The sequence below is a fragment of the Gopherus flavomarginatus genome, chromosome 1 (assembly GCF_025201925.1).
Source record: "Gopherus flavomarginatus isolate rGopFla2 chromosome 1, rGopFla2.mat.asm, whole genome shotgun sequence".
Taxonomy (NCBI): domain Eukaryota; kingdom Metazoa; phylum Chordata; order Testudines; family Testudinidae; genus Gopherus; species Gopherus flavomarginatus.
Window position 1 is genome coordinate 338,911,582 of NC_066617.1, and position 144,179 is coordinate 339,055,760.

The following is a 144,179-nucleotide window of genomic DNA, read 5'->3' on the forward strand; positions in this document are numbered from 1 at the left end:
CACAAGGAGGAACCAGGTTGTGACTGAGCCACAATCAGATTCCTGCCCTCCTCCTAGGTACTGCAGTTACGTGCTGCCTCTTATTCGAGCTGCATTCAGTCCAGCCCATAGTGAAGATTTTGCATCTTTACATAAGTGGGTCAATAACATACTAGCCTCCAGGTGACTTAGAGGTAGGTTCTCATCCTGGATATACTAATTAAAACATATAAATAATGGGTATTACTGCAGTCAGATTACTCTTACAATTTCCTTTTTGTCTATCACTTTTGTAGTGTTCTGGGAACTAGGAACTCTTGAATTCTAACCATGGCTCTACCAATGACTTGTGTGGCTTTGGATAAGCTGCTTAACCCATCTGTCAGTTAATGTTTTTGCACAGTGCTCTGAAGATGTTTTATTATTTATATAGTCCTCCAAGTGTACAGAGTGCTTTAGAAAACACCCAGTTTAGACAATTCTCTGCATCATGAAATGTATAATCCAGAAGTGGTTGGGTACATCACAACACATCAAATGGATGAAGGGTGAGAAAACAGCATCTTTGCCTATCTGAGATGAGAGACTAGGAAAATAAAGTGGGTTCTAAGCAGCAGATATGGAGAGAGGAGAATGGCCCTCTTACCAGGCAAGAGTAGGAGGAAGCATGTAAAAAGGCATGTAAACAGTTACATGGTTATTTTTTAATAATGGTCCCCAAATTAGGCTGCTGGGGAGGTGGTTTTCTTTCACTCTTCAATAGGAGATCCTAGTATAACTCAGGAACTAACGTCTCAACTGAGCAAAATTTCTGTTGATGTCAGTTTGAACATTGAGCGATTAAAGACCACAGCATTTAACTCTTTGACCACAGACTTAGAAATCACCATCTTAATGTCTCAAACATTTGTTTAATTTAATAGACAGGACCATGATTTTTTTTCTCCAATTTAGAAGGATGAAAGGAATGTTCAGCAAAACAGACTAACTAATGAGTGGGAAAGTTAGCTCATTAGCTACTAATAGCTGGGTAGAGGAAAGGCTGGGGACAATTTATATTTATTTTTTAAAAATCGAATTAGACTCAAAAGAATAAGAAACAAAACTAGTAAGACTTTTGCTTATGTGTGTTTCCCCTGCCATCTGTCTGTAAGCTTTTGGGGATAAGGTGTCTATTTTTATATGTATCTGTAATGCATCTAGCTCATTTTGTGTCCTACAGCAATGTACATAATGATCATTAGTAATAGGCTATGTACAAAAATGGGCAAGAAGCTAGGAAGGGGAAGCAGTGTGGTCTAATGAGTACGGTACTGGGAGACCTGGTTTCTACCCCTGACTCTGACTGATTTTGCCTAAGGTCACAGAGCAGTAACTTCACCTCGGTGTGCTTCTTCTGGTTCCCCTTTTGCTTCTGATCTACTTATTTGTAAACTCTTCAGGACAGAGGTGATATCTTTACTATGTGTCCAAAGAGTGCCTCATACAATGGGTCCTAATTTCAGTTGAGGCCACCTAAGCATTGTGGTAATATAAACGATGGTCGTGATGTCACTGTTAGCATGAAGTAGTAAAGTCAGTTTCTTGTGACTCAGTTTAAATTACATCAGTGATTCTACAAATGCATTCATGTCAACGTTCTAAGTTTAAATTCCCATCTACATGCATTCTGCTCCGAAGCTTGGTTTTTTATTAATACATATTCAGGGATATATGTGCTTCATCTTAAAATGGTTTCTAATGACAAAGAGCCCATGTAGGGGTGAGCAGTGGTGTGGATAAAAGTGGTGCAAAATGCAAGTTAATGAGTATTAACCCCATGATACAAGTTCGATAAAGTTTTCATGTGAGCATTTGCATTCAGTTATACACCTTTCCTAGGTGGACAATTTCAATCAGACAAACGCAACCTGGGGATTGCAACTTAGTTACTAGACAATAAAATTCATCTGGTGAGCTGCTGATTGATCAGCCCATTTTCATTTTGTTTGGCCTTGCCTGGGAATTAACGAGACCAATACTTTCAGCTCTTGAAAGAGTTCACAATCAATCTGCCCTTTGACGAAAATCATTGTGGTCTGTGTTTCTGAGGAAGAGCATCTTCATTCTTAGCATCATAATGGGAACTGGAGGGGGAAAGGCTAGAACAGTGTTAGTTGTAGAGAATAGGGCCCAAATTCACTGCTCCCAGGAGTAGGCACCATGCCATTCTGTTCACCCCAGCTGTTCATGTGACCCAATTAATCAAATAGTCAAGACATTCATCACTTTTTTTCCCTTTGCCATCTTTAAAGAGTGGCTATAGTTAGAAAGGCACAATGACTCCTTATGCTTTGTATCTGCTCCCAACCTGTCTGAGCTGTAGCCGTTTAATTTATTGACAAAACCAAGTTTTGCCTGTTGTAACAGCTTTGGTAATGATCCCTTTGAGACATAGAATACAGTACAGCACTGTGGGCTTAGGCTGATACCAAACTGACTAATAAAGTGATGCCTCTCTCTTACTTTACCTATGTGAACTTAACGAGTCAGATCCCCTGTTGCTGTCTAGCAGTGGTTACCATTGATTGCATTGGATCAGACACTACTTTACATCAGCTGAAGATCTGGCCCTACCTATATTTTACCATGATTCCTTCTGGACTAAGCTTTAAACTAGCATCACTTCAGGTACTGCTGGGAGACAAACAGCAAACCTTTCACAACTGGAGCATCCTTCTCCTTCATGTCCTCAATTTAATTAATTTACTTAAGCAGAAACTATTTCTACTTTTCCCACCCACTAACACAATTTGGTGACCTAGCTATGGGTGAAAGCAATGCAGCAGAGTTCCTCACAATGTTAGCATATGAATTTGTCTTACTGCAGCACCTAGAGGCCTCAGCTGAAATCCAAGCCCCTCTGTGCTACACTCTGTACAAATGCAGAATAAAAGGCTGGCCTTTGCCCTGAAGTGCTTACAGTATAAATACACAAGGTGGAGGGGAAATAGAGTAGTAAAGGACTGTCACTTTATTTGTGATTCATTATATGTCATATTTGTATACCACATTCCATCCACAAACAATCATAAACACTCCTTTTAATTAAGAAACATCTTCCCATTTAAAAGATGAGAGAGAAGAAGAGTCACAAAGAAGTTTGGGGACTTGCCCAAGGGCTCTCAGAACCTTGATCTCCTGCCTTGATCTCCTGCCTCTCAGACCTACAATAAACATTTTGAAACCTTAGGGTTGTGTGAAATGGAATTTTTGTTTTCTGCCCAGCCCTATTTGAGACACGTGGAAAGGATTCTATTTTCAGAAATTGCTGAGCACTCCTTCTCCTGGTGACAGTGAGGAACAGGCTCCCTTTGAGGACAGTGAGGAACAGGCTCCAAAATCTAGGCAGGCAAAAATCACTGGGCATTTCTGAAAATGTTGACCATACTAAAAGGAAGTATCAATCTTAAATTTCAGGGGACACTAAGATGAGTGAAATAATGCAAAGGAATGAGGGTGGAGGTGATAATAGGAATACAATTATGTTTATCATAGACCAGCTGGATGCACAATTTGTAGGTATAGATCAGGGGTCGGCAACCTTTCAGAAGTGGTGTGCCGAGTCTTCATTTATTCACTCTAATTTAAGGTTTTGCGTGCCAGTCATACATTTAAACATTTTTAGAAGGTCTCTTTTTATAAGTCTATAATATAGAACTAAACTATTGTTGTATGGTAAGTAAATAAGGTTTTTAAAATGTTTAAGAAGCTCCATTTAAAATTAAATTAAAATGCAGAGCCCCCCTGACTGGTGACCAGGACCCGGGCAGTGTGAGTGCCACTGATAATCAGCTCGTGTGCCACCTTTGACATGCGTGCCACAGGTTGCCTACCCCTGGTATAGAAGATTACTGGTTAATTAAATTCAGTATGTTTCAAAGATTGCAAACAGATTTAATCTCCCACAGCAAACCTACTCCCAGTACATTACTAGCATCCCAGCTCACAGCAGCATTTCCAGTCACAGTCAGCCCTCAGTCAACTCTCATCATCACTCCCATTCCCCAGAGACAACAATGAGATGAGTAGCTAGACCAGATATCCATATGTTGTATGAGTATCTAGATACATGAAGTTGAAAGTCAAGCATCTTCAGCCACCCAAGAAATTCAAGTATTGATTATAGTGGCAGTATTTTAACTTGGTAAAGGACATCTGATTGAAAGTCAGCATTTTTAAGTGGAAAAACCCGATAAACATTTATGTAAACTTTGTTTTTTAAGTGACAAAATTCATTCTCAAATAATGGATTTCCCCACCAAAAAACTTAAGTATTATGTACTTTAAAGATAATACTCTCATTATACCTCGCATGCAATGAAAATTCACTCCGGGATCATGGAACTCTCCATATTATTGTCTATTCATGGAGTTAAAACAATCAAAATACAGCCCCAGTCCTGAAATTGGGTCTATAATCGCAAATGTGAGAAACCACACAAAGCCCCATTGAAATGGGGTTATATAGGCACAGATGTACACCTGCACAGATGCAACTGCATTACAGGGACCTTGGTTTTATTCCCTATCATTCCCATTTATGGATTTGAGCACTCAGAACTTTGGAAAAACATCTGCTCAGATTAGATGAAATTGAAATGTTACCAAATTTGCCACACTAATTGCCTGATTTAAGCGGTGCTAGACAGAATTGCACAAGCTCCTTTAGTGCTGGAAATCGCCACCAGCAGCATATATCAAGAGCCTTGAAAAATTCAAGCTACAGACACATTTGTTCCAGTCATTTTCCAGAGTCCTTTAAAGTATATTAAGCTTTCTTTAAATGCCTTTTCACAGGCATTGATAACTTTGTTTGAAGTTCACAATATGTAAACTGTGCTTGCAGCAATTTAATATAGTTTAAATACATTGAAAAAAGTTTGCCCCCCGCAAGAATATTTGTTAACAAGAGAAATCATAGCTAGCCACTACGGCGCATGAGTGTTCAGAATGGATTCCTTACCCCATTATTAGCACTGTGCCCTTTTATTCCTTAACATGTTTGTCTGATTACACAGCACCATGATTCTAATCACATCAAGGAGTTGACAGAGACATACAAGACACCATGAAGTAAGGTCCTTCATGGGTGACAAGCAAATGAAAATGTATGCCCAAAGAAGGCCATTACATAATTTAACCTAGACAATGAGCTGCAAATTTTGCATTTTAAATATCGTCTTGAAAACCATTTCTAGTTTTCTTCACAGCAATTGTACATACTCTTTATTGTAAATTTGCATTATGAGGCCTGTGGTGGTATATTACAGTATGCCTGATTTCCTTCCACTCGCATAAGCTCTTATTCCTTTTCCTGTGTTTTTGTCATTTTGACTTTTACTGAATTGTAGAGTAAGTTACTACTCAACATGAGTAAAGGTGTCAGAATCTGGCTCTACAATAGCAGTAGTTCTGAAGGAGAAATCCCAATAGAATTGCACACACAACAATATATTCAGGGTCTGAGTGGTGACTGACTGAAAATAAGAACTGTTTCTGGAATTGTGCGTTTCTAAGATTCTTCCCTACCCTGACCACAAAGACTGCACCACCACCCACCCCAGCCAAGGTGATTTATGCCTTTCGGTTTACTATAGTATTATTTCTAAGCTCCTTGTCCAACTATTTGGAACCTGGAAGAATGGGAGAAGATTCTTAAATGACACATTCTGGACTGGTTGCAATGACATCAGGCCTGGTGTTCCAGAATGACAAAATATTCTGTTATGCCAGTGCTTGTTTCTCTAAAAACATCTTCCCACCTCACCTATCAGGAGGAGCAGGTCTTGGAAGTGATGGGAGAAGAATGAGATTTCTACACAGGAGTATTAAAGTAACAAAATAGTTGTTTTTTTCTCAAGGTGATTACTGACCTTTGGTGGAGAAACTGAGAGATCATCCCCCTAAGATGGAAATTAGAAAATGCAAAATCCTCAGAATGACTATGACGTTCCCTTTTGGTGTTATCTGAATTGGTGATCTGCTCGGTCACTCCAATCCTTGAATCAGGGAGCCAGCCTTACCCTGCTCTGCTGTGAGAACCCCCACTCCTGGGCTGTTCACGTACTGCCTCTAGCATGTAAGCTACGCCTTGGATTGTGCAACCGAATGACACTAGCCAATATTTCTGGTCCCAGACACAACCCTAGGAATCACCTTGCAGTGTCCAGTTATGCCCGCTGGACACTGCATCCTTATATGAGTTCATCAATTTAACAAAGAAATTGATATGTACCAGGCTTGTTATCCCAAGGGGAGTCTCTGACACACTTCAAACCAAACACACTGCTTCAGGTAGAATAAACAAACGGATTTATTAACTACAAAGATACATTTTAAGTGATTATAAGTCAAAGCATAACAAGTCAGATTTGGACAAATGAAAGAAAAGCAAAATGCATTCTAAAAACATAAGGATGGCCATATTGGGTCAGACCAAAGGTCCATCCAGCCCAGCATCCTGTCTACTGACAGTGACCAATGCCAGGTGTCCCAGAGGGAGTGAACCTAACAGAGAATGATCAAGTGATCTCTCTCCTGCCATCTATCTTCACCCTCTGACAAACAGAGGCTAGGGACACCATTTCTTACCAATCCTGGCTAATAGACATTAATGAACTTAAACTCCATGAATTTATCTAGTTCTCTTTTAAACCCTTTTATAGTCCTAGCCTTCACAACCTCCTCTTTTATTAAATACTAGATTGTCTTGGGATGCAACAGTAAAAAAAAGGAGATAAATGATTACTGAGAGGTGGATCTGACATTAGGAAGGGCAAAATGGATATCCTAAGCAGGAGAACAAACTCAAATAAAATGCCTAGAGAAAGGCACAGAGCACACAACTGAGTACCATAGCTAAACCAGTGAGGAAAAAGTTCACAGGAATTAAACTTCCCAGGGACAGAAAAATGGAAAAAAACAGGAACAGTGCCAGCAATGTGGCAGCCATAATGAGTATAGGAAAATGACCAGCATTCAGGTAAATATGTAGAAACTGTAGTAAGCCCAACCATTATGCTAAAGTTTCAGAGAAAGAAGGAGTGTGCATTTAAGTACAAAAATGGATTCCTCAAGTGAAGAGCTATCCTGAAAAACAATAATAGAGGAAGCTGAAAAATCAGAAGATTAGTAAAATGGCACTTAAGTGACATATGAGATAGACAGTGGGGCATAAGTAAATGTAATAAACAGAAATATAGACAAGTAAAAGTGGGCAGGACAAAAGTATCTGAAAAATTATAACGAAAGAACAAATCCAGTGTTGGAAGAATGCACTCTGATACATATGAAGGAAAAAAATGATAATACAAGAGTTTGTAGTGGTACATAGAGGCAAGCAACCAGTTTTGGGCCTACACACGTGAAGATGCATTCACAGGGAATTGTTGCCTACCAGTAATTATAGGACCTGTGAAAAGTTCCACAATCCTTAAGAATGAGGCTAGGAAAAGAGTGTTATCACTTAGAGAATAGAAGAACTGACATATTACAATTACTCATCAGTGAACCCAGAGTGAAAAAGGAGGGGCTTTACAATTGTGTATGGAACCCTAAGCAGATGAACAAAAATATAAGAGAACAGTGCTGTTTGCCCACAGTAAGTGAACTATTATCTGAGATGGCAGGAACTGAATTGTTCAGAAAATTAGATATCTCGGCAGAATTTTGTTAGATCCACTTGGACACAGAGCTCCAAGATCTGTATTTTCAACACAACATTTAGCAGATACAGCTTCCTAAGACTGTCTTTCAGAATAAGTTTGGCTCCAGAAGTATTTCAGTCAATGCCAGAGGATCTAGCAGGTGCAAAAGTGTACACAGATGGCATAAAGATTTGAAGCAGCACTGCCATTGAACATGGGAATGACTAGAGGGAGTTCTGGAAATTGTGAGAGCTAATAACCTTGAACTGAATAAAGCCAAATGTCAGCAGGAATAACAACAGGAATAACATACTTGGGAGAGAACATTACCTCAAATAATTTTGCCATTTAGGGCAAGGCCCAGGTAGGGACATGGACATTCTGGAAATGAATACATGACTATACAGATGATGTAGATGGGAGGGCTTTGGCTTCCTTGACTATGTGATGCTGTTCTGGGAAGGAGAACTGCTGGGAAGAAATGGGGCTCACATAACCAAGAACAGGAAGAGCATCTTCACAAACCAACTTGCCAACCTGGTGAGGAGGACTTTAAATTAGGTTCAAAGGGAGCAGATGACAAAAGCTTACAGTTAGGGTAGAAAAAAAGGGACCTTAACAGAGGACTAAATGTTGGGGGAGGGAAATGGAAAATTACAATAGAATCATAGGTGCAACAAGAGGGATAGCATTGGGGGAATTTGATCATCTTAGAGGTCTATACACAAATGCCAGGAATAAACAGGAAGTATATTAGTATATTATATATCATGACTGTAAAGAAAGGTATAACCCAGGGGTAGGCAACCTATGGCACACGTGCCAAAGGTGGCACTCGAGCTGATTTTCAGTGGCACTCACACTGCCTGGGTCCTGGCCACCGGTCCGTGGGGCTCTGCATTTTAATTTAATGTTAAATGAAGCTTCTTAAACATTTTAAAAACCTTATTTACTTACCATACAACAATAGTTTAGTTCTATATTATAGACTTATAGAAAGAGACCTTCTAAAAATGTTAAAATGTATTACTAGCATGCGAAACCTTAAATTAGAGTGAATAAATGAAGACTCAGCACACCACCTCTGAAAGGTTGCTGACCCCTGGTATAACCTGTTCAGGAAGGATAGGCAAGGGAAGAGGTGTTACATTATACATCAAGAATATATACACTTGTTTTGAAGTCCAGAAGGAGGTGAGAGGTAGAGCAGTTGAAAGTCTCTGGGTGAAAATAAAAGGAGAGAAAAGAAGGGCAATCTCATAGTAGGTGTCACCACCAAATCTGAAGGAGGTAGATAAGGTATTTCTAGAACAAGTAACAGAAATATCCAAGACACAAGACCTAATAATAATGGAGGACTCTACCCAGACATTAGTTGGGAAAGTAACATGCCAAAACATAAAAGGTCCGATAAGTTCTTTGAAACATATTGAGGACAACTTTTTGTTCCAGAAAGGTGAGGAAGTAACTAGGGGGACAGCATTTTAGACGTCCTTGCGACCAAGGAGGAGGAATTGGTTGCAAATCTAAAGGTTGAAGGCAATTTGGGTGAAAATGATCATGAAATTATAGATCTCATGAATTATGGAAAGGAAGGAATGAAAGCATCAGAATGAGAACTATGTATTACAAAAGAACCTCAGATTTTAACAAGCTCAGAGAACTGATAGGTAAGGTCCCAGAGAAGAAAATCTAACGCACAGAGGAATTCAGGAGAACTGGCAGCTTCTCAAAAAGACAATATTAAAGGTGCAATCTATCCCTATACAAAATAAAAAGAGGAAGAATCGTAAGAAGTAAATATGGCTACATCAGGATTTCTTTAATTACCTGAAAATCAAAAAGGAATCGTACAAAAAGTGGAAACATGAACAATTGCTGAGGATGAGTACAAAATAGCACAAGCATGTTGGGACATAATCAGAAAGGCTAAGACACAAAATGAGTTACACCTATCAAAGGATATAAAAGGCAATAAGAGGAGGTTCTTTAAATATATTGGATACACTTCTACTTAGCTGGGAAGGAAAGCGAATAACTGATGCTATCAAAAAGGCTGAGGTGTTTAGTACCTATTTTGCTTCACTCTTCACTCAGAAGATTATTGGTGACCATATGTTCAACACAACAACAAGGGGGAAGGAATGCAAGGGTAAATAGGCAAAGAACAGTTTCAAGAATATTTAAATAAGTTAGAAGTAGGCAAGTCAGCAGACCCTGATAAAATTCACTAGGGTACTAAAGAACTAGCTGAAGCAATTACCTTTGAGAACACATTGAGGACAGGTGAAGTCCCAGAGGAAAGGAGAAGGGTAAATGAAGGGCTAACTGTAAAAAAACCTGGGGAATTAGAGGCCAGTTAGCCTAAACTTTGATACCTGGAAAGATACTGGAACAAAATTATTAAACAATCAATTTGTAAGCACAGAGGATAATAGGGTATAAGTAACAGCCAACACTGATCTGTCAAAACAAATCATGCCAAACCAACCTAATTTATTTCTTTGGCAAGATTACTGGCCTAGTGAATGGGGGGAAAGCAATGGAGATGATATATCTTGATTTTAGTAAGGCTTTTGACAGCCCCACATGAAATTCTCATAAGCAAAACTAGAGAAATGTGGTCTAGATGAAACCATAAAATGTTTAGAAAGACTATACACAAAAGCACAATTATCAATAGTTATCTGTCAAATGGGAGTGGTATGTTTAGTGGGGTCCTGCAGGGATCTGGTACTATTCAATATTTTCATTAATGACTTGGATAATAGGGTGGAGGGTGTGCTTATAAAATTTGTGATGACACCAAGGTGGGAGGGGTTGCAAGCACTTTCAAGGACAGGATTAGAATTCAAAGGAAACTTGACAACATGAATTGATCTGAAATCAACAAGATGAAATTCAATAAAGATAAGTGCAAAGACTAAACTTAGGAAGGAAAAAATATACAACTATAAATGGGGAACAACTAGCTAGGTGGTAGTACACCAGGAAGGATCTGGGAGTTCTTTTCGTCTTATGTGACATCTCCATTACTGGAGGAATGCAGCGATGGTAGCCCATTCTGTTGATTCTCTGCTAACTTCTTTGTGGATAAATAATCCTTTTGATCCACTCAGGATACTACATCATCTGTCCAAGAATTTTCTGCCTCTTGTTCTTCTGAAATCAACTTTCCCCTCCCTGGCCTGTAAACATGTGTCACTGTAACTGGAAGTTATAGTGGATCACAAATTGAACATGAGTCAACACTTTCATGTAAGTGCAAAAAAAAAGGCTAATATTTTAGAACTTATTAACAGGAATGTCATATAATATATGGGAGGTAGTTGTCCCACTCAACTCAGCACTGGTGAAGCCTCAGCTGGAATATTGTGTCCTGTTCTGGGCCTGGATGCTGCATTTTACGAAAGATACAGATAAATTAGAGAAAACTCAGAGGAGAGCAACAAAAATGATAAAACTTTAGAAAACCTGACATAAGGAATTGTTAAACAAACTGGGCATGTTTAATCTTGAAAATGCAAAGTGATGTGACCCTGCAGTTCCAATCTGTACATCACTTAGTACTGGCAGAAGAACAGTCTGTACCTCAGAGTAGCACCCTAGGACCCCCACATTCACCATGGTGATATGATGATATGTTTTGTACAAAGCATACCTTGTGATGTATCATTTTAAAATCTTGATCTGCTGAACATTAATATCTTGTTGGACTGTACGTGCAATCATTATATATGAGGTTATGAAGTATTGCTGTATGTGTCACTGAAATATATTGTGAGGTTGGGAATACCCACAACCAGCCTTTCAGGTACAACAATGGAGTAGTCATGGATCGCCAGACAGCGTTAAGGGCTCTTCAACATCCATCAAAGAAAGAATCCACTACCACAGAGACTGTATATAATGGAGGCTGCTTGACCAGTGGAGACTGCCTGATCCCCACATAAAGCAAAGATCTTTCCAGCAAGCTGGAAGAAACTATAAAAGAGGGGAAGTGACATCACTTGGTCTCTCCTCTCCAAACTCAATACCTGGAGGGGAGAGGCCAAACTGAGAAGCGTGTGTATTGAGGATCTGTAACCTGCTTGTACCATCTGTTAGGGTGAGATACTGCTTGATTCAAAGCCTGCTTTTAGTTTGTAGAACTTAGACTGCAAATTTATTTTTGTTTCCTAGGTAACCAAATCTGATCTCTATACCTCCTACTTATAATCACTTAAAATCTCTCTCTAGTTAAAAAAAAAACTTTTTTATATGTTACCTAAAACAGTGTGTTTTTGTTGAAGTGCTTTGGAAATCTCAGCTCAGTTTACAAAGGCTAGTGTGTGTCCTCTCCCCTTTGAGGGATGAGCGAACTGGATAATGAACTTACACTGGACAGGCTTCTGACTGGTGCAAGACAGTACAGTTCTGGGGTGCAAGGATGGGAAACTGGGGGAAGCTGGCTGGAGCCTCCCTATTGATGATTCATGAATGGCTGGGAGATCACTCATGTAACACAATTGGGTGTGTCCCTGCCTTTTGATGTCTGTGTAAGTACGTTGCCTATCACAGGTTTGTAGCTTGTGTGAAAGGCAGCCCAGGCTGGTGGATTTGGAGAGCTCAGCAGTCCCACAGTCCAGGTTGCGCCTCAGGGTCCCCATCACAGAGAGACTGTCCAGAATGTCTGCTCCAGCTGACAATCAACAGCCTTATGATCTGGAACAAGTAATAAACATACATTTGAACACAATAAAAGTGTTATTTGCTATATCTCTAGGCATATGGGATGAATTGAAGACAAACATCTGAATATTATATTCTGCAAGCAGTGAAATAAGCAGCAAGTAAAGGAGAGGGGAAAAACACTTCCCACCTGCCTGCTCCCACTATAAAGTGAGCTCTCAGTGAGTCAGGAACGCTCCTGAGAGGGACACAGATCCTGGTTCCCACAGTAATAAGAAGAAAAATATTAGAGCAAATACAGAAAGGGTGCCTCGGAATGACCAAATCAAGGAGGGGAGCTAGAGAAGTTGTGATCTGGGCACAGATGAATAGTGACATTGAAGAAGTGATGAGCAGCTGCGGAATGTGTAAGAAATACAGGGATTCAGAGCAGAACAAACCAATTATACCTCATGAACCATTTGCAATCCCATGGGACAAAGTCAGAACTGACATGTTCAGCCTGGGAAGACAGGATCACCAGATTCAAATGGACTGCTTTACCAATTTCCCAGGAGTAGTCACACTCGAAGATACCACAGCAGCTACAGTTGTCAGACACATTAAAACTGCATTTGCACATCATGGACTTCCAAGAACAGTAATAACTGACAATGGGCCACAGTTCAAGAATAGGGAAATGCCCTAAGAGACTGACTGAGACATGTTAAGTTTTGTTTAAGCAACGTGAAGGTTTGCTAAGTCAATCATTCTATTTGTCATAGTTTGTTAGTTCAATTTATTAGTGTTTTAGTTCAGTAAAGGGATCTAAACACACGGAAGATATGCCATAGAGTATGTCCTTCAGGAAGTGGAAAGGATGCCACACTTCCTGTACAATGTAGATGCAAAGAAGCTCAGGACAGGGTAGTCATAGGCTGCAGGGTAGTAGAAAGTTTTATTACCTCATTTCTGTATCTAGTTCTGTTCATAATAAAGGGTTTATCTTGACACCAGTCTGCTCATCAGTAAAATACTAAAGTTTGATCAACCACAGCAACAAAAGCAGCCCACTTAATTCTCAGAAATGTGCCTATCCTTCACTGCCATGACTAGTGAAGTGATAATGGGACTCACGCACAGACCCTCCAGTGATGAGGTGTATATAAGTACCAGTTACATACAGTCTGAGCATGAATATGATAGTGGTGGAACATGTTCTCTCAGGGACATTAGTAATGATTAACAGTTGAGACAATAGGATTTAAGTGGTGCAATATCTGTCACAGCAGGCAATATCTTGGAGAACATTATTGTATCAAGTACGCATGGTTTATATCTCACTGTGGGCTAGGGATTGTATATAATTCCAGAGGGGAGGATTACCACAGTTCATCCAGGAACAAAAACCAGTGTGTGGGGTTGGGGGAGGAGCAGGATTGTGATTCAGGTGAATCATTTAAATAGTAAATAAGTCCAGAGAAGTATTGTCCCTGGGGAGACTTGCACACACTGGCTCAGTCTGGGTTTTCCAGAGACCAACAGGCACAGGCTGTCTTGGTGCCATCTTTCTGGTTCAGCAAATGGGGGAAAGAAACTTCTGTGCAAGGAGGGCCCCAATCCTTGAGGAAGAGTTGGAAAGATTTTTGCCTAGTAGGGTCACAGAAGACTGATGGGTGACTTGATATGTTTAGTGTGAGTTTAAATATGCTTATTGTTATTATGTTTTCTCTGTAATGCTTTAACTAAGAATAAATGAGCTAAGAAAGAACTATGCGGTAACTGCTGGCAATACAGCGTTCATAGTCCTAGGAGAGAAAGCAAAGCACAGGTGCTCACTCTTAGGCGGACTGGCTTGCTGGGGATATCAAGGAGGGAACTATGCAGCCTTAAAACTCCTAGTCAGAAGGGAGTAGGACAAGAATCCCTGCCCAGGGACAGGTGACAGCTAGAGACTATAGTCTCCTCTTGGAGTGGACTGCAGCGGGGTAGGATACATCCATCTCCAAACACAACAGCACCCCATTGCCGATTCCCCGTTTACAAAAGTTCACCAGTGTTGCTGGTGGTTGATGTTCTAATGCTGGGCCTAGATCCACACAAGAACAGTCAAACATGGTCTTGGTCATGTGGAGGTATGTTAGATAGCCACTGTCAGGCCAGCCTTCTTAACTAGTATCCCACAGAGTCCTGAGTGAATGGTAGGAAAAATTATTCATAAACATTTAGCAGTTTTAGAACTTTATTTTTGATGATGGTTGCGCCCCTTTTTCTTAGTTAAGAACATAAAAATGGCCATACTGGGTCAGACCAATGATCCATCTAGCCCCATACCCTGTCTTCCAATGGCCAATGCCAGATGCTTCAAAGGGAGTGAAAAGAACAGGGTCACTCATCCCACCACAACATCTGGCATCCAAGGCCTACGGACACCCAGAGCATGGGGTTGCATTCATCACCATTCTGGCTAAGGGCCACTGATGGACCTATCCTACATGAACATGTCTAATTCATTTTTAGCCCATTTATACTTTTGGCTTTCACAATATCCACTGGCAACAAGTTCCACAGTTTGACTGCATTGCATAAGGAAATATTTCATTATGTTTGTTTTAAACCTGATGCCTATTTTAATTTTATTGGGTGACCCTGTTTTTTTCATGGACATTCATAATTATTAAATTTATTTATGTGACAAGATGTAATTAATTTCAATTAATTATAATGTAATTTATAAAGAGTAGGTCATCCAGTCAAGGAATGTAACTAAATCCCATATTTCCAATCTGGCATCTGGGCCAGGTTTAAATCAACAAATACTCAAATGAGATGTCCCAGTGAACAGTTTGTAAGCAACCCACAAGCTGAAATCTCAAAGCAATTTTTTAATGAATTCACAAAAATATTGGTGAGTAATTGCAAACAGAGAACAAATTAGTAAGTGTAAGAGTCCATTTAGCAAAGAGTTCACAAAATAAAGTGTCTATTCTGAATTGTTTACACAACTACAGTCCCAGTAGTGAGTAAAGTTGAGTGTGACAGATTCCAGGTTCATTTCTGCGAAGTGCAGAGAGACAGAAACCTCATATGTAGCTGCTTCTTTTTCATGCATTATTTCCAACTGCCCTGTCTACAAGCTCTGCAGCCCTGATTCCCTTTAGACAATTAAGCATGAAAGTCAAAGTCAGAAGATACAGCAGTTTGAACTATCAGACTGGTCTCCATTTTGGAAAAAGTCCATATACCCATGAAGGCAAAGGATTCTGGAATCCGCACAAGAAATCGCAGAGTTCTAAGTGACCAAGTCATTTTAAAAAATAAAACTACTTTAATAATCTACCAAAATGAAAGCAGCAGTTGAAGCAGTCAGGGATTTTTATCCTGATTTTCTCAGTATGCACTGAAACACAATTCGGTGGCACACTTTGTGTGGCTACACATACAGTAAAACCTTGGAGTTACAAAGACCTCAGGAACGGAGGTTGTTTGTAACTCTGAAATGTACATAACTCTGAACAAAACATTACAGTTCTTTCAAAAGTTTACAACTGAACATTAACTTAAAACAGCTATGAAACTTTACAATGCAGAAGAAAATGCTGCTTTCCCTTCATTTTTTTCAGTAGTGTACTTTTAACACAGTGCTGTGGACTGTATTTGCTTCCCCTCCCACCCCCACCCTCTGCTGCTGCCTGATTGCATACTTCCAATACCAAATGAGGTGTGTGGTTGACTGGTCAGTTTGTAACTGTGGTGTTGGTAACTCTGAGATTCTACTGTATAGTGGAAACATGGATGAGTTGGTGGGGAAATGTAGTGGAGGCATAACAACTGTACTTGTAAAGCAACAGATGGTCAAATTAGAAATCACATAGGGCCATGGCTACACTAGAGAGTTGCAGCGCTGGTGAGGGGGTTACAGCGCTGCAACTTAGGATGTGGCCACACTTGCAAAGCACGGCCAGCGCTGCAACTCCCTGGTTGCAGCGCTGGCTGTACACCCGGTCGAGCCTCGGGTGTAGCGATTCCAGCGCTGGTGATCCAGCGCTGGTCAGCAAGTGTGGACCCCACCAGCGCTTTTATTGACCTCCGGGGTATAAGGAGGTATCCCAGAATTCCTGTCCACAACAAACCGGAAGAAAAGGGGAGCTCGGAGTTCAGTCAAACTGCTTATTTAAAAAACAAACACAGCTCCTGTTTGCTGAGCGAGCGGAGGCAGGCAGGGGAATTACTTTGGAATGTTCACAGCTGTTTGCTTGAAGAGAGAAACAGCACGCTCACACGGCAGAGGGGGAGGGGGAAGTCCATGTTGAGCAGATGCTTATCTGGTCTGACGGCTATTTAGGAGTGCATAATTTGCATTTAGTGAATGAGAGAGGGGTGGGGGAAGGGGTCAGAACTTTTAAAATGATTGAAGGTAGGCACTGTGTGTCTTCCAGTCCTTAGAACTTGCAAGGCAGGGAGCTGAGAACAGTGTCAGCTCAAAAATCCAATCTCTCTGTCTCTCCCACGCTCCCTGTCACATTCCACCCCACCCCCCTCTTTTGAAAAGCACGTTGCAGCCACTTGAATGCTGGGATAGCTGCCCACAATGCACCACTCCCAACAGCGCTGCAAATGTGGCCACACTGCAGCTCTGGTAGCTGTCAGTGTGGCCACACTGCAGCGCTGGCCCTACACAGCTGTACGAACACAGCTGTAACTACCAGCGCTGCAAAACTGTAAGTTTAGCCATGGCCACATACACTAAGTCAATTCTAAATGTTGCATAGATCATCATTTATCAACTGAGCAATACCAGATCTGGGACAGTAAGTGACAGAAGGCAGAGTTCTAAGGAAAATTGATTATATCATAATTAAATTAAGTATGTGTCTTTTCACATACAAAAAGGGATAGAAAAAAACCCAATATATCCTTAGATCGTGTTAGTCACTTAGTCTGTCCATAGAATGACAATGCTACATCAATTTACTCATTGCTTTCTCATTTAGTTAAATGGCAAGAAACAAATGGAAGAGGCACCATAGCCTGTGATATTGTGAACAAAATCAGCAACTGCTGCTATTTACATATTGTAGACACAAAGTCAGAGGCAGAGATTTAAACAGAGATGTAAAATGGCAATACACGTGGATAATGAACTGAATGAATATATCAGAGGGGTAGCCGTGTTGGTCTGAATCTGTAAAAGCGGCAAAGAGTTCTGTGGTACCTTATAGACTAACAAACGTATTGGAGCATGAGCTTTCATGGGTGAATATAGCAACTGAAGTTTATTAAAACGAATGCTTACTGGGAAAACAGCAAAATTAGGAAATAAAAGTTAGTTGGGCAAAGGCAGATAGTAAAGGGTAGTAAAGTACCATTCTTATTCAAGCTAAACTCCTGGTGACTGCCATACTTTGAGTAAGGACTGCAGAGTCAGAATAAATGTGTTCAGAATGAATGAAAGCAGCAGCAAATCTGACATCTTTAGCATTTTAAAAGTGATTTTTAGATGAAGGCTATGTGATGCGGCATGCCATGTGCTTTATGAAAATATGCATATGAATGTGAATGATGCCAAAGGTCTCTTGTAAGGTATCATTACAAAACTTATAATCTACTGAATGTGCTCATCCTATTTGTTTGCACATATTATTTCTATATCTGAAGTCAGGAGAATATGATATAAACTTGTATCACTGATGTAAACATATTAAGTGGAAAGTATTAGTGTTAGTTTGTATCCCCAAAAACAATAAGGAGTCTGGTGGCACCTTAAAGACTAGCAGATTTATTTGGGCATAAGCTTTCGTGGGTTCAAAGCCACTTCAGATGCATGGAGTGAAAATTACAGATACAAGCGTAAATATAGTAGCACATGAAGAGATGGGAGTTACCTTACAAGCGGAGAACCAGTGATGACAAGGCCAATTCACTCAGGGTGGGTGCGGTCCACTCCCAATAATTGATGAGGAGGTGTCAATACCAAGAGAGGGAAAATTGCTTTTGTAGTGAACCAGCCACTCCCAATCCCTGTTCAAGACCAAATTAATGGTGTTAAGTTTGCAAATGAATTGTAGCTCTGCAGTTTCTCTTTGAAGTCTGTTTTTGAAGGGTATTTTTGTTGCAGAATGGCTACTTTTAACTCTGTTATTGAATGTTCAGGAAGACTGAAGTGTTCTCTTATTGGCTTTCTTATGTTACCATTCCTGACGTCTGATTTGTGTCAATTTATTATTTTACGTAGAGACTGTCCGGTTTGGCCAATGTACATAGATTTGTAGATTCTAGGACTGGAAGGGACCTCGAGAGGTCATTGAGTCCAGTCCCCTGCCCTCATGGCAGAACCAAATACTGTCTAGACCATCCCTGATAGACATTTATCTAACCTACTCTTAAATATCTCCAGAGATGGAGATTCCACAACCTCCCTAGGCAATTTATTCCGGTGTTTAACCACCCTGATGGTTAGGAACTTTTTCCTAATATCCAACCTAAACCTCCTTTGCTGCAGTTTAAGCTTCTTGTTCTATCTTTATAGGCTAAGGTGAACAAGTTTTCTCCCTCCTCCTCATGACACCCTTTTAGATACCTGAAAACTGCTATCATGTCCCCTCTCAGTCTTCTCTTTTCCAAACTAAACAAACCCAATTCTTTCAGCCTTCCTTCACAGGTCATGTTCTCAAGACCTTTAATCATTCTTGTTGCTCTTCTCTGGACCCTTTCCAATTTCTCCACATCCTTCTTAAAATGCGTTGCCCAAGAACCGGACACAATACTCCAGTTGAGGTCTAACCAGCGCAGAGTATTGCTGGCACCCAATGGCATATATCACATTAGTAGATATGTAGGTAAATGTGCCCCTGATTGTGTAACTGATGTGGTTGGCTCATCTGATGGTGTCGCTAGAGTAGATACGGGGAAAGAGTAGGCAATGGGGTTTGTTACAGGGATTGGTTCCTGAGTTAGAGTTTCTGTTGCTGGTGAGTATTTGCTTCAGGTTGGGGGCTGTCGGTAAGCGAGGACTGGCCTACCTCCCAAGGTCTCTGAGAGTGAGGGACTGTTTTCCAGGATAGGTTGTAGATCATTGATGATGTGCTGGAGAGGTTGTACATGATGGCCAGTGGTGTTCTGTTATTTTCTTTGTTGGGCCTATCCTGTAGAAGGTAACTTCTGGGTACCCATCTCGCTCTGTCAGTCTGTTTCCACACTTCCCCAGGTGGGTATTTTAGTTTTAAAAATGCTTGATAAAGATCTTGTAGGTGTTTGTCTCTGTCTGAGGGATTGGAGTAAATATGGTTGCATCTTAGGGCTTGACTGTAGACAATGGATCATGTGATATATCCTGGATGGAAGCTGGAGGCATGTAGGTAAGAATAGCCGTCTGTAGGTTTTCGGCATAGGGTGGTGGAATCCCTTACGGGTGCTTCAGAATCAATGAACTTTAAATGGCTGTTTACTTGCAAGCTTTCCTGTCTACATGTGGGCCAGCCCAGGAAGAATGGAGGTGGGATCTCACAGGACATGTGACCATGTCACATGATGCTGTAATCCATCTTAAATCCGGTACTTTTCCATTTAGAAGAAGGATGGGGACCCAGAGAGACAAAAGATTCCCACCTTGTGCCAAAGCTATAAAAGGGGGTGGATCAGACAAAGAGGCTGCCAGTCATGAGAACACCCCTGCTTTCCACCTAAGATGTCTGCTAGAACTAAAAAGGACTGTACCAGGGGAAAGGATTGGGCCCAGACTAGGAAGGAGTCTAATCTGTGAAATATCAGAAGGGTAGCCGTGTTAGTCTGGATCTGTAAAAGCAGCAAAGAGTCCTGTGGCACCTTACAGACTAACAGATGTATTGGAGCATGAGCTTTCATGAGTGCATACCCACTTAATCGGACACATGTACAATCTGTGAAAGAAGTTTATTGGAACATCTCTCAGTTTCTTAATGTATTAAGTTTAGACTTGCGTGGTTTTGCTTCATTTTGCTTGGTGACTTACTTTGTTCTGTCTGTTATTACTTGCAACCATTTAAAGCCTACTTTGTAATATTTAATAAAATAACTTTTGTTTATTAATGAACCCAGAGTAAGAGAGTAATACCTGGGGAAGCAAATAGCTGTGCATCTCTCTTTATCAGCATTATAGAGGGTGGACAATTTGTGAGTTTACCCTGTATAAGCTGTTTTATTCTGTTTAAATATTTATTTGGGGTTTGGATTCCATTGAGAACTGGGTGTCTGGGTGCTGGAGACAAGTAACCTGCTGAGCAGTTTTTGGTTTAAGCCTGCAGGTTCAGGGGCATGGCCCAGACCCTGTGTCTTTGTTGCAGAAGGCTAGCATGTCTAGCTCAACAAGGCAGGGTTCTGGAAGTCCCCCGCTGGCATGGATAATGGGCTCACAGGTAATCCCAGCACATCAACTGACAGTCCTCAGGGGCTCTCTATGACCGAACCCATCACAGACTATATAACATCCAGAGTAAGTTTCAGCAACGCAAAGAAGTCAAATTCTCCACTGATTAAATGTTATGTCCTTGGCTTATTTTGCACTTGAGAGGGAGACCTGGATGGAGCAGATTGTGACATCCCGGCCCTACAGTGCGGAAGGAAAAGCTCCCCAGGAGGCTGTGCTTGTCTAAGGCTGGGCTATATCGTTTAAAGTGGTGCATAACTACATTAGTTTCTAAACCAATGTATGTAAAGCAATCCAACCCCTTAGTGTTGATGCAGTTATATCATTATAGCTTGTTTCTGATAGAGAAACAAGCTGTAACAATATAAGCGCCTTCATTCTTGTATAGCTGTCCATAGTAGGAGTCTGTTCTGCTTTAACTGTATCTATTTCTAAATCCATTCAATGCCCCATCCCTTAAAAAAAAATGCAACACCCACTACAGTAATCCAGAGTTCAAGTGGCTTGGCAGTGTGTTGCCCCTTGCAGAATGCTGAGTTGAGCAACCCAGGAAATTCACAGTAAAGGTGGCCAATGCAATCAATGCTGCCCTCTTTCAGAGATGCCCCCATTAACACACACACACACACACACACACACGCCATACTATGAACCCCACAGTTGCTGAAGTGTACATGCTCTTAACCTCCTTTAATAACCCATCCACTCTCACCCAGGAAGTTTGTGGTGCATTGACAGAGCAAAGGGGTGCAGGCAGGTTGTGGTGCACTGGAAGAGCTGTGGAGTGCACAGGAATTGGGGTGCACTGGCAGAAATGGAGGATGCAGTGGGGTTGCCATTCAGAGTGACCGGGATGCACTGGCAGAGGTATGGATGCGGGTGGGTTGGGGTGCACTGGCAAAGTGGGAGTACTATGCCTCCCTCACCTGAGCCCCTCAACCTCTTACCTCTCCTATCATCTATCCCCTTTTATCCTTCTATCCCTAACCCCCCTCCCTTCACTGCAGCCCCAAACCCTTTTACCCTTAGTCCCCAACTCCTCTGCTGCCTAATACTTTCCCCCTCCCAGGAGTAATTCACATGTCTTTCTCTCTGACTACTTCTGTAACCCTTCTGCCAGCCAGAGTTGGCAGCAACAAGGGCTGGGTTTAGTATCTAGGGGTTCCTTTTCAACAATATAACACAAAACCAGCTTGAGGCCCCACCCAGTGACCTGGGACAGTTACATACTACGGCTGGGTGCCTCTAAGAGGCAATACTTCCCCTTTCCCAAGCACAGAATCTGAGTGTAGCAAAGATAATTTTAAGAAAGAACTAAAGTAGCCTGGTATTATTTGGGAAAATGCCATAAACAGGGTTCGTAAACATAGACCATGAGCAAAAGACCCACCCCCAAGTAAGTTGGACAGTATCCTTTTCCCTCAGGATCTTAAGTCCAGCAACCAAAAATCTCTTTAGCAGGCCAGTCTCTTCTCTGCACCCTGCTCACGGTTGTTGTCCTTGGTCATTGCAGATGCAGAGTCCAAAGATGTATCTACAGAGTTCCCCTCCCATCCTGGGTGGGGTGGGAGTTGGAAGGCACCTTACTTGCTCTGCTGCCTAGGCACTTGCTTGTCACTCCTCTCTGCAGCCTCCCTGTGGGCCAGTCATAATGCTGCTCCTATGTGCCAGCCAATCACCATGTCTCACCTTTTAACAGACTTCATAGTGATTTCAGCTGTTAGTGGGGGACCCTCACTGCTGATGCACACAAAGTACTCACTTGCATCAGAGACACTGACCCAAAACAGGTCTAATGCTTAGATCAATATATCACTGATTTTAGCTCTGCAGTGTGTAATAAGACTCTCAATGGAGCCTTAACCATCTGTTATTTCATAGTAGATGGTCAAGTAGTGGCCATATCCCCTCAGGAGAAACCACACCACCAGGTACAAACATCTATTCTCCACTAGGCTTTGAAACCCATGTCCCATGCCTAGCAAGTGCCATTTAGTTGAGGGCGAGTCCCTCAGTCAGGGTATGCCAAGCACAGTTCTGTTGACCTTAATGCATACAACAGGGATAAACAACCCTTTATTACTCCTGCCCCATTAACAAAGGGACTGGGGATCCAACACTAGCTCAAAGTGACTATTTGGGCAAGCAATCCCATCATGCTGAGTACCTAGGCAGGGTGAGTGTTCCTGTGCAAATGAGATCAGCTTCTGAAGTCCACTTTCACAGCTCATCACTAGATGTCAGAGGAGAGCTCATTCACACTCTGCTGACACTTCCTACATTCTTCCCCTTCCCCGCTCCCCAAAAAAATAAATAAAATTCCCACCCATGATTCAAACTGCAGCAACTTTCAGTCACTCAGTTCAAAACTCTTAGTGTTAACTGATGAGTGAATTCACAGTCAAGATCTGTGAGGCATCCAGCCATTATTACCCCTCAGTTTAACAGTACAAGTGAGCAGAAGGAAACCATTGGGGGTGGAGGGGCTGTAACCCAGGAGACCATTGGCTAAGTGACCCCCAAATATATGGGTACTACCTACACTGCCTATAGCATATTCTGAGAGCCAGTGCTGTTCTCTAGGGCAGGCTGTAGATTGTGGTGGTGAGACACAGAGCTCAGTACTCAGTTAGTTAATTTGCAGTGCTCAATGTTTATTTTCATTCATGTCAAAATTCTGCATGTTTGTACAATTAAACACAAGCTGGAAAGAGATTGGTCATGTGAGCAGTGGGTGAGCCTCAAATTTCCTTCTTCATGTGACAGCTGATTAGACTGCAGTCCATTGTCCCTTCCATGCAGTATATTTCCTGAAAACACCCATGCTGAGTAAATGTAACCACATCCAATTCCTAAGGGCACGGAAAATGGCAACAATGATTACTGGTTTAAATAAATATAGCAACACTGGTGGCAATGCAATCTATTCCCACAGAGAATGTAATTTAACATCCCCATTCAGACACTTCCTGTGATTCATCAATTACCAGATCAGCAAGAAATAGCATTCTCCAGCAGAGCCACCTGTATAAATGTACTGTAGATGGCATCTATGCCTGTTTAACCCAGCAGAGGAGTTGGATGGTGTGACAAAGTTTCTCCTCTACCTTGGTGGGTCCTGCACTTATTAGCAGATTTGCTCACCTCAGTGATCTTCCCCACAGTCTGGATCAACTCCTCCTGTGTCTGATCAGGAATTGGGGTTTAGGGGGAACCCAGTCCCACCCTCTACTCCGGGTTCCAGCCCAGCGTCCTGTGGATTGCAGCTGTCTATAGAGCCTCCTGTAACAGCTGCCTGACAGCTACAGCTCCCTGGGCTACTTCCCCATGGCCTCCTCCAAACACCTTCTTTATCCTCACCACAGGACCTTCCTCCTGGTGTCTGATAACGCTTGTACTCCTTAGTCCTCCAGCAGCACACCCTCTCCTCTCAGCTCCTGGTGCCTCTTGCTCCTAGCTCCTCACATGCACTTCTTCTCCTCTGACTCCCCCTCACCTGACTGAAGTGAGCTCCTTCTTAAACTCAGGTGCCCTGATTAGCCTGCCTTGGTTGGCTGCAGGTGTTCTAATCAGTCTGTCTGCCTTAATTGGTTCTAGCAGTTCCTGATTACTCTAGTGCAGCCCCTGCTCTGGTCACTCAGGGAACAGAAAACTACTCATCCAGTGACCAGTATATTTGCCCTCTACCAGACTCCTTTACCCCACTGTTTGGATCTGTCACAGATGGTTTAAAACCAGAAACAAGGCAAATGGTTTCAGCTTGGAAATCTTATACCTTAATGTCTCACAATGAGCACAGAGTATCAGAGGGGTAGCCGTGTTAGTCTGGATCTGTAAAAACAGCAAAGAATCCTGTGGCACCTTATAGACTAACAAACGTTTTGGAGAATGAGCTTTCGTGGGTGAATATCCACTTCGTCAGATGCATGTAGTGGAAATTTCCAGGGGCAGGTATATATATGCAGCTAGAGATAATGAGGTTAGTTCAATCAGGGAGGATGAGGCCCTGTTCTAGCAGCTGAGGTATGAAAACCAAGGGAGGAGAAACTGGTTTTGTAGTTGGCAAGCCATTCACAGTCTTTGTTTAATCCTGAGCTGATGGTGTCAAATTTGCAGATGAAATGAAGCTCAGCATTACTGGTACAGTGGACCAGACCATATGCCCTACTCACACCACGGTCTGATATTGGTGTTTAATGCAATGTAGACATCCCGTTAGTGAACATGTTACATAGAAATGGCCCTAACACTATCCAAACAGCACTACAATAGGGACCAGATCCTCAAAGGAATTTAGGCATCTCAGTTCAGCACCCAGCTATCTTTCCCCACCCATGGTAACTAAATACCTTTGAGGATCTGGGTCTAAATTCTTTCCTCACAGCACTATAACACAATTCCACCTATCAAAACCCTTCTATTAGCTTCTGTATTTCAGCCACATTTTACATTTTCAAAGCATGGTGGTGCTTAATATTTTACTGTAGCATTCAGTGCAATCAGGTCTTGCTTGCTTTTCTTTTTTTAATCCTTCTCACTATGAGACACACATTGAGTTTAATCATTTTGTGACTGAGAGCCCCTCACTGCTCAAATTTGCATTTCCATACAGGAATGTCTCAAGAATTTCTAGCCTGTCTTTTGCAAACCAGTCTACTCTCTGCATCTATCCTTTTGAGGACTAGAAACAGTTGTGCAAAACCCATCTGAAGATGAGAGAAGTAAGAATAGGAGGATGCCACAACTTAGGCCTGGTCTACACTACGCGGTTAAACCGAATTTAGCAGCATTAAACAGAATTAACCCTGCACCCGTCCACACAACGAAGCCCTTTATATCAATATAAAGGGCTCTTTAAACCGATTTCTGTACTCCTCCCCAATGAAGGGAGTAGCGCTGAAATCGGTATTGCCATGTCGGATTAGGGTTAGTGTGGCCGCAAATCAAAGGTATTGGCAGCCAGGCGGTGTCCCACAGTGCACCACTGTGACCGCTCTGGACAGCAATCTGAACTCAGATGCACTGGCCAGGTTGACAGGAAAAGCCTCGTGAACTTCTGAATTTCATTTCCTGTTTGCCCAGTGTGGAGCTCTGATCAGCACGGGTGGCGATGCAGTCCCAAATCCAAAAAGAGCTCCAGCATGGACCGTACGGGAGATACTGGATCTGTTTGCTGTATGAGGAGACAAATCTGTTCTATCAGAGCTCCGTTACAGAAGACGAAATGACAAAGCACTTGAAAAAATCTCCAGGCTATGATAGACAGAGGCCACAGCAGGGACTCAGCACAGTGCTGCGTGACAAGCGTAATGGAAAGCCAAAGAATCAAATGGATGCTCATGGAGGGAGGGAGGGGGGACTGAGGGCTCCAGCTATCCCACAGTCCCCGCAGTTTTCAAAAATCCTTTGCATTCTTGGCTGAGCTCCCAATGCCTGTAGGATCAAACACATTGTCCGGCGTGGTTCAGGGAATAGTTCTTCAATTTACTCCCCCCCATGAAAGAAAAGGGGAAAAAATCATTTCTCACCTTTTTTCAATGTCACTGTATGTCTACTGCATGCTGCTGGTAGACGCGGTGCTGCGGCGCTGAACAGCAGCATCTCCTCCCCTTCCTTTCCTAATGGCAGATGGTACAAAATGGTGGAAAATCATCCTCATCATCCTGTGAGTGCTCCTGGCTGGCCTCGGTGAGGTCGGCCGGGGGCGCCTGGGTAAAAATGGGAATGACTCCCTGTCATTCCTAGCAGATGGTGCAAAATGCTTGGTAACAGTCCTCATCATAGCAGCTGGAGCCTGAGCTCCATCTGCCTACCCACCCCTTTCATGTCTAAAGAAAAGATTCTGTACTCCCTGGATTATCATAGCAGCGGGATGCTGTGCTCCTCTCCCCGCCACCCTTTAATGTCCTGCCTGGACTATCATAGCAGCTGGAGGCTGCCTCCTCCTCATTTTATCTCGTTAAAAAGTCAATGTTTCTTATTCTTGAATTCTTTATTACTTCATCACACAAATGGGGGGACACTGCCACAGTAGCCCAGGAGGATTTGGGGAGGAGGGAAGCAACGGGTGGGGTTGTTGCAGGGGCACCCTGCAGAATGGCATGCAGTTCATCATTTCTGCAGAATCTCTGGGGCTCTGACACGGAGTGGCTGTGCTCTCTGGTTCTCTAGTACACTTGCCCCATGTTCTAGGCAGGACTGACTCTATTTTTAGAAAAAACATAAAGAAGGGAGTGACCCGGGGAGTCATTCCCATTTTTGTCCATGCACCCCCAGCCAACCTCAGCGAGGCTGGCCAGGAGCACCCATGACAGCAGCAGACCCTACAAAAGGATTGATAACCGTCATCATCAATTTCCAAATTCAAACGGTGCAAAATGACTGATAACCATCATCTCATCGCCAATTTACAATGGCAGACGGTGCAATAGGGATGGTAACCATCTCTGCTACCTTGCAAAGGCAAATGAATGCTGCTGTGTAGCACTGCAGTACCGCCTCTGTCAGCAGCATCCAGTACACATACGGTGACAGTGACAAAAGGCAAAACAGGCTCCAGGGTTGCCATGCTATGGTGTCAATCCAGGGGAAAAAGGGCGAAATGGTTGTCTGCTGTTGCTTTCACAGAGGAAGGATTGAGTGACAACATTTACTCAGACTCACCCGCGACACTGTTTTTGCACCATCATGCATTGAGATCTCCACCCAGAATTCCAATGGGTGGGGGCGACTGCGGGAACTATGGAATAGCTACAGAATAACTACCCACAATGCAACGCTCCAGAAATCAACACTAGCCTCAGTACATGGACGCACACTGCCGAATTAATATGCTTAGTGTGGCCATGTTCACTCGACTTTATACAATCTGTTTTAAAAAACCGGTTTCAGTAAAATCGGAATAATCCCGTAGTGTAGACATACCCTTAGAAATCATAACATTATTCCAATAGATGTTTGTTTGGAAGAGAGATAGGTCCTCTCTCTCAAACCATGATTGAACCAAGCTAGTTGTGGTAGCTCTGAGAGACACTTATTGCAGAAATCTGCTTGTTGAAAGTAGAGTTGGTAGCTAAATCTAGCTCCCAGAACACATGATAACACACTGGTGGGTGTCACTCATCAACTGTCTCTGAAGCCAAGCAGAATTGGGGATGCTCACAACATTCGGGAGTGCGCTCAGCACCTTGATGGAGCAGGTCTCATTAGACTTTGTATCACACAACACAGACTGCCAGAACTGTCCCTTGGGTAGGGTGTATCAAAGCAACCGCTCCGGGCCCCATGCTTTGGGGGGCCCCGTGGGCAGGTGTGATTGGCTGGTGTGATTGGCTGGCACAACTGGCTGGCGTGGTCGGTCCCAGAAGAGACGAATCCATCACTTCCACCCCAGGCCACACGACCCCACTAGGTACAGCCCTGCAGGTTGCCTAGTAATATCCAAGACAAGTTTTCAGCTGAATTCACAATAAGTTTTTTTATAAATCTACATTTTAATGTAAATTAAAATTTGTTTGAGGGAGAAACAAATGAAAGCCAATTGCAAAAAGGTTATTATGGGAAGAGGGGATGATTTAAGCTTATTTCCTCATGTCACAAAGGCAAAATCTCCTCAAAGACAATGGGCCAGGTATAAAAAAGTCGATTCAGGCAGGTTTGAAAACAGACTCCTCACTGCACCAGTGTAGCCTCTTGCATCAAAGGGGAGAACGACTTGTGCTCCCTGCTGTGTATGGTTTCTATATGGGAGTAGGAATTTTACCAGTGCCTACAGGAACTGTTTTGCTGCTTCATCTCTAAACACAGACACTTAATTAGTGCACTGACTGACAGCCTTGATCATGCCCACATTTTAGGGAGCACCAACCACTTTTAGGCTGCAATGGACTCATATAATCTCCCTCCCACTCACTGAACATAAAGTGCTTTGTGCCTCTGCAACATGGTCCCTCAATGTAGTTGTGGTTGCCATCTTTCTGCTGTTTGCTAGCATAACACAGTAGTGAATGTGCTCTAATGGATTTATACTCTTTTCTACAGATTCCATATGTATCCTGTCTTTGCACCCACCAAAATGAGAATGCATGTTGCTTATGAGAATAATTTAGACCAGTGCATTTTAGTGCTTCTTTTTGTTCTGAAATCAAACATTTAGGATAGCTTCATAGTCTGGTCCTTTCTGCTACTTGTTTCCCAAGATTCCTTTCTCATGTATTCATTTGAAGTAATAGACAAGACAAAAAATTCTCTGATAAGCTAACCCCTTTGCACAACTCTGAATCTTTATACTTAGGGCCTGAGTCTCTTCACTAAGGCCCCTTCACCCTACTCAAGCAATGTAAAAAGGCCTGAAAGCAGGTTGAAATGTGATTTATAACCATTTTAAAGCCCCTTTATACTGCTCAAGTGGTGTAAAAAGGTATTAGTGTAAATGAGAACCAGACCCTTAAGGTATCTGTACATAAGGGTAAACCTGAGGCTGGCCTAGCTCAGCTGACCTGGGTTTACACAATTCAGGCTCCAGGGCTGAAAAACTGGTGTGTCGAAGTGCAGGCTCAGGCTACCATCCGAGCTCTGAGACGTTCCCTCCTTGCTGGGTCCCAGAGCTCGGGCTCCAACCTGAGCCTGAACATCAACATAGCAATATTTAGCTCCGCAGTCTCAGCCCTACATGCCTGAGCAAGCTGACCCAAAGCAGCCACAGCCATGCCACGGGTATTTTATCCTGTGTAGATGTAGCCTGAGGGTGAAATCCTGGTCCCAGTGAGGTCACCAGTTCTCCCACTGCCATCAATGGGGGCAGATTTCACTCTTAGGCCAGTCTCTCAAAGAAATTTAGGTACCCCAACTTCTGTTGAAAGCAATGGGAGTTGGATGCCTAGATACCTTTGAGAATCTGCTTCTAAAGGCTGGTCATTAACGAGATCTGATTTATAATGTATAGCCAGTGCCCTGGGAGCTCTGTGCTCAACGCCATAAATATCAAGCCTCACCCTGTTTGGTCCTGTGAAGTATCGAGCACCTTCAGCTCCTACTGAAAGCAATGAGAGTTGAGGGATCTAATCCCATCTCAGAGAGTCTCAGCACCTATCCAGAGCAGATCCTAAGGTTTTCAATCACTATTTGTCAGAGATGAGAAGGGATGCCCCAAACCCTGAAGATGTCTCTTGTTACCAGCTCGTTTTCTCCCTCAAATCTTGTCCTTTCCCCACCATTTAGTGCCATTTATTAAGGAACCACAAAGGATCGTGTCAAGTCTCAGAGGGGTAGCTGTGTTAGTCTGGATCTGTAAAAGCAGCAAAGAATCCTGTGGCACCTTATAGACTAACAGACGTTTTGGAGCATGAGCCACGAAAGCTCATGCTCCAAAACATCTGTTAGTCTATAAGGTGCCACAGGATTCTTTAAAGGCATCGTGGTTCTCCCAGCATGAGGACAGTGTTTGTAGTCATCAGCATGCTCCTGAATTTCAGGTTTACCAAGTTACCAGTAATTATCATGCATCACAACACCCTGAGTGCTATTATGCAAATTTGTCTCTGGCTCTTTAAAGATTCCCTTGGAAAGGGGGAAACAGAAGGTATGACATCCTGCCATATGATGTGCAGTGTGATTTGAACTGCAAAGGGGTATTTCTGCATGTGCTCTGGTGTCTGGAGTCTGTGGAGAAACTTCACTTGTCGTTCTAGAAGAATAAAACATTGAAAGTCATCTGGTATCATTTTGTACTAATCATAAAACTAATTACCGTCACATTTTACAGTCCAACAAAATGAAAAAAAAAACAGATTCCAGTTATTCTGGCATGATAGTGCTATGCCCTCCACTGCTGTGCAGGAGCACTCTTGAATACTCCACTCTTTGCCAGTGGTGCTCATATGCACATTACAAGCCTGACAGATGTTCATAGGAACCAGACCAAATAGGATGGTGAATCACTGCCCAAGCATTGCAGAAGTTTGATAAACATTGTACATTTCATCAGGCATGCCCTGCATGAATGATGGATGCTGACCAAGTCAAAGGTTGTGTCAGCAACATCTTTTCAGGTGGGAAAACTCCACCACTGTTGTTGCTTAGGATGGAACACTTATGTGAGGAAGGATTTATCTGGTAGTCTCCAAATAGGAGAAGTTATTAGAGAAGGAAGAGGATTTTACTGTCTGAGTCACTGCTGCAGGCTGAATTGACTTATGGCTGCCTGTCATGTCATTTCAGCAGCCAAGGCTAGCGTCACTCCTCTTGCTGCTGGCATACCCCTATGCTGAGGGCTGCAAGGGAAGGATTGGCTGTATGCCAGTTGGGATGCCTATCCCAACTGTCTATTCTACCTGGGTTTTGGTCTTTGTACAGGGGTTGCACATAAGTCAGAATCAGGGCCTTTTATTCTCACAACACTTCCTGGTTCCTCCGCACTAGCTGGAGTTACAGGAGAAGTACAGGGCTCCTTCTCACACACATGATACAGCCTGTGATCACTGCAGCACCACCACTTAACAAGAAAGGGGCAGGGGGAAGAAACCAGATGGAGTTATAAGATATTTAAGTCTAATCTTATCTAAGACTCCCCAACCCCAGTACAAGAGATGAGATAAATTCTCTTCTTGCAGCTTCTGTTCCTTGGTTAACAACCTGCACAGGCTGGTGATCAAGATTACATCAAATGAAAGAAGCATGGGACACAATGACAAACATGTTTGACAGAAAATTAGGCTACCTTAAAGAGATTTTGGTCACAAAGGTGAGGAGAAAAATAATTTAGAGGAAGAAATCAGCAAAATATAGATTCATTCATTTTCTTGCCTGTTTTTCCATAATTGTCTTTTGTCATACAAAATTTACAACCCAGGTTGAATCAGACATACTAGTGGGTAGTTAATGGCTCACATAAATCAGGCAAATTAGCTATTTCTACCATTTTTCTTCCTGAAAGCTTCTAAGATCAATTTGTGCTGTCTCCCCCCCGGGAAAAGAAATGTCTGTGCTGTAAAAAGCAACAAAGAGTCCTGTGGCACCTTATAGACTAACAGATGTATTGGAGCATAAGTTTTTGTGGGTGAATACATGCATCTGACAAAGTGAACAAAAGCTTATGTTCCAATACATCTGTTAGTCTATAAGGTACCACAGGACTCTTTGTTGCTTTTTACAGATCCAGACTAACACAGCTACCTCTCTGATACTTTCTGTGCTATATGAGCCATTGTGATAACCTTGCTGCCAAGTACCAGTCTGCTTTTCTAATACTTCGGGGATCACCCACTACAAGGCCAACAGATCCAGCTTGAGCCCTGGACAAGGATATAGTAAGAGAAGTGGAATGTGTGTAAGACAAATTCACACAATGTCAGGTCATTTGTCACAGAAAAACTGGCCAAGATTTTCCAGAGTGACTAGTGAGTTTGGTTCCCTCCATTTTGGAGTGCCCAAGTTCAGACTTCCTCAGCAACCTGCCCTTTGAAAATCAGCCTCCTTTACAGTATCTTGAATTGGGTGCCCAAAAACTGTGGGATTCAAAAGTCTCTGGACTTCTGAAATCTTCTGAGACTTTCCTAGGAGAATTTGTGTGCCAAATAAAAGCTCCCAGATGTTTTCCTCATGGGAGAAAAACAAAACGCTTATTGCATATATTTGCCTTTTTATCATCCAGTGATAAGTTTGTTTTATTCTTAACATTTGTATTGCAGTAAAGTCTAGAGACTAATTAGGGATCAGGATACCAATGCATCCACTAGATAGTCCCTGCCCCACAAAGCTTGTAGTCTAAGTACAGATGAGAGATAACAGGCGGATTCAACAGAGAAAGGGAGAGCACAAACAGACATGATGATCAGCATGATGAGGGGCAATAAGCAGTAGTTAGGGCATTGTTACATTTCTGTGCAGCTTAAACAGTTGAACTGGGAGTGCCAGGGTATTGCTACAATCTGAATGCAGAGAACATTTGATATCAAAACAAATGCCAAGCAATGCCAACCTGAATGTGACAGATGTATACAACCCACACTGAGGTATACAAGTCTGGTGCCATTTCATATTTTTAGTATTAGTGACAAAAGAGATAATCATCAAATTAAACAGTTCTTTGTAATACCACCGTATCTCTGATATGGAGAATTACCCCCTCATGCAGAAAGGGTTATAAATAGGATTGACAGTATTCAATATTTAAATAGAATTTTGACAGATAATATCAATGTTTATTTTAAAACGTTTTTTACATTTAAAGTTCATGTTTGTGGAAAATGATGAAGTGGGTCAGACAATAGTTATTGAATGACAGTAGGCAGATTCAAAAAGTTAAAGCTTTATAACCAAACATGAATTGTCAACATCACATGTCAAAGTATACAAAGTAACTATCCTTACATCTAACTAATAACTCTTTAAGCAACATTTCTTACTTTGCCTATCTATATTTCAATGATTAGCAATGGAAATATTTTGTCTTTGGTTTGTGTGTGCAAGGTTAAATCAAGGTTAATGACATTAACCAATAAAAATCTAATCCTTCCAAGCCTAGTTTAATACTGGACTCCTCAGCTTTAACTGGAATGTTTAGCTGTTGTCTATGGCCAGAAGCAGATTGTCAGGGAAACCAGCATGTGTTCCATACCAGATCCAGGTATCAAGCCAACCCTGGAAAGGATCTAAGATTAAGCAGAGTTCAGATATTGCTTGAGCTGTCTCACCACCCCTCTGGCAATCATATAGCTCAAGAAAAATTATGAGCAGTGAAGTGGTCAATGAGATCACTAGTGTCAAGATCTCATGTGAACAGGTCATATGTAAAGATGGCTGTTAGTACGTGAATCCACAATACCTCCCTTGTGCTTTCACCATCCTCGAGTGGCATGGATCGATTTTGGATGTGGTGACATAGATTTCCCTCAATTTCAGAACATCTGTTTGCATGACTGGGTCAAACTCCATTAGGGATGGTGGTAAGACTACCTCTGTCTCCTCTTCAGAGCTGAAGAGACTGTTTCAAATGCAACAGAACTTCTCTGTGAAGTAACACAACTGTCCTCACATCAGGAAGCAAAGGCAGTCCAGGCTGATTAGAAGTATCACTTTCTGGAACAATTCTGCTGGTAGCGACATGGCAGGAGCGATGGCAGAGGAAAGAGACCTCTTGTCCTCCTTCAAAATCACAACAAAAGACCAAACACTTTCTGCCACAGTCCATCAGCTTCAGAATCAGCTTTATGCTACCAGCATCCCAATTTCCCACCCACTCCTGTTTCCATCTGTTACGTGTTATAGCATAATTGTAGCAATCTGTTTCCTGGAGAGAAAAACATGTAAGACCTAGTGTATCTGTGGCTGTGGCCAAGAGAAAGTTGTAATGCTCTACCAGCCAAGGAATTTATCTTAAATATTTAAAGATAGTGAGGCACTTTGGTTATGGGGGCTATATACTTACCCACACAACATCTTGTGAATTAAGGAAGTGCTATAATCTCAGTTTTCATAGATAGGGAACTGAGGGAGAAAGACCAAGTGACTTACCCAAAGTCATGCAGGAAATTGAGGGTGGCGGGGGCATTGAGCTCTGGTCTTCTGAGTTTCAGGCTCATGTCCTAACCACTGGACCATCCCTTCTCTCCAAACCAAAATTCATCTGCTCAAGTTTTGCCAAACCTCCCTCTGCTTTTGCAGCTCCATGGTCCTTTCAGTGTAGGAATGCCGGGGGACAGATGATTTTTTGAGAGACATCACAAAACAGCTTGAGCATTCACCATCTTCAACCCTTCCTGTTCTGAACACAACATTCCCACATCAATTTTACCATGTATACTTTCCCAGGGCATATAATTATTTTACATAACTTTAAAAATGCCTAGGAAGTGCTGTAGGCTGACTAATGTAAAAGGACATTAATGGTGACAGAGTGGAAGATATTCTAGAGTTGTAGGGAATTCAGATTGGAGGTTCTACAATAAATGTCAGCAGTTGCCTTTAAAGAGTTGTTGTGAAGCTAAACTGAAGCACATGTTCCCAACAGAACCTTGAAGTCACTACATAGGAGTAAGAGTTCATCACACTCAAAATTATTTCTTGTGGCCAACAAGAAATTATTCAGGATGTGGAGGAGCTGTTGACAAAATGGTCTGTAATTTAGTCTTCCACCACTGCAAAATGCACTGAAACAGATTAACAGCCACGATGGAGAGTTAGCTTTTCAGACTGAGTGCTGTAGCTCTTCGAACTCCACAGAGACAGAAAACTACTCAACCTCTGCAGTCCACCAAGATTTAGGAAGCTGTTTCCTTGGCAGCATGAGGACAATCATAACTATTCCCCAAAGGTGAGAAGTGGAAAACGATGTTTTCATACTGTTACATCACATGTTGCCCAACACAGACACAACTGCCATATGTTTCCTGTTTTGATATGCAGAATTTATTGTGTTAACATTCCTAGAAGTTTGGCTGGTACTTCTGGTGCTTTGTGTTGTTTAGAAACAACAAAATACAGTTTTAAAACTCCAAATCACTTGGTAGTGCGAGTTTAAGGGAAAGGAAGTTATATTTCAGGGTGAAACTGGGACTGCTTTAAAATCTTCTCAAACTTTAGGACAGTAAATAGTCTTTTCCAATTTTGTGTCATGGAGATGTATATGGCTACGTCTACACTAGAGAGTTTACAGCAGCACAGCTGTACCAATGCAACTGCTCCACTGTAAAATCTCACGTAGCCTCTCTATGCTGACAGAAGAGTGCACTCGTCAACATAATTGAACTACCTCCAATTAGCAGCGCTAGCTATTTCAGAAGTAGAAGCACTCCTGTTGACATAGTGCTTTGCACACTACCACTTATGCCAGTAAAACTTGTTACTGGAGGAGGGGGGTTTTCACACCCGTGAGCAACATAAGTTTTGCCAACATGAGTGGTAGTGTAGACATGGCCTAACTTTGTTTCAGAGGTAGCAGAATAGGTAGCAGAACCTATACATTTCATTAAGTGGAGCCTCAGTGTTGGTTAGCATTTTTGTTCATCCTGAGGCTATTATAATTTAACTTTAACATCTCTGAGCATTTAAAGAAATCTCTTATGACTCTGCTGGGATTGGATTACAGGGTGTGGGCCTAATAATTAGTAGGGTCCCTCAAGCAAGTAAATTTCAATCTATTCACACTTCTCATGAGACGTCATAATAGGAATCTGTTGCATTGCCCCATGAGCCATTGTCTCAGCCTTCTGCAACTCGGGAAGTGCCCAAATTGTGGGCCCAATTTACAAGTCATTGAGCAGCACTTGAAAGGTAATGAGCATCCTCTGCTCCTACTGAAGTCACAAGAGGAGAGCACAGACACACCTTATAAAAATCAGGCCTAAAATTAGCATGAACCTACAGAAACTGAAGAATGAAATTCCCCCAGGTTGGGCTGCTGAGAAATCACAGATAGGTGAGAATGGTAGGCCGCTGATCCACATTAAGGATAAAAGTTACTATCACCAAATATATAAAGGCTTTATCTACATTATAGACCTTGCAGCAGCTCAGTTGTACCACTGCAGCTGCTCTACTGTAAGGTCTCCTGTGTAGCTGCTCTGTGCTAGCAGGAGAGAGCTCTCTCACCAGCAGAACGCTTTCCACACCGGCACTTCTGTTGGTGAAACTTCTGTCAGTCAAGGGAGTGTTTATTCACACCCCTGACCAACAAAAAAATTACCAACAAAAGTGCTAGTATAGACAAAGCCTTAATGACATAAATCCATGTCAAAATGAATGTCTGAGGATGGCACTGTATAATCCCATTTCCTTATCAAGAGGTCTATTCCCATTGTTCTACCACTAATATGATATCCTATTTCTTTTTAAAAAACACAGACAACAGTACAAAAGTTAACTGAAAAAAAAATAGTAAATCCTCCCAGTTAGCAAGGTCTACATATGCTTACAGACATGGTATACCCATTGGTACACCCATGTGACCCTACCAGCACAGTTACTCCTGTTATGTTTGCGGAACTGATGGCAGGCAGCCTACACCTCTTCAGTTTAACATGTGTGCTGCCCTGACACTTGTGTTTCTCACCTTCACAGCCCCTATGAGGCTTGCAGCAGCTGAGAATGGTCAAGGCATGGATATGCCTCTGCCATGCCTCCATCCCACTCCCTCTCTCCTTTGGCTTCCCAAGGGCTTCTGCAGGTTCTGTTCAGGGCTGATGGGGCTTGGTGTTCAGACCCTGAGTCAGTGTTATCTGGTGGTGGGCCTTAGGACCACAGGGAGACTGAGTGCAAAGGGGCAGCAGGGGAAATGTGAATCTGGCCCTCAGTCTCCACCTTAGGAAATCAGGTGCCTGATGGCAATTAGCCTGGATAAATCAACAGGTATTTCCTGAGTGGAATGCTGACAAACCAAACCACAGCAGCTGTAGGGTCTCTTCTTAAGAACTACATAAATGAGAGCACAGAAGAAGCCATTTCCAGTGCATAACACAAGAAGTTTTTAGTCTGACATACCTAAGAACAATACTGTATGTAAGAGCTGGATGAGAAGTGGCATTTTCATCATGTGGGAAATTTCAACATTTCAGACTTAGTTTCTGTTCCGATTCAGGCTGCAAAGTCAAAATATCAAAAAAATTCCACCCAATGAAAAATTCTGAACAGTTTCAATTCAGAAATGTCAAAACTAACAATGTTAATATATTTTATGAAAATTGAATCATTCAATGTGTTGAAAAACATTTTTCCATTTTCAGCTGACATAGAGGCAAAAAAGGTTGTTTCGAATCAGTTTCATTCTGAAGCGATGATTAGAAATGTTTTGTTTGATTCTCCTGAGCAGAAAATGTTTTCAAGTCATTAGACTTGACATTTCCTATGGAAATGATTTAATTGGGGATTGGTCCTGATTTAGGCTTGGTTTACACTACGCGTTTAAACCGATTTTAGCAGCGTTAAACCGATTTAACACTGTACCCGTCCACACTACGAGGCCCTTTATATAGCTATAAAGGGCTCTTTAAATCGGTTTCTGTACTCCTCCCCGACGAGAGGAGTAGCGCTAAAATCGGTATTACCATATTGGATTAGGTTTAGTGTGGCTGCAAATCGACGGTATTGGCCTCCGGGCGGTATCCCACAGTGCACCACTGTGACCGCTCTGGACAGTAATCTCAACTCAGATGCAGTGGCCAGGTAAACAGGAAAAGCCCCGCAAAATTTTGATTTTCATTTCCTGTTTGCCCAGCATGGAGCTCTGATCAGCACGGGTGGCAATGCAGTCCCAAATCCAAAAAGAGCTCCAGCATGGACCATACAGGAGATATTGAATCTGATCGCTGTATGAGGAAACAAATCTGTTCTATCAAAGCTCCGTTACGGAAGACGAAATGCCAAAGCTTTTGAAAAAAAATCTACAGGCTACACAGTGCTGCGTGACAAGCGTAACGGGAAGCCCGAGACTCAAATGGACGCTCATGGAGGGAGGGAGGAGGTACTGAGGACTCCAGCTATCCCACAGTCCACAGCAGTCTCTGAAAAGTATTTGCATTCTTGGCTGAGCTCCCAATGCCTGTAGGTTCAAACACATTGTCCAGCATGGTTCAGGGAATAGCTCGTCAATTTACTTCCCTCCCCCCCACATGAAAGAAAAGGGAAAGAAATCGTTTCTTGACTCCTTTTAATGTCACCTTATGTCTACTGAATGCTGCTGGTAAACGCGATGCTGCAGCAGTGAAGAGCAGTATCTGTTCCTCTCCACTCTCCAGTGGCAGATGGTGCAGTAGGACTGGTAACTGTCCTTCTTATCAATCCATGAGTGCTCCTGGCTGGCTTCAGGTGAGGCTGGCCGGGGGCGCCTGGGTGAAAATAGGAATGATTCTCGGTTATTCCCAGTAGATGGTACAGAACGGCTGGTAACCGTCTTCATCATAGCCACTGGGGGCTGAGCTCCATCAGCCCCCTCCCTTTCCTGTGTAAAAAAAAGATTCTGTCCTGCCTGGACTATCATAGCAGCAGCATGCTGGGCTCCTCTCCCCAGCACTGCTTAATGTCCTGCCTGGACTGTCATAGCACGGGGAGGCTGCCTCCCCCTCATTTTATCTCACTAACAAGTCGCTGTTCTTATTCCTGCATTCTTTATAACTTCATGACACAAATGGGGGGGACACTGCCACAGTAGCCCAGGAAGGTTGGGGGAGGAGGGAAGCAACAGGTGGGGTTGTTGCAGGGGCACCCCCCATGAATGGCATGTAGTTCATCATTTCTGCAGGATCTGACACAGAGCAGCTGTGCTCTCTGCTACACTGCTTCTCTAATACACTTGCCCCATATTCTAGGCAGGACTGACTCTATTTTTAGAAACCATAAAGGAGGGATTGACTCGGGGAATCATTCCCAGTTTTGCCTTTGCACCCCTGGCCAATCTCAGCCAGGGAAACCCATGATAGCAGCAGACAGTACAGAAGGACAGATAACCATCATCTCATTGCCAAATTACACTGGCAGCAGACGGTACAGAATGACTAGTAACCATCTCTGCTATCATGCAAAAGCAAATGAATGCTGCTGTGTAGCGCTGGAGTATTGCCTCTGTCCGCGGCATCCAGTACACATACGGTGATTGTAAAAAAAAAAAAGCTGAGTGGGCCCAATGGTTGCCGTGCTATGGCATCTGCCAGGGCAATCCAGGGAAAAAGGGCGAGAAATGATTGTCTGCCATTGCTTTCCGGGAGGAAGGAATGACTGATGACATTTACCCAGAACCACCCGCGACAATGATTTTTGCCCCATCAGCCACTGGACTCTCAACCCAGAATTCTAAGGGGCGAGGGAGACTGTGGGAACTATGGGATAGCTACGGAATAGCTACCCACAGTGCAACGCTCCGGAAATCGACGCTAGCTTTGGACCATGGACGCACACCGCCGAATTAATGTGCTTAGTGTGGCTGCGTGCACTCCACTTTATACAATCGGTTTTATAAAACTGGTTTATGTGAAATCGGAATAATCCTGTAGTGTAGACGTACCCTCAGTTGGGGATTGGTCCTGCTTTGAGCGGGAGTTGAACTAGATGACCACCTGAGGTCCCTGATATTCTATGAAAAGTTTGACAAAGCCACATTTTCTGATGGCAAATTGTGACAGAAAAGTTTTGGCCAGTTTTACTGCATATTCTTGACCATAATATCCTGGCACTTAAAATAAACCCCCACACCCTCTTTGACAGAGCATCCAGGTAACCTCTCTGGCTCCATGAGAAGAGGTTAACTTCTGTTGTGCCCTGTTCCCTGCAGGGTCCATCCACGCCCATAGAAGCAGGTTTACTATTGGTATTTTCACTGCTTCTTGGTACAGTGGGCATATCTGGGGAGTTAATTCAGTGGCAAAAAACCCTACATTCATGCACAATTAAGATTATATAGAGGAAGTATGAGTTTTGCTCAACTCAGCATTCTGCAGGGGAACGAAATGCCACCAAGAAACCTTAACAATGCATTGGTGTTGTTTTTTGCCATTGAGCTTCCTAGTTTTCTGAACAGGGAAAGTTGTTGCTGGAAGGAGTGAGTAGTCATTTAGGCAATTGTACATGTTATGTCCCACAATTTGCATACCAAGCCAGCCCAGTCCCTGCTTCCCGCCAATCAGCTGGGTCTCACCAGTCCTGCTTCAGCACCCCTTCTCAGCCACGCACCTTGCCCATTCATTGGATTTCCTCCTCCAACCTGGTTCCCTCCCAACTGTTGTACCAGCCTACACAACTGCAAGCAAGAAATGCATCTCCCTGAAATCCCTACTCCTTGGTAATAATGTTTCTATTGCCAATACTTTCCCTGCTTCCTATAACCCTACCCAGGCACTGCCTGAAGCAAAGGACAACTATGTTACAATGGAATTGTGTTCCTGGTTGTGTTTCACAATGGTTGGAGAGGAAAGTTTGTGGCAGATCCAGCAAGAGTAATCACAGACAGCATTTCTGTTCCAAAATGGTTAGTTTTATGTTTAAGATACTCAGACTCCTGTCCAATAGATGTACCCTGTTGCCAAGAAATATTCAGGTGTCAGAGCTTGTAGTGTTTCTATGCCATACAATATATATTTTCTGGTCAGCCACGAGCCCTCCATTTTCCAGATTAATGTGCTCCCAATACTTACTAATTTCTATATTGTAGCTGTTGCAATTATTCTGATGCTTAGCCAAATCAGAGCAAGCTATCACAGCTCCTGGACACAAGTCTCTGATGTGGTCCAAAGCTGCTCTCATACATTGTGAGGTGTGCACCAGAATTAATGTCCAGATCATTTCCATCCCAGTGAATCACCACAGTGGCTGGTAGATCACAACCTCTTAAGTTAGATGCTGCAGAGTGGGCAAAAAATGATGTCCATGCAGGCCCACCTCTCCCCTCAGATCAGCCTGTAGTCAGAAATCCCCATGTCATTGTGTTCTCCCTGCTGTCCTGCAACCTTGTGATTCAGGATTTGCACAGAATCCACACACTGGCAACTGTAGTAGCACACATTTCTGTTCCCTTAGTGGCCAAAGTACTTGCACACTTAGTTCTAAACCTCCGCACTGTGTCTTTGGAAACATCACATTAATCTGCCCTAATATCAGGAAATAGCTACTTGCTACCCTGCTACATGCTGCCCTCCACACCAGATACTAGTAAAATACAGATTCTCAGACAACCAATCCAAGGCATGCTATCACCTGTCCTCATTTCCCTTCCTCCTTCCCCCTTCTCCCCCCTCCCACACACACGAGACCTTCCAGTGGCACAGCTATATCAATGCAGCTGAACTGCTGTAAGATCTCTCATGTAGCCACTCTTTGCCGACAGGAGAGAGCTCTCCCATTGACATAATTAAATCACCTTCAACAAGCAGTGGTAGCTATGTTGGCGGGAGATCATCTCCCGCCAACATAGCGCTGTCCACACTGGTGCTTCTGTTGGCATAATTTATGTCAGAGGGGTGTTTTCACACCCCCATGAATGCAACCTCAAACAATAGCTCAGAGCCTTGTGAGCCAGTCTGTTCCACTCAGTGGGTGTTCCCATCCCCTTCCTGAGTGCTTTAGAACCTCTCAGGGTATGTCTACACATCAACTACTCAAGCTAATAGGGCTTGGGCTGCGGGACTGTTTCATTGCTATGTCGACTTCTGGGCTTGGGCTGGGGTCTGAACTCTAGGACCCTGAAAGGTGGGAGCTTCCCAAATCCCGGGCTGCAGCCCAAGCCTGGAAGTGTACTTAGCAATGAAACATCCCTGCAGACCAAATCATGTGAGCCTGAGTTGGCTGATATGGGCCAGCTATGGGTATTTCTTTGCTGTGTAGACCTACCCTGACATGCATGAAGTATGTCCATTCTCAGCTCAGCTTCCCTCAGATCCTGTCTCACTTTGTGGGTAGAGAGGTTGCCTTAGACCCTCCAAGGAGGGCAAGTCCCCCAGAACCCAACTCACATCAGTGTGATGGTGGGAGACCAACACTAAATAAGACGACCTACCCACCCCACAAAGATCCTGGCACACACATACAGGGGGCAACAAGAGGAGCTCACACATACCCAGAGGGGATGCCCCCCATCTCCCAGCTCATATGAGGGAGCACGGAGATGGCTCAGACCCTCCCTAAAGGGACAAAGCCCCCCAGATTTTTGCACACACATGGGAGGGGACTTGGTTGACAAGTGCTTCTACCCTCATTCTTCCCCAATCTCTCTGCCTCTCACCCCCATGTCACACTTCAGTGTCCCCTCCCTCCTAACCCCATGCTTCTGTCAACTGAGCACAAACCTCTTTTGCCTCCTCAACTCCCACTCCCTTTGCTACAGCTCCAAACTCCTCTCCCTCTATGCCCCCTCTCTTCTGCTCCCTAATACCCTGGCCCTCACAGGGAGCATTCATATGTCTAGTTTTTCTCCCTACAATCACTGATTACATTCCCCGCAAAATAAAATTGCCACCCATAACTCACAGGAATCGTTTTTCCTCCTACACTACTTAACACTTCCATCAATGATCTGGAAGAAAACAAAACCACCACCAATAAAGTTTGCAGAGGACACAAATTGGGAGAGTGGTAAATAACTAAGAGGACAGGTCATTGACAGTTCAGTGTTTGTGGATTGCTTGGTAAACTGGGCACAAGTAAGCAATATGTGCCTGAATACAGCTACATGTAGCATATATATGTAGGAACAAAGAACATAGGCCATACTTGCAGGGTGGGGGACTCTATCTTGAGAAGCAGCCATTCTGAAAGAGATTTGGGGGTCACAGTGGATAATCAGCTGAACATGAGCTACCAGTGAGATGTTGTGGCCAAAAGGGATAATGTGATCTCTGGATGTATAAATAGGAGAGTCTCAAGTAGGAGTAGAGAGGTTATTTTACCTTTATGTTTGGCATTGGTGCGACCACTGCTGAATATTGTGTCCAGTTCTAGTGCCCCCAATTCAAGAAGGATGTTGATAAATTGGAGAGGGTTAAGAGAAGAGCCATGAGAATGATTAAAGGATTAGAAAACGTGTCTTACAGTGATAGACCCAAAGCACTCAATCTATTCAGTTTAACAAAGAGAAAGTTAAGGGGTGACTTGATTACAGTCTGAAGTATCCACATGGGGGAACAAATATTTAATACTAGGCTCTTCAGTCTTGCAAATAAAGATATAACACAATTCAATGGCTGCAAGTTGAAGCTAGGCAAATTCAGAGTGGAAATAAGGTGCACATTTTTGACAGTGAGCATAAATAACCACTGAAGCAAGCTACCAAGGGTCATAGTAGATTCTCCATCACAGACAATTTTAAAATCAAGATTGGATGTTTTTTTCTAAAACATCTGCTCTACGAATTACTTTGTGGACATTCTGTGGCCTGTGTAGTGCAGGAGGACAGCTTAGGTGATCACAATGTTTCCTTCCGGCCTTGGAATCTATACAATTGTAGCAATCTCCAGGCATTTAAAAAAATCAGTGATTCTGTGTTAAGTGTTTTAGTGCTGGAACTCCACCCCTCACCCCTCCATTCGCCACTCACAACTGCCTCAATCCTTTCCCTCTACCCCTCACCTGTCCTTCCATTTGCCCCCTGACCCGCCTCACTCCTGCCTTACATGCTACTCGCCCATTGGCATAGCCATCTGGTGAAAATATTCGTTGGGGTTGCTGAATAAAAAAACCTGTTCTTTGGTGTCTGTGTGGGGTGTGGAGGTCGCTGGATCTGTCTGAGCCTGGTGTGGAGGGGAGGCCCCAGAGAGGGATGGATTGGAGAGCAAGTCCACCCCACACTCACCCCTAAAGTGGTGGCTCTTGTCCAGTGGTGCAAATAGAATTTATTTCTTATCAGTACACTGCATATAGGTGACTCATGGGAGGGACACAGAGGGGGACACCAGCTAAAGGAGGGGCATTTGACCCCCCTCATGTCACCCCATCTGACTCCTCACCCCCAGCCAGAGGTGCCTGTGCTCTCCCCATCCCATGTTACCATGGGGAAGGGAAGGGGGGCTCTGTCCTCCCACTGCACCAGATAGAGACTTCTGAATCGCAGGGCTCTCCAGAACCACAGCAGTGAAAGGAGCAGAACCCAGACAGGAGATGCAGCTGCGTGGAAGGACTGGGGGGGGGGGGCGGCAATACAGCTGTGCTAGAAGAACACATTCTGCTTGTGTGTTTTTACAATATGGCATACCGACGATAAATATCTTAATGGTACTGCGTACCTGACTGTACCGCTCTACTTGCACCACTGCTGCTGTCTCATGGGGCTGGGCCCAACTCCCGGCTCTGGCCTGCTGGCTCGAACCACTCACAGATTTGCTGTAGCTGGCTCCTCTGAAGGAGGGTGGGGGGGAGGGCAGGGCTAGTCATCTGACCACCCCAAAAAGCAAGGAGCAGATGGGTAGAAGAGGGGGAAAGGGCACCAGTTTCTACTGTGAACATGGGATGCTGATGCTAGGACTAAAGGGATGAGGTCCCCAGATTCTCTAGAATCGGCCCTTTTCTCAACGCTCACCACAGAAATTCACTCCATCCCAGTAGCTTCCCAATGTCTCTCCTGATCTACTAGGAGAGTTCTTCTCTCAGGAGAGGATCCCAAGGCCTACTCTTCCCCTAGTCTTCTTGCATCTCCTATGCTGTCCTGATAGCCTCCTTTTGTTAGTCACCTTGCTCCTCTCAGTTGAGATTCATCCCTAATTGAGCCACTTAGTGCCTCCCCAGCTGGCCTACTCCTGAATTTGACCTGGCCCATCCTCCAGCTGCAACTGAGTGCACTAATTGCTCTCTGGCTACAGTTAACTCTTTCTCTGCCAGTGTGAGGTATGCACCCCATCATAAGGGAAAATAGAGGGAACTGCTAATACATCTAAAGCCTCAATGAACATTTTAAGTTTGTCCACTGTTGTAAAGTCTTCCTCCATGATATATAGTGCTGTATCCTTTGTGTTTGATTTTATTTGGCTGTGTTGTTTTTGCAAGACTAACCATAAGCAAAATAAAATCCAAGTAAATGTGGAGTTTGATTATGAAACAAAGGAGAAGAATGTGTCACTCTTCTTAACTGAAGAATTGTTACAGTCAGGCTAATTATTTTCCTAACTTCTTCACTATTATTTAGGGGGAAAAACCCTACAGATCAGGCCCTAACCAGCCAATGGACCTGTACTGAACTCACCTTCAGCCACCTATGAGATCTTTCTTTGATAGTCAGCAGCCCACAGCAAACACTTTGTAGTCATATTTGTCCTTCTTGATATTTCCAAAGAACATTTTGCCAATGAAAATTCACTTCATGCCCCTTCTATCACTGAGGCTCTCCAGTTTTCATACGTTCCTCCTTTGCCATTATTATGATGTGGATATTTTTCAGGTGCCACTATCTCCTCTCACAGCACAGCTAAAGCATTTACACTGTGGCATGGCATGGGGTGCAGAACTCAGAATGATCTGATTATGTTCTCTTTTTAAAATCCGATAACGGAAACCACTTTTATATTATCCTGTAATGTGAAAACAAAGTGAAAGGCTGAAATTAATAGGCTATGGAGAATTGCATCACCTCCACAAGGGGGAGAGAGGGGGAGAGAGAGAGAGAGATGCTAGCATTAGAGCATGCTATATTTAACCTTCCCCTTTTAAGGAGGAACAAGAACAAATTGACCACATACAGCCGGCCTGATAGTTGTTTTCAGTCTCATATTTATCCACAAGCCTCAATAGGTTTAGGTACAATCGTTTGTCATACACCAAAGATTTGAATTAGGTGGACAGATTAGCCAACCTGGAAATCCTAGGGAAAAATAGCGTTGAGCTCAAGTTTTACAGCAAGAAGGTGACAATGTTTCTGACATGTGTGTTTTCCACTTCAAGACTGATATACTGCACAGTAACTGTAAGGCGTGAGCGGTATGTCTCAACATATACTAGCAACACAGTGTGGCTTACTGCATGTGGAAGGAGCTGAGTGAAACATCACAGAGATCTGCCAAGAACCGATGGAGATAGAATTTGAATTGCAAGAAGAAGATAGAATGGCAAAAGTATTGAGGGCTGTACTATTTATTTTATTTATTATTATTATTATCATCATCATCATGAATATGATACCATAGGTATATTGCCCTTGTTACACCTCTGAACACAGGTGCTCAAACTGGAGAAAAGCAAGAGATGTAATATGATGCTGGAAAAACACCAAACTATCTCAGACTATCAAAAATAATTTGACACTATGTGACAAATGAAGAGGGTCTTCATTAAAGACCTGAACTTCATAGTGGGAGGAGCAGGGTTATCATGAACAAATGAACCAAAGTGTTTCAAAGGCAAACAAAAATGTTGTACCACTTAGCACAGTGGGATCAAAAATAGATCTTAACAGGGGACTTCAGTAACCAATAACATGCTGGGGAAATGACTCATGCAATGCTTGTTTCCTTGTGCCAGATAGTAACTGAGTCCCTACTGGTCTGGGGTAAACTGACCTATTAAACCACAGCACTCAGTTAGGCCTGGACAACAATGAATATTTGGCATTGAAGACAAGATGGACCCCATAATGTTATATGTTTAAGTTTACACAGGGCTATTCAAATGCTGGTGCAGGTGCAGGCAAAAGACCTCAAAAACTAGACAGGACTCTAAGAGTGATTAGTGAACAGCTGGGATTATAGAAAGAGCTGACATCAAAAACAAAAATCCATTTATTCCTTTTCTAATCTACTTTGGTTTTTATAGCACACCCACTCCTGTGGGATGTGAGCCCCATCCAGTGTTAGACACATACAAAATAATCTGCCAAATGACTTACACTCCCAAAATCAGGTTTCCTTACCTTTCTCCCAGAGCTGTGATGAGCGAGTTTTATCATTTGTACAAATCTTCATGTAAATGCTATTCAGTTCTGAATGCTGGTGTGATGAAAAAGGTGAGTTTTGCATTTGAACCTGAATGCTTATGGTCATTCCTAGTGCCTGCAGCGGTGAATTCCAGTCTCAGATGAGCTCCTAAGAAAATCTGTCTCCTACACAAGAGTATCACTTTGAACAAATGACTGAAGGATACCTTTGCCCCAGAAGAGGGCTGGAAGTGAGTGGGCACACACCATGCTTTGCATTCCCCCTATCTCCTGAAGATTTCACAAGAGTTGTACCCCATGTTTTCTCCACTGGGAGACAAAGGAATGATGATGATGAAATAGCACCAGGGAGAGCACATTGGTTAGCCTCCTAACTCCTTCAGTAGCTCTGTTGTGATAAAACAGCCTCTAAGTGTATGGGTGTGTTATAGCGCATCCTTGGATTCCCTTGAGAGGTGTACCAAGGTGTACCATAGGCAATTGCACATGACTAGGTCTCAGCATTATTTCTACCCCTCCCCCCAAAGAACTATACTTTGTGAATGCTAATTTCTCCTTCATTGTGTTTCTCATTTTTTCTCCAGAGGTATATTTGAACAGACACATTATTTTCATGATCACTACCAGCCACTCAGCATTAACAGTGGTAACTCCTTCTTCCACCATCCCACATTTTTAGGGAACATTCTGCATAGGCTTCCAAACAAACTGAAGAATCAAGATTATATAGAGAGAAAACAATTTTGTTCAGGCTTGGGGAGGAAGAAGTGTTAAGAAAATTGCAGAGCAGGGAGGTTAACAATACCTGATTTTGCACTGTTGACAGAATTTTTGTGCTTTGGGGGAAAAAATGAGTAGCACTCAGCATAGCTTTGCTGCAACTGTGGTTCAATGAAACCAGGAAAGCCATGGAACAGGAAGATAATGTTGGTGTAATCTGTGACTAACAGAGACTGAATTCCATTGAGAGTAAAGGCAAGAAAAATGCTAATGTAATTACTTTCCTTTGGAACAATACAGTTTAAGTCAAAACCCATATCTTTATTTTTTGGTAGCATTTTGTGTACAATAGTTAATAATGTAGGACAGCAATGAGTTTAGATATTAGAAACATGAAGTTTTCTTTTATCATACATGAGAAAGCTCTGTATGATGCAGCAATCTGTTTTCTATATATTATATTTTTGAAGCTGAGTTCTGCACAAAACAGGACTTGATTGTCATTGTTACTTTACAATCTAAACATTGACTTGCATAAGGATGATTTAATACAGATGCCCTCATAGCCTACAGCTTCCTAAGGAAGAGAGACATCCTCTGGGAAGATTACATCTTGTGAAAAGCAGCAGCCTTAAGCTAATTATTTTACCACATTGTAAACCATCACCAGTTACATAGATTTTAAGGTCAAAAAGGACCATTATGATTATGTAGTCTCATCTGCTGCATAATATAGGCCATTGTTTGTAACCCAAAGCCAAACTTAATAATTGTAGGTATCTAAAGCTAGGCACCTAAATCAAAGTGGCCTGATTTTCAGTGGGCTTGTATATACATCCAGCTAAATTGGCACTGCTGCAATCAATGCAGTGGTGTCAATTTAGCAGGCCTGGTGAAGACAAGCCAAGTTGATTGTAGGGCGCTCTCTCATTGACATCTGTACTCCACCTCCCCAAGAGATGGAAGGTAAGTCTGCGGGAGAGCATCTCCTGTCGACATAAGTGATGTTTACACCGTGCTAAGTTGACCTAAGTTACCTTGACTTCAGTTATGTAACTTACATAACTGGAGTAGCATAACTTAGGTTCACTTACAGCTTTAGTGTAGATGAGCCCAGTGTGTTGAGCACTCACAACTCCTAATAAAATAAAGAGGAATTCTGAGTGCTCAGTAGAGCTCATTTGAAAAATTCCAACAAAACTTTTTTTTGGTCAGAATTTACCAATTCATCAAAATATTTTCTGGAAAGTAGCACAGGAGACATGGAACAGAAAGCCGTCTGAGGTGACATATGGACAATTTGTCTGGCAGGAATTTGTTATCCCAACGGTGGGGGACTAAAGGATGGCCAAGCCATAAAGAGGGAGCACCTTGAGTCACAGAGAGCGAGAGGGCCACAGCATGAGTAACCAAGGGCTGGTGGCAAAAGATGTGGTGAGAGCTAATTCCCAGACCTAGCCACAAGGATTCACACTTGAAGTGACCAGGATCCCATTGTGCTAAGTACTGTAGAGACAGAGCAGTAAACAGTCCTAGACCTAAAAACGTCACATTTTAAATATATCTACAAGGTATTTGGTATTTTGTCAGAAACATATGGAACTAGGGAAAGGGGAGGAATTACAAATAAAGTAGATAATTTACAAGTTCTATAAGATTTTTACAACTTTCATTTCTGAGCAAATAAGGTGAATGCACCAAGAAAAGAAAACTGTCTAATAAAAATCTCAGTTCACCAGGAAAAGACAAAGCAAGGGAGGATTTTATCTTGGTGATGTTTTTCAAGGACACAGTCAGTGTAAGTCACCTGTAATAACGCTGGGTTTGCAAGAGTACGTTAATTAATCAGCTTCCCTGGTACAACATAGGTGTCTGATACTAATAAACTATATTCAAGCTGGTGATGAAGGTGGGACTTTTGCTTTACGATTTCAAGCACCCACAGTAAAATGATTTCTTTTCCTCTCAGTGAATTAAGAACAAGCCTATACTGCACATCAAAGATTCATTTGCATACACTGCCTCATTATTTTACACCTGCTACAGCCTCCTACTTTTTGTTTGTTGTGTGAAAGAAAGATTGAGTCCTTGAAAAAGCTTTTATTAGGCCTGTGAAAGGAAATAGCCTCAGGCCCATATTACTTTGAAATCAAAGGATAATGCCGCAGTGTGTCCTGTATTGGATAAAGGAAGCTGAAGGTCTTAATTTAATTTTAAAAGTGTCAATAATGGGACTGAAACTTGCAGGAAGAACTTCTATTTTGTTTAAAGTAACAATACGTTAAATCACAAGAATCCAGATTTTGCACTCCCTTAGCTCATTGTGAAATTCTACTGTGAAGACATTTAAATCCCAGTCATGTTTTGGCTAAACTACTGTACTAGTAGCATAAAACCTTTGGCCATTAGCAGTTAGACACCTAAATACCTTTGAGGATCTGAGCCCAGCCATTTTAGAATGCCCATGAATAGAATACCTAACAAAAATAAATAAATAAAACATGGACCAAAACTACCAGGAAGGAAACCAGAACACAAATGTCAACAACATCTCTCTCTAATAAAATGCCACAGAAAACTGAAAGGGAACAAACAGACCTTGAGCCTTAGCCTGATGTGCCTGAGAAGGCAGCCAGAGTGGGTGCTGGCTAGGGGATACTCTACTTTGTGGCTGCCTATAGACTGTGCAGTGGTCCAGCATCCTACACAGCACTCAGAACCCTCTCCCACCCTCACTGCCCCTTCACCTCAGGTGAATTCTCCCTACAGCCCCGATTCACTATCTCAGAGGTGTATAGGTGTCAAAGCAGGGATGCTGAACTGGTCACCTACAACTAATACAAGTTATGCTGTTTACTGAGAGAGGGGTTTCCCCTCCAAGTTTTAGAGTGCTTCTCTGAATTGGAAATTGATAACATCATCCAAGTCTGAATTTCCTTGAATGTGAGAGCTCCTCCAGATGGCTCAATCTACTTGAACCATTGATGGAGACTTCCTGTTGCTCTCTTGCTCCTCAGACAACTCTCAGGTGAGGTATGTTTGAGTCAGACCCAGAACTCATATCTCACTAAAATATGTACCACCTGACTACAGAACAATAAACATGGATTCCACCAACATTTTAACTTAGCCAGGATAACATCAGCTACCTACCCAGTATCCCCTCTGTTGTAGCTATAACCCAGGGCTAAGTGTCTCTGCAGAAAATTGTTTCTGCAGGAATTTAATTTCCCTGTTCACTAGTTTTATACTTATTAATTAAAAGCAAAATTTTAGTCACATTTTCAGTCACAGCTTAATTGGCTGGGAGAAAATACCTTCAGATACAAGCCTTTCAGAGTAAAAATCCCTTTTAGTTTCAACACAGATATCCTACAAGAACTCCAGTTAAAACCAGTGCTATCTACCTTTGTATCTAGTTGTGCATTTTTCCTGCACCCATTGCTGTAGTATTTAGGCATCAGCCAAAAGGCTAAGATCCACAACACGTTTTATCCACCTCACCTTTCTCTTGCTTCTCTTGGAAAGAGAAGTTAGTTTTAGAATTGTTTTTATGACTGTCATTCAGCTCCCTTTTAGTGCTTTTTATTATTAATAATGATAAACTGGTTTCCCAGGACAGGAATACATGATTAGGCCCTTCTGATGCTTCATTAAATGGGGAGGACTGTGTAAATAGATAGGTCTTTTGCCCTAAACATGGTAACACTTAGTCTCAACTTGATTTCTGATGGTAAAGAGTTCCGGAGCCAAGGGATACCCACCAGTAGTGCTCGTCCTCCAGCCCTTCAGAGTTTCAGCCTTGGGACTGCCAGCTGTGTGTCATAGCCAATCATATTAGCCATGACAGGTTGTAGAGGAGGTGAGCTCTGAAACAGCTTAGACCAAACCCCGCTTTAAAGATCAGGGTTGTTACCTTGACATAGATCTAGGACTGATTGACAAGCCAGGGCCAGCACAGAGGACCAGTGTTCACCTCTGTGCCACTGAGGAGGTGAGGAGCTGTATGATGAAGCATTGGCCATCTCCATGTGTCCTTCAGTTTCAATCCCAAGTCTGTTATGTTGTGGTAATCCAGCCTGTGGGTGACAAAAGCATGGATCATGGCACACAGATCTTTGTCCAAGAGGAAGTGGTACAGGCTCCTTGCCAGTTGAAGACAGAATGAGGTGTTTCAGATGGTTGTTGTTCTTTGGGGGACAAGGTACAGGATCCAAACACTGTGCACCCCTTCAGCCCCTGGAAGGGAAATTCCACTGGCAGAGAGTGAGATGACCGAATCACAGACTGGCTCGTAAGACATAGTGTTTACTAACATTGGTAAAAAGGATGACTTAAGTCTGTATTGACTCTACGTGTCACACACCTTGAGGACTGTTCTCCTCAGTCTTGACACAAGAATGGCTATTGGACAGAGAAGAGACTGCTGGTATCATATATATTTCACATTGCATGTGCAACCCTTACTGAACAGTGACTCTATTCACCAGTGTGACAGAGTCAGCTGAGCGGCGTCTTAACCGTTAATGTACTTTGCGACCTGCACCAGTGTCACTTCACATAGTTTCTATTATCAAACTATGTCAGCCACGATATTAAGTCTATGTTATTCTGACACATCTCTAATATATTCAGAAGTAGAGAAAGGCATCATATAAAAATGAACACAGCCCCAAAAAGAAGTATGCAGCTTTCATACTATTAACATGGCAACACTGTTAACCATCAACTAATTTCTAGGAAGAATGGTCTTGTGATAAGATAATAGGATTGATGGTTAAGACACCTGCCTCAGTTTAAATGCCCAATTCCCCTCTGACTCAAACATAATATTTAAACTCTGATTATTTATTATGTATTTATTACTTGGTTATTGTAAAGCATTTTGAGATCCATGGATGGAAGACTTCGAAGTATTTATCAGTTACTATCCAGCTGTACAATAAAGTAAAAATTCATCTATGGCTTTATTTAATAGAAGAGAGGTTATAAGCATTACATCACCTCTGTGGTTTATATATTAAGCATTGGGATGGAAATTTCAATTGAATTCCATATGTTTTAATATGCTAGTATTGCTCTAATCTTTGTGACAATTATAGCTGTGTAATGCAAACAGACAGACATCTGTATGTACGCCCTTTCACAGCACATTCCATAAATTCCTGGATGCTTGTCTAAGCTGTGTGTTCACATCCATGAGTACTGAAGGAACAGAAATCCCTTCTGAGTCAGATGTCCATTGGCAAAATAACATGCCTCATTTGACCTTAAGCATGGATGAAATTTAACAGAAGCATATGGACATGTGCTATTCTTCTATGCTGCAAAATATAATCCTCTTTTGCAGGGGTATTTTATATTGGGAAGTATTTCAAGATGGCTCCATAAATTTATGTCCAAGGCATCTGTGTTCCAGCTGGAGTTGGACAAGTACTGCAGAAAACTATTCATGGCCATTCATTTAAAATGTATTCAATTACTGCCATTCATTGGTATGAGGCAGCATAGGAATAATGTGCTGAGGATAATGTTGCTTTTTCCCTAATACTCCACTATCAGCCATTGACAGAGTGATTGATGGTCAATGGAAATGGGAGTGGAGTGCAGTGAGGCAAAAGGAGGCTGACCTAATTCAAAACTCTTTCCCCCTCTCTCTCTCTCTATATATATTTTTTTCTACAAATATTCCAGGAAGCAGAAACAATTCCCCTGGTTATTTTCTGACACGAGTCACACATGCAAGGTTTAAGTATCTGTGTCTTGTTGAGATGGTAAACTCATTCATCATCTGTGATCTCAAAATGGGGCCATTTTTCAGCCTGATGGGGGTCCACAGTCACCTATTCACTACCACCAGCTGCTCATAAGCCCACCTTTAGTTTCTGGTCGTTTTTATGATCACTGATTAAATCCATGTCACGAGCCAGGATGTCAATCTCTGACTGTGGGGTGGCCTCTCAGCCTTTAGTTGCCTGAGAATGTGAAGGGGACACTGAGCAGCCAAAGGTCCCCTTGTGAGGCTTCTCTTCCTCTCTAAGACCTACTTGTTTTACAGGTTCCTGGTTGGCCGTCTCCATGGCTCTTTATGACAAGTGATCGCTCCATTCTCTCAACACTTCTCCCACGTGTTTCCAGTCCTGGCCTCGGGTGACTGGACAAGTGAGCTTCTGTGTCAGGGCTACCAGAAGAGGCCTGGTGTGCCTCTCTATTGTCAGCTCAGCCTGCTGGTTGGGGAAATGTGTCACATCCCTGTAGATATGTTGTAAAAAAATGGTATCTCCAGAGATCTAATGAACTAGACTGGAATCTGTAGACCCTGGCTACACCCAGAGTCCATTAACCTCACCCCTTAGCCAGGCCTTGCTTGCAGGCCTGTGTTTCAGCAGTCCACATCTGTCTATATGCACAGTCTATGGAGTTCCCATCATGTCTGCGGGTGGTTGTATCACCTGCATCTTCTGCATCAGTGTCTGTCTGATAAGGATGACATGAATCCACTGATGCAACTGTGCTATCTGCTGCAACTGCTGTTGTCTCTTTTGGAAATGGGTGCAGACCTATCTAGCTTCTAGATACCACTTTGACCCTGCCAAAGGGGTTCTATATATATTTAATGTCACACCCTTCATCAGGACTAGAAAGGTGTCCACATTCTCCACTACTTGTGTCAAAGTGATTCACTAGTTGGTGTGCTGCCTTGTGCCCTGGTGCAGCACTGCAGGGTTTCGATCTCTGCCACCTGCCACCCAGATTCTCTAGAGATCCCCTTTTGCCTTGCGACTCAGCTCTGTGGTTGAGTGACCTGTGGCCTCACCCCTTTTGGTTTTCCCCTAATAGTCCCAGGACCTCAAACCCGGTCAATGCCCTGGTTCAGGCCCTGGGCCTTTGTGTCTTGGGTCTTCCTCTTAGTTTTCTGGAGGAAGCTGTAGGGAACCCAGTCCCTCCTTCTATTCTGGGGTCAAGTTCAGGGACTCTTGTGGCAAGTAGTTAAGGTCTGTGTGGTCAGACCTCTTGCCTCTTCCCTGGGCTACTTCCTACAATGCATCCACCTTCTCATCAGAGGGCTCGTATGGTCAAGAAGGGTCTTCCCTAGGGCCCAGCCCCAAGTTTCAGACCTCAAGGTAATAAAGAATTTCTCTAGCTTCTCTGTTTATCTGGATCCTCCAGCCATGTATCCTACTGCTCTGCACAACTTACGGTAGGTTGGCTTTCTTCTGTGTTTCTTTCTGGTACCTAAAGATAAGAGAGGTCTGTCCACTGATCCAGGCGAAGCATCTTCTGAACTGAGCTTCTCCCTTTTTTAAGGCTCCTCCTCCAAGACTGGTATGCTCACAGGTGCCGCAGGGCAGGGCTGCTTGGGACCAAAGCTGCTCCTTAACCCTACTGTTGTGGAAAATCGACTACACAGTTGATTTTAGATCAGACAGCTCAAGGCTCCTTTATTTCATACAAGCATGCATGCAGGGAGAGACAGCATAGCCCCACGCAAGAGACAAACTGCTCTGTCCTTTACAAATTTTACCAAGCTTATAAAGGTTAAAACTGCAAAACATAGTGTGCTCAGTGCATACTATCATTGCCTTATTTGGAATATATTATTAATTAAAAGCAAGCTGATCAATTCCTTTTCCCATTTATGGTTTTTCCTGTTATTGTCTGACTTGTGGTTTGACCATTCTAAGACCCAACTCTTGTGGTTTCGGCTATACAATAACACCTATCGCAATTTGGCATGACTGGAGGCTTCTGTTCCACTTTCTAGTTCCTCTTTTTCAGGCCCTGACAGCAACTCTCTGCCCCTGCATGATTGTGCAGATAAACACAGACAGCCTGAAGTTTTTATATTATATTTAATATCTTTTGCTTATTAGGCCTCAGGCCTGAGGAGGAGGGGGTTCGGTTTTCCCTGACACTACCTTGCCTGGTGCAGGGTTTTTATACCCCTTCACAGAGGGGAAATACATGCAAGTGCTGTGAAGCCTAGCAAGAACTTGTTTAAATGAGTCTCTTGAACAAAGTTTTCAATTTCATAATTGCTGTCTGACCCCCTTAAGATAAAGCAAGAATGCAAGGATAGACATGGCTGTTCAGCTGCACACCTGCACTCAGTGTGTATGTTAATGAACATGTTAATCCTGATCTTCTCATTGGCTCTGAAAGTAGAGTCATTCCCAGAAGTCAAATCAACATACCGACTTTTTCCTAGATGACTTGTTGTAATGGTGGCACCCACCTCTTGCAAGCAGCCCCTGGTCGAGTGTGTGCGGTTTTTGCAGTTTTCTGTTTCTCGGCTCATGGTGCCCCTTTTGGTGGCTGCTCTTTTTAGGTGAGTCTTTGGTTACTCAGCCCTCTGGCCTAGATACCCATACTCCATGTGCAATCAAACAAAGCAAACCCCTTCAGGGGTACACTGTCCAACCAAGCCTATCTCAAAGCCTCAGTAGTGTCTTATAGTCCTCCCTGGGCTCAGTCTCTTCAACAGGGCCCATCATGGTACTCTGCCATTGACAATGTCTCTGTAGCACTCCCCAGCCTCCAGTCCTCAATCTGACCAACAGGGATCATCTCAGTACCCTAGTTGGTCAGCTTACATGCAAAGGTTCCTGCTCTGAGATGGAGCAGCACCCCCCAGGGCTTCCTACATGGAGGCTCTTTGCCTGCCCTTTAGTCCTCTGACCCCAGCTATCCAGCTGGGTCAGTCTAAGTTCAACCCTCTTCCAGGGGTGACAGTTCCACATACAGTCCCTTCTCTGGACCTGTCTAAACTCCCTTCTCTCAGGGCACAACTACCTCCCCAATGGCTGTCGGAGGGGACCCTGGCCCACCAACTAGTCTAGGTCCCAGCTCAGGGACCCTCTAAGTAGCAGCCACCTTCCACATCCCTTTAACTATCGGCTTTTCCCTGGGCCACTTCCCCATAGCCCATCTTAACTGAGTTCTGGCAGCCAGCCAGAAGCTATCCCCTCACTTCCCTGGTCCCTGCCAGCAACTTCCCACCTTAGCCTTTGCAGCCAGCCATGAGCACCTCTTGCTCCCCTGGTCCCTGCTAGCAAACTGAACTCATTCTGGCCCTGCAGCTCCTTTTATATGAGCCTGCTGGTCCCCAGCTGGCTGCTCCCTGCAGCCTCTCTCATTGACTGCTTCCCATGCAGCCACTCTATCCCACTTGGAGGACCTCTCCACTGCTTCTTTCCTGGGATGGGTGTGGCAGGACCCTGAGGCCTCCAACACCGTGACACTTGTGCCTTACCACCAGATCAAATGACCTCCATCTAAAGTAATGCAATATTCTCTTTTGGGTGGCCAAATTACATAACCAATGATAGGCTTTGCCACTATTCCTTTAGGAAAGTCCAATTATCAATAGAGAATGATTGTTTCCTATAAGTTATAAAGGTAGTAATGCTAAACTACTTATATGTGAGGATGACTTTGAATTTCATGAATATCACCAAGGCATAATGAAAATGAAGAGTTTGGCTAGACATTAATTTTGCTGGCCAGACTCATAGCAGCATACAGAAAGGAAATTAGTCAATGTATGTTATGCAGAAGCCTCCAAAACATCTGAGAAACTATCCTATGTCATCCATGAAAAAGAGCAGTTAAGCCCTGGAAAAGAGTATATCACTTTTGCAGAAAAGGGTAAATAAATGTCTCTAGTTATGGTTCAGGCTTATGCCAAGTGGCCAGATGTAGGAGACCTCATAGAACCATCTGCTGCTAAGATTATCCAGATATTGTGTAATTTGTTCCCAGGACACGGGTGACCTGAAGAGATTCTCAGATAACAACAGTCAAATAGTTTCTAATGAAGTTCAAATAGTACCATGAAAAAATTCAATAAATTACCCTAGGGTCAGTACTTAACATGAAGAATCACATGGGTTATCAAAGCATTTGTACAGAGACTTAAAAAGACATGAGAGAAAAATGGAAGTAAAATCCTGCAACAGTACACTGCAAACAGGTCTGTTCCACAGCCTATGCCAGAGAAAACACCAGAGTTGAAACCCTGGCCACACTGAAGTTGATGGCAAACTCTCATATTCTTGGATGCAGGCCAGGATTTCACTCCAGGATTATTACTTCTTTAACATAATACTTAGGCTTGAATTGGCAAAAGAAAAAAGCTCAAAGTGAGAAACCCCAGAGGATATGCCTGGCAGGATTTCCTACTCAGATAATAGGGTTTGATATGAAAATACAGGGGAGAAAGGAAGTAGGGAGAAAGGTGTTGTCAGGAAGTTATTTAGGCTAGGGACTCTGTAGAAGACAGAAGAATGGGTACCCACCTTCTCTTAACTGTTGTTTTTCAAATGATTGCATATGTCTATTATGCTAGATGTGTGCATGCACCACTGCCACAGCGTTTTCACTAGAGTTGGCCACCTCTGCATTCTGGTAAATCTCAAGCTTTGAACCAAGGATATAAAGGGCAGAGATGTCCCACCCAATCCTCAGTTCCTTTGAACTGGACCCTTGGGTGATAGGCTTTGATGCTTTAGACAAGAAGGGTGAGTTTTGTAATGGACAAATGCAACACATCTCGAAAAACAACAGTTACAAGAAGGTGAGTAGCCTTTGAGTGATTGTATCTGTCCATCATACTAGGTCACAGGTCCCCAATCTGTGGAGCACGCCCCACTAAGGGAGCATGAGTAAGGTTCTGGGTACGCAATGAGCCCTGGCCAGCCTCTTGAGGGGTGGGGAGGGAGCACCACCCCGCTCCCAGCTCTGTGGCAGCCACACCCCCAGCCGCAGCCCCGGCTCCTGGCCCCATCATCAGCCTTGGCAGAGCTCTGTTCCCAGCCCAGGGCCAAAGCTGGGGGTGGGGCCAGGAGTGGAGCGACATCTGGATTCAGGCCTGACCACCAGCCCCCACAGTGGCCCAGTTGCAGCTCCACTCCTGCCCCCACCCCAGACTCAGCCCCTGGCCATGACTCTGTTCCTTGACCCACCTCCAGGACCTGGCTTCAGGGGGGCAGAGGTAGGGTCAGACAAGGATAAGGTGGACACGCCCATCAAAAGTTCAGGGACCACAGCACTAGATGATGCTGTCATAAACAGATAGCTAAGGGTTAATGTCTCTTTCACCTGAAGCACCTGACCAGAGGACCAATCAGGAAACCGGATTTTTTCAACTTTGGGTGGAGGGAATTTAGTGTCTGAGTCTTTGTCTGTCTGCCTGCTTTCTCTGAGCTTTGGAGAAGTAGTTCTACTTTCTACTCTTCTGTTTCTAAGTGTAAGGACAAAGAGATCAGATAGTAAGTTATATGGTTTCTTTTCTTTGGTATTTGCATGAATATAAGTGCTGGAGTGCTTTGATTTGTATTCTTTTTGAATAAGGCTGTTTATTCAATATTCTTTTAAGCAATTGACCCTGTATTGTATCATCTTAATACAGAGAGACCATTTATATGTATTTTTCTTTCTTTTTATATAAAGCTTTCTTTTAAGACCTGTTGGAGTTTTTCTTTACTTCAGGAAAATTGAGTCTGTACTCACCAGGGAATTGGTGGGAGGAAGAAATCGGGGAGATCTGTGTGTTGGATTTGCTAGCCTGATTTTGCATTCCCTCTGGGGGAATAGGAAAGTACTTTTTGTTCCAGGATTGGGAACAGAGAGGGGGAATCACTCTGTTTGGATTCACAGAGCTTGTGTCTGTGTATCTCTCCAGGAGCACCTGGAGGGGGGAAGGGAAAAAGGATTATTTCCCTCTGTTTTGAGACTCAAGGGATTTGAGTCTTGGGGTCCCCAGGGAAGGTTTTTCAGGGGGACCAGAGTGCCCCAAAACACTCTAATTTTTTGGGTGGTGGCAGCAGGTACCAGGTCCAAGCTGGTAACTAAGCTTGGAGGTTTTCATGCTAACCCCCATATTTTGGACGCTAAGGTCCAAATCTGGGACTAAGGTTATGACAGATGCCCAAGCAGTTTCCAGTGGAAATAGGGCTAGGAGTCTCCTAGAAGAGGGACTGCAGAACTGCTTTACCTACATTTGCATCTTCATTTGGTGTGGTAGTAGTTGCATATTGTCTAGCACGGATGAGGACTGAAGACCACATTGTTACTTTGCAGATGGCTGCCTTCTTTGAGAGTTGTAACAATGAACAGGAGGCTAACAGTTCAAAAGAGGCACCCTGTCATAAACAGATAGTTAAGGGTTAATGTCTCTTTTACCTGTAAAGGGTTAACAAACAGGGAACCAACCACCTGACCAGGGGACCAATCAGGAAACAGGATACTTTCAAATCTCGGCGGAGGGAAGCCTTTGTTTGTGTTTTTTGGGTTTTGCTTTGTTCTCTCTGGGCTCTGAGAGTGACCACACGTACCTACAGGCTCTCTAATCTTCTATTCCAATTTAGTAAGTACAAAAGGTAGAAAGGCAGTTTAGTCTTTTTAATTGTTTTTGCTTTATTTGCAAATATGTATCTGGCTGGTAGGGGTCTAATGTGTGTTTGGCTAAAAGTATTTTAAATTGTATTTTTTCTGGAGGAGGCTTTTTTCTCCAGTTTCTATAAGCTGACAGACCCTGTAATATTCCATCTTGAATTTACAGTGATTTTCTTTATTCTTTTTTTTCTTTTATTAAAGTTTTGCTTTTAAGACCTGTCTGATTTTTCCCCTTGTTGAGGCTCAAGGGAATTGAGTCTGTACTTAACAGGGAAGGAGAAGGAAGGGGGAGAGAAAGGGGGGGGGACCCACCTAATTTCTCTGTGTTGTGATTCAAGAAGTTTGAATCACGGTGATCTCATAGTGTACCCAGGGCTGGAAAGATCTGGGAGGAAGAAAGGAGAAGGGAGAATCCCTTTGTTTAGATTCATGGAGCTTTAATCTGTATATCTCTCCAGGAGCCCAGGGAGGGAACACCTGGAGGGGAGGAGAGGGAAGGGAAATGGTTTATTCCCCTTTGTTGTGAGACTCGGAATTTGGGTCTTGGGGGTCCCCAGGGAAGGTTTTGGGGGAGACCAGAGTTTATCAGGCACTCTACTCTAAGTCCTGATTGGTGGCAGCGCTACAGGATCTAAGCTGGTAATTAAGCTTAGGGGAATTCATGCTAGTACCCATATTTTGGACGCTAAGGTTCAGAATTGGGAATTATACTATGACACATCCATAAGGGCAGATGGCCATAGGGTTAGAGAATGCAATCCTACCAATAATATGGAGGATGAAATGCTGACATTGTGGCCAGGTGCATTTTGATGGAAATGACCATCAAACCTGACTCTTCTATGTGTAACAAAAAATGCAAAACCTTAGACTGCATAGGAGACACATTGTGTGCCTCCTCTGGGTTTAGCCACTGAGGAAGCAGGCCATGAGGTATAACAACTGAAGGTTCAGGTGCAACATCTGCCCAGGAGTCTACGATATCAGGTCCTTGACTAAAGGCAAAAAGAGTAAGAGTTCCCTGATTGACAGCCTGTGGAGGTCTAAGAACCACACATGCCTTTCTCAGGCTGGTGCCATCAGTATAATTTTGGCTTCACTCTTGCTTCACATTGAAAATTACCTTTGGATTGAGCGGCACTGGAGGGTTGGTGTAATGCATGCTCTTGTCCCATGGGAGGCAAAGTGCATCTGAGATGGACCAGGGCAGTAGCAAGCCATGAAGAGAAAAGGGAATATTTCCTGTTCTGATGGGTTGCAAGTAGTCACTGATGGCACTCCCACTACTAGAAATATTGAACGTAGAATGGTTATGTTGAGTGACCATTCAGGCTCTGAGCTGAAGGATCTGCTTATTTGGTCTATCAAGCCATTCTGGACCCCCAGTTTTATGATATTATGAGAGTTAGGGAATTTTATATGCAGAAATTCCAGATCTGACTTCCAACTAGCACAAGATGTTTGATCTGTGACACCTGTTTGCTGATATAGAACGCTGATGCAATATTGTTAGTAAGTACTGGATAGTCCTGCCCTGCACAGGAGGCAGGCACTGGTGGCATGCTCTGGTGATTCCCCATAACTCTAGAATGTTTGTGCGCAGCCTAACCCCTTGAGTGGACACAGGCCTTGAGCTTGCAGGTCTCCCAGACGCATTCTCTATCCCATGGCGAAAGCATCCATTACCAAAGTCATAAGGACATAAGAATGGCCACATTGGGTCAGACCAATAATCCATATAGCCCAATAGTCTGTTTTCTGACAGTGGCCAGTGCCATAGAGGAAATTAATAGAACAGGTTAATTTTTAGTGATGCATTCCCTGTCATCCAGTCCCAGCTTCTGACAGTCAGGAGTTTAGGCACACCCAGAACATGAGATTGCATCTCTGACTATCTTGGCTAATAGCCATTGATGGACCTATCCTCCACGAATTTATCTAAGTCTTTTTTTAACCTAGTTGTAATTTTGGCCTTCAACAAGTTCCACAGGTTGACAGTATGTTGTGTAAAGAAGTACTTCCTTATGTTCATTTAAAACCTATTGCCTATTAATTTCACTGGCGTGACCCTTGGTTCTTGTGTTACTTGAAGGGGTAAATAACACTGCCCAATTTTCTTTCTCCACACCATTCATGATTTTATAAACTTCTATCATATTCCCTCTTAGTCACCTCTTTTCTAAGATGAACAGACCCAGTTTTTAATCTGTTCTCATTTGGAAGCTGTTCCGTACCCCTAATCATTTTTGTTGCCTTTTGCTGTACCTTTTCCAAATCTATCTTTTTTTGCGACTGGGTGATCAGAACTGCATGCAGTATTCAAGGTGTGGGAGTACCATGGATTTATATAGTGGGATTATGGTATTTTATGTCTTATTGTCTATCTCTTTCCTAATGGTTCCTAATATTCTGTTAACTTTTTGAGCGATATTGCAGATTCAGCAGATACTTTCAGAGAACTATATATGATGATTCCAAGATCCCTTTCTTGAGTGGTAACAGCTAATTTAGACCTCATCATTTTGTATGTATAGCTGGGATTATGTTTTCCAATGTGCATTACTTTGCATTTATCAACACTGAATTTCATCTGCCATTTTGTTGCCCAATCGCTCAGTTTTGTGAGATCTCTTTGTAGGTCTTTGGACTTATCTTGGTAATTTTGTATCTGCAAGCTTTGTCACCTCACTGTTTACCCCTTTTTCCAGATAATTTACGAATATGTTGAACAGCACTGGTCCCAGTGCATATCCTTCCATAGAGGGAGGAGATGACGAGAATGGGATTCTCCTGCAAATATTGTTGTTTCATCCACAAATCCAGGGACCACAGGACCTTGTCTCAGATACATATTAGAATGTCCAGGTGATGTACCTGAAGGTGGTTACACGAACTTGAGCCAAGTCTGTAACTGTCTGAGCTATGGCATGGAGGAGTTAGATAAGTGCATGCTACCATATGCGCCAGGAGGTTTGGGCATGGCCCCTGAAGGACACTCAGAGATCTTATAAAGTTATAAACCTTGCTATTGAAAGAAAAGCACTGGCTAAGATTGAAATGAGGACTGCCTTGAGAGATTCCATTCTCTGGTGGGATATGAGGATTGATTTATCTTTGTTCACTTCCAGACTTAAACATGAAAATAGGTGGACTGTTTGATGAATACCTCTCTCCTCCTGCTCCAGCCAGTCGTCCAGGTATCGGTATATCTGGACATCCCAGCAGCGGAGGTAGGCTGTTACCACCTCACTTGGTGAAAAGCCTTAGTGCAGATGTTAGGTTAAAGTGTAGAACTGTGAACTGGAAGTGGTTTCTTCTTATTACAAGTCATAGTGGCCAAGGTGGATTGCCACATGGAAATAAGTGTCCCGCTGGTAAAAGGAAACATACCAATCTCCCGGATCTAGCAAAGGGATTATAGCTGTGCAAGAAGTCACATGGAACCATAACTCTTGCTGTGCTTGTTCAAATTCTAAAGGTCCAGAATTGGCCTGTGATCCCCTCTTGCCTTGAACATTAAATAACAAGCATAGAATCCCCTGCCCTAGTACTGAGGATGCACTTCTATGGCTTGTATTTCTCCCAAAGAACATAGTGTCTGAACATTCTGCCTTAGCAGAGAACAGCGCAATTGGTCCTGAAAAGGGACAGGGAAAGCAGGTGGGAAGTTGGGGGAGGAGGGAAGACAGGAAATGCAGGGTTTATAACAATTTTACTGTGCTTAACACCCACTTGTCTGACGGGATGGATGGCCATGGACTTAGGAAATGTCACAACCTGTGTCCAAAGGCAGGGGAGGAGGTAGATTCGCTGTAGCTCTGGCATGCTATGCCATCCTCAACAGGCGAGTCAAACATGATACTGCGAGGTATGTGGCTGCTTGGAGGAAGTGGTGGTGGAAAGATGGCATAGGCCACCTTCTTAGTACTTTAACCTATACTGATCTGACTGAAGACAAAACTTTGTGGGGGGGAGGGGATTGGGTTTTTTTTGGGGGGGGGACTTCAACACCATGCTCTAATCTTTGAATGTATGCAGTGCTTTGTCCATCTTTGAGGAAAATAAGGCACAGCTCTCGAAGGGGTGATCTGTGAGCTGTTGTACCTCTACAAGAATCCCTGATGACTGTAGCCATGACTGGCAGCTGAGTCTGCCACATCCTGGAAAGTCATAAGAACATAAGGATGGCCATACTGGGTCAGACCAAAGGTCCATTCAGCCCAGTATCCTGTCTTCTGACAGTGGCCAATGCCAGGTGCCCTAGAGAGAGTGAACCTAACAGGTAATTATCAAGCGATCTCTCTCCTGCCATCCATCTCCATCCTCTGACAAACAGAGGCTAGGGACACCATTCCTTTCCCATCCTGGCTAATAGCCATTAATGGATTTAACCTCCATGAATTTATCTAGTTCTCTTTTAAACCCTGTTATAGTCCTAGCCTTCACAACCTCCTCAGGTAAGGAGTTCCATAGCTTGACTGTGCACTGTGTGAAGAAGAATTTCCTTTTATTTGTTTTAAACCTGCTGCCCATTAATTTCATTTGGTGGCCCCTAGTTCTTATCTTATGGGAACAAGTAAATAACTTTTCCTTATTCACTTTCACCACACCACTCATGATTTTATATACCTCGAGCATATCCCCCCTTAGTCTCCTCTTTTCCAAGCTGAAAAGTCCTAGCCTCTTTAATCTATCCTCATATGGGACCCATTCCAAACTCCTAATCATTTTAGTTGCCCTTCTCTGAACCTTTTCTAATGCCAGTGTATCTTTTTTGAGATGAGGTGACCACATCTGTATGCAGTATTCAAGTATTCAAATCTGTAGTGTGGACAATGAAACCAGCCACTTTACCACCAGGAGAGACTGGCACTCACTGTTGGAGTCGCTGGAGCAACATGTCGAGGAATTTGGAAAAAACATTGCAATTAGAATAATCATAATAGGTCAACAGGGCCTGATGTTTCATTATGTATAGTTGTAATGCCTCAGTTGAAAACATTTTCCTACCAAAGAGATGTAATTTTTTTTGCACTTTTGTCTTTGGGAGTTGCTTTTACTCTAGCTTGGTGGTGTCTCATTTATTGCCACCACTGCCAGGGAGCCAGATATGGGTACTAAAAATGGAAGAATAACTAACTAACTAACAAAAATAACTAACTTTAATGACATGTTCACAGAAGAAATGAGTGTCACCGTGCTTCAACAACCGGCCAGGGATAGTAAGAAGGAACTGAGGGATTGAAGCAGTGGAGTGGCGACACACTTTATAAGCTCAGTTCGAAGCACAAGGGATACCAGAGTGCAGGTGTGGCCATCCCTACAGGCACCACAAGGGAAAACTCTCTGGCAAAGGTGAACGAGGCAATCACTTGAAGAAGAATTTGTGGACCAATTATTACAAAACAAAGGTTCAGAAAAGGCAGAAAAGACCTGTACATTGACATTGAGGACAATTAATCACCAGAAGGGAAAATGGTTATGGGTCAGTGGAAATGTTTCTGCAGAAGGATGAGGAACCAGAAGAGGAGCAAGTGCCAACGCTCCTTCTGGAAAAGCACTTTTGCCCACAAGAAAAAACATAACAATAATTAAAAAAAAATAACAGGGGAGCAGTGCGGCGTGCACACCTGTGTAATAGGGATGAAACAGCCTTTTCTTTTCCATGCAGTGGACCTATAAACATGAGGCATCTCTCTTCTTGGGGAGCAGAGGGGCTGGACTTGTGCTGAGAGGCAAGTCAAGATGAAAGGGTCTTACAGAATGGGTTTGTTTTCAGAGATTTTATTATGAATTTGCTCTCCCTTAATTGGAAGTAAAAGCCATGCAGACCATAACTACGTGCTTTGCTCTTTGTGCATGGAAAATATAACACCATATTTGGGATCTTGGAAGCCTTTCAAAACTTTTTCTTTTAGCTGGAGACAGATGCCACAAACTATAGAGCTTAATAAAACAGTCCTGACCCAAGGTTTACAACCCTAAATTGCACACTCGAGGCTGCCTTAGCAAAAACAGATGGGCAGGATGTAACATTGCATAGGGTAATTGGGCGCCCTGTTGGTGAGCACTTTCCTTAATCGGGGGGCTTAGAATGACATATGTTTATCTTTTTTGCTCTTGTTTGGATACTGTTTTATTATACACACTAATAAGGCACCTGGTCGTGCAGTTTCTGTGGTTTAAACCCTTATTTGGATGTTCACCTGCTGGGCACAACCTTTCATGGTGACAAAACACAAATGTTTTACCCTGACCCTCTGGAAACTATAATTATCAGAGTTATTAACATTTAGGAAAGTCTCAGCCTCAGCTAAGAATGGCTGCTGGACCATTTCTAAGTGCTTTACTGAGGAAGAAAGGTGATGGCTGATAGAATGGCAACAGACTGCAAGAACCTGGGAATGAACTCTCCCATGTGAATGGTTGACTTTGTCAAATCCCCTCACACCTCTGTTTGTGAAGGCTGAAAAATTACGTTACGTTTTTGCAGTTTTAAATACCTCTACAATTCTGTGTCCAGGGTGTAAATGCTCCAGTATAGATAGAAAGTGTACCTGCTGTGTTTGTGGTCTATCTAGGAGAAGGTAATATTGGAAACCACATGAGAGCCTGTTCGGATGAGATTTCAACCCCTAGAGTTTCAGATAAAAGCATCCAAACTTGTGGGAAATGATCAGAAATGAACCCAAACCTCCGAAACCTCTGAGATTCCTCCTACTGGACCTAATCCTCAGGCAAACCTCTCACTGAAATGAAAGGCAGATGAGAAGGCTCAGCACCTTGCTGGGTCAGACCCCAAGGGCTTCAGAACCCTAAAGCTCTAAAGTTTCAAAACTGACTAGTGACTTGGGGGTGCCTCAAATTTTTGGGTGCCCCCATGAGGCACTTTGAAGGGGACTAGTTTTTAAAAGTGCTAGGCCCCTGCCTTCTAAAAGTCAGGCCCTTTTAAGGTATGTGATAGACGAAGGGGTGGAGGGGATAGCTCCCTTTTATCAGGGCCGGCTTTAGGAAGTGCAGGACCCAATTCGAATACTGTCGGCAGGGCCCTGGCAGGGATGACTTAAAAAGAAAAAAGTGTAAAAAAAAAAGCCTTCCATTTCTTCCATGTATTATTTACTTTCCTTAACTATATAAATAATAAAATTGTATATTATGTACATTGCATCATATATGCTGTTGACTGGTTATTAATGACTGCCGTTTCACATGTGTGGGTCCCCGCCACTCCCTGGGGGTGTGCACATGTGTGGGTCCCTGCTGCTTCCTGCCCCCCTCATTGAAGCAGGTGTGCAGGTTACTGGCCTGGGAACTGCAAGGCAGCAGTGGACATGGGGCTGGTTTGAGGCAGGGCAGGAGCTGACTGGAGGTAGGGTCTGGCTGCAGGCAGGGCAAGGGGTGCGGGGCTGGCTGGAGACAGGAGTATGGGACTGGCTGGCTTCAGGCAGGGGGGTGCAGCAGGGGTTGGCTGGAGACAGGGCAGGGCGGTCAGTGCAGGGCTGGTACGGGCAGGGGTGTGTGGCAGGGGTTGGCTGGAGACAGGGCAGGGGGTTTGGTAGGGGCTGGCTGTGGGCAGGGGGTGCAGAGCTGGCTGCAGGCAGTGGGGGGCGGGGCTGGTGCAGGCAGGGCAGGGGGTGCAGCAGAGGCAGCTGAAGCCCCGGCCCTTTACAAAGCCCCCAAGCCCCCCACTATCCCAGGGCTCTGGGGGCTATTTAAAGGGCCAGGAGCTCCTGCCTGGAAAGCGGGGCCGCAGGGCTTGCGGCGCTCCAGCCAGAGCTCCAGCCCGGGCCACGGGGCTTGTCGCGCTCCGGCCGAAGCTCCAGCTGGGGCCGCGGGGCTTGTCGCGCTCCGGCCGAAGCTCCAGCCAGGAGAGCGGGGTTTTTTTTTCTCAGCTCTTCCTGGGAAGGGGGAGGTGAAAGGGCTGGAGGGTACCCCACAGGAAGGGGGCCGGGGTATTGCACCTGGGAGGTAGCAGCACCTGCCAATCCAAGGTCAGAGAGAAACTGTGACCTTGGGAGTTTAATACAAGCCTGGAGTGGCCAGTATTAATTTTTAAAATCCGTGCGGGCCCCCACCTTCAGTAAAGGAACCTTGTTGCCCTGCACAGCTGACTAAGGGCATTAGGGAAATGAGAATATAAATCTAAGGATCTGGCTCCCTGCACAAACAAAGAAACAAACCTCAGCAAGCTGAACAATAGCTGAGCACCCTGGACAGAGTGATGTCAGGAGTGAATAATTCAGTCAGTGGAAGTAAGTGGATTTCTCCAGCCACTGTGGTTGTATATCCTGTATATACAGGACCGGTGCAACCCATTAGGCGCCTTAGGCAGTCGCCTAGAGCACTAGCATTTGGGGGGGTGGCATTTCGGATCCTTCGGTGGCGACTGCAGCGGCCAGATCTTCGGCAACCCCAGTCTCGTCACCATTTAGGTAGAGGGAGCTGGGTCAGGGGTACACAGGGAGGGCCACCTGCAGCAAGTAAGGGGGGGCGCAGCATGCAGGGGAACCACTCCCCGCCCCAGCTCACCTCTGCTCTGCCTCCTCCCCTGAGCACGCCGCCCTGCTCTGCTTCTCTCCTTCTCAGGCTTGCAGTGCCAAACAGCTAATTGGTGCCGCAAGCCTGGAAGGCAGGAGAAGTGGAGCAGCGACGGCGTGCTCGAGGAGGAGGTGGAGCAGAGGTGAGCTGGGCCAGGGAGCTGCCGCTTGGCTCCCCAGGCCGGGGGGAGCTGCCACAGGGGTGGGGGCACCTCAGGGCAGAGGGGGCTGGGGAGCTATTGTGGGGAGGGCACCCTAGGGTGGAGCGGGGGGGGGGGAAGAGCACTGCCACACGGAGCTTGGGGGCGGGGGCGCAAGGTGGAAGTTTCACTGAGGGCGCGAAACATTCTTGCACCCGGTCTGGGTATATACCCCCCTTCACCCACAATAATCAAGATCTGTGCCTAAAACATTTCTAATGTGTATTCACAGCATGCACCAATAGATAAATCCTGACACAGAACCAGGAATGCGTTCCACACATTACATATGCCAGAGGAATAGGATTTAGTGAGGTCATTTATTCTTCACTGGAGAGGAAAAAGAAAAAAAAACAGACCTTGTTGTAATGAATTTGGTCCCCTGCATACTGCAAAGAGTCATCCGCTGGGCATCAGAAGGACGAGAGTCAGACAGAAAGTGAAGCTTTAGGAGGAAAGTGAGCAAGTAGAAGCCTTGGAGGCCAGATGTGCAAAGCCGGGCACTGGAAGTACCCACAAAATGCACACATGCACACTGCATCCTGAAATCCCTGCATTTAGCCTCACAAATGTGTACTCTTGCAATGCCAGGCTGGCACCTGCATATGCCAGTGTTCCCAGCCTTGGTCACCCATTTGTCAGCTTCTCCCATAAGCAACCCTGAGCACCTCTGTCCTATGCCTCCCTATGATGTCTGGTATGATCTCCTTGAGCTCACCCACTAGGCCCATACCCTGCTTCATATTAAAGACCCACCTCTGCCTCACAGCTTACAGTGAAATATGTTGGCTTTTACATAAATTGTTATTTATATTACAGTAGCACCTTGAAACCCCACACAAGACTTTGACCCCATTTTGCCATACAGATGTGCATAGAGAGACAGTCCCAGCCACAAAGGCTTTCTAATCTAAATAGGTAAGACAAGGTAGTAGGGGAGAGAGGCACAGCAACTCGCCTACTGTTCACACAGCATGCCGGTTACATAGCCAGAAATAGAACCAGGTCTCTTGACTCGCAACCCAATGCGCTACTACTAGGCTATACTACCTCCCTCTGTTTGTAGTGTTGTTTCCCTTTCCCTAATCTCTAGATTGCCATCTCCTTGTCTGTCCTTAGACTGTGAGCTCCTGGGAGCAGAGAACACCCTTTCCTGAATAAAGAATGGGGAGTACTTGTGGCACCTTAGAGATTAATAAATTTATTTGAGCATAAGCTTTCGTGAGCTAAAACCCACTTCATCAGATGCATGCAGTGGAAAACACAGTAGGAAGATATATATACACAGAGAACATGAGCACCTTCAGCTGCTGGAAATGGGCCATCCTGATTATCACTACAAAAGTTTTTTTTTCCTGATGACAATAGCCCACCTTAATTGATCACTTTCATTATAGTTAGTATGGAAACACCCATTGTTTCATGTTCTCTGTGTATATATATCTTTCTACTGTATTTTCCACTGCATGCATCCGATGAAGTGGGGTTTTAGCTCACGGAAACTTATGCTCAAATAAATTTGTTAGTCTCTAAGGTGCCACAGGTACTCCTGTTCTTTTTGCTGATCCAGACTAACACGGCTACCACTTTGAAACTTTTCCTGAATGTTATTGTAACCAGGAGCAGTCCATCGGGAGGAGATGCTGAGGCAAAGTTATATATAACTCTGCTACACTCCCCTTCTTCCTGCACCTCAGCTTCACTTTGCTGCAGCACAGGCCAGAATTTTGTCTTTCCAGGACTTTTCAGAAAGCGTTACACAGTAAATCCTCAGGACGACTATATGTAAAACCCTGATAACTAAATGGTAATAGTTCCCACTCAACATCAGAGACAATACAGTTTTTTAACTAAATAAACATAAGGCACACGGAAAATATTGTAAAGAATATTTGGAATACTATGAATAACTTTAACACAAAAGCTATTAGACAGTAAATCTACTGATGTTCCTTATGCCAGCTTCCCCACTTTGATGCTGTTATATATATATTCACATATAAGGTATCAACATAATATTTACACTTCTTTATTAACGAACCATTCTATCCGATCACCCATATAAAACACATTCCCCTCTGACCTCTCAGTGATGACTTCTCAAGCTTTACACTGTGGCTATAATATGGAGCGTGTGTCATTGGGATGCTTCTGAGCCTGGGAAGAATGTCAGCATCTCAGTCCTTTTAAACACTTCAGAACCTTGCCAGCAAACAAACAGTCTGGGGATCTCCACAGCTAGCAGCAGTCTAGACTTTGCCTTTCACAGGACTCCAAGGTACAGACAGTCCTTATGCATAGACTTGCTATTCTAGCCATCCACATTCACATGTGCCAAAGCAGGGCAGGAGAACTGGGGAAGAATGTTATGGATTGATTGAAACAATTACTGATTGCTTGTAAAGCTTGTAAATCTCCCTTTACCCCCACAGGCCAGGTGACAATAGCTGTATGTTCAGTGAGGAAAGACAGAGAGTAAAATAGACAGACAGACTAGCATTAAGTAGCTTCAGTTCTGGAGCCTGGAATGAATAGCAAATTCATACACAAGTAAATTGTAATGCATCCATATCCCTAAGACAGCAAACATATCACCCAAATCAATAAATCTCAAGGATAATTAACCTGACGTTGTCCCTTTAAAGTATCTGCTCTGAAAATTTATGAATGTCCTGATCACTCTGCCTTATGGAAAACAGTAGAAAAACCAAAGCCAAAAATTAGGTCCAGCTCCTCAGCTGATATATATGGCTGAAGCTCCAATGAAGTCAATAAGAGTTTTGTTAATTTACAGAATCTGAGTAGCTAGCCCTTAATGTTTATTTTTAATAGATTCTAAGGCTCAAAGGGACCATTGTGGTCATCTGGTCTGATCTCTGGTATTACACAGGACATAGAACTTCCCTAAAATAAAATTGCAGAGAAGATTTTATAGAAAAACATCTATCTTGATTTTAAAATGGTCAGTAATGGAGCATCCACCATGACCCTTTGTAAATTGTTTCAGTGGTTAATTATTCTCACTGTTAAAAAGTTATGCCTTATTTCCAGTCTGAATTTATCTAGCTTCTATTTCCAGCCATTGGATCGTGTTATACCTTTCTCTGCTAGATTGACGAGCCCATTACTAAATATTTGTTTCCCATCTAGACAGACTTATAGACTGCAGTCAAGTCACCCCTTAACTTCTTCTCTGTTAAGCTATATAGATTGAGCTCCTTGAGTCTGTCACTTTAAGGTATGTTTTCTAATTCTTTAATCATTCTTGTGGCTTTTCTCTGAACCCTCTCCAATTTATCAACATCCTTCTTGAATTGTGGGCACCAGAACTGGACACAGTGTTCCAGCAGCAGTTGCACCAATGCCAACTACAGTGGTAAAATAACCTTTTTACTCTTACTTGAGATTCCCCAGTTTATTCATCCTTTAATTTTTGGAAAATTAAAACCAATGACAATCTCTTAAAGTAGACTTAGAGGAACCATGAGGAATTTTATCCCACTCTCCAGTAACCCCCAAAAGAAATGGTATTTTTAGAATTAGAAATATGCTACCAGTACAGTAACAGCACCATTCTTTCTGATGGATAATTCATTCAGAAAGAATTGCTAACATTTACAGCACTCCAATGACCTTCTCTGAGGGATTACAGTGGAACACACTGACTCAGAAAACATCCAAAGGTTAAAAGAAAATCTATAGTTTATTTCAAGTGATGAATTTCAGCCATCCACATATTACCTAGATAAATTACCCTTGGATACAGAAGAATAACACTCTTACTCAGGATAAAATATTAAATGTTCCTGATGCTTCTGTAGGAGAAAGACAAATGTACTTATGCTCAGCAGCGTACATTTCCATACCAATGAAATCTCAGGATCTGATTCCAGTGCATGCGTGCATTAGAAAAATTACCATACCTCCAGATATTCCGGCTCAGTTGGAATTCCAACTTACCCTTTCTCAATCTACAAGAAACATTTGAAACTTGATTGTTCTATGATGATTTTTTAACTTCAATGTGGCAAAATGGCACAGTTTTCAATAGCACCAACATAGACCTTATTACAGACAGGTCAAGAGACTCCAATCAAGGTGCAGGAGAGAACTGTGCATATTCATTAAGAAGCAGAACTTTTCTCTCTTAGCAAATAATCTGTGCAAGAGGAAAGAACTTATATCTCCAGTTGAGACAGACAGCGGGATCAGTAGAAGGTGAAATAAATGTCTAGCAACAGCTTTCAAGAACTAGAATGGTTTCCTGAGAAGCTGGACTGGTCTGTAAATATGACAGAGAAGATTCCCTAGTGATAAAATCCACCTACTAACTAGTTCTAAGTAATGAAAGAAAGTTCTAGATGTTTTCCTAAAGACATCCTAAAGTTAAGCAAGAGGAAAATGTTCCATTCCTCACAAGCCCTGACTGAGGCAGGAGAACAAGAGGACCTTATAGACTAATAGACACAAATGGAATATTATCCTTATGAATTCCCACCCTAAAATACCAAAACGAAGCAAAAGATACTGAGCTGCTACTGTGAAACATAAACTGCAGGAATCCTAAGTGCTTCATCTAAACCCTCTCAGGAACGAAGGAAGACAGTGCAGGGGAGTTGAGGGTTCATCTGGGAGGAGTCCAGGCCGTAGGGAATAGGGCAGCAGTAAAACATTTGGCCACATGGTATTCTGTGGGCCAGCTTCAGTAATGGAGATGGACCAGCCATGACTTGATAGAAAGTGGATCTTTCTGGGTATTTATTATTTTGGACCCACAAAATTTCACAAAGAAGGAACCAATGTTCAAATGAACAGACGTGAGAGAAAGAGGAACTTCCCAGAGCCATGCTCAAAGGTGCAGCTGAACTGAGCTGTGTAAGATTTTTTTCTAAAGACACCAGCAGGACAGAAACAGTTCTGAGAGAGGAGGAAGACAAAAGCAAAACTGTGCTGCCAGTCTGTATTAAATTGAGAAGTTAGTCAGATATTAAAGGCCAAGTTCAAATCTGGCATAAAGAGACAACTCTGAATACCAAGTAAGACATATTTGCAATATGATATGGCCTGTCTCCACACACAAACCAGAGATTCCCTCTCAACCTAACTGAATGCCGAAAGAGGATCTCTATGCCCAATGAGTTGTCAGATTGATGTTGCCATCTCTCCCCTCCACCCCACATCAAGCCAGGTTCTCTATGCCTTGCTAAGCTCCATTGCTGCTGCTGCTTGGATGCTCCTCTCAGACCTTGTCTGCAAAAGGAAGTTCTACTGGTACAATACTGGGGGAGAATTTAAAGTGTTATACCAGTATCAGTCCCCATGTGGGCACTCTTTCCCATTTGTAAACCACTTGCAAAGAGACAGAAGCTGTAGTGGGAAAAGGTACTCTTACACCGGAATAAGAGTGTCTACACAGGGAGTGATAGTGGTTTAACTATGCAGGTATAACTGAAAAAAATCTCTCTTATAGACAAGCCTTGAGTGAAGCAAGGGCTTTGTGCACGTATAGATGGTTGGGGACTTGAAAACAGAAGGGAGAAGGGAACAGTAAAGCCTGGGTGAGGGAGAAGTGTTTATGGGGGATAGAGATCAGGTGAAGATTTCCTCCTCCCAACATCCCTGTCTCTGTGTCACAACACCCCACAGAAGGACTCCAAAAGCCTTTAGGAAGCTGGCTATTCATCCAAGTGTTTTACATGTCAGGATTAGCCAGAGTCCTAAGGCAAAAGTGACTTGCCCAGGGATGTGCATGTCACAACCTGGCCTAGTACCCAGCTGTATGGTCACCAACCTGTTGTGAGCGGACCCATTTGCTGGTTCCCACATGCTTCTAAGCCAGCTATGTCTGGGCAGAGACTAGTGATTGTTTCTAGCTCTAGGTCTATACAGGGCACACTCCCAGGATCAGATCTCTTGTCTGAAACCCTTCTTGGGGATGTGGGACTTTAGCCACTCTTGTCCAGCTGCTCTAGACCCTGCAATCTGTCAGAGCTCCCTAGCCCCCTGTCACTTACATGTGCTCCCTCAGAGCTCCAGTAGTCTGAGAGCGCTTGGCGCTTCTAGTTTAACCCCCTCATGTACAACATGGCAGGAAAAGGAAGGAAAGGGGCTCAGTGAAGGAATTTCTTAACTACAGTGACTTCACGCTGCAAGCTCTTGAGAGCTACAGATCTTTGAAAAATAACAGAAGTCCTGAGACCCACCCTCAGCTAGTCTATACTCATCCTTCCTGTGAGCCCAAGGTTGGTCAGCATTTCAGGCAAAGCAGAGTCCCTTCTGCCCTCCCTTGTTTCAGTGCTGTGATGATTGTCTCCCTTACATCGAGTCTCTGACTCTCTTGCTGGGTGTTCAGCTGGAAAGCTCCAGCCCCCTCGTCCAGTCATTCCTGCTTTACCTGTGTAGAAAACCAATAGTTCGAAGGGGCTGCACCAGTAGTTGACAGACAATCAGAGACAATGGCCTCAGACTGGAATCTTGATAGCTTCTTCGTAGATCTGGTAAGTTTTCTGTTGGGAAAGGCTGATTCAATGGAATTGAAAGATTCTGTGGGAATGTTGTTGATTCCATAGAAAGTTTAACAGAAGCCAGGCAGGAAGGCAGGCTGTCCCTGCTGCCTGGTTTACTACCATCCCACCCAGCTACCAAGTTATCTGGGCTGCCCAGCTCCCCAGCTCCCAGGGTGCCTGGTTCCCCACCTAGCAACTTCCTGGGCTGATCAGTGGACTGAGGGGGAGCAGGGTTTTCCAAGGAGTTGGGCAGCCTGCCAGGGTGCATATTACATTTTGGAAACCTCAAAATATTCTTTCTTCTTGGGCTATCCAGGCAGCGGGAATATTTTAGTGTTTCCAAAATAAAATATTTTAGAATTTCAATCCTGTGAAAATTTTGAAGTTTTTAATTTGTCATCCCAGTGTGGGACATAAAACATTTCAAAATCTGACAACTTTTCATGGAATGGAAATTCTGTTTCCCAACCAGCTCATCTTCTATTATTCTTACTAATATTATTTTGTTACTGTAACGCTTCGAAGTTCTAGTCATGGACCAGTACCCCATTGTGCTAGGGGGCTGTGTAAATATAGAACAAAAAGAAAGAGCTTATTATATAAATAAAAGAGAAGAGACAACAGATGGATACAGGTAAATGTGGAATACAAAGAAACAAAGAGATAATATTGTCTGAATAGACAAGATAGGCACAGGGTTGGGGGAAGGTATAACAAGCAATAGGGTAGTTAAAAGTCAATTACTTTAAAAAATGAACATTGATTTTTAAACATTAAATTGGACTCATTACTTCAATTAAATACAGATTTATTTTTAACAAATAAACTTATTTAAAATTAAATTTAAATTGTCAGCCTTTGTTAAGGCCTAAACTTACCATACTCCACTAAAGCCGTTAAAAAATGATACTAAGGAGTACATGGCTGCTGACAAGTTTTTTAAAAAATTCCAACAGTAGAATGGTTTGAATCACAGGCTAAGCACCTGGCATCAGAAATGCAGAAATGCTAAACCAGCTTTTGACAGTATTATCCTGTTCTGCAGATTCAGAGAAAATATTTTCTTAATTTCAGTTTAGTAAAACAATTCACTGCAATGAGTAGTTCATTCAAAGTTAAACCAATTGAGACTGAAAAAGCAGGAAAGTTTGTTTTACTTGTGCAATCTATGAATAAAAACTAGATGTGAGAGGATGAGATCAACTATTTTAATATCTTGAAGAACATGGTGATCAGATACAATCAGTTCAATTCACTAACGGCAAATAATACTTCCTTTGTTAATAAATCAGTTCGTTTTAAATGCAAAACATGTTTGATATAGTTTTTGATAAGCTTTTTTTCTTATGTATCCAGCACATGTAAAGTAGTTTTATTGAATTACAAAGAAATTAAAATGCTGGTTTTGTGCTTTTTAAATTGAATTTGCATTTCTATCAAATAGAGCTTGACACAAATTTCAAGTAAAAAATTAATCAACTAGATAAGAACTGCAACTTTCACCATTTTCTAACATAATAAGAAATGTAAAACAAGAATCTGAGTACTTGTATATTAAATGATATAATTGCTTAAATTGATGTGCATAGATATAGTGTATCCTCCTGGTTAGCAAAGAAAACAGACAGAAAAAAAGGAATATACACAGCACCAAATTTAGCATGAAGGTTATATTTAGTTGTAAATCAACATGTTTTAATGGTTACTGGCCAGTGAGAATCGGTCTTTCTTTAGGAAAATAACTAAAATGTACCAATGCAAAACACTATTAAAATTTCTGATTTAAACCGAGGTTTTCTGCTTGCTGATGTAAATCATTATTAAAATCAGTGATTTATATTGGTTTGACATAAATCAACCCATCCTGACAGTCAAGCAGAGTGAACGGTGGCAAATGTCATGTTAGTTCCATGGTTTAGTTATTTATTTAATGGGAAGGGCTGTAACTCAAAAGGGGATCAGCTAACTGGAAAGAAAAGAGAACAGAAGGTGGCTGAGGGGGGCAGGGAGTGAAGCTGAGGTGCAGAGAGGGTGAGTGGGATAAGGAGAGGTAAAGGAAGGGGGAAGGTTGGAGCAAACAACCAATCAGCACATATCAGAGAAAGTGGGAACATGCTGCAGTTTTGACTGCAATGTCCAGAGTTCCAAAAGTTTGTGCTTTTCTGCTCCTGGTCCTACTAGATAATATCTGTTGCTGGATCCTCTCTGCAGCCTACATGGCAGGAGGACAAGAGGTACCACTTGGGTCCTAGTACCCCTGTGGTGGGGGAGGTCTCCTCTGAACAATTCTAGGTCCAGGGGGTTGCTGGTCCTTCAGCGAGGGTTTTAAGCCCCTTTCCTAGGCAGAGTGACTCTCTGGAATGCTGTTCAATAATCTGCCTTGGTCAAGTTCAGACATGTTCAGCACTGTGACACAAAGGCCCATTGGTGGTTCACTAGTCTGTGTCAGCAACTCTTGTCATACTGACATACTCACTACACCTAACACACATTTGTAATAATCTGGATATAAAGGTATCATGTAAGAATGAGGAATACTTGTGGCACCTTAGAGCTCAGTGGTTTGCGCATTGGCCTACTAAACCCAGGGTTGTGAGTTCAATCCTTGAGGGGGCATTTTGGGCTAAAAATCTGTCTGGGGATTGGTCCTGCTTTGAGCAGGAGGTTGGACTAGATGATCTCCTGAGGTCCCTTCCATATTCTATGATATGCAACCTCTGATCCTGCAAAATGTGCACATAGGTAGGCTCTGCGACGTGGATAGTGTAGCATTGCTACACTCCTTGTCCTGTCACTATTCACTCTGTTGTGTAAGATGCTTACTACAATGACAGAGGGGTTTGTTACACCCACTTGCATCTCTTCCTAATGTAGGGTCTGATGCTGCAGGCCTCTGCATGTGAATTACTTTACTCATGTGACAAGTTCCATTACGTTCAATAGGACTAGTCATGTACATGTGTAAGTGTTTGGAAGCTCAAGCCCTAAGATTGTAAGCACTTCAGGGCAGGGGTTATCTACATACAATGAGATCCAGATCTGCTTTATAACTATGGTATGTGTGTATTGTAATAGCCTTGTTGACTACTTGCAGTTACGCACAAACATTAGTGTTTGCAGGATCAGATCCTTACATGGAATAACAGTATGATTCACTATAGCAACTCCAGTGTGTGTACATATGTGTGGTATTGTGAATTGAAATAAAACATAATGGAAGATAAATTTTACTGGGATTTTCAGACAATTAAAAGACAGTAACAGCCAGTTTCTGATAATCGGATTATCAGCCTGATTGACTAGAACTCTCAGCTTCTGTGATTTATCGCTAGTTTCAAACATCTGCTGTTCTTATTATGATCAGCATTAACAAATTAGGATCCTGTGAGCTGCAGAGGGAAAATATGTCCTTAAAGAACTGCCTGCATTCCTAATGGCCATTAACGTGTTCCTAGATCTCATTACATTTCCATTTTTAACTGAATTACCGAGCCTGTTCATATGTGCAACAATTAGACTTTTTCTTGCAAATAGAAATGGTTCCAGGAGGAATCTCTTCTTTTAATATCCACCCTCACCATTGACAGGAAACTGTTCTCTCTCCCTTTCAAAGTCTGTTGCACCTTTCGCAAGGGCTTCACAAATTAAGTGCCACTAAAATGATACTGCCACCTCTTGGATCGATGGCACCCATCAAACGGCACATAGGTCACCAAGACAAACACCTACTCTTACAAGAATAGCCATAGAATCCTTAATGTCTGTCTGTGACAGACAATTTCTAAAGTCTTACATAAAAAACCACTCCACAATAAACTGCATGAAATATAGTTATCTGTAGTGGTTGCCTTTAAAAAGGCAACTGCGACAAATGTGAGGGTGCACTGAACAATTATTAATACTGTATCTCAATCTGTCACTCTTTCTAATAGTCACCTAAAAACTTACACATAAAGATCATTAAGAAACAATGCCAGAGCAAGGAGCCTTAAAAACTGTCCTGGGACAGCACCCAAACCAGTATGAACAGGGAGGTTCAGAGAGAACTAGATAAAGGTGTATATTTTAACCTGAGGGTAACTAATTCACATGCGCTATCCCCAAGGTAAAAACACAATGCGCTTTAGAACCACACCCCAAAACGGGAAAAGTGCCAGTGACTGCATGAACCCCACTTGGGACTCTGCTATTGCTATCTATTTTCCATGGAATGCTCTCAGAACGCTATGGTGATGGGCAGCATATAAAACCTTAAGATAGACAGCTAGTGTACATGAGTCCCAGTCTAAGAGTGAAAGAATCATATGATCCCACCCTGAGATAAGTAGGGGTAAGAGGCTGAACACCTGAGGTGGGTGCTGTCAGAAACACCAAAAAGAGGACAAAGGTGCAGCTGGCCCCATAATTGTAACAACACACAAGACCACGAACAGTTACCCCCACCACTTCATATTCTAAGTAGAGGAGAAAACTGTAGTGACCTCAGAAACCATTGTGTAAGTACTGACAAAGGCCACTGTACACTAGAGGCTGAAAATCTTTCTAGAATAGCAGATATGTTTTTGTCTTACTCATAATGGGTTTTAGAACAATTAATGCTTACCATGGAAGAATGATCCTTTTCACAGGCGGAAACTGAAGAGCATGAAGGTCCAAAGTTGTGAGGGCTTTTTGCCATGTGTCTGTTTTTCTCTTCTCATAGTCAAGCTCACACCAATGGGTGGCAAAGGTATTTGAAAACATCCAGAAGTACGAGAACAAATTAATTAGTCACTGTAAGAAACAAAGTCCTCCATTTTCCTGTCAGAGATGGACAAGATTGTTTGGTGAGTTTGAGGTTTGTATCATGTTCACACTATGATAGGTACAGCTAAAGACTTTGTTGTTATTGGTTTTGTTTGTGTGTGGGCAATCATTTAAATTTTAGGCTTAGACAGAAATGTATGTTGGCAAGTGAAAACTAATAGGCTATCAACAGAAATTTGTTAATCAACTGATTAAAAATCATCATTGCATTGCCAACAGTCGAATGGGTTGTATGATACAAGCATTTATTTCTCTTCACCATGCATGAAGCAATGGAACCATATGCTTTATACTCTGGTGTTTCTGTGCTTTAGAGTCGCACTTTATATTATCCAAATTCCAGGATTTGGAGCATTGATAGAATGGAGCCTGTCGCAGCTCTACAGGGTTCCTGGGCATCACAGAAACTTCATTGTATCCCAAGGTGGGAATTATCCCTCAGCAAGATGAGCAGCTAACCGGTATACCTCCATGTACCTCTTATTACCACAATGAGAGCAAAGACTCCATCCCTCCTCCCAGTTACCCTGTAAAACATCTGGTCCCTTGAAGATGAAGTCCTATTGAGACATCAAGCATGAGCATTTCCTTGTGTCATGTCCCAGGAGTGATGACAGATTCTGTTCTCTTGCCTTCCTGGTGACTAAAAATCAGATAGGAATAGATTTAAAGGGAACATGCACCTCAAAAACACATCCCCTGTGTAGCGGGGTGGTCGCCCACTTCAGCCCTGAAATGGTTAAAGCCAGCCCTGGGAGAGTGCTGAGGCTGTGAAGCAAAGGCTGGGCTGATTGGGGAAGACAGTAACAGCTGGGGCCAGGCCCCAATCAGGCCCAGCTGCTCCCTATAAGAGGCTGCAAGCCAGAAGCCCAAACTCTCTCTCTCTGCTTGTAGAGAGAGAAGGGCCTGGCTGCTAGGGAGCCGAGCAGGGTATGGGAGTGGAGCAGGGCTAAGGGAAGGCTAGAGGAGCTGGGGAGCTCCAGCCTGGAAAACACCCAGTCTGTGGGCCTACCTGAGGGCCTAAGACAAGTACTGGGGTTGCAAAGGGGCAGCCCAGCAATGGGTAGAGGCAGCAGGTCCAGACTCAACCTTGCCTATGATAAGTGGCTTCAACGGCAGTCTGCCCAGTGCATGGGGGCAAGTTGGTGACTGGCAGTAACCTACGACTGAGGCAAGGTGGGGATAGTGGGTGGGAGTTCCCCTGAGTGAGGAAACCTGGAGAAACAGTGGGAGAACTGCCAGGGGGCAGCACCCAGCGAAAGGGTCACCCACGGTCTGGGAAGGACACAGGGCCAGCGGTAAAGTGAGACACTATCTGACAGAGGGTGCTCCAGAGGCTGGAGCCTAATTCCCTGAGAAGACCAGCAAGAGGTGCTGCCGGGTGAGTTGCGGTGGTTACACCCTGACTGACAGCTCTGAACCACAGTTCAGCAAAGGTACACTGAAGAAGAATAGGAAGAAAAAAGAAAGGCCTGTTGTGATAAAGATCCCTGCTCCTTTCATAAATGAGGAAGTAACACAGAGACTCCAACACTACTAAAAAACGTAGGGGCCCTGTTTCCAGCCTATCCCCTGTCCTGCTGGAGCAATAGTGGGGTTATCACAGAATTCAAGACTTTTTCCACTGACCTAATTACTGCCTCTCAGAGAGGTGGATTTACTGCACTGAAAGAAGTCCTTCTATCCCCATAGTGTCTACACTACATCAGCACACCTGCAGTGCTACAGCTATGCCACTGTAGCATTTCTAGTGTAGACATATCCTGAGAATTGCTCTCTGTGCCACTCTAGAATGGTTGTGTAAGACATTTACTAAAGCGACAGAGCAGTTTTTCCATTGCTGTAGTAATTCCACCTCTCTGAGTGGAAGTAGCTAGGTCAAAGGAAGAATGCTTTCATCTACGTAGTGGTGTCTACACCATGGGTTAGCTCAGCTTAACTACATCGCACAGGGCATGAATTTTTTTTCAAGCCCTGAGCTATGTAGTTTGGTCAACCTAACTTCGGACTAGCCCTTACTTTGAATCAAGTCTGTGGATGATACCAAGCAGGGAGGTGTTGCAAGTGCTTTAGGGGACAGGATTAAAATTCAAAATGATCTGCAGAAATGGTCTGAAGTACATAGGATGAAATTTAATAAGGGCAAATGCAAGGTACTTCATTTAGGAAGGAACAATCAGTTGCACACATACAAAATGGGAAATGACTGCCTAGGAAGGAATACTGTGGAAAATGACCTGGGGGGTCCTAGTGGATCATAAGCTAAATGAGAGTCAACAGTGTAACACTGTTTAAAAAAAAACAAACAAGAGAAACAGCCATCATTCTCAGCTATATTAGCAGGAGAGTTGTAAACAAGATGAGAAGTAATTCTTCCTCTCTACTCTGCAGTGATTAGGCCTCAACTGGAGTATTCTGTCCAGTTCTGGGAGCACATTTCAGGAAAGATGTGGACAAATTGGAGAAAGTCCAAAGAGCAACAAAAATGATTAAAGGTGTAGAAAACATGACCTGTGAGGGAAGATTAAACAAACCTATTTTTTAAATCTGTATAAGAGAAGACTGAGAGGGGACATGGGAACAGTTTTCAAGTACATAAAAGGTTGTTACAAGGAGGGGGGAGGAAAATTGTTCTTCTTAACCTCTGAGGATAGGAAACGAAGCATTGGACTTAAATTGCAGCAAGGGCGGTTTAGGTTGGACATTAGGAAGAACTTCCTGTCAGTGGTTAAGCACTGGAATAAATTGCCTAGGGAGGTTGTGGAATCTCCATCATTGGAGATTTTTAAGAGATGGTTAGATAAACACCTGTCAGGGATGGTCTTCAAGATAGGACTTAGTCCTCCCTTGCGTGCAGGGGACCAGACTAGATGATCTCTTGAGGTCCCTTCCAGTCCTACAATTCAATGATTCTATGAATTATATAGAATCCTAAAATGTACTAGGCCCTTTACAGACATAAACCCTAGATTCATGCACAAAGGAGTTAAACACATGGGATGTGGATTTTAACTGAGTTGCTGGAGGAGGAAGGAAAACGCATGCCCCTTTTCCAGCAGCTGACAATTAAGAATGGGGCAGGAGAAGAACCTTGTCTTACACTCCAGACCCACAGGGCCTGCCAGCCACAAAGATCAACTGGCCTTGTGCATTGCCAGTGTGCCTGATCATCTGAGTCCACCAGGCCCTTTACTGCTGAATACATTGGCTTCCGGATTTGCATACCTCCAAACTGCATAGCAGTGGTAGGCAACCTGCGGATCGTCAGGGTAATCTGCTGGCAGGCCATGAGACTGTGTTTACACTAACCATCTGCAGGCATGGCCACCCACAGCTCCAATTGGCCAGGAACAGTGAACCGTGGCCACAAGGTAATCCGCTGGCTGGCCACATGTGGCCTGCTGGCCTCAGGTTGCGAACCACTGCTTATAGATACTGTTTTATGTGAAGAACAAGGGATATTTAATTATTGTGTTAATTCTTTCATAGAGCTGTGATGTATATTTAGTGCAGGGGTCGATAATCTCTGGCACGCGGCTCGCCAGGGTAAGCGCCCTGGCGGGCCGGGCCAGTTTCTTTATCTGCCGCGTCGGCAGGGTCGGCCGATTGCAGCTTGCACTGGCTGCGGTTCACTGTCCCAGGCCAACGGGGGCTGCAGGAAGCTGCGTGGGCCAAGAGATGGCCTGGAGTGGCAAACCACGACCAGTGGGAGCCGCAATCGGCCGAACCTGTGGACGCGGCAGATAAACAAACTGACCTGGCCCGCCAGAGTGCTTACGCTGGTGAGCCACATGCCAGAGACTGCCGACCCCTGATTTAGTGACCCATTTCAGGCTACCTTGATGGGATAGAGAGAATGTTTTAGAGAGCTATTTGTGAACAATTTCTCACCTTTGTCCATTTGCACTAGCAATGTGTAATTGTTTTTAAGGCAACTTACATTTCATGTTTTGTTTTATTTTTGTATCTAAGAGGATTACTAGGTAATGTCCTGTGTGATTCATTGAGGATTTGTTCTGTCACGTTCTAAATCAAAACACTTCTCCTAAAACTGTCTAACTTTCATAACCTTTATGGCAGCCTTGTTGGCTTTGATTAAACAAGTGGACATGACACCAGATGCCAAGAATTTGCTTGTCATCTCCATTGTAGATTCACTTTGGGATGCTTACTGGGCTACAGAAATCTGTCACACACTAATCTGCTTGGAATGTCAAGAAAGCCTGAGCTGAAGCCTTGATGTATGAATCTTCTATGCTGATAACTCTCTTCTGAGCTTTGATGAATGCATAAAGAGCTGGCAGATGAGTGGAGTTTTTGATTAACCATGCTGGTCTATGCACACTCAAGCTTCAGTAAGATCATATATTGTCAGCCTGCTGTCTCCTGTGTGCTGAATTCTCTTTTAAGCTTTTGTATTTAGCTGGAAATTCGTTCACTATGCAGTTTAAAATGAAGTTCAAATCAGACATAATTTACAGTGTTATAACAGCAATGTAATATTTTCTGTCTCTAAGTGGCTTTGAAATGGAATTACCCTTAATGTTTATAACCTTTTGTATTCACATTTGCATTAATGCATTTTCCTTAACAAGATAAAAACATTTATCCTTCAAGCACATTTATATGGAGTTATGCTCATGCATATTTTTGTCCTAGGTACTGTGCTGCTCCAGTTCTTCTGATTCTAGCTTTCTTCTCCAACTAGCATTTGCCCTCTTCTGAGGGAAACAGCTGTCTATATACTGCTTTTCTTTGGAAAGCTACACCTGATTAACAGGAATACCTGCCCCACCCAACACTACAGGGCTCCTGGTCCCACGCCCTTAAAGAGACAGTGTCTTGGGTTCTCCGCACCGCCCCATTCAACTACTAATTCCCTGGGGCCGCTTTTTCTCTTCCACTACAAAGCCATTTCTTGGTCCTTAGTTCATTCCAGCTTCCTGGAATGGTATCTTCTGGCCCCTCTACTCTGAAGGGTCTGCATACACTGTTACAGTAGCTTTAACATGCCTGTCATGGTATCTTTCCCCAATCTGAACTTTAGAGTCCAAAAGTTGGGGTACCAGCACGAATTTCTCTAAGCTTAATTACCTGCTTAGATCTGATAAGCTGCCACCAATCAGGAATTCCAGTGCCTGATATACTCTGGTCCCCTCAAAACCTTCCCTGGGGACCCCCAAGACCCAGACCCCCTGGATCTTAACACAAGGAAAGTAACCCCCTTTTCTCACCATTGCCTCTCCCAGACCTCCCCTCCCTGGGTTACCCTGGAAGATTACTGTGATTCAAACTCCTTGAATCTTAAAACAAAGGGATTCCTCCTTCTCCCCTCCCTTCCCCTTCCCTGTTAAGTACAGACTCAATTCCCTTGAGCCTCAACAAGGGGAAAAAATCAAACAGGTCTTAAAAACAAAACTTATAATAAAAAAAAGAAAGAAAAAGGTAAAAGTTATCTCTGTAATTTAGATGGTAAAAGTTACAGGGTCTGTCAGCTTATAGAAACTGGAGAAAAAACCTCCTCCAGCAGAAATACAATTTAAAATACTTCCAGCCAAATACACATTTGCAAATACAGAAAACAATCAAAAGACTATAACCGCCTTTCTTACTAAATACTCACTATTCTGAATATATAAGAGACTGTAGCAGGGAGATTGGCAAGAAACCTGGTTGCACGTCTAGTCTCTTCCAGGACCCAGAGAGAACAAAACCAAACCCAAAAAACACAAACGAAGGCTTCCCTCCACCAAGATTTGAAAATATCTTGTCTCCTGATTGGTCCCCTGGTCAGGTGTTTGGTTCCCTGTTAATTAACCCTTTACAGGTAAAAGAGACATTAACCCTTAACTATCTGTTTATGACAATGCCATTGTGTATTGTTTTATAATAATTACGCTAATACATTGTGTCATTACCATACACAGACTTCTAATCTATAATTCTACAAGGAATATTTCTACAAAAATGCTATTTTATTCAATTATTTGTGTAAGAAAAAAGTCTATTTTAGTTGAGTATAACAGAACATAAAATGCAACCCAAAGCAATATAAAACATCACAATAGAGCAAGTTGTTAAGGCAAGTCATCTTCAAAGTATGATACATCCAGGCATGTAGAAGCAAGAGGGAAACGGTGTGTACTAGATTTTACCAGACACATTTAAAATGTTTCATTGTACACATTTCAGTTTGTACCTCTCCTCTGAATTCCTCTGTAGCAGTTTTCATTGCAGTAGGTAACGGTAGCTCTTACCATCCATAGGATTCCCTCGTGGCAGATATCCTTTACAAGCTACTCAGGATTCCAGTCAACATTTACAGCTGAGGGTTATCATCAGTCTTTTTGCTGTCTTTCTAATCATGCAACATGCTGTATATTAACAATATTGAAAAGGCAGTAGTTTACTCTCTCCTTACATCCTCAAAACTTGCTCTTATTAGAGGGTCACTCTAGTGGTTTGAAAGCAGAATGCACTCCAGGATTGAAATCACACTGTGCTTTGGAATGTCTTACCCAAGATTATCCTTAACTGCCCTGATTTACAGGAGAGACAAAGTGAGTGAGGTGGTATCTTTTATTGGACCAACTTCTGTTGGTGAGAGTGCCTAGCTTTCAAGCTTACACACAGCTCTTCTTCTTCTCTGTGTAGCTCAAAAAAGTTAGTCCAGTAAAAGAAATTACTTCCCCCAACTTGTCTCTCTAATATCCTGGGGCCGACACAGCTACAACAACATTGATTCACAGGGGCATTCCTGTCCAAGACTAAGGCTGGCATAATGCCAGGGCTAAAAGTCCTAAGCAGAGCTATGAGGAATATGTGATTTGGGGTTGAAGCCTTTCTTTATTTATAGTTAATATCTTCTAAAATTTTTAGTTCAAATGAGCCTGAAAAATCAGATTAAATATCATCTGAAACCACTGAATTTTGCCTGGTTTGAGATCAAAATATTCATGTTCTGCTCTACCTGGCAGCCAAAATTTGACCCATTTGCACTTAAGACTCAACTTGGGTTAAATGTAAACTGCATGAAGACTCAAATGGGACTTCAGAGAGACTAAAAAGAAGGGGCAAGGAGAAAGCTGAAAACACCATATGCTTTGAGGTAATTCAGGCTCCAATCTGCAATAATTGAATAAAATTTAACATTCCCAACACATCAATTTTAAATCCAAATATTACTTCTCCATTCCCAGAGATGCATTATGAATTTGAGCTGTACTGACACACTTTGCCATCAGCTCTTGTGCCTGATAATACCTGATTGTGCATTCCTACCGTACTTATTTAAAGAGTCACTGTCAATGAGAAATTTAGTTGATTTTTTTTAATGATTTAAAAATAGCTTCAGGTACTTCTTATCTTTTCCAACTCACTCTGCCATATTTTGTGGGTTTACAATCTCTTTTTTCATGATATTTTCAAGGCCACAATTTTGGGGTGCCTAATTTGACATGCTTTGAAAGGGCTTGATTTTCAGCAAATGCCAAGGACTCTCTCTGATAATCAGTGCCCTTCAAAATGTCTCAATTTGGCCAACCTAAATCCCTGGTCACTTTTGAAAATTTTAGCCTAAATGTTCTCTCTCTTGTGTTGCTGTTTAAAAGACCCATGCAAATATCAGGAGAAACTAACTTACAAACTGAACTATTCAGAGTAAACAGTGAAAGTAACTGACTCAAAGTGCTGTCAAAGGTAGAAAAGAAACAAACAGAAGGCAAAAAAGACAAAAATCTCTCTCAGTTATAGTGTGCTTGGGTGTTACTGGTAACAAACATAGGTGAGAAGCTTTCAGAGAGAAGACTGACAGCATAACTTTAACTATGGAAATGGTCAAGGGATGGATTTTGAAGTTTTTAGCACCCAACAGCTACCATGGTTCTCAACAGGAGCTGCGGGGCATTGAAAAACCGAAGCACCTAAGGGAATGCCTTCTCTGCAGAGTTAGCTCAGCTGATTGGCACCAAACTAAGTACCCATGTTAGCCTACCCAGGGTGTGAACAGTCCTGCCTTTTTTAACTGTGCCCTCACCTTTGCCGCACTCCCTATGTATGCACTAAGATTTCTGGGGAAAATCCCATATTCTTTGTCTGGTAATAAGCTGAGCAGCTCTATAATACTTTCCCATTGATCTGTGGAAGAACTTGTCTGTCTTTCTGTACAAACAAGGGGATTGTGGGAAGACACTGGAGGAATATCAGCACTTAAGTGACTTAGTCTGTGTCTTCACTCCACAACGCATGGGTTACCAGCCCTTATGAAGGCAGAACCTGGGTTCTAAGCTATACCCCCAGCCATGCCAGCTAGCACAGGTTTAAAGCACCACTAAACTCAGGTGAGAATTTCTTGTGTGTGGAGGGGAAGGGGCTTATGGGACAATACTTGGGTAAGAGACTGAGAACTCTGTAGCGAAGACAATACATAACCAAAGTGAGAGTGCAACAAGCTGACTGAGCCACAATGGCTCTGCAGCCGGCTGCTCCAGGGCTGCCCCAGGGCCACTTCCTGCCTCCCTGGGGTTTGGCACCTGTGGCCTCCGGGCCTCTTCCAGCTCCTCAGGGTACACGGCGGCAGGTACTCCAGGCCAGTCCTTGGCAGCTGGGGATTGGGAACAGCCAGGCTTAGGTTCCCCTCTGGGATGCTGCAGAACAGGCGGCACATCCTTCTCCTCCACAGACCCTGCCCCAACTGTTGTAGGGGTAGGATTTTACATTTGTATTAAAGGTCATAATATAGTATGTATTAAATGTATTAATGTATGATTTGAGTTCATCCTGCCAGCCACCTTTTTTGAACAGCATAAAGGAATGATCCTCTGGGGCATTAGTAGAAATGCATCTGACAGGCTACCAGTGTCTGTACTGATGTTAAGGCAGGGATAGACCAGAACAGTCCTTATAACTGATTATGGGTCACCTTTTGCTTTAGGATAAGTTGTATTATAAAAGATGGGGTCTTGTTTCCTATATGCATTACAAACTAGACCCTCTAGTCTAGTCATTTCTTTGTTTTAAGGTCTAGTAAGTAAAAGTGAATTGTGTTTATGTTAATTAGATTAGAGGAATGCTGAAGGCCCAAGCCACAATGTGAATTGCTTTGATCACAAGATTTAGTGAGGTTTAATTTATCATGCCTTTTTTGCTCAATATAAAACACTGCTGTTTGTATATCTTTGAAAGTCTCTGTAAAAGACTCTTTGTCTGAATGAGGAGTGTATGCATCAGGAAAAGATAAGGTGTGAAGACCACTGTCAGAGCCAGATGGTTAAGGAAGGATGGATGAAGTGATTTAATAGACTTATCAAGAAAACTATCAACGCACATGCAAGACTGAGAGAAGGCAGACTGATGACCCTGAAGTGAAGGCTGACATCCCTAAAGACAAGACAATTTTGATTAAGTCTAAAGGACAGGATGGCTCTCTTGGAGGTACTTTGGAATGTCACATCAGAAGATAACACCAATTAAGGAGTTACTGGTCATAAACTGACACAGCAAAATCCATAGACTTCAATGGAGAAAAAGGACTATAAGAACATGGGGCTTGGGTTCATCTTGCCAACAACTCCAGGAACATTGGATCACAACTGATAGAGCCCAGCTCTCCTCTGCGACCAATCTGGCTGGCCACTAGATTGATCCAGTCTCTAAGTATAAACATCAACTGGCGGGACTGTGTGTGTGTGTGTGTGTGTGTGTGTGTGTGTGTGTGTGTGTGTGTGTGTGTGTGTGTGTGTGTGTGTGTGTGTGTGTGTGTGTGTGTGTGTGTGTGTGTGTGTGTGTGTGAGACTGAAAAGCATTTGCTAGCTGTTGTATTCTCAATAAATGCAGCATGTTGCCTTTTCCCCTATAAAAGATCTTGTGTGGAGAATGAAGTGTCTTTTTTATCTTGGCAGATGTAATCCTATTCACATAAAAGAATAGCTTGTGCATCCCAGCTGCTCTAGGGCCTGCCTTTTATACTTCCATCTGCTTCCGGCGAAGGGGCTGGGGCGATCTAGGCTTCGCCCTCCCAGGGGAGTGTAATGGTCCCTTGCTCTCCCACTTGGAGAGAGGCCACTTGGCCTCACTATAGAGAGCTGTTGGGTGCTGAGCTTGTGTGAAAACTGACCCTAAAAGCACATGATGAGATTTTCAAAATGTCTAAATCAATGGAATTTATGCTGATGAATTCCCCCTCACAACTGTCAGAGCCTAAAATTCCATCTGTTCGTCTCCCAAGGATATATAGTTGTGCTTGTGGTTTGAGGTTTGATTATTGTATATTATGGGGAAGAATGCAGTCAGTTTACTATCTGGCTTTTGGATTTCTTTCAGTATTCATTGTGCCTTATTTTATAGTAATTTTGGTTTTAGCAAATTTTCCATTAAGGCAGCCAAAGGCCTGTGGTAATTTGTAAGGAACAATTGTCTGATGGAAAATGATGGCATGTACACTAATAAACAGGAGATACATTGTCATTTTACTCTGACCCCCAAAAGTAGTTCATCTGGGTTGAGGTTTCATGCTTCACATTGTAGGAAAGTTTGACTTGTCTTGTACTATGCATCCCAGTATCATCTTCATAAAGAATTTCAAATGCCATAATCTGTGGAATCATTTAATCAGAAAGACAATTTATCTAAGGGATGCCTAAAATTACAGTTACACTTTGGAGGAAAGGTTATGGCGCATTTACTCCGTACGCATAAACGCTACCAACCTAATTCTCCCCTTTTTGGGTCAACTGGATTTGCAACAATGCAACTTGGGGGAGAGAATCAGGACTTTGGATACAAAACCAACTAATTCCATTGCAGTTTTATAGTGTCTATTACCCCCTATACAGGGGTATGAATAGCAGTGCACACCAACGTGCTGCGTTGTAATCCCACCCTCGCCATGTGCATGCTGCTGGTGAAAGAGGAAGTTACTCACCTTGTACGGTAACGATGGTTCTTTGAGATGTGTGTCCCTCTGAGTGCTCCACTGTAGATGTGTCTGCATCCCTGCGCCTCTGATAGGAGATTTTAGAGAATGGTGTCTGTTCGGCCCGCACATGCACTCCCTCTGTCTCATGCTTTGCCTCCAGGATATCTAGCATTGCACAGGCAAACCACCCTTAGTTCCTTCTCTACACAGAGTCCTGTATTGAGAACTCTGAAGTAGAGGAGAGAAGGGTGGGTCATGGAGCACCCATAGGGACACACATCTCTAAGAAACATCATTACTGACAAGGTAAGTCTCTCTTCTTCTTCAAGGTGTGTCCCTATGGGTGGTCCAGTGTAGGTGAGTCCAAAGCAGTATCCCAGATGAAAGACTGCTGCTTTGGAGCCCAACCTGTTACTCATGACTTTACGGTGGAGTTGAAGATGGCATCAGAAGCTGAGTCTTACATAATTGCATAATAGTGTTCTGCGAAAGTATGAGCAGATGCCAAAGTTGCTGCCCTGCATGTTTCTGAGATGAGAACATTCTTAACGAATGCGATCGAAGTAGAGACGGATCTTGTAGAATGTGTGCAGACTCCAGATGGAGGTTGCAGATTGCAGGCATGATAGCAGTAGTTAATACAGTTCGAGATCCATTTTAAGAGTCTCTGAGCTGATATTGAGGAGTCCTGGGATCTCTCCACAATTGAGAGGAACAGGTAAGGGAATTTCCTAAATTCCTTTGTCCTGTCCATATAAAATGCCAGAGCTCTCCTAACATCAATTGTATGTAATATTGCCTCCCTGTTATCACAGTTAGGTTTTGGGAAGAAGGTGAGAAGGTGAATGAGCTGGTTCATGTGGAAGGATGAGGTTACGTTAGGGAGGAACTTTGGGTGCGACCTCAGTATGATTTTGTCTTTAAAGAAAATTGTGCACGGGAGGTGTGCCATCAGTGCAGCTATTTCAACTATTCACTGAGTCGAGGTAATGGCTACTAGGAAAGCCGTCTTCATGGAGAGATACATAAGCGAGAATGTGAGCATAGGTTCAAAGGGTAGCCTTGTTAGGCTCCTGAGAAATAGATTAAGGTCCCATGTTGGTGTGGGGCATCTGGTTTGTGAGAAGAGGTTTCCCATGCCCTTGAGGAATCTCTTCATTGTCAGATGGGCAAACACTGAATATCCATCTATTTGTTGATAGAAGGCTGTAAGGTGATCTTTTAGTGAACTAAGAGATAGTCCTCTCTTTTTGAGATCTAGTGTGTAGTGTAGAATGAAAGGGAGGGAGGAGGATGCCAGTGCAATTTGTTTGGAGTTACAGCAGGTTTGGAATCCTTTCCACTTTTGCATATGAGGTGAGTCATCAATTTTCTACTGTATAATAACACTTCTTTCATCTCCTCAGAGCAGAAGTCCTCTATGCATTGGAACCATGGAGGAGCCAACCTTGAGTTGGAGAATTTGTAGGTTGGGATGATGGGTCTGTCCATCATTCTAGGAGAACAGGTGAGGAATGGGTTGAAGAAAGATTAGTTAGCTAATTGCTAGCTGAGTTAGGTATGGGTATCACATTTGTCTTGGTCAGGTGAGAACTATAAGTATCACTTTTTCCTTTCCCTCTTTAATTTTCGTAAGACCTCTTATATAAGATGGAACAGAGGAAAGGCATAGAGAAGCTCTCTGTACCATTGGACAAGGAAAGCGTCTCCTGTGACTGTTTCCCTATTGGCTCTGGAGAAATAACAGGGGCATTTCTTGGTCAGGTAAGTAGCAAACAAGTCTATGGTCGGAGTCCCCCAGTGGCAGACTATGTTATGGAGTACTGTCAGGTCCATATTCCATTTGTGATCATGTGAGAACTTTTGCCTGTGGCTGTCTCCTGTGATATTTTGTACTCCTGGTAGGTAAGCAGCTAATATGAAGACATTATGGTGAATCCACCAGTTCTATAATTTTGCTGCTTCCATGCACAGGGAGAGTGATTGGGTGCCCCTTGGTAATTTATGTAAAAAGTACACACTAAGTTGTCTGTCATGATTGTCGTATGTGTGTCTTTGATTACTGGTAGAAAGTGTGCGCAAGCATTCCTGACCATTTTTAGTTCCAAAAGTTTGATATGGAGTGTAAATTCCACGGGGGCCTTTTGCCCTGAACCTTATGGTTGTTTAGGTGAGCTCCCCAGCCTGTTAGAGACACGTCTACTGTTAGAATCAATGTTGGGGGAGGTTGCCTGAATGAGATCCCTGTACATACATTACTTGGATCTTTTCATCATTCTAGGGAGTCTTTGACTGTGGAGGACATTGACAAGGGCTTATTTAATCTGTCCTTGTTTGGTGTGTATATTGATCTGAGTCATGCTTGTAGACACCTCATATGTAGTCTTGCATGAGATATCACAGATTACACACCTCCATGTGCCCAAGAAACTGAAGGCAATTCCTGGCTGATGTTTGTGGGCTGGCCTGAACTGTGTCTATTAGGGTGTTCAGGGTGTTGAATCTCTGTTGCAGGAGGAATACTCTCACCTGCACTGCGTTGAGATAAATCCCTATAAGCTCCAAGTGTTGTGCTGGAGTCAAGGTTGATTTCTCGGTATTAGGCTGAAAACCTTAGCTGCGTGAATATTTCCATAGTCTTTCAAGTGACTCATAAGGTGTCATTGAAGGAACGAGCCTTGACAAGGCAATCATCCAAATATGGGTAAATCATGATTCCTCATGTACATAGATGAGCTGCTATCACATATAGGACCTTAGAGAATACTCTGGGTGTGGATGAGAGGCTGATTGGAAGCATCCTGTATTGGTAGTGGTCCTGGCCGAAGGCAAATTCATATGGTCTTACTTTACCATTAGGGACTGGTAGTTTGCAATCCTAAATTGTAAGGTTGCAGAGGAATATGCTTTCATCCCCAACAGATCCAGCCTCTTCCAGTTTTTGTCATAAGGAGCAGATTTAATGTGGTGTTGTCTTCCACGAGCATTCACAGCGTCTATGAGGATGGAATTTGATGAGTAGTGCAAAAAAAGAAAGTCTGCCTCATTGGGGGGCACGTAATATTTTTATTGTCTCTCTTGCAAGTAGGTATTATGGAGGCCAGGGTTTGCCAAATAACTTTGGCAGGATCCAAAAGTGCCTTGTTAACTGGGAGGGTGATGCATGATAAGGAGGCCGTATGCAGGATGTCTAGCAATTTATGATGCAACTCCTTTATCTCTTTGAAAGGGATCTGGAGTGCATCAACGACTCTAAGTGAGGTCTCAAAAGAGTTTGAAAACATCTGCTGTTGATGGCAGGTGAGGCATCACAGCTTCATCTAGTGAGGATGAGAAGATATTTGCTGGAGGGGTGACATCCTTTTCTAATGCAACCTCCTGCTCCTCAAAAGTCTGCTTCTGAGGTTCTGGAGCTTTGGAGAGAGAGACCAAAGGAGATTGCCTTGCTGTCTATCTATAGGAGATACTGGAGGTTCTAGATGGATGAAGCCTGTAGGCAGCCCACAGATCCCAGGACAACCACTATGGTGAAGGAAATGGCATGGTTGGTGCAGGCATAGCTGTCCATACCAGGTATGCTGAAACTCCGAATGTGGGTATATTGTGGATGCCCTTAGGTGTTCCATGAGTGAGCTATAGTGTGAGGCTAAGAATAGGTTGTCATCCTTCTCACTGTCTGCCTCCTCATGAGAGAATTGTGAGACTAACAGGAAAACTGAGTGTTTCAGTGCGAAGTTTGATCCCTGGGATTGGGCAGTAGTCGGAACTGGAGCACCGGTACCGAGCAGTGGTGATTCTGCCATCTTGATATCAACAGGTCCCTAGAAAAGCAAAATTCCTGTGGTACCACAGAGATGGTCTGTAATGCAAGGGGTGACCAGAGGAGGGCCCTCTGGAGGCACTCCGTACTGATATGTGCCACATCAGTGCCAATTTTGTAGAGACAGTAGTCTCTGTTTGTAATCTTTTCTGGCAGTGCCAATGGTTTTGAGCCAATTCCCTGTGGGTCTTATGGCTTAGTGGCAGTGCCTGCACTCAAGGAACTGGGATCTATGGGTGCCATGCCACAGTGCCTTCAATACCAACAATGCAGAAATAATAGATCTTGCCAGGGTCTCCATTGGCTGGACAAGCGTTCAGATCAGGAGTTTAGAAGTCTTCTGAGGGGAGTCAGTGGATTTTCTCCTAGCTTCCCCTTCCTTGGAAGTCGATGGTCTCTGTGGTGACCACATGCTCAGGGTCTTACTGATCACTATATGTGGGGTCAGGAAGGAATTTTTTCCCAGGTCAGAGTGGCCGAGACCCTGGGAGGGTTTTGCCTTCTTCTGTAGCATAGAGCATGGGTTACATGAAGTTTTAACTAGTGTAAATGGTAGATTCTCTGTAACTTGAGGTCTTTGAACCATGATTTGAGGACTTCAATAACTCAGCTAGAGGTTAGGAGTCTATTTCAGGAGTGGGGGAGGTTCTGTAGCCTTCAATGTACAGGAGATCAGCCTAGATGATCGTGATGGTCCCTGTTCCTTTTGACCTTAAAGTCTGAGTCTGACAAGGAGTTCCAGGACTGGCATCTGAGGCCAGTCTGACGGAACTCTCCATCACTAGGAGTTTAACTCCTGGCTTTTGGCTTTTCCTAGTTCTATCCTTGAGTTTCTGACAAGATACACTTTTGAGTGATGTGAGCCTCTCCTAGGCACCAAAGGCAGTGTGAGTGTCCAACATTGACTGGTACATTTGAACCTGGGGGAGCTGGGCATACCCCTTGATAGGGGAAGGTCACTAGTAGGTGGGGTGAGAAAAAAACTTGTCATCAATGACAGGGAGAAAGGGAAGGCTTACAATTTTCAAATATTTTCTTTTTCTTTTCTAGGAAAGAAGAGAGCGGGGAAAGAGTTGACAGCAGTGCTTCTGCTTTTCCGTCAAAATACAAAGCAAACAGGAATTTGAATCAGACTGCTAATCGCTCCATCTCGGCCCAAGGGCAGTTAAGAAGGAACTGAGGGCGGTTTGCCCAAGCAGCACTAGATAGCCTGCACATGCACTTTCTCTTGACGCTATCTGAAGTCTCCAATCAGAGGTGCAGGGATGCAGACTCATCTACTGTGAAGCACCCAAAGAGACACTACTCAAAGAAGAACGAAAAAAGTTCCTATGTTGCATTAATGTGATCCTGTGAAGAGGGTTACATAAATGGAAACTCAGAAGCTTTTAGCTCACACTCACAGCATTCTATTAGCGAAGTTACAGACAGCACTTCAGCATGCACCACTATCCACATTCATGAACTCCAAACTGCAAGGCAGTGTAGACAAGCCCTAAGAGTTGATGGTTATGAAAGCTTTGCTCTCATTCACCATTCAAACCAGAACAGGATGGGAAACGGTTTTCCAGTCCCATGAGTTTAAGATTTCAGAAAATTTTCCTCTCCTGAATTGGAACAAAATGTTGAATTTTCAAAAATGTTTGTGAATTGACAATCTGGAATAAATTTGGATTAGGTCATTCAAAATGTTTCTTTTCAATAATTTTGAAACATTTGTTTGGATTTTAATCTTTTAAAATTATTTTAATCTTTAAAAATATAAATTAACTAAAATTTGTAAACCCAAAAGTATTTCAAACTGAAAAAAAATGTTTTTCATTTGAAAATGCAAAATGGGACACCTTTGAAACTTTTTCAAAATTATTTCAAGAGATTCATCAAAACTGACCTTTTTCCAAGAACAGTTTTAGTTTTGACAGATTGGCATTCTCTGACAAATAAACAAGGGAACCTAGGCAGACCCATCATACTGGCAATGGCACTCTTACTGAAAGAATATCAGGAATCATAGAAAGCATTTTGAAACCACTCAATACACAAAGGGCCAGCTTCCTCCAAGACACTACTGACTTCCTCCAGAAACTTCACACCTTTCAAAATTCATGGATCCTACATATGCTTATCACAACATACTGTATACCTCATCCAGTGCATGAAATACCCCACTAACAGTCACTACACTCTCAAATGAATTCACACATAAAAATAATAAAAGACAGAACCACTCTCTGACCTGTGAGTGAACACTTTTCACAAAGCCATAATTCCATATTTCACCTCTCAGTCTTTGTCATCAAAGGAGACTAAAAACCAACTTCAAAAAACAAGCCTGGAAACTTAAATACATAAGTCTGCTGGACACTAAAAAACATATATTAAACAGAGACATTGGTTACAACAATATCAAACACACCTAATACTTAATTGCCCACTTCGTTTTAAGTGGTCTCCTATAGCATATGTGAATGCCTTGAATTTAACAATCTGTCCCAACTTGTGTTTAGCTTAGACACTTTGATTATCTCCTCCAAATCTGAGGAAGAGCTCTGAGAAGCTCAAAAACTTGTCCATCTCACCAACAGAAGTTGATCCAATAACAATGTTTACCTCTCCTACCTTGTCTTCTCTCATATCCTGGAACCAACATGGCTACACCACTATATAAAGAAGTCAGGAGCTTCTGTTTTCCCTGTCTCATAATACAAGAACAAGGGGACATTTAACAAAGTTGAAAGGTAGCAAATTCAAAACTGATACAGGAACTACTTTTTCACACAACATGTAATTAGACTGTGGAACTCTTTCCTTCATTTTGTTTTCCTTCCATTTTAGCTTTCTGTATTTTATTCTGACCCTTCTTGATTTCCCACTGTTCATGGTTTCTCGGCTTTCAGTTGTCATTTGGTTTTTATTTAACTTCAAAACTTCAGTCTAATGCATTTTTAGATCCCATTCAGTTTCAAAGGCTCAGAACTTTTCAGTTCCATCAAATATAGTTGCTGAGCCTTGACCCAAAAAAAAAAGAGAGAGAGAGAGGAAAAAAATTAAAAAGTACTTGACTTTCTAAACAGGTAGAGCAAGTTATATTTAAAATGTGTCTGGGATTAATTACTTTGGTACTTCAGACACATAAGAGGGTCAATCTGATTGGCCCATGGTAGTACAAGAGTTTCAGATCTCATCAGTACATCCTTAGGGGCAGACATTCACATGGAAAGTGGCCAGCTTTGAATCCTCTGGTCTTTTTCTTGTGGTTCCAGGAGCCCATCAAGAAGTGTTGTCAAAATACCATTGTTCGCATTATTCCCTAGAGAGATGTCTTCACTGCTCCAGGCAACCCCGGGAAGCAGCTGGGATGTACAAGCTATTCTTTTATGTGAATAGGATTTCATCTGCCAAGATAAAAAAGACACTTCATTCTCCACATATAACTGCTACCTCACTTTAACAACTCCCAGCCAGAGGTAGCAGTAATATGGAGGCACATGAATCTCACTTTATCTTACTAAAAATGTCACTATCTTTGTATTGATTACATGAGAAAGTAAAGCAATGTTATCTGTGAGTTAAATCCGTCATTTATTAAACATAAAAACATCTAGCCTGTCTTCCGACAGTAGCAAATGCCAAGTGTCCCAGAGGGAATGAACAGAACAGATAATCATCAAGTGATCCTTCCCCTGTCACCCATTCCCAGCTTCTGGTAAATAGAGACTAGCTAGCCCACGAAAGCTTATGCCCAAATAAATTTGTTAGCCTCTAAGGTGCCAAAAGGACTCCTCATTGTTTTTCCTGATACACACTAACATGACTACCACTCCGAAACCAGAGACTAAGGACACCATCCCTGCAATCCTGGCTAATAGCCATTGATGGACCTACCCTCCATGAACTCATCTAGTTCTTTTTTTAACCCTGTTATAGTCTTGGCCTTCACAACATCCTCTGACAAAGAGTTCCACAGACTGATTGTGTGTTGTGTGAAAAAATACTTCCTTTTGTTTGGTTGAAACCTGCTTAATTTCATTTTGTGACCCCTAGTTCTTGTGTTATGAGAAGGAGTAAATAACACTTCCTTGTTTACTTTCTCCACACAGTCATGATTTTATAGACCTCTATCATATCCCCACTTAGTCATCTCTTTTCCAAGCTGAAAAGTCCTAGGCTCAATAATCTCTCCTCATACAGCAGCCATTCCATACCCCCAATCATTTTTGCTGTCCCTTTCTGAACCTTTTCCAATTCCAATATATCTTTTCTGAGATGGGGCTATCATAGCATTCCTTCTCAGATCTGAACCTTAGAGTTCAGAAAATGAGATACTAGCACCTGAATCCTCTAAGCTTAATTACGAGCTTAGATCTGATAGCACTGCCACCACCCAAAAATATTACAAATTGTGTCCTGGTTGGAGCGTGTTGCTGACCACTTAAGGCTGCTTTGTTTAACAAATGACCGTCGTTAAATCTTAATAGCTCTCCCTATGCACAGCAAGAACGGAGCAAGGAAGAAAATTCTCTGGCTTGTAGTTTAAAAAAAAATAAACCCCTTCCCTCTTCTATTAACCAGCTAGCAGAGAAGCAAATTAATAATCTTACTGGCTTTTTGATTCTTATCTATCCCACTTAGCTGCCAACCATATCATAGCATTCCTTCTCAGATCTGAACCTTAGAGTTCAGAAAATGAGATACTAGCACCTGAATCCTCTAAGCTTAATTACCAGCTTAGATCTGATAGCACTGCCACCACCCAAAAATATAGTGTTTTGGGGCACTCTGACCTCCCCAGCGTTCCCTGGGGACCCCAAGAACCCAGATCCCTTGGGCTCTTAAAATAAGGAGAAATAAACCATTCCCCCCACCTTTCCCCCTCTCAGAATTTCCCTCCCTGGGCTATCCTGAGAGATACTGATCTAACCTCAAAATCACCATACAGAGAAGCATCTCCCTTCCTTTCCACAAAGAGGCAAACAGATTCAAGGAAAACAAAGAGAGATTCTATCTCTCCCCCTCCCGTCTCCCCCCCACCCATCCCGGTGAGTATCCCAATCCCCTGGAATAACACAAGGGAAACAAGGAAGAAAAAATCAATCAGGTTCTCTAAAAAAATTAAATCTTTTAATAAAAGGAAGGAAAAAGTAAAGAATTATCTCTGTAACTTCAAGATGTAAATATTACAGGGTCCTATAGCTTACAGACACCAGAAAGAGACTTTCCCCCCAGTACCAATACAAATCAGAATATTCCCAGCAACTATACATATAAAAGTTAACCAGCCAGATCCACAGTTGCAGGCTCTTAAACCAATTAAGCCATCCTGGGATAAGAGAGAAGGTCCTCTCATGGATTGGTAACTAGTTAAAAGATAGGAAACAAAGGGTAGGAATAAATGGTCAGTTTTCAGAATGGAGAGAGGTAATAGTGGTGTCTCCCGAGGGTATGTACTGGGCCCAGTCCTATTCAACATTTCATAAATGATCTGGGAAAAGAGAGAAACAGTGAGGTGGCAAAATTTGCAGATGACCCAAAACTACTCAAGATAGTTAAGTCCCAGGCAGACTCTGAAGAGCTACAAAAGGATCTCACAAAACAGGGTGACTGGGCAACAAAATGGCAGATGAAATTCAATGTTGATAAATGAAAAGAAAGGCACAATGGAAAACATAATCCCAACTATACATATAAAATGATGGGGTCTAAATTAACTGTTACCATTCAAGAAAGATCTTGGAGTCATTGTGGACAGTTCTCTAAAAACATCTACTCAATGTGCAGCGGCAGTCAAAAAAGCGAACAGAGTGTTGGAAATCATTAAGAAGGGGATAGATAATAAGACAGAAAATATCATATTGCCTCTATATAAATCCATAGTATGCCCACATCTCAAATACTGAGTGCAGATGTGGTTGCCCCTGTCATAAGCAGATTGTTAAGGGTTAATGTCTCTTGTACCTATAAAGGGTTACAAGCAGGGAGCTGGACACCTGACCAGAAGACCAATCAGAAGACAAGATACTTTTAAATTTGGGCGGAGGAAAGCTTTTGTGTGTGTTCTTTGTGTGTTGTGTGTTCTTCTCTCGGAGGGTCTATTTTTCTAAATGGTGACAATACGTTTTTCTTGGAATTTGTATTTTGTCAACATTGGATAAAGCACTTTTGGAATCGATCCTCAGCTGCTGTAAATTGTCAGACCTCTACTAACTTCAATGGTGCTATAATGATTCACACCAGCTCAGGATGTGGGCTTCTTGGCTCACTGCAAAGCTTTTCAAGAATTTATACAAATATTAAAAATGGTTGATGGTCACTTGATTTACTGGCATTTTCTAAATTAGCCACCAAACCTCATACTGGGAACCCAGCCTCCCACCCTGAAATCAAATACTGTATTTCCCAGCTCCCTAGCCACCTAGCTGGGTTCTGAAAGTGCTGACCCCACCATGTGATTAGCGAAAGCCAGTTGCTCTCTCATCTCTTCCGCGCTCTTCTGTATGGCTGTTCTTCTCGACCCTGGTTCCCAATGTTGCTCGCTTTCCCCTTCTGGTCCCTAAGCTTAGGGAGGATTTGGGAACGGGATACAGGTCACCTGAGAGGCAAAGAGATGAGGATTTCTGGCAAGGGGCAATCACAGAACTTCCTCTTCTCCAGAAGCCCACCATAGTATCACCTCCTAGGACCCAGTACCTCTTTTCCCACCAACTGCCCACCCCTATACACTAGACACTGAATAGCCCCAAGGTGTTAAACACACCTACTTGAGGACTAGCCAGAGTCTGCAGAGATAAAACTAGAACAGATAGCGACTCCTCCTATCATCCGTTGAATGATAATCACTCCCATGCATGATTGTGGTGAGTCATCCCTGAGTTACTGCTGAGCCTGCTTAATCCTGAGGAGTTATACTGAGCCAGAGAGTGGGATGAATGATCAGAGGCAATTACTTATACCTACAAGTCTTGTGATAGGTCCCACACTATTCAAGCAGGGTTCAGCAAATACATAGGCAAGGACCCACCCAGGTGATCTCAAGGCAGGTATACAGGCTCCTAAGGGTCATAGTCTCTCTAGTCTGCTCAACGTCACTACCTGCCTGAGAACATTTCCTTTGCTGAGTAGTTCTGACATTTTGCACCAGCTTCTGTCTGTGCCTGTTTTCACACTAGCCAGTCCCAGCATCTGATCCTTCCTCAGCTGGCCAGCCAGTGATTCTGACAGTGTCAGACCCCAGTATCACATTCTTTGTCTGACGGGCAATATAAATGACAACAAGTGCAGAGACTGACAGAATTTGTTTGGCATGAGCCTGGCTGGTCTCCCTCATAAGGAACATTTAAGTCAAGTCCTGCTGAAAGCAAAGATTAAACCTTTCTTTAGAAACAGCCTTACACATTCACTGCAGCATTATGAACTGACTGATTACAGAAGTACAGCTTTGGGGAAGATGAACTCTGATGACATTCAGAACCATTCAGCTGATGAGTGCCCACTCCTGAGTTCGATTATTGCGTATGAATATGAGGCACGTAAAAGTTGGGTGAGGTGGTGTCATAACCTAGTCCCAGATTTGGACCTTAGCGTCCAAAATATGGGGGTTAGCATGAAAACCTCCAAGCTTAGTTACCAGCTTGGACCTGGTAAAGCTGCCACCACCCAAAAAATTAGAGTGTTTTGGGGCACTCTGGTCCCCCCAAACCTTCCCTGGGGACCCCAAGACCCAAATCCCTTGAGTCTCACAACAAAGGGAAATAAACCTTTTCCCTTCCCCCCTCCAGGTGTTCCTGGAGAGATGCACAGAAGCAAGCTTCGTGAATCTAAACAGAGGGATTCCACCCTCCCCGTTTTCAGCCTTGGAAAACAGAAGTACCGAGAGCTAATCTCTCTTCCCCCCTCACCCAGAGGGAATGCAAAGTCAGGCTAGTAAATCTAACACACACAGATGTCCCCCTGACTTCTTCCTCCCACCAATTCCCTGGTGAGCACAGACTCAATTCCCTGGAGTTCCCCACTAAAGAAAACTCCAACAGGTCTTAAAAAGAAAGCTTTATATAAAAAGAAAGAAAAATACATGAAAATGGTCTCTCTGTATTAAGGTGACAAATACAGGGTTAATTGCTTAAAAGAAATATGAATAAACAGCCTTATTCAAAAAGAATACAATTTAAAGCACTCCAGCAACTACACACATGTAAAATACAAAAAAAAAAACATATAAATCACTATCTGATCTTTTGTACTTACAACTGGGAAACAGAAGATTAGAAGGCAAGAGACAGAAATTCTCCCATAGCCGAGAGAGACACAGGCACAAGACAAAGAACTTAGACACAAACTTCCCTCCACCCAGACCTGAAAAAGTCTGGTTTCCTGATTGGTCCTCTGGTCAGGTGCTTTAGGTTACCTCTTTCCAGGTGTAAGAGACATTAACCCTTAGCTATCTGTTTATGACAGGTGGTTTCTTTTCAAATGAACTACCCCCTTAATGTGTTGTTGCCCTTGGCTGAGCACTACCATGATTCAGAGCCTTGCAGGCCAGTTTTCCATTTGGAGCAGTATCAGTGATGCAGAGTCAGGGGATTTTCTCAATGTAATTTGTTAATTTGCAGAATATAATCAAGCCCTGCTTCCTTGAGCAGAGGTGGTCACACACCTCAAACACACTCTTCCCTCCTGCAGAAGCCTCCAGTCAGACACTTCTGCCCTCTCCCCACAAGCAGCTGCCCTGCACCTCCATCTCTTTCCAGGGCCTCGCACAAGTTTAACTGCTTAACAGACTGTACCTTTTTTTCTCCCTCAGCCTGGGAAGCCACTAGTCCAAGGTTGGTCATGGCCTGGAAGGTGAGCTTGGGTGTCTAACACTGCTGTTGTGCAGCTGCTTGGAGACACGATGGTAATGTCTAACGGCCCAGACAAGAAAAATCCTTTAACCCGCACAATAGCCTTAATGACTCACTGAGTGCAGCTACTGCATGGCATCTTTAACTACTTCTACAGTGAATTTTCATAGGTTCTATCTGCATGTGGTTCTTTTCCCTTCCGAAAGAAAGAGTAACCCCCAATCTGTTCTGTAATAATGCCCTTGTCTGCCAATCTAGTTTCATTGAGCACTGCAATGTCAACATCATACCAGGCTAGCTCTTTTGTAAGGAGGGATGTTCTTCTTTCAGATCGAGAGGTATCATCTTTATCTATCATAGTCTTGATGTTCCAAGCAGCAATCTTTAGTGCTTTTTTACTTATCTTTGATTTTTGATTTCTTGAAGATGATCTGCTAGCTGCTGTAAACGGACCAGGTTTGATTTGGGCAAGCAATGTTTGAGGCACCTTTACTAGTCCCTTTCTTTATAAAGGGAGAGCAGTGCAATCCTAAAATGGGCTGCTCTGTTGCCTTGAGTGTTGCTGATCTTACCTGCTACCCTTGGGTCAGGTATGGGTGACCAATGTCCCAGGTCTCCCACCTGCAGGCTTGGGACCATAACTGCCAATAATCATCTTTACCTGTTGCTTTGCCATGCCCCTATTGCCACAGGACTTTTTAAGAGAGATGTGCAGGACTGACATGCCTGTGAAGTTGACTAAAATGGGAGAGTCGTTGCACTGGGACAATCCCATTTTCTCAGCTGCTGAAGCTTGGCCCAATGGCAAAATGGCTGTTACAACTGGAAGCATCTTTAGCTGCACTGGATAGCCATGACTTCTATAGTGCCCTGTCATGCCTTTTGCCATCCACAATATGTTGCTGCCCTGCTTTTCAAGCCATTGGACCAAAATATGGTCTCCTCCACCTTGGCTACCAGAACAGTCTTTGTGTGCTTGCGTAGGCAATCCCTAAATCACCATCAGTTTCCACACTTCTGGTTACCCTCACCTGGTTTAGCCCACCTGCCAAGGCAGTTTAGCAGAGTATGGCTGCTGTCGCATACTTACAGCTACTTGGAGCCACAGGTGAGAGCTGGATGTACAGTAAGGACCAGAGAGGAAAAGAATCTCTTAAGGAGAGTGGCAGTTCAAATCACTCACAGGTGCTACCTCTCCCTACACCCCAGAGAAAGAGTGATTGGCTGCCAAATGAGCAATAGAAAGCCTATGGTACTACCTCCTAGGCAATCAGTTCATGCTAGTTACAGACCACACATTCTTCTGCTGGCTAAATGTGATGAAGTATTCAAACCCAGAGATCATGAGGTGATACCTGTCACTTCAGCCTTATGTCTTTTGGGTACAACACCAGGTGGAAAAGTTGCACCGTAATTCCGATTTCCTGTCCAGAGAAAAAGCATATGCCAGCAAAGGCAGTGCCTCGGCCTTGCGGGTGACAATACATAATGGGGTCTACAAACCCCACACTGAGCACAGGCAGAAGTGGGAGGGGAGCCTTTCCTGCCTACAGGCAAGTAGACTGGCCACACGTAGTTGCCACAACTGTCAATCATAGAGATAAGCCCCCTCAGCTTTAACTAACAGGGGAAACAAGCTTACTATAAAAGGAGAAAGCTCCCAGGGACAATGAATGGGCAACACTTCCGCACAAGGCTGCCTCCAGAAACATGGCCCTATCATAACCTTAGTCCCAGATTTGGACCTTAGCGTCCAAAATATGGGGGTTAGCATGAAAACCTCAAAGCTTAGTTACCAGCTTGGACCTGGTACTTGCTGCCACCACCCAAAAAATTAGAGTGTTTTGGGGCACTCTGGTCCCCCTGAAAAACCTTCCCTGGGGACCCCAAGACCCAAATCCCTTGAGTCTCACAACAAAGGGAAATAATCCTTTTTCCCTTCCCCCCTCCAGGTGCTCCTGGAGAGATACATAGACACAAGCTCTGTGAAACTACACAGAGTGACTCCCCCTCTCTGTTTCCAGTCCTGGAAACAAAAAGTACTTTCCTATTCCCCCAGAGGGAATGCAAAATCAGGCTAGCAATCCAACACACAGATCTCCCCTGATTTCTTCCTCCCACCAATTCCCTGGTGAGTACAGACTCAATTTCCCTGAAGTAAAGAAAAACTTCAACAGGTCTTAAAAGAAAGCTTTATATAAAAAAGAAAGAAAAATACATACCAATGGGCTCTCTGTATTAGATGATACAATACAGGGTCAATTGCTTAAAAGAATATTGAATAAACAGCCTTATTCAAAAAGAATACAAATCAAAGCACTCCAGCACTTATATTCATGCAAATACCAAAGAAAAGAAACCATATAACTTACTATCTGATTTCTTTGTCCTTACACTTAGAAACAGAAGACTAGAAAGTAGAAACTGCTTCTCCAAAGCTCAGAGAAAGCAGGCAGGCAGACAAAGACTCAGACACTCAATTCCCTCCACCCAAAGTTGAAAAAATCCGGTTTCCTGATTGGTCCTCTGGTCAGGTGCTTCAGGTGAAAGAGACATTAACCCTTAGCTATCTGTTTATGACACGCCCCCCAAATTGCAGACAGTGGGGAAGCTCACTGGCGGCGATTTCCTTCTAGAACTTGAAAATAAACAGATTAATACAACACATACACCTTTACATATACTTCTAAGTATATAACTAACAGACTTCTACATTTTAAGAACACTTTTTAACTACTGAATTCTGGGAAACTCTCACGGGAGAGTGCATCAGCAACTTTGTTAGAAGCTCCTGTGATGTGTTGAATTTCAAAATCAAAATCTTGGAGAGCTAAACTCCAACGAAGAAGTTTCTTGTTGTTCCCCTTGGCAGTATGAAGCCACTTTAGTGCAGCATGGTCAGTTTGTAGTTGGAACCGCCGTCCCCAAACATATGGGCGTAGCTTTTCCAGGGCGTACACAATGGCATAGCATTCCTTTTCACTGACTGACCAGTGACTTTCCCTCTCAGACAGTTTCTTGCTGAGAAACACGACAGGATGGAAGTTGTGATCTGTTGCTTCCTGCATGAGCACCGCTCCTATACCGCGCTCAGATGCATCTGTGGTTACTAGGAATGGCTTGTCAAAATCCGGGGCCCTGAGCACAGGGTCAGACATGAGCGTTGCCTTAAGTTGGGTAAAGGCCTTTTGACACTCATCAGTCCACTTAACTGCATTTGGCTGGGTCTTTTTGGTCAGGTCGGTCAGTGGGGCAGCGATTTGGCTGTAGTGTGGTACAAATCGCCTGTAGTATCCGGCCAAGCCTAAGAAGGATTGGACCTGCTTCTTTGACTTTGGGACAGGCCACTTTTGGATAGCATCCACCTTGGCCTGTAGGGGGTTTATGGTTCCTCGACCCACCTGGAGCCCCAGGTAAGTCACTCTGTTTTGGCCTATTTGACACTTTTTGGCCTTAACAGTTAGTTCTGCCTGCCTGATGCGCTCAAAGACCTTTTCTAGGTGTAGTAGGTGTTCGGGCCAGGAGTCTGAAAAAATGGCCACATCATCGAGGTAGGCAACTGCAAATTCTCCCAGTCCAGCTAGTAGACCATCTACCAGCCTCTGGAAGGTGGCGGGTGCATTTCGAAGGCTGAAAGGAAGGACATTGAATTCATACACCCCCACATGGGTGACGAATGCTGACCTCTCCTTGGCAGGTTCATCTAGCGGTACTTGCCAGTACCCCTTGGTTAAGTCTATTGTAGAGATGAACTGGGCACGTCCCAACTTTTCCAATAGCTCATCGGTACGTGGCATTGGATAGTTGTCCGGACGAGTTACAGCATTTAGCTTACGGTAGTTCACGCAAAAGCGTATTTCCCCATCTGGTTTGGGTACCAGAACCACTGAAGATGCCCATGCACTGGTAGATGGATGGATTATACCCATCTGTAGCATGTTCTGGATTTCCCGTTCTATAGCAGCTTGGGCATGAGGAGACACCCGGTAGGGTGGGGTTCTGATTGGGTGAGCATTACCTGTATCAATGGAGTGGTATGCCCGTTCAGTCCGTCCTGGGGTGGCTGAGAACAATGGGGCGAAGCTAGTGCACAGCTCCTTGATTTGTTGCCGCTGCAGACGTTCCAGGGTGGTAGAGAGGTTTACCTCTTCCACGCCACCGTCTTTTTTCCCGTCGTAGTATACACCGTCAGGCCACTCAGCATTATCTCCCTGGACTGTAAACTGACAAACCTGTAAGTCTCTGGAATAGAAAGGCTTGAGAGAATTAACATGGTACACTTTAGGCTTTAGTGAGGAATTGGGAAATGCTATGAGGTAGTTTACAGCTCCCAGGCGCTCTTGGACCGTGAAGGGCCCTTCCCATGATGCTTCCATCTTATGGGCCTGTTGCGCCTTCAAGACCATAACCTGGTCTCCTACCGTGAAGGAACGTTCTTTGGCATGTCTGTCATACCAGGCCTTTTGCTCTTCCTGAGCATTTTTTAGGTTCTCTCTAGCAAGGGCTAAAGAGTGTCGGAGGGTGCTTTGTAGGTTGCTTACAAAGTCCAGAATGTTCGTTCCTGGAGAAGGCGTAAACCCCTCCCATTGCTGCTTCACCAACTGTAATGGCCCCTTAACCTCGTGACCATACACAAGTTCAAATGGTGAAAACCCTAAACTGGGATGTGGTACAGCCCTGTAGGCAAACAGCAACTGCTGCAACACAAGGTCCCAATTACTGGAGAATTCGTTGATGAATTTTCGTATCATGGCCCCCAAAGTTCCATTGAACCTTTCCACCAGGCCATTGGTTTGATGGTGGTACGGGGTGGCAACCAAGTGATTCACCCCATGAGTTTCCCACAGTTTTTTCATGGTCCCTGCCAGGAAATTAGACCCTGAATCTGTAAGGATGTCGGAGGGCCAACCTACCCTGGCAAAGATGTCTGTTAGGGCCAGGCACACAGTGTTAGCCCTGGTGTTGCCTAGAGCTACTGCTTCTGGCCATCGGGTAGCAAAGTCCACTAAAGTCAGTACGTACTGCTTTCCTCTGGGCGTCTTTTTTGGGAAAGGGCCCAGAATATCCACAGCTACTCGCTGAAATGGGACCTCAATTATGGGGAGTGGCTGGAGAGGGGCCTTGACCTGGTCTTGAGGCTTTCCCACTCTTTGGCATACCTCACAAGACCGGACATACTTGGCAACGTCCTTGCCCATCCCCTCCCAGTGGAAGGACTTCCCCAACCGGTCCTTGGTTCTGTTCACCCCAGCATGGCCACTGGGATGATCATGGGCTAAGCTTAAGAGCTTCCCCCGGTACTTAGTTGGAACCACCAACTGTTTTTGCGGCTGCCATTCTTCCCGGTGTCCACCAGAAAGAATTTCCTTGTATAAAAGTCCTTGGTCTAAAACAAACCGGGATCGATTAGAAGAGCTGAGAGGCGGTGGGGTGCTCCGTGCCGCCGCCCACGCTTTCTGAAGGCTGTCATCTGCTTCCTGCTCAGTCTGGAACTGTTCCCTTGAGGCTGGGGTCACCAGTTCTTCCTCAGACTGTGGACTTGGGCTTGGTCCCTCTGGAAGCGATGTAGGTGATGGGGTTGTTTCCGTTGCTGGTGAACCGCTCTCCGCTGGTGCACCTGAGGGTATTTCAGGCTCTGGCTGAGCCTTTTGGGTATGGCTGTCTTTGGCTTCTGCCAGTTCTGGCTCGCTGGCGCCCTCTGGCGTTGAGTTTGAAAATGTGGTTGCACTTGCTGGTGCTGGTTGCTGTTCCAGTTCCGGGCCTGGGACTGGAGATGCTGTGGCTGCTTCAGTGGTAGGCATGGAATCCGGGTCCACTACCTCTGCCTGGGTCTCTGGTAACACAGACGGGGCCTCTGTGGACGGCTCAGGAACAGGAATGGGTCTGGAAGCTTGCCTGGTTTGGCTACGTGTAACCATTCCCACTCTCTTGGCCCGCCTCACCTGGTTGGCCAAGTCTTCCCCCAGTAGCATGGGGATAGGATAATTGTCATAGACTGCAAAAGTCCACATTCCTGACCAGCCTTTGTACTGGACAGGCAGTTGAGCTGTAGGCAAGTCTACAGCTTGTGACATGAAGGGGTAAATTGTAACTTTGGCCTTTGGGTTGATGAATTTGGGGTCAACGAAGGATTGGTGGATAGCTGACACTTGTGCCCCCGTGTCTCTCCACGCAGTAACCTTCTTTCCGCCCACTCTCAAATTTTCCCTTCGCTCCAAGGGTATTTGAGAGGCATCCGGGCCTGGGGATCTTTGGTGTGATGGTGGTGTAATGAATTGCACTCGCATGGTGTTCTTGGGACATTTGGCCTTGATATGTCCCAGTTCATTACACTTAAAGCATCTTCCATCTGATGGGTCACTGGGCCAAGGTGAGTTACTGGAGACTGGTGAGGTGGAAGGGTAGGGTGTCTGTGGCTTTACTTGGGTGGTATGTGGGGTCTTTGGCTGTCCTCGGTTGTAGGGTTTATGGTCTGTGTGCCCCCTGGGGTAATCGTTCCCCTTGACAGTAGCTTTCTTGCTTTCTGCCAGTTCCATCCATTTGGCTCCAATCTCCCCCGCCTCAGCGATATCTTTGGGATTTCCATCTTGTATGTACCGTGTGATGTCCTCAGGAACACCATCCAAGAACTGCTCCATTTGTATGAGGAGGTGCAGTTCTTCCAAGGTTTGAACGTTGTTTCCTGTTATCCAGGCCTCATAGTTTTTTGCAATGTAGTAGGCGTGTTTGGGAAATGACACCTCTGGTTTCCACTTTTGGGTTCTGAAGCGCCGACGGGCATGATCTGGGGTTATCCCCATTCTGTATCTGGCCTTGGTTTGAAAAAGTTTATAGTCATTCATTTGCTGCTTAGGCATTTCAGCTGCCACCTCTGCTAAAGGTCCACTGAGCTGTGACCTCAATTCTACCATGTACTGGTCTTCGGGAATGCTGTACCCAAGACAGGCTCTTTCAAAATTTTCCAAGAAGGCCTCGGTGTCATCACCTGCCTTGTAGGTGGGAAATTTCCTGTGCTGTGGAGCAATAATGGGCGCCGGGTTGTTAGGGTTGGCTGGCACATGCAGCCCAGCTTTTGCCAACTCCAGTTCATGTTTTCTCTGTTTTTCCTTCTCTTCATTCTCTTTTTGTTGCTTTTCCATTTCTCGGCGGTGGGCCAACTCTTCTTCTTCTTGTTTCCTTCGGTGGGCGAACTCTTCTTCTTCTAGTTTTCTTTTGTGTGCTGCCTGTTTGATTTGTTCTTCTCTTTCTTTCATCTCCATCTCTTTTTGTTTTATTTCCAGTTGTCGCCTGTGTTCAGCTTCTTTGATTTGCTCTTCGGCCTCAATTTTTGCCTTAGAAGTCATGATTCCTGTTTTCTTGTGTTGGGGTGCCCTCCGGTGTTTATCTTCTGAACTGCAGGCTCTGTTGCCTCCTGAAGTCTGCCTAGCAACAGTGCCTTTAGCTAATCTTCAATATTAAGTAAACCTGAAAAACCACTTTATTTGCATGCATATAGTGCTGGAACTTGCCTCCTAATGGGAGGGCTATTGCATGACAAAAGACCCTTAACAGTCTGGTAATGGCTTCTTGCTTAACATGCAAGCCACAAACTGCCAGAGAGAGCAGAAAAAAAAATTCTCTCTGGTTCCCTTTTAAAACCAACTGTTTCTCTCTGCTAAAAAGCCCTTAGCAGAGAAAAGAAAAATATAATATTCCTACTGGCTTCTGGATTCTGTCTATATCCCACCCGCTGCTACACCATATCATAACCTAGTCCCAGATTTGGACCTTAGCGTCCAAAATATGGGGGTTAGCAAGTACCAGGTCCAAGCTGGTAACTAAGCTTGGAGGTTTTCATGCTAACCCCCATATTTTGGACGCTAAGGTCCAAATCTGGGACTAAGGTTATGATAGGCCCAAAGGGTCTGAAGCAGATCACTAGGCCTAATTAGAGGCTGGAGCCAAGAACTGTCCTGATCAGGTGCTAGCCAAAGAAAGTCAGTCTAGGGGAAGTGGAGACCCCCTGAAAGACCACATCAAAGACCTGTGACAGCTTGTAACTCAAGAGAAGTTCTGTCCCTGGCAAGAAGGGGGACCAAGGACAGATTTAGGGTCAGCTAGGCAACCTTGCGAGAGAGACACTTTTTTGAGCCCTACTGGCCCCTGTCAGTTGGGGGAGAATAGCTGGTGTATAGCTGGCCACCAGCATGCCTGTTCAAAGGAGGGGCCAGGCAGTGTCAGAGAGAAAGGGTATGTCTACACTACGAAATTAGTTCAATTTAATAGAAGTCAATCTTTTTGGAAATCAATTTGATACTGTCATTTGTGTGTGTCCCCACTAAACGCATTAAGTTGGCAAAGCATGTCCACAGTACCGAGGCTAGCGTTGACTTCCAGGGCGTTGCACTGTGGGTAGTTATCCCACAGTTCCCGCAGTCTCAGCTGCCCATTGGAATTCTGGATTGAGCTCCCAATGCCTGATGGATCAAAAACATTGTTGTGGGTGGTTCTGGGTACATGTCGTCAGCCCCCCCCCAGTCCCTCCCTCTGTGAAAGCAACGGGAAAAAATCATTTCTTGCCTTTTTTCCTGGGTTACCCGTGCAGACGACATACCACAGCAAGCATGGAGCCTGCTCAGCTCTCTGTCACCAGACGACTTCTGGGTGCTGCTGACAGACGCGGTATTGCAATGCTACACAGCAGCAGCTCCTTGCCTTTGCAAGTTGGCAAAGATGGTTACCATTACCAGTCATACTGTACTGTCTGCTGCTGTCATGGGTACTTCTGGCCACCTCGGTGAGGTCAGTTGGAGGCGCCTGTACAAAAATGGGAATGACTCCCCACGTCATTCTCTTCTTTCAGTTTTGTCTAATGGAGATTCAGTCCTGCCTAGAATATTAGGCAAGCCTACTAAAGAACCACAGAAGCAAACGGCCGCTCCTGGTCAGAGCCCCAGAAATGATGAGCTGCATACTATTCTAGGGGGTGCCACTACAACAACCCACCTGTTGCTTCCCTCCTCCTCAACCCCTCTCAGGCTACCTTGGCAGTTATCCCCCTATCTGTGTGATGAAGTAATAAAGAATGCATGAATTTGAAACAACACTGACTTTATTGCCTCTGCAAGCAGAGATCAAAGGAGGGAGGAGGGCTGTTGGCTTACAGGGAAGTAGAGTGAACAACTATTCTGCACCTGCTCAGCCTATAGTTGAACTGTTCCTTACTACTGTCCAGGCTTCATGAGCCATGGGTAGGCTGCAATGGGTAGGCTGGGTTAGGTGTGACCATGCGGTGCTGCTGACTGGGAGAGCAGCCCGAGGCAGAAGCCTCCAGCTGACATATTCCAGGCAAGACTGAATCTCCATTACACAAAACTTAAATGACCTGAAGTCATTCCCATTTTTGTCCAGGCGCCCCTGATCGACCTCACCGAGGCCAGCCAGGAGCATGCATGTCTACCCAAGTGCCCCCGACTGACCTCACCAATGCCAGCCAGGAGCACCCAGTGGGCGATGATGGCGGCTACGAGCCATACTGTACCATCTGCCATCAGCAAGGCTAGGGGATGCTGCTGTGTAGTGCTGCAGTACTGCATCTGCCAGCAGCACCCAGTAGACATACGAAACATACAGTGACAATGAAAAAATTCAAGAAACAATTTTTTCCCATTGTTTTCATGGGGGGAGGAAGGAGGGCTGATGACATGTACCCAGAACCACCCGCAACAATGTTTTTTGACCGATCAGGCATTGGGAGCTCAACTCAGAATTCAAATGGTTGGCAGAGACTGGGGGAACTGTGGGATAGCTACAGTCATCAGTCGCCCCTCTCTCCGTGAGCTCAACTGCAGACAATCATTTTGCGCCTTTTTTCCTCACAGAGGCCATACCACGGCAAGCCTAGAGCCCATTCAGCTCACTGCAGCAGTTATGAGGATTGTAAAAGCCTCACGCATTATAGACAGCTGCAGCAGCACAGCAGCCAGCAAACAGAGCTGTAAACAGGGGAGTTTCACTGGGAGTTTACAGGGGGAGTTTGCGGGGGAGACTTAGAGACCTAGGCAGAAGAACTGACAGGCTAGTGAAGGGAGCGGGTGGTGGTCTGCCAGTTTTCTGGTGCCTGTTGGGGGTTTGTTTTGGTGTGTGTTTCTTTGACTACCAGGTTTTAGGTGGGAAGGCTATGACCGATACAGAGGCAGCAGTGAAAGACACAATGAGGATGACTAGAATTGGAAACTGCAGCATGGACATGATCCTGGAGGCGGTACCTGAAAAGAGTTTCGTCTGCATGAAGTGCCGCCTGATAGAGCTGATGGAAGAAAAGATCCGAGGACTGGAGATGCAGGGGGAAACTCTGGTCGAGTTTAGAAGGGAGTTCGAGCAGATGATGGAGCAAAGACATGAGGAGGCTGAAGGGATAATCTCACACTTGCAGATGGAAGCAGGACCAAAGAATTCTGAGAGGAGACTGCTGGGTGAGGAAAGTGGACGGTGGAAGCATGTGACTAAGAGAACCAGACAGAGGAAAAGACGGGCCAGTGAAGGAGAAATAGAGCTCAAGAACAGGTTTGCAGAGCTGGAAAATGAAGATGGGGCACAGCAGGTGGTCACTGAAGGTGAGAGGGCAAGGAAAAAGAGAAGAGCAGCTAGCCCTACAGGAAGAGGGGAAGAGTCAATGGAGACAACACCAAATATGAGCCCCAGGAGGATACAGAATGGGTTGCGGAGGATTGCAAAGGCGAATAGTAATCAAGAGGACTTTCAGTCAGTGGGAGCAGGGTATAGACTGGAGAATCACACTGTCACCAGAAAAAGGCAGGTCTACATGATTGGGGACTCCTTACTGAGAAGAATAGACAGGCCTATAACTAGAGCTGATCCGGAGAAAAGAAGGGTGTGCTGTCTGCCAAGTGCTAAGATACGGGATGTCGACCTGAGGCTGAAAAGGATCCTAACAGGAGCGGGAAAGAATCCGTTGATTGTCCTTCATGTGGGAACGAATGATACAGCTAGACTCTCATTCGAACGTATCAAGGGAGACTATGCCAGGCTGGGGAAGACACTTAAGGAAATCGAGGCTGAGATGAACTTCAGTGGGATTCTGCCTGTTCCTAGAGAAGGGCAACAAAGGTTTGACAAGATTATGGCGATCAACAGATGGCTCAGGTAGTGGTGCTGTAAGGAGGGCTTCGGTATGTACGGCCACTAGGAAGCATTCATGGACAAAGGACTGTTCTCTCGGGATGGACTTCACCTGAGTGAGGGAAATAGACTTCTAGGATGGAGACTCACCCAACTGATTAAGAGAGCTTTAAACTAGGAATTTGGGGAGATGGCTGGGAAATGTCCAGGTAATCTCCACACCGGAATTTAACACTGAGAGGGAAGAAAACAAAGTAAGAGAAGATACAACCGTGGGCAGAAGAATGGACATAAGGAGGAAGGATAGTGTAGATACCAGTCAAATAGGTGATACTGGTGGTAGAATGTCTGTGCCTAACCGGATAAAGAATGTCAGTGAAGCCAAATGGCAAAAATTAAGATGTCTGTACACTAATGTGAGGAACCTAGGTAACAAAATGGAGGAACTAGAGCTACTGGTGCAGGAAGTGAAACCGGATATTATAGGGATAACAGAAACATGGAGGAATAGCAGCAAAGAATCCTGTGGCACCTTATAGACTAACAGATGTTTTGGAGCATGAGCTTTTGTGGGTGAATACCCACTTCATCAGATGCATGTAGTGAAAATTTCCAGGGGCAGGTATATATATGCAAGAAGGTTAGAGATAATAAAGTTAGTTCAATCAGGGAGGATGAGGCCCTGTTCTAGCAGTTGAGGTGTGAAAACCAAGGGAGGAGAAACTGGTTTTGTAGTTGGCAAGCCATTCACAGTCTTTGTTTAATCCTGAGCTGATGGTGTCAAATTTGCAGATGAACTGAAGCTCAGCAGTTTCTCTTTGAAGTCTGGTCCTGAAGTTTTTTTGCTGCAGGATGGCCACCTTAAGGTCTACTATAGTGTGGCCAGGGAGGTTGAAGTGTTCTCCTACAGGTTTTTGTATATTGCCATTCCTAATATCTGATTTATGACCATTGATCCTTTTCCGTAGAGACTGTCCAGTTTGGCTGATGTACATATTGTTAGCCAAATTAGGCTCGTTCTCCCCGGAGCTACCCAATTACTCCAAAGAGAGACACAGAGAGCTTCACTGTTTTATTGAATGATCAGCTGAGCGGGTGTCCCCCTCGACTAATGCCAGAGGAAGGGCACACCGAGACAAGCTTTACATTGTATATTTATAGCATTTTACACGTCATATCAGACCACACTGGTCGGAACATGTTTTTCCTGAGTCATCCTGAGTCAGGAGTCATGAGTACATAGGTTTATTTACCTGCTGACATCTACATTCCACGTTGCTTTCCTTGACCATAGTACTAACAGTGTTTACCGACCAGTGCTTGTGACAGCAGGTCATAGGCTAGTATTGCATACAACAAATTTTCAATTCATCCATTTACCTATCTTTAATTCATCGATTTACCCATCAATCCCCCCTTTGAATAAAGCATTGCGAGAGCTAAACTCCCCAATCTTCAGGTTCTATTGGCTGATATAGCACCATTATTCGTTGATAGACAAGTTGATTAGCAATTCGCCGGACTACTGCAATTAAACAGGGAGCAAAGCAAGCTAGAGTTAATAGGACTATAATAAAGACTGCACCGATAAGGAAGCCCTTTCGGAGCCACCCTATTTGTGGTAACCAGGACGTAAACCAATCCATATTCCACCCTCCCCATGTCTGAACTGGGACGTGGGCTAATTTTCTCATTTCTTTTGTTAGCTGTTTTACTGCTTTTCCACTATCATCGATTTGTATACAGCAGTTAGATTCATTTAATTTCGCACAGACTCCCCCTTCCTCAGCCAGTAAGTAATCGAGGACCATATGATGTTGATAGATCGCATTTCTCATTTGAGTTGATTGATCGGCCAACAGATCAAGAGCTGCAGCTGTTTGGTTAGTTATTATCTCTAAAATAGCCTGTAGCCTGATTATCCGATTTAAATTATAAATAGGCTCTCTGGCCCCTGATATTAATTCATTTGGGTTTCAAGTCGCTGGGCCGTAATGTTTTATAATTCGTTCAGGGGGCCATTCCTGAGCTTCCCATGTTTGGGAGCTTCCGGCAGCTAGGGTGGAGTCTACGAATCGTTTTTCTCTAACTAAATCATCATATACTTTAATTCCCAATTCATTTCCTTGCGTTTGGGGTAATAAAAAGAATAAGGGCCTAATATATCCAATGTAACATACTCCTGACCAATTTGGAGGCAACCTTCGGTAGGCAAATTGCCCACAAATCCAGTAATGGCCTTTCAGGGCCCATGTTCCATTAGCAAAAGGGCCATCCCAGGTTTCGAGGTCCAATGGTTCTTCATAATACAAGTAATTCCCTGACCCTAAGGGCCCTCCTACTATGGTGTGTGAGCCGTCGGAAGCACAATATTCACATTTCCATGCCCCAGCCCCTGGTTTCCAAATACAATTACAGCCCCACTCCGGGTTGTTAGTGCTAGACCAAAAGTGTTTAAAGTGGGTGCGGGTGCCATTATGGTGCTGCCATGCCCACTGAAACCACCGTACTACGTGCTCTTTGCTTGTAGCATTATCTCGTTGGCAACTTAAAAAGAGAGCATCAAAAAACCCATCTTGTCCTACCGCCTTGCAACCTGCACCTGTATGATGCTGGTAGGAACATTCTACTCAGCTATTATTAGTAAGTTTGACATGTGTATGGTTCCAACTTCCTTGATAGTTAGAGCAGTCATATGGGTGGCAGTGGGTTTGGTAACAATCAAATCCGAGGCGAGGGTCCACTCACACTTACTTGTCCCCAAATATATTCCCTCCTGTTTTGTTCGATTAAGACACAAGAAGCCCATTGCAGAGGAATAGAGCCGCCAGGGACTACTATCCGCTGTCCATATTCCTGTTCCATTGTGCACTATACTTAAATTACTAATCCACCACTTGGGTTGCACTGGCTGGGCTACCCAAGGCCATTCATCTAATTCTCCCAGTCCCTCACATACCCAACAGTTGCTAAGGTTAAAGGAATTTGCTATAATTTCCCCTAGTTGTATAAACCTGTTTTCCCAACCATAATTATAATGAAAATACAGAAACAAAAATATTACTGATTGCTTCATTGTCTCTTTTTCTTAAAGAGTCCTTTTAATCCGTCCTTGATACTCCCAGGTAGAGTCTTCACCTGTGCCACCCCGGGCCTCCGGAGCCGGGGCAGACAGAGGGCTGATCCAATCGTCAGAGGCTTCACCTGTGCTTCCTCGGGCTTCCGGTGCCGGGGAGGGCAAAGGGCTGGTGTCCTTTACTGGAAACTCAGATCCTAAAGCAGGGTTTACGTACCGTTTTACCCGTGTGTGATGTGTCCATTTACTGTTTCCAAGGAGTTTAACTGCAGCCTGGCTGATGAGCGAGACTGTGTATGGACCGTCCCACCATGCTGTTATAGGATCATGTTTCCATTTCCTAACAAGAACCTGGTCACCGATCTGGAATGGATGTACAGGTTGGTCCAATGGAAGAGATTGGAAGGCTGCTGCGTAGCGATGCAATCGGGACAAGACAGTCTGTAGAACAGAAACCTGTTTCCATAAAATATCTTTTCCCACCTCCCAAGTTACATCCTCGTGAAATCCTGGAATAAGAATACGAGGGGGAAAGCCAAAAACCAACTCGAAGGGTGATAATTTCAATCCCTTCCGTGGAGTCCTTCGAATTTTAGTCAAGGCCAAGGGTAAAGCATCTAGCCACTTTAATCCAGACTCCATACATAATTTAGTAAGAGTTTCCTTCAAAGTTCAATTCATTCTTTCTACTTGCCCAGAGCTTTGAGGTCTCCATGAGGTATGCAATTTCCATTGTATACCAAAAGCCTGGGATATTTGTTGTGTTACCTTTGACAGGAAATGACTTCCTTGATCCGAATCGATAACCTCCGGGAGGTGATGTCGAGGAATGATTTCCTGCAGTAAAGCTTTAGTAACAGCTCGGACCTGGCAATGTCTGGTGGGGAAGCACTCTACCCACCCAGTGAGTTGATCAACAAAAACAAGTATGTATTTGTAGCCCCTGCATGGGGGCATTTCAGCAAAATCGACTTGCCATTTCTGAAAAGGGTATGTGGCCCATGGTCGGCCGCCCATAGGGGCAGGCGGACCACATCCTTTTTGATTTGTTTGTTGACAAGTAGGACAATTTATAACAATTCTCTGGGATTCCATATGCATGCCCAGTCCCTTAAGAGTTCGGGGGGTCAAATCAACCATTGCTCCCGATCCCATATGTCCTTCTTTGTGTAAGAGCGTAAGAATTTCTCTCAACACGGGCCGGGGAACAAAGATCTCTCCTCCGGGTAGTTTCCACCATCCTGAGGAGATCCGTTGAGCCCCTATGCTCTGGGCATATTGTATTTCCTCCGCTGTATACTGAGGAGGCGAGGCCTTGGCTTCAGTATCCTGTGTCAAGAGGAGCCATGCGGCTCCTTCTCGTGCGGCTTCTTTTGCCGCTTGATCAGCTAGTTGATTATATTTGCGTTGTTCAGCTTGAGGGGTCTTCCCATGGGCACGCACATGGATTACGGCGACCCGCAGGGGAAGCATCAGGGCATCTAGGAGGGTTTTGATAAGACCCCCATGTGCAATCTTTTGGCCTGAAGCCGTAATGAATCCTCTTTCTTTCCACAGAGTTCCATGGGCATGCACTACCATATAAGCATAACGACTATCAGTATATAAGTTAAGAACCTTTCCAGCTCCCATTTTAAGGGCTTCGATAAGGGCTACTAATTCTGCTGCTTGAGCAGATATGTTAGGGCTCAATTTGAACTTATATACTTCTTTGTTTTTAACCACCACTGCTGCCCCAGTATGCCGCTTACCATTTAACATGTAACTAGACCCATCTACATATGCTTCGATATCAGGGTTTGACCAGGGCACATCGGAGAGGTCTGGTCAGGGGTTAGTTTCTTGCTGCAAAACTTCAACACAGTCATGAGTGGGACTGGATTCCTGAGAAATCCGAGGGTCTGGTAACAAGGTTGCTGGGTTAAGAGAGCTAACAGCCCTAAACGTTAGATTGGGGGCTAATAAAAGCCCTACCTCATATCGTGAGTGCCGACTGGGATTTAAGTGTTTCTCTCCGGCTCCTGTCCCTAATATTTGAGGCACTCCATGGGGAACCACAACTTCAGTGTCCCCACCCAGGGTTAACTTTTCAGCTTCCTGAACAAGGAGGCTGGTTGCCGCAACAGCTCGTAAACAGGCAGGTCATCCTCTGGCAACAGGATCTAATAGTTTTGAATAGTAACCAATTGGTTGCCAGATTGGTCCTGAGCGCTGACACAGGACCCCTGCTGCTACTCCATTTCTCTCATGGACATACAGGGTAAATGGCTTTCGAGGATCTGGAAAAGCCAAAGCAGGAGGCTGAGTTAAAGCTGTCTTAAGCTCTCGAAATGCTTTTTCCATCTCCCTGGTCCATTTCCAATAGAGCAAACCTTCTTTAGTTAAGGATTCATATAGGGGTTTGGCTTTTCCCCCATAGTCAGGGATCCAGAGTCTACAAAATCCGGTCAATCCTAAGAAAGCCCTTAACTCCCGGGGATTTCGTGGTTGGGGACAAGTGAGTATGGCCTGGATTCTTTCTTTTCCCAATCTGCGATTTCCTTTGGATAGATGATATCCAAGAAAAGTGACCTGTTGCTTCACTAATTGGGCTTTTTCCTTTGAAACTTTATACCCCTGCTCTACTGTTTGCACTTTACAGGATGTCTCGTTATCAGTACTTAAAAGCAGATCATCGCAATACTGAACTATGTTACATGAGGGGTGTTTAGCAAGGAATGGGGCAAGGTCTCTTTTTAGCTGGCTGCCAAAAAACTCAGGTGCACAGGTAAGTCCTTGTGGGATGACAGTCCACAGATACTGAGCCTTGTAATGGGTGTCTGGATCTTCCCATTCAAATGCAAACAGCTTTTGTGAGTCAGGGTGTAGAGGAATAGAGAAAAAGGCATCTTTTAAATCTATTACAGAGAACCAGCTATGAGTCTTGGGAATCTGACCAAGGATAGTATGGGGATTCGGAACTACTGGAAAGGGGGTTTCTCTTTGCTTGTTCACCAGTCTTAGGTCTTGTACCAATCGATACTGTCCGTTAGGTTTAGGCACCCCTATTATTGGAGTATTGTATGGGGACATGCCTTCCCTGAGCCAGCCACATCGCACAAATTTGAGAATTAGGGGTTTTAGACCAATTTGTGTAGCCAACTTCAGAGGATATTGTCGGACACGGATCGGACTGCTCCCCTCCTTAAGATGTATCCGTACTGGGGAGGCATTCCGAGCCAGTGGGACACTTCCCTTCTCTGCCCAGACCTCAGGATTAATCCCCGGTATCAGGTCCCCTTCTGTACTCTGGTATTCTGTATTTTTGGCAGACAATAAGGCCATCTGATAATTCGAAGCTTGTTTTTTTGGAAGCCTAACCTCAATAGTTCCATTGCTGAACGAGATTTCTGCCTGCAATTTAGTGAGAATATCTCGTCCTAGCAAGGCAATGGGGCATGAGGGGCTACAGACAAACTGATGAGAGATCTGATGGTCTCCTATTTTAACTAAAAGGGGCAATGTTTTCTTTAATGCCATCTTCTGTCCTTCGATTCCCTGTACTATTTCATGTCCTACAGCCTTCCTTTGGGGGGCCTCAACACTAGGGAGTAAACTAAGGGCAGCACCAGTGTCTATTAGGGCTTCTATTTGGCAGCCCCCTATCTGAATCTGTACCGTGGGATCAAACTCAGCAGCTTGTGCTGCTAAGAGGGGCCACTGGGTCCCCCGGCCCCCCTATTAGGGAGAAGCACTGTCCGAATCTGCTGTGTTATAGTAAATTGGGAGTGCTGGAGCCTCATTTTTACGTCCCTTTTCCATAAATCGTCTTTTAGGACATTCATTTTTCCAATGTCCCTCCTCTCTACAGATGGCGCACTGATTGCGCCCTAAGCGGGGAAGTCGTTTCCTACCTCTTTCCCCAACATACCCAATGCCTTCGTTTCCCTTTCTTAGAGCCATTGCTAGGGTCCGAGCTCCCTTCTTATGTTCTTCATCTTCCCGTCTATCATATACCTTTAGAGCAATTTGTAATAGCTCCTCTATATTCTTTCCGGATGCTCCCTCTAACTTTTGCAATTTCTTTCTAATATCTTCATAGGATTGACCAATGAAGAGAGGAATTAACACACGTTTTCCATTTTCATCCTCTGGGTTCAGGTCTGTGTATCTTTTACAGGTATCACAAAGTCTTTCATAAAAAGCAGCTGGATTCTCATTTTTCTCTTGTCTGATATTATATAGTTTGGCCCAATTGGGGGTTTTTCGAATGCAACGTTTCATACCCTGCACTATAGTGGCGGCATATCGAGCATGTTCGGCTCGTCCTATATCGGTATATGACCATCTAGGGTCGCACTCGGGCACTCGATCAGCCACTGAGGCTAACTGGTCTGTCTCTGCGACCCACTCACGGGCTTTTGCCACAACCATTCGCCTTTCCTCTGCTGTCAGTAATGTTCTCAAAGCTATTTGCATATCAGTCCATGTGGGGTTATGAGCTGTTATCAGCATTTCAAAGACTGTTGTAAGGGGGGCCGGATCGTCTGAGAAAGATGGATTTTGTTGTTTCCAATTATATAAGTCACTTGTAGTAAATGGGACATATACCATGGTCATTTTACCATCTTCTCCTAAAGTTTCACATAGGGGCATTAGATATGCTGGGACACCTTGGTCCTTACTTCTTAATTCATAAGTATGTATGGGCCCTTTCTGTGTGGAGTCAGGGGAAATCCTGGTAGAATCCTGTTCTACTCTTTTATCCTCTTTGTCCCCTGTAGACACGAAAGGGGTGCTAGTGCCCTCCCCCTCCTGCAGGTGAGAAAGGCTTGGGTACAAGGGAGGAGGAGGAACCATACATTCCGGAGGTTGTGGGATTACAGGGGGAGGGCATGGCCTTTTAACGGGGATATTGGATTTCTTAACCGGGGCTCGGGCCAACAAAATCTTAAGGGTCCTCTGCCTACATTTTTGTAACCAGGGAGGGGGATTGGCTACCAGATCCTGCCAAATGTCTATGTACGGATACTGGTCCCAATGCCCATCTCGGGTCACAATACCATGCACAGCCTGTACAATATCTAATTTTAATGTACCACCATCTGGCCAGTCTACCTTAAATGTCGGCCATTCTATCGTGCAAAATTTTATCAGATCTTCTTTACATAATACCGTCCCATAATCTGCCTGGCGCCTAAACGCTGTCCAATTATCCAACATGCATCCTAGAGGTGTTCCAGAATAAGAATTTTGAGTGGACCCCATAGACCCCATACTTAAGACTCAAATGCTATGTACATACAGATTCACAACAGATATTCACTGAGGTTCGGCTGACCCCCCTTGCAATCAAGATATCTTGGTCATCGGGTTTCCCCTTGCAGGAGTCTTGGGGCGGCTAGAGTCAGCTTAGTCCCAGATGTAACTCGCAGCAATCACTCACCTTCCACACAGAAACACCAAATGCTTATACACGAGTTGAACTTCCAATACACAATAAGGAGAAGGAAGAAAAGCGCAAGCGGGCACAAAAGAGTTAAGAGTTGTGTTAAACAACCCATAAACTAATACCACACAAATCATTCACAAAACTATAACAATGCTACTAGTAGTATACCTTCTCGTTGCAATTTCCGTCGTCCAACCCACACTTCGGGGGCGTTAATCCTCAACCCTTTGGAGGGAAACGCACTTACCACCCGGAGTGGCCGTGTCCGGCTTGGGGACGCTGAGGAACCAAAAACTCAGTGCTCTTGTGTCCTTTTGGGACTTACTCTAGAGAGGACACCGCTGCCCCGGTTGGCGGTAGTGGTCCGAGAACACGAGCTGCACAATCAGCTCGGGGTGGCCACTTTTCTCGGTACCAACCTACTAGCCACCTATAGCGTCAGCGCCCTCTACAGGGAGAGTCCTGCCGCGGTCGCCAATTTGTTAGCCAAATTAGGCTCGTTCTCCCCGGAGCTACCCAATTACTCCAAAGAGAGACACAGAGAGCTTCACTGTTTTATTGAACGATCAGCTGAGCGGGTGTCCCCCTCGACTAATGCCAGAGGAAGGGCACACCGAGACAAGCTTTACATTGTATATTTATAGCATTTTACACGTCATATCAGACCACACTGGTCAGAACATGTTTTTCCTGAGTCATCCTGAGTCAGGGGTCGTGAGTACATAGGTTTATTTACCTGCTGATGTCTACATTCCACGTTGCTTTCCTTGACCATAGTACTAACAGTGTTTACCGACCAGTGCTTGTGACAGCAGGTCATAGTGACAGCAGGTCATAGGCTAGTATTGCATACAACAAATTTTCAATTCATCCATTTACCTATCTTTAATTCATCGATTTACCCATCAATATTAGAGGGGCATTGCTGGAATTTGATGGCGTATATTACATTGGTGGACGTGCCGGTGAATGAACCGGTAATGGTGTGGCTGATCTGGTTAGGTCCTGTGATGGTGTCGCTGGTGTAGATATGTGGGCAGAGTTGGCATCGAGGTTTGTTACATGGATTGGTTCCTGAGCTAAAGTTACTATGGTGCGGTGTGCAGATACTGGTGAGAATATGTTTCAGGTTGGCAGGCTGTCTGTGGGCGAGGACTGGCCTGCCACCCAAGGCCTGTGAAAGTGTGGGATCATTGTCCAGGATGGGTTGTAGATCCCTGATGATGCATTGGAGGGGTTTTAGCTGGGGACTGTATGTGATGGCCAGTGGAGTCCTGTTGGTTTCTTTCTTGGGTTTGTCTTGCAGTAGGAGGCTTCTGGGTACACGTCTGGCTCTGTTGATCCATTTCCTTAATTCCTCGTGCGGGTATTGTAGTTTTGAGAATGCTTGGTGGAGATTTTGTAGGTGTTGATCTCTGTCTGAGGGGTTAGAGCAGATGCGGTTGTACCTCAGTGCTTGGCTGTAGACAATGGATCGTGTGGAAGTGGGTATTCACCCACGAAAGCTCATGCTCCAAAACGTCTGTTAGTCTATAAGGTGCCACAGGATTCTTTGCTGCTTTTACAGATGCAGACTAACACGGCTACCACTCTGATACTTGACACCATGCAAGGCACTGCATTTAGCCGTATGGAGTGGAAATCCATCAACCTCATGAAGAAACTTGCACAAATACAGACAGATATCATCTTCCTTTCCAAATGCAAAAGGATGGACATCATACCAAATGGACTAAAGGTAAAAAAATCCACTCCTATCTACATACTACACAGACCACAGTGAGAGATTATGCCATACTCTATCAAAGAAACTGAGGAACCACCTGATCAGCATCCTATACAGCAAACAGGAAAACATCAAAAAAGAGCTCTCCAACCTGGAGACTCTCATTAATAACCAAACTTCCATACAAACGGACTTCACTAAAATAAGACAGGAGATCTATATTACTCACTTCACCTCTCTACAAAGGAAAAAGGACTGTAAGCTGTCTAAACTCCTACCTGCCACATGGGGCCACAACTGTCGGACCCCCAATCCACCCAGCAATATCGTCAATCTATCCAACTACACACTCAGCCCAGAAGAAAAGTCTGTCCTATCTCGGGGACTCTCTTTCTGCCCTGCCACCCCCACCAACATGATACAGTTCTGCGGCGATCTGGATGCCTACTTTCGCCGTCTCTGACTCAAAGAATACTTTCAGGACAACACTGAACTACGCACTGATACACAGGTACCCTCCCACCAACAGCACAAGAAGAAGAACTCCACATGGACTCCTCTTGAGGGTCGAAATGACAGTCTGGACCTACACATTGAATGCTTCCGCCGACGTGCACAGGCAGAAATTGTGGAAAAACAACATCGCTTGCCTCATAACCTAAGTCGTGCAGAACGCAATGCCATCCACAGCCTCAGAAACCACCCTGACATTATAATTAAAGAGGCAGATAAAGGAGGTGCTGTTGTCATCATGAACAGGTCTGACTACCAAAAGGAGGCTGCCAGACAACTCTCCAATACCAAATTCTATGGGCCACTTCCCTCAGATCGGACTGAGGAAGACACTAAGAAACTGTACCGTCTACTCAGGACACTCCCTACACTAACACCGGAACAAATCAACATACCCTTAGAGCCCCAACCAGGGTTATTCTATCTACTACCCAAGATCCATGAACCCGGAAATCCTGGATGCCCCATCATCTCGGGCATTGGCACTCTCACTGAAAGACTGTCTGGATATGTGGACTCTCTACTCAGACCCTATGCCACCAGCACTCCCAACTACCTCCGTGACACCACTAATTTCCTGAGGAAACTACAATGCATTGGTGACCTTCCAGAAAACAGCATCCTAGCCACCATGGATGTAGAGGCTCTCTACACAAACATCCCACACACAGATGGAATACAAGCTGTCAGGAACAGCATCCCTGATGATGCTACAGCACAACTGGCTGCTGAGCTCTGTGCCTTTATTCTCACACACAACTATTTCAAATTTGATGACAATCTATATCTCCAGATCAGTGGCACCGCTATGGGCACCCGCATGGCCCCACAATATGCCAATATTTTTATGGCCGACCTGGAACAACGCTTCCTCAGCTCTCGTCCACTCACGCCCCTTCTCTACCTACGCTACATTGATGACATCTTCATCATGTGGACCCATGGAAAGGAGACTCTGGAAAAATTCCACCACAATTTCAACAGCTTCCACCCCACCATCAACCTCAGCCTGGACCAATCTACAAGGGAAGTCCACTTCCTAGACACCATGGTGCAAATAAGTGATGGTCACATTAACACCACCCTATACCGAAAACCTACCGACCGCTATGCCTACCTTCATGCCTCCAGATTCCATCCTGGGCACATCACACGATCCTTTGTCTACAGTCAAGCACTGAGGTACAACCGCATCTGCTCTAACCCCTCAGACAGAGATCAACACCTACAAAATCTCCACCAAGCATTCTCAAAACTACAATACCCGCACGAGGAAATAAGGAAATGGATCAACAGAGCCAGACGTGTACCCAGAAGCCTCCTACTGCAAGACAAACCCAAGAAAGAAACCAACAGGACTCCACTGGCCATCACATACAGTCCCCAGCTAAAACCCCTCCAACGCATCATCAGGGATCTACAACCCATCCTGGACAATGATCCCACACTTTCACAGGCCTTGGGTGGCAGGCCAGTCCTCGCCCACAGACAACCTGCCAACCTGAAACATATTCTCACCAGTAACTGCACACCACACCATAGTAACTCTAGCTCAGGAACCAATCCATGTAACAAACCTCGATGCCAACTCTGCTCACATATCTACACCAGCGACACCATCACAGGACCTAACCAGATCAGCCACACCATCACCGGTTCATTCACCTGCACATCCACCAGTGTAATATACGCCATCATATGCCAGCAATGCCCCTCTAATATGTACATCAGCCAAACTGGACAGTCTCTACAGAAAAGGATCAATGGTCACAAATCAGATATTAGGAATGGCAATATACAAAAACCTGTAGGAGAACACTTCAACCACACTATAGCAGATCTTAAGGTGGCCATCCTGCAGCAAAAAAGCTTCAGGACCAGACTTCAAAGAGAAACTGCTGAGCTTCAGTTCATCTGCAAATTTGACACCATCAGCTTAGGATTAAATAAAGACTGTGAATGGCTTGCCAACTACAAAACCAGTTTCTCCTCCCTTGGTTTTCACACCTCAACTGCTAGAACAGGGCCTCATCCTTCCTGATTGAACTAACCTTATTATCTCTAGCCTTCTTGCATATATATACCTGCCCCTGGAAATTTTCACTACATGCATCTGACGAAGCGGGAATGCACCCACGAAAGCTCATGCTCCAAAACCTGTTAGTCTATAAGGTCCCACAGGATTCTTTGCTGCTTTTACAGATCCAGACTAACACGGCTACCCCTCTGATGATGGAATAGTAGTCATGACTGGAGTACAGGTATTGAAGGCTATGTGCTGTTTAGGAAAGACAGAAATAAAGGCAAAGCTGGTGGAGTAGCATTGTATATCAATGATGAGGTTAACTGTAAAGAAATAAGAAATGATGGAATGGATAAGACAGAGTCTGTCTGGGCAAAAATCACATTGGGAAAGAAAGCTATTAGAGCCTCCCCTGAGATAGTGCTTGGGGTGTGCTACAGACCGCCGGGATCTGATTTGGATATGGATAGAGACCTCTTTAATGTTTTTAATGAAGTAAACACTAATGGGAATTGTATGATCATGGGAGACTTTACCTTCCCAGATATAGACTGGAGGACAAGTGCTGGTAATAATAATAGGGCTCAGTTTTTTCTGGATGTGATAGCTGATGGATTTCTTCATCAAGTAGTTGAAGAACCAACAAGGGGGGATGCCATTTTAGATTTGGTTTTGGTGAGTAGTGAGGACCTCATAGAAGAAATGGTTGTACGGGACAACCTTGGTTCGAGTGATCATGAGCTAATTCAGTTCAAACTAGATGGAAGGATAAACAAAAATAGATCTGGGACTAGGGTTTTTTATTTGAAAAGAGCTAACGTTAAAGAATTAAGGAAATTAGTTAGGGAAGTGGATTGGACTGTAGAACTTGTGGATCTAAAGGCAGAGGAGGCCTGGAATTACTTCAGGTCAAAGTTGCAGAAGCCTGCATCCCAAGAAAGGGGGAAAAATCATAGGCAGGAGTTGTAGACCAAGCTGGATGAGCAAGCATCTCAGAGAGGTGATTAAGAAAAAGCAGAAAGCCTACAAGGAGTGGAAGATGGGCAGGATTAGCAAGGAAAGCTACCTTAGTGAGGTCAGAACATGTAGGGATGAAGTTAGAAAGGCTAAAAGCCATGTAGAGTTGGACTTTGCAAAGGCAATTAAAACCAATAGTAAAAGGTTCTATATCCATATAAATAAGAAGAAAACAAAGAAAGAAGAAGTGGGACCACTAAACACTGAGGATGGAATGGCAGTTAAAGATAATCTAGGCATGGCCCAATATCTAAATAAATACTTTGCCTCGGTCTTTAATAAGGCTAATGAGGAGCTTATGTTAATGGAAGGATGACAAATGGGAATGAGGATATGAAGGTAGATATTACCACATCCGAGGTAGAAGCCAAACCCGAACAGCTTAATGGGACAAAATAGGAGGGCCAAGATAATCTTCATCCAAGAATATTAAAGGAACTGGCACATAAAATTGCAAGCCCATTAGCTAGAATTTTTAATGAATTGGTAAACTCAGGGGTTGTACCGTACGACTGGAGAATTGCGAACATAATTCCTATTTTTAAGAAAGGAAAAAAAAGTGATCCGAGTAGGCCTGTTAGTTTAACATCTATAGTATGTAAGGTCTTGGAAAAAAATTTGAAGGAGAAAGTAGTTAAGGACATTGAGGTCAATGGTAATTGGGACAAAATACAACATGGTTTCACAAATGGTAGATCGTGCCAAACCAACCTGATCTCCTTCTTTGAGAAGGTAACAGATTTTTTAGACAAAGGAAATGCAGTGGATCTAATTTACCTTGATTTCAGTAAGGCATTTGACACAGTTCCACGTGGGGAGTTATTAGTTAAATTGGAAAAGATGGGGATCAATATGAAAATTGAAAGGTGGATAAGGAACTGGTTAAAGGGGAGACTACAACAGATTGTACTGAAGGTGAACTGTCAGGGGAAGGAGGTTACTAGTGGAGTTCCTCAGGGATCGGTTTTGAGACCAATCTTTTTTAACCTTTTTATTACTGACCTTGGCACAAAAAGCAGGAATGTGCTAATAAAGTTTGCGGATGACACAAAGCTGGGAGGTATTGCTAGCACAGAGAAGGACCGGGATATCATACAGGAAGACCTGGATGACCTTGTAAACTGGAGTAATAGTAATAGGGTGAAATTTAATAGTGAAAAGTGCAAGGTCATGCATTTAGGGATTAATAACAAGAATTTTAGTTATAAATTGGGGACGACACATCAGTTGGAAGTAACGGAGAAGGAGAAGGACTTCGGAGTATTGGTTGATCACAAGACGATTATGAGCCACCAATGTGATATGGCTGTTAAAAAAGCTAATGCGGTTTTAGGATGCATCAGGCGAGGTATTTCCAGCAAAGATAAGGAGGTGTTAGAACCATTATATAAGTCACTGGTGAGACCTCATCTGGAATACTGTGTGCAGTTCTGGTCTCCCATGTTTAAGAAAGATGAATTCAAACTGGAACAGGTTCAGAGATGGGCTACTAGGATGATCCGAGGAATGGAAAACCTGTCTTATGAAAGGACACTCAAAGAGCTTGGCTTGTTTAGCCTAACCAAAAGAAGATTGAGGGGGGATATGATGGCTCTTTATAAATATATCAGAGGGATTAATATTAGGAAGGGAGAGGAATTATTTAAGCTTAATACCAATGTGAACACAAGAACAAATGGATATAAACTGGACACTAGGAAGTTTACACTTGAAATTAGACGAAGGTTTCTAACCATTAGAGGAGTAAAGTTCTGGAACAGCCTTCCAAGGGGAGTAGTGGGGGCAAAAGACATATCTGGCTTCAAGACTAAGCTTGATAAGTTTATGGAGGGAATGGTATGATGGGATAGCCTAATTTTGGCAATTAATTTGGCAATTGATCTTTGATTATCAGTAGGTAAGTATGCCCAGTGGTCTGTGATGGGATGTTAGATGGGTTGGGATCTGAGTTACTACAGAGACTTCTTTCCTGGGTGCTGGCCGGTGAGTCTTGCCCACATGCGCAGAGTTTAACTGATTGCCATATTTGGGGTCAGGAAGAAATTTTCCTCCAGGGAAGATTGGCAGAGGCCCTGGAGGTTTCTCGCCTTCCTCTGCAGCATGGGGCACGGGTCACTTGCTGGAGGATTCTCTGCAGCTTGAGGTTTTCAAACAGCAATTTGGGGACTTCAATAACTCAGACATAGGATAGGGGTTTGTTATAGAAGTGAATGGGTGAGATTCTGTGGCCTGCATTGTGCAGGAGGTCAGACTAGATGATCACAATGGTCCCTTCTGACCTTAAAGTCTATGAGTCAATTATTGTGCAGTTTATGCAGAACCAGAAGCTAAAAAACCAGGTGAGGAGACGACAGCAGAGCGGAGACGAGAGTGATGAGAACATGGACACAGACGTCTCTCAAAGCGCGGACCCCGGCAATGTGGCCATCATGGTGTTAATGGGGCATGTTTATGCGGTGGAACACCGATTCTGGGCCTGGGAAACAAGCACAGACTAGTGGGATAGCATTGTGCTGCAGGTCTGGGATGATTCCCAGTGGCTCTGAAACTTTCGCATGCATAAGGGCACTTTCATAGAACTTTGTGACTTGTTTTCCCCTGCCCTGAACCACAAGAATACCAAAATGAGAGCAGCCCTCACAGTTAAGAAGTGAGTGGCGATAGCCCTGTGGAAGCTTGCAAGGCCAGACAACTACCAGTCAGTTGGGAATCAATTTGGAGTGAGCAAATCTACTGTGGGAGTTACTGTCATGCAAGTAGCCAACGCAATCACTGAGCTGCTGCTATCAAAGGTAGTGACTCTGGGAAATGTGCAGGCCATAGTAGATGGCTTTGCTGCAATGGGATTCCCTAACTGTAGTTTGATTCTGGGACTGCATGGTAACCTGTAGTGATAGACAGAACCCATATCCCTATCTTGGGACCGGACCACCAAGGCAGCCAGTACATAAACCACAAGGGTTACTTTTCAATGGTGCTACCATTACTGGTGGATCACAAGGGACGTTTCACCAACATCAACATGGGATGGCCCGGAAAGGTTCATGACACTCTCGTCTTCAGGAACTCTCGTCTGTTTAAATGGCTGCAGGAAGGGATTTACTTCCCAGACCAGAAAATAACTGGTTGGGGATGTTGAAATGCCTATAGTTATCCTTGGGGACCCAGCCTACCCCTTAATGGCCCTGGCTCATGAAGCCATACAAAGGCACCCTGGACAGTAGTAAGCAGCTGTTCTACTATAGGCTGAGCAAGTGCAGAATGATGGTAGAGTGTGCATTAAAGGGTCACTGGCACAGTTTACTGACTCGTTCAGACCTCAGTGAAACCAGTATCCCCATTGTTATTGCTGCTTGCTGTGTGCTCTACAATCTCTGAGTGAGTAAGGGGGAGATGTTTATGGCAGGGTGGAAGGTTGAGGCAAATTGCCTGGCAGCTGATTACGCGCAGCCAGACACTGGGTCAATTAGAAGAGCACAGCAGGGTGTGCTGCACATCAGAGAAGTTTTGAAAACCAGTTTCATGACTGGCCAGGGTACCGTGTGACAGTTCTATTTGTTTCTCCTTGATAAAAACCCGCCCCCTTGGTTGACTCTAATTCCCTGTAAGACAATTGCTTTCCCCCCTTCAATCACAGCTTGGAAATAAAGTGACTATCATTTAAAAACCATGTATTCTTTATTAATTGATTACAAAAATAGGGAGATAACTCACAAGGTAGCCCAGGTGGGGTGTGGGAGGAGAGGAGGAGGGAAGGAAAAGGCCACTTCAATACTTGTTGAATGACAGCCTTCTGTCCACTGGGGTGGAGTGGTTGGGTACCCGGAGCCTCCCCCCCATCGCATGCTTGGGCATCGGGGTGAGGAGGTGGCTATGGAACCTGGGGAGGAGGGAGGGCGGTTAAACAGGGGCTGCAGAGGCAGTCTCTCCAGCTGACATTCCTGAACCTCTACCACATGCTGGATCATGTCCATTTGTTCCTGCAGTAGCCCCAACATTGCGTCCTGCCTCCTCTGATCTTCCTGCCACCACTTATCCTCACGTTCACTGGCCACTTTCCTGTTCTGTGCCACACTTTCTGCTGAGCTCTCTCAGTGCAGGACGCCTGCATGAGCTCAGAGAACATTTCATTGCGCGTGTGTTTTTTTCACAGCCTTATTTGAGGCTTTGGGATGGAGGAGGGAGGCTTGAAACATTTGCAGCTGTGGGAGGAAAGAAAGGGAGAGAAGTATTTTAAATGATACATTTAACAGAAAAATGGGTATATTTTTTCATGGTGAACAACGCTATTCATGTATCAGAGGGTAGCCGTGTTAGTCTGGATCTGTAAAAGCAGCAAAGAATCCTGTGGCACCTTATAGACTAACAGACGTTTTGGAGCATGAGCTTTCGTGGGTGAATACCCACTTCCTCAGATGCATGTAATGGAAATATCCAGGGGCAGGTATATATATGTGTGCTAGGAAGCAAGCTAGAGATAACGAGGTCAGTTCAATCAGGGAGGATGAGGCCCTGTTCTAGCAGTTGAGGTGTGAAAACCAAGAGAGGAGAAACTGGTTCTGTAATTGGCAAGCCATTCACAGTCTTTGTTCAATCCTGAGCTGATGGTGTCAAATTTGCAGATGAACTGAAGCTCAGCAGTTTCTCTTTGAAGTCTGGTCCTGAAGTTTTTTTGCTGCAGGATGGCCACCTTAAGGTCTGCTATAGTGTGGCCAGGGAGATTGAAGTGCTCTCCAGGGGCAGGTATATATATGTGTGCTAGGAAGCAAGCTAGAGATAACGAGGTCAGTTCAATCAGGGAGGATGAGGCCCTGTTCTAGCAGTTGAGGTGTGAAAACCAAGAGAGGAGCCTCCCCCCCATCGCATGCTTCATCAACCTCATGAAGAAACTTGCACAAATACAGACAGATATCATCTTCCTTTCCAAATGCAAACGGATGGACATCATACCAAAAGGACTAAAGGTAAAAAATCCACTGCTATCTACATACTACACAGACCACAGTGAGAGATTATGTCATACTCTATCAAAAAAACTGAGGAACCACCTGATCAGCATCCTATACAGCAAACAGGAAAACATCAAAAAAGAGCTCTCCAACCTGGAGACTCTCATTAATAACCAAACTTCTATACAAACGGACTTCACTAGAATAAGACAGGAGATCTACACTACTCACTTCACCTCTCTTCAAAGGAAAAAAGGACTGTAAGCTGTCTAAACTCCTACCTGCCACATGGGGCCACAACAGTGGTACCCCTAACCCACCCAGCAATATCGTCAATCTATCCAACTACACACTCAGCCCAGAAGAAAAGTCTGTCCTATCTCGGGGACTCTCTTTCTGCCCTGCCACCCCCACCAACATGATACAGTTCTGTGGCGATCTGGAAGCCTACTTTCGCCGTCTCCGACTCAAAGAATACTTCCAGGACAACACTGAACAGTGCACTGATACACGGGTGCCCTCCCACCAACAGCACAAGAAAAAGAACTCCACATGGACTCCTCCTGAGGGTCGAAATGACAGCCTGGACCTCTACATTGAATGCTTCCGCCGGCGTGCACAGGCAGAAATCGTGGAACAACAACATCGCTTGCCTCACAACCTAAGTCGTGCAGAACGCAATGCCATCCACAGCCTCAGAAACCACCCTGACATTATCATCAAAGAGGCTGATAAAGGAGGTGCCGTTGTCATCATGAACAGGTCTGACTATCAAAAGGAGGCAGCCAGACAACTCTCCAATACCAAATTCTACAGGCCACTTCCCTCAGATCCCACTGAGGAATACACTAAGAAACTACAGCATCTACTCAGGACACTCCCTACACTAACACCAGAAGAAATCAACATACCCCTAGAGCCCCGACCAGGGTTATTCTATCTACTACCCAAGATCCACAAACCCGGAAATCCTGGACGCCCCATCATCTCGGGCATTGGCACTCTCACTGAAGGACTGTCTGGATATATGGACTCTCTACTCAGACCCTATGCCACCAGCACTCCCAGCTATCTCCGCGACACCACTGATTTCCTGAGGAAACTACAATGCATTGGTGACCTCCCAGAAAACACCATCCTAGCCACCATGGATGTAGAGGCTCTCTACACAAACATCCCACACACAGATGGAATACAAGCTGTCAGGAACACTATCCCTGATGATGCCACAGCACAACTGGCTGCTGAACTCTGTGCCTTTATACTTACACACAACTATTTCAAATTTGATGACAATATATATCTCCAGATCAGTGGCACTGCTATGGGCACCCGCATGGCCCCACAATATGCCAATATCTTCATGGCCGACCTGGAACAACGCTTCCTCAGCTCTCGTCCACTCACACCCCTTCTCTATCTACGTTACATTGATGACATCTTCATCATCTGGACCCATGGGAAGGAGACTCTGGAAAAATTCCACCATGATTTCAACAGCTTCCACCCCACCATCAACCTCAGCCTGGACCAATCTACACGGGAGGTCCACTTTCTTGACACCACGGTGCAAATAAGTGATGGTCACATTAACACCACCCTATATCGAAAACCCACCGACCGCTATGCCTACCTTCATGCCTCCAGCTTCCATCCCGGGCACATCACACGATCCATTGTCTACAGCCAAGCACTGAGGTACAACCGCATCTGCTCTGACCCCTCAGACAGAGACCAACACCTACAAAATCTCCACCAAGCATTCTCAAAACTACAATACCCGCAAGAGGAAATAAGGAAACAGATCAACAGAGCCAGACGTGTACCCAGAAGCCTCCTACTGCAAGACAAACCCAAGAGAGAAACCAACAGGACTCCACTGGCCATCACATACAGCCCCCAGCTAAAACCCCTCCAACGCATCATCAAGGATCTACAACCCATCCTGGACAATGATCCCACACTTTCACAGGCCTTGGGTGGCAGGCCAATCCTTGCCCACAGACAACCTGCCAACCTGAAACATATTCTCACCAGTGACTGCACACCACACCATAATAACTCTAGCTCAGGAACCAATCCATGCAACAAACCTCGATGCCAACTCTGCCCACATATCTACACCAGCAACACCATCACAGGACCTAACCAGATCAGCCACACCATCACTGGTTCATTCACCTGCACATCCACCAATGTAATATACGCCATCATATGCCAGCAATGCCCCTCTGCTATGTACATCGGACAAACTGGACAGTCTCTACGGAAAAGGATAAATGGACACAAATCAGACATTAGGAATGGCAATATACAAAAACCTGTAGGAGAGCACTTCAATCTCCCTGGCCACACTATAGCAGACCTTAAGGTGGCCATCCTGCAGCAAAAAAACTTCAGGACCAGACTTCAAAGAGAAACTGCTGAGCTTCAGTTCATCTGCAAATTTGACACCATCAGCTCAGGATTGAACAAAGACTGTGAATGGCTTGCCAATTACAGAACCAGTTTCTCCTCTCTTGGTTTTCACACCTCAACTGCTAGAACAGGGCCTCATCCTCCCTGATTGAACTGACCTCGTTATCTCTAGCTTGCTTCCTAGCACACATATATATACCTGCCCCTGGATATTTCCATTACATGCATCTGAGGAAGTGGGTATTCACCCACGAAAGCTCATGCTCCAAAACGTCTGTTAGTCTTTAACGCTATTCATATTACACAGCACATGTGATTTCGGTAGAAGGTCATTTTTTGCATCTTATGCTGAGTGACTGTGGCTTTGGTGTTAGAGATCAAACACGCTTGGCAACAGAATTCAGCTTGCAGGTGGCAATGGTAAGCCATAATCTTTCAGCTTCTGCAACCTTCATAACAGCAGCACTCTCCTTTGCCATACCAAGCAAAGCCTGTTGAGTTGTCCATTTAGGGCTGCGGTTTTCGTGTTAACATGCAGCAGCAGAAAACAAACTAACCCTTACCCCCCCTCCTTTTCTCTGCGATGATCGCTTTAACCCTTCCTCAACCGCGTGGCTGGTATCAGGGAAGATCCCTGTTAGCCAAACGCGAACAGCTCAGCGCCAATGCCTCCCTCCCTCCCCACCACCACCGCTTGGCTAACTGCAGGGAGGATTTCTTTTCAGCCACAGTCAAACAGCCCAGTAGGAACGGCCACCTATGAATGTCCCCTTAATTAAATTTCCGATTTCAGCCAGGTTACCATGAATGATATCGCTCTCCTGAGGAGATAAAGATTGGATGTTGCTTGAATGCCAGCAAACACTGGGACTATACGCTGCCAGATTTTGTCATGCAATGATATCAGATTACTTGCTACTAGCATGGCGTGGTAAATTGTCCTACCATGGAGGACAGAAGAAGGCTGCTCTCCCCAGAAACCTTCTGCAAAGGCTTTTGGAGTACCTCCAGGAGAGCTTCATGGACTTGGAGGATTTCCTCTCCATCCCCAGACACGTTAACAGACTTTTCCAGTAGCTGTACTGACCACAACTGCATCCCAAGTCCTCAGGGCAAATTAATCATTAAAAAACACTTGCTTTTAAACCATGTATTATATTTACAAAGGTACGCTGACCAGAGTTCCCTTCTATGGCTTCGTGGTCTGAGATTCCGCCTTGGGAGGGTTGGGAGGGTATTTCAGTCAGGGTGAGAAAAAGATCCTGGCTATTGGGGAGAACAGTGTGCTGTGTGCTCTCCTCAACCTCGTCCTCCTCATCATCATCATTTTCCCCATCCACAAAGCCCTCAGGCATGGCAACTGAGAGTACCCCATCATCGCAGTCCACGGTCAGGGGTGGGGTAGTGGTGGCACTCCCCCACTATAATTGCGTGCAGCTCAGCATAGAAGCAGCGTGTCTGCAGTTCTGTCCCAGAGAGTCTGTTTGATTCTTTGGCTCTCTGGTACGCTTGTCTCAGCTCTTTATGTTTCACGCAGCACTGTGTTGAGCCCCTGTTGTGGCCTCTGTCCATCATGGCCTTGGAGATTTTTTCAAATGTTTTGGCATTTCGTCTTTTGGAACGGAGTTCTGATAGCACGGATTCGTCTCCTCATACAGCGATCAGATCCAGTATCTCCCTATGGTCCTTGCTGGAGCTCTTTTTTGATTCTGGGACTGCATGGTCACCTGTGCTGATCAGCTCTGCATGGTCACCTATGCTGATCAGCTCTCCACGCTGGGCAAACAGGAAATGAAATTCAAAAGTTTGCGGGGCTTTTCCTGACTACCTCACCAGTGCATCTGAGTTCAGATTGCTGTCCAGAGTGGTCACAATGGTGCACTGTGGGATAGCTCCCAGAGGCCAATACTATCGAATTGCGTCCACACTAACCCTAATTTGAACTGGCAATGTCAATTTCAACACTAATCCCCTTGTTGGGGAGGAGTACAGAAATCGATTTTAAGAGCCCTTTATGTCAACTAAAAATGGCTTCGTTGTGTGGATGGGCGCTGGGTTAATTAGATTTAATGCTGCTAAATTCCACCTAAACTTGTAGTGTACACCAGGCCAAAGGGAGAGCGGTAAAGTCAAATGATTGACAAGTAAAAGCCTGGGAAGAAGGAAGTGAAACGCCTGCCCTCAGGAGCTCTGTCAGAGGGGAGAAGCTATTCTGGAGGAATTTGGAGCCAGGCACTGAAAAGGAAGGATTTGCTGTGTGGGTAGCCAGTGAATCCCTGGCCTGCATGCAGGGTTCCCCCTAAGAACTGGCCTCAGGTACATGGAAGTAAAATCCCTCAGCTTGCTCCTTTCTTTCCCTCTTCAAGGTAACTTCCCAGGCTATAGAATTTGGTTAGGAAAATTCCTCACCCCTTCAGGCTGGATTAGCCTGCTGAACTAGCTTTCAGCTCCCTTGATGAAATTAGTTACCAAGTGACAATTACTGCTCTTGCTGCTAGCTCAGGGCTGCCCACCTGCTGCGACTGTATCCGAGCTCTAGTGTAGAAAATGGAAGTTTTAGGGTTATTATAATTTTCTCCTTGAGCCCTGCATCCCATTGTGGTGATGGGAAATCTTGGGAACAGAAGCAGCCTGATGCCTGCATGAAGAGCATGCCTGCCAGCAGGGTTCATCAGCCCCTCTGCAGTTGCTGAGGTGTCCAGATTCAGCTCTGAACCTGAGGATCGTTCACAGAGTGTGAGAGCACCATTTTTTAATTAGCTAGTCAGGGACATTGTTTGGGAGCCCCCCTACTCCCTGAGCTGTGTCAGGAGATAAGTGTTTGGGGATTTTATTACCTGCTGCCTATTAAATCTGTGAAGGGACTTAGCATCTTATCCCACTTGTGAGTTTTGTGGGCTGTCCTGAACCCAGCCAGCCAAGTTGCTTTGCTGCTCCAGAAGATATCATTGTCAAGGTCATCAAGGGCTTCTGTGAAGAATGGAAACCAATGGGACACTACATTTTACCCTTGCTCTATCAGGTCTGGGGGAATTCATGGGCATTATCAGTGTGGGCACAGTGACTCTAAGAGTGGTGTTTTACCTGTTATGTTATATTTACTTCCTGTTTAATATAGTAACTGTGTTGAATATATTGTATGTGCTTGTGTTATTTCTTGGGAGTCTCCACTTTACCTGCAAATAAATGGGGGTTACCCTGTGGTTAGAATTTTTCTTCCAAGCTGCCCTGGTGACCCTGCCAGAAAGAAGTGAGGGGGCTGGCGGCCCCACCAAATACATTCATATGGGAAGAAAATTAGGAAGTTACACCCTGCTGAGCTGGATGTGGGATCCAGATGAACCCAGGCCTGTCCATCAAAACCCATAAAGCGATTGGCATTAAAGGAGATAACCAGGTGGATGAGGTGCTGTATTTCTATTATAAAAGGCTGAAAACATGATTATAGTGTGTACATGCTCATCTGCTCCTCCTGCTTATTCCTCAGGGGACTGTGATTTCACAAGAGGAGATGAACTAGTGAGACACAGAGATCCTTCTTTCTTGCCAATGTCCTTTTCAACAATAAGGGTCAAACTGCAGGCAGTGGTGCTGTCTCTGCCTCACAAGGACTTTGGGGAGGGACAGTGCCTCTGGGATCCTGACAGTCCTTGGTGAGGCCAGCATTGTGGGAGTAGCCACTGCTCTCTTCATACTGGAGAGAGAAAGATGGAAACAGACTGGACATAAAGGGATGCAAGAAGACAGGAAGGAGAGAGGGCCCCGGAGGAAGAGTATATCCTGGGACACACGGTGTTCCAGATGCTAAGCCCCAGTGGCAATAAAGGTCAGTCTTTCTACCACACCCTTATGTGTCACACTCTTCTTGTTAGTGCTGTCAGTTCCCCTACGCTACCTGCAAAAGAGTAAAACTAGACACAAAAGACCAGTGTCTGCCCTGATTTACACCCACTGAAATAAGTGGGGATGCCAGTTGTCAGAATGGGTGGGGTCACCCTTAGGATATCTGATTCCTCCTGCTGCTGGGTGTTTTCCCATATCAGTCCCTACCTTCGCAGAAGATGACTTCCTTGCACCCAGCTGAGTGTTCCTGGAACTTGGGTCTTCTCCAAATGGGCTCTGCGATAAACACCAGCATGCATAGATGTATTCCAGTTAATGAAGGAAAATCCCTCCTAGACAGATGATAGTCAGGGAAACTCTTGTAACGTTCATTTTGTGCTTTCCAACTTGAATGCACCAAGGTTAAATGCAGCTTCTCCCTTTGAAGAACAGCTCCCAGTGAAGATATCCCATTGACAAAGCAATAAACTCTCTGAAAAATGACAGGTATGGGTTGAAACTGCTAAAGTTAGAATTAACTCCCTCTCCATTGCTGCATGTAGCTGCTCAGGGCTCTGTTTGTTCTTCCTTTCTCACACACAACTGAATTCTTATGACACTAAGAACAGAAAGTTACTGCTACAGTTGCTAATAGGCTAGCAGTTCCAGTATCTGAGGCGGGGTTCCTGTGTTATCTTTCAGGGAGGTGTAAACCCTAGTAGAGATAGCTTGGCTAGATCCTCCTTGTTTCCAGTTACTTTTATAGCCCCCCTGATTCTTCTTAGCAACAGAGACTGAAGACCTATAGGAACAGCTGGAAACGGGTAAGAGACCCAGCACTATGTGATCATTCAGCTCCCTGTGGGCTATGGACCACAATTTGGGAATCTCTGCTCTAGGCAGCACCTGCAGCTGAGAAATGATTCAGGAAGTGAAGGAAAGGCAATGAACTGTTTTGTTTCTAAAAAGAGCTACATCGCAACTAACTGTAAGCATTGCTCCAAGATTCATCTGCCTATGCAATAGAGCTGGTCAGAAAATTCCTCTTGAAACAAAATTTTGATGCAAAGATGGAAACATTTAATATAATTTTTTTCACTTTTTTCTCCCATTTTCTGACTAGCCCTGCTCAAGTCATTATAAGGCTCTATGTCATAGTACCATCTAGTGGCATCCAATAATATTACGTTCCTCATCACAAAAGCTCTTAATATCTTGTGGAAATGGTTGGCAGCCTCAGCAGAGACGTAATGTATGGAATGGACGTGGAGAGTGAAATAATCTCTTACCTTAGAGGTGGTCTCGCTATGTCAGAGCTTAAACATGTTGATGGGGTAGTGTGCAGGGAGCTCTGCTGCCACTGACTGATGTGCCTGAGGTAATTTGTTTGGCAGAGCTGTCTATCTAGAACATGTCACAAGCACTATATTGTAGGTTGCCTTTTCTGAAGAAGTGTGAAATTGATGAGAAAATTCTTAAATGCTGCTGTCCACAAGAAATGGAGAAAAGTAGTGAACCTAACAATGTTCTTAATATTTTTCACTAGACTCCAGCTTTTGACTTTTCCCTGAAATATGGCGAGCAAGTGACTCTTCTGATCAGCTTTTACTTAGAAGCTGATCCCAAAAATATGAGATGCCAGGAGTGGACTTCACTTTATGCATAATTGGTTATTGCTATTTGGATAAATTCCTAGATGGGACCATCAAACTGTAATTATCCCACCACAATGTTTTTGCACTATAACTGAATCTTACAGATTCTCAGTTAACTTATGTCTTCTTCGGAGACCGAGCAATGGCAATGTTTTTGACTACAAGAATGTAATAGCCAATTATACATGTTTTAATATTACTTAATTGTCAACATTTGTTGCAGTAAATGGTCTCTAGGCGTCTGTTTTACACATAAAAGCCATTTTAGAACCAAGCTGCACAAAGATCCTGAGCATGTGCTATAGAGATTTTTAAAACATTGTAACTTGGCCAAATCAAAACAATTTTTCAACAGGACAATGAAAGGTACATCTGTGACCGAAGGATACTCTCTCAGCCAAATTGCACCAAATTCTTGAGACTCTGGTGCTGTTCAGAAAAGAGGAACAATGATTTTTATTCTTTGACCTTCCAAATCAACTTAGTGATTATAAAGAAATATAAGTCTTTGTGTTTTCTGGGCTTTATACACAGGCAACGCAAACAACGTTCTGTTCTATGGTCCTCACTCAGACATCTTAAGTAGGGGTGTAGAAGGGTGGGACCGGGGCTCAACCCTCCCTGAGGGCGGAGGGGAGCCACACCAGCTCACCAGACTCTGTTGGCCCGGGGCCCGCCCCTTGCTTCAGGGCTGTGCGGCGCCACCCAGTCACTTGGGGGCTCAGACCCCTTGTTGCAGGGCTGAGCAAACAAACACAGTTAAGAGGCGGCTCAGGCCCTCTGCTGCAGGGCGGAGCAAACAAACACAGTTAATAGGTGGCTCGGGCCCTCTTTTGCAGGGCTGAGCAAACAAACACAGTTAATAGGCGGCTCAGGGCTCAGGCCCTTCAGGAGGGGCTGAGCAAACAAACACCAGGAATGGCCTCCCCAGGCTAGGGAGGAGGGGGAGTCTGCCACCCTTGGAGGGGTGGCAGGGGGAACGCAGGCCCTCCCACTCCACTGCGTTCTAGCCCGGGGCCCTAGCAAAGGTTAACACCACTGACGGTCGGTGGGGGATCCTGACCGAAACACACTGACATCGGCTCAGGTGAGTCAGCAGCCTGACTGGAGTTGGCTGCCCCCAGGCCACTTCCAACCTCCCCCTCACTGGGTACCTGCCATCTGTCGGCGTCGTCCAGTGGGTCCCAGACCATGGGTTCCTCCAGGTACCAGGCGTCGGGAGGTCCAGTCCACTCCTCTGGATACTGGGCGTTGGGAAGTCCCGGCCCCTCCTCGGGGTACCAGGCGTGGGGAAGCTCAGACAGCTCCTCTAAAGGCCGGGCGTTGGGACGCTCAGGCAGCTCCTCTGGGTACCGAGCGCGAGGTAGGTAAGGCCAGCACTCCTCTGGGTACTGAGCATGGGGTAGGTCAGGCCAGCACTCCTCTGGGTACTGAGCACGGGGTAGGTCAGGCCAGCACTCCTCTGGGTACCGAGCACGGGGTAGGCTGGGCCCGGCGGGAGCTCGGGCAGCAGCGTCTGTTTTCTCCGGCAGCCTCCTCCCAACTGAGCGCTGGGGTCGGGCTTTTATACTTCCTGTCCCGCTCCTTGACCGCCAGGGGGCGGGGACAGGTGGCGGTGGCGCTGTACTTCCTGTCCCGCCCCTTGACTTCCGGGGGGCAGGGACAGGAGGCGGTGGCTCTGCCTGCTGCTGCGCCTGTTCTGGCTTGTTCCTCTCAGGCACGGCAGGGAGTGAGGCCTCCTCGCTACAAGCGGGCACATGGATTAGCCATTAAGATTCATAGAATCATAGATTCATAGACTCTAGGACTGGAAGGGACCTCGAGAGGTCATCCAGTCCAGTTCCCTGCCCTCATGGCAGGACCAAATACTGTCTAGACCATCCCTGATAGACATTTATCTAATTTACTCTTAAATATCTCCAGAGATGGAGATTCTACAGCCTCACTAGGCAATTTATTCCAGTGTTTAACTACCCTGACAGTTAGGAACTTTTTCCTAACGTCCAACCTAAATCTCCCTTGCTGCAGTTTAAGCCCATTGCTTCTTGTTCTATCATTAGAGGCTAAGGTGAACAAGTTTTCTCCCTCCTCCTGATGACACCCTTTCTCCCTCCTCTTGAAAACTGCTATCATGTCCCCTCTCAGTCTTCTCTTTTCCAAACTAAACAAACCCAGTTCTTTCAGCCTTCCTTCATAGGTCATGTTCTCAAGACCTTTAATCATTCTTGTTGCTCTTCTCTGGACCCTCTCCAACTTCTCCACATCTTTCTTGAAATGCGGTGCCCAGAACTGGACACAATACTCAAGTTGAGGTCTAACCAGCGCAGAGTAGAGCGGAAGAATGACTTCTTGTATCTTGTTTACAACACACCTGTTAATGCATCCCAGAATCACGTTTGCTTTTTTTGCAACAGTATCACACTGTTGACTCATATTTAGCTTGTGGCCCACTATGACTCCTAGATCTCTTTCTGCCATACTCCTTCCTAGACAGTCTCTTCCCATTTTGTATGTGTGAAACTGATTGTTCCTTCCTAAGTGGAGCACTTTGCATTTGTCTTTATTGAACTTCATCTGGTTTACCTCAGACCATTTCTCCAATTTGTCCAGAACATTTTGAATTTTGACCCTGTCCTCC